The sequence below is a fragment of the Neovison vison genome, chromosome 11 (assembly GCF_020171115.1).
Source record: "Neovison vison isolate M4711 chromosome 11, ASM_NN_V1, whole genome shotgun sequence".
Lineage (NCBI taxonomy): Eukaryota > Metazoa > Chordata > Mammalia > Carnivora > Mustelidae > Neogale > Neogale vison.
Genome location: NC_058101.1, coordinates 29,132,666 through 29,276,844, shown reverse-complemented (window position 1 = coordinate 29,276,844; position 144,179 = coordinate 29,132,666). Strand labels below are relative to the sequence as shown.

At 36.7% G+C, this 144,179-nt stretch overlaps 2 protein-coding genes across 2 annotated transcripts in view; one reads left to right on the top strand and one right to left on the bottom strand.

The window, feature by feature from the left end:
• Positions 1-24,245: 24,245 nt before the first annotated feature.
• On the bottom strand, positions 24,246-92,632 carry GABRA4 (gamma-aminobutyric acid type A receptor subunit alpha4). The gene is made up of 9 exons (XM_044224677.1): positions 92,413-92,632; positions 91,888-92,006; positions 76,870-76,937; positions 75,640-75,860; positions 75,380-75,462; positions 72,677-72,820; positions 71,635-71,787; positions 64,856-65,115; positions 24,246-26,699 (listed from the first exon to the last, which is right to left on the bottom strand). The coding sequence occupies exons 1-9, from the start codon at positions 92,496-92,498 to the stop codon at positions 26,181-26,183; spliced, it is 1,653 nt and encodes a 550-aa protein (XP_044080612.1). The 5' UTR covers positions 92,499-92,632; the 3' UTR covers positions 24,246-26,180.
• Positions 92,633-126,906: 34,274 nt separating this feature from the next.
• The window catches only part of GABRB1 (gamma-aminobutyric acid type A receptor subunit beta1), a 388,940-nt gene continuing 371,667 nt past the window's right edge, over positions 126,907-144,179 (top strand). Inside the window, exons 1-3 of the mRNA XM_044226182.1 lie at positions 126,907-127,290; positions 127,472-127,563; positions 127,991-128,058. Coding sequence (XP_044082117.1) covers positions 127,211-127,290; positions 127,472-127,563; positions 127,991-128,058 — 240 coding nt within the window. The 5' untranslated portion in view covers positions 126,907-127,210. The remainder of the gene's footprint in view (positions 127,291-127,471; positions 127,564-127,990; positions 128,059-144,179) is intronic.

Sequence of the window (144,179 nt, the reverse complement as noted above, 5' to 3'; positions counted from 1 at the left end):
ATCCCACCTGATCATGGTGGATAATCTTTTTAATGTGCTGTTGGATCCTGTTGGCTAGGATCTTGTTGAGAATCTTAGCATCCATATTCATCAGTGATATTGGTCTGAAATTCTCCTTTTTGGTAGGGTCCTTGCCTGGTTTGGGGATCAGGGTAATGCTGGCTTCATAGAAAGAGTCTGGAAGTTTTCCTTCTGCTTCAATTTTTTGAAACAGCTTCAGGAGAATAGGTGTTATTTCTTCTTTGAAGGTTTGGTAAAATTCCCCAGGGAATCCGTCAGGTCCTGGGCTCTTGTTTTTTGGGAGGTTTTTGATCACTGCTTCAATCTCGTTATTAGATATCGGTCTATTCAGGTTGTCAATTTCTTCCTGGTTCAATTTTGGTAGTTTATATTTTTCCAGGAATGCATACATTTCATCTAGGTTGCTAAGCTTATTGGCATATAACTGTTGATAATAACTTCTGATGATTGTTTCTACTTCCTTGGTGTTAGTTGTGATCTCTCCCTTTTCATTCATAATTTTATATACATATACATATGTGGGGGGGGGTACTCTTTTACCAAGGAAGGTAAATAATTTGTGAGCTAAATAGCCTTCCATGAGGAAAATGCAGACTCCTCTATGCAGATTTCAAGACTCATGACAGACACCATCCAACCTAAATCTTAGAAACAGATTCATTTCAAAAGTGAAATAAATAAATATAAAAGTAATTTCCATTTAATTCTTTCTGCAACATTGATACAGGCATTTTTAATATCTTAAAATAATAAGCATGATTATTATTACAATAAGGATCATTTGTGGAGTATTTGCTATTCCCCAGATATAGTATTAATGTTTTATTCAGCAGAAATGATAAAAATTATATCATCTAGGGGAGTCCAGGTGGCTCAGTGGGTTAAAGCCTCTGCCTTCGGCTCAGGTCATGATCTCGGGGTCCTGAGATCAAGCCCCACATCAGACGCTCTGCTCAGCAGGGAGCCTGCTTCCCCCTTTATCTCTGCCTGCCTCCTGCCTACTTGTGATCTCTGTCAAATAAATAAATAAAACCTTTAAAAAAATTTTTAAAAAGTATATCATCTATGTGTAGGAAAGTGTAACATTCCTGGATTTTGTATTGTTCCTATCAAAAGTCCAAGCCTCCTGCAACATGTATTTAAAGTTACCTAGAAAATATTTTCATACATTACAGGACTAAATCTGTAGTCATTTCTTCCTCAAATTAGAGTGCTAGCTGCTCTGATCCAAAAGGATAATAAAACTTACCTTCCCCAAAGACAAAAGGCTACATTTGGGGATAGGTACCTTGGTTCTGGGTTAAAGTACTGGGTAGGCTATTTCTAGGTATTTACATTTCAGGAAGGAATGAGACCCAGAACTTAAGAGACATCTCTAGATGTAAGACATACAGAGCTATCAGACTTCTGGGGAGATACAACTTACAGACCAAAGTGTTATAGTTAGGAATCAGGCCCATAATGTTCCAAAGAGACTTTTTCAGGAAGGGAGAAAGACAGCTGCCTCACTAACCATAATAAGCAGAGAAAAACTATTTTTTCACATTCTTCACCTAGTGAGTAGAACAACTGATCTAGCTCTCACTGTGTCACCACAAAGGTAAGGCCAGAGGTAAGGGAGGTGGTGCTTCTATTATTAAAGAAAATCTGTCAGTGATACAAAGCACCTCATGTGTGCATTCAAAATAAAATAAATATAAAGATATCTAACAGAAATAAAACACTAAAAGCTCCCTAGAAAATGAGCAAAGAACATGAAAGCCAATTCACATAAAAAGACATTCAAATAGCCCTTCAACAAATAAAAAGATATTCAACTAATAAGATGAATATCTTATTAGTAAATAATAAACAAAAATTAAAACAACACTAAAAAACATTTTTCATCTATCAGACTAGCAAAAACCTAAACATTTCTGTTGTTGAGGCTATGATGAAGCAGAATGAGAAATGGTAAGACTTACGGAATTTGGCAATATAGCAACAATACTACATATGCATTCATATCTTTGATTCAGCAGTTCAACTTCTAAGAATTTATACTACAGATACACCTGCCAAGAATGATAAGTATATATATGTTTATTACCACACTATTTCTAACTGCAGAAAAATGGAAGTCACCCAAGTGTCCACCAACAGGAGACTGTTTAAGTTAACTGTGACACATTCACATAACACTATTAATACCATGCAGCTGTCAAAAAGAATGAGAAGCTCTCTATATACTGGTATGAAAATATGTCCAGAATATGCAGTTAAGTAAAAAACACAACACAACAAAACAGACTAACCAAGGTTCAGACAGTGTATAAAGTTTGCTTTCTTTTGTAGAGAAAGGGAAAAAATTAAGAAAATATATTCATATTTGCATTCATTTGCATTTTAAAAAATGACACAAGAGGCATATATAGTATAGGACCTACTAAATTATTTATGTAACTAGTCTAACTCGAGCCAGACTGCCTGGGTCTGGTCTCTGCCACTTACAAATCAATTAACCTCTTTGGGCCTGTCTATAAAATGGGTATTATAGGAATTATTACATAATAGGGCTGATACTGAAAATAAATGAGTTAACATTTGCAAAATACATAGGACAGTACTGGTGCTTATTAAGTACTACAGAATAAGTAAAATTTGTTAAATAAGTTAAACGTGAAGTAGACAGAAGATTTGTCAATGTACAGTTTTTTTAATATCACTTCAGTTTTTTAACTATTAGTTCTTGTGTTTTGGATCTATGGTTCAAAAACAATAGTAAATGAGTATGCAAACTTAACAAAATTGGCCCCACACCCACAAAGTTTAAATAAAAGCCATTCTCAGATCTTAGATTAGTTATTCCCCAAAACACTGTTCTTAGAAACCAGAACTGAATGGCATCTAGAGGAATAAAGGACCTCGAAATACTGTTAGTTTCAGCTTCACTAGGATGCTTGTCAGTTTGAGTAGCAGACTCCAGAAAATTTCTTTTTTTTTTTTTTTAAGATTTTATTTATTTATTTGACAGAGAGAAATCACAAGTAGATGGAGAGGCAGGCAGAGAGAGAGAGAGAGGGAAGCAGGCTCCCTGCTGAGCAGAGAGCCCGATGCGGGACTCGATCCCAGGACCCTGAGATCATGACCTGAGCCGAAGGCAGCGGCTTAACCCACTGAGCCACCCAGGCGCCCGACTCCAGAAAATTTCTATTAAAACATTAATTCTGACACTATAGATTCATCATATCTAGGAACAAAATGCACTTAGCATACTGCTGTTTCTCTCACAGAATGACACTTGAAACATCCCTGCCTTCCAGAAAAGTTTAAAAACGTACAACCAGAATCACCAAATTTTACCTGGAGTATAATATTTTCCTCTGCAACATATTTTAAAAACCTCTGCATCTCCATTCCCTCCTTTAACCCCCAGTTTCTGGCACTCTGGTGCTGCTGAAGTAGACTCTATCTTGTGAAATAGGGGCTACTGTCTTCTGGAAGTAGATACTCTCAATCCTATACCACGAGTGGCTCTTTCCACCACCTCTTGTTATGGAATTGCAAAGCTAGTGAAGCCTGCATCTTAAGAGAGGGTTTTTCTCTTATCCCATTTGTCTCGGCTGGAAAATCACTCTCAGTTCAGATTCCTGAACTGAAGCTGCAATTGATGTTTCTTGAAGCCCGAGCCCCTAGAAGCCCAATAAGAACTAACACCTCTTCCATGTGCTCCTCCAGGCACTGTCTTTCATCACTGAATTGTTCAGACCTTGAATAGCATTTTTTTCTGCTACCTATTTTTCTGTAGCAATGTACCCTGCCTCTAGTTTTTATTTTTTTCTCTTCTACACTTTTCAGCAAGTTCTAATTTTTTAACGATTTAATCTGTTTAGAAAGTTAAATAGGTTAAGTCTAACTGCTTAACTTATTATTAATTTGGTCTCTTCTCCAAAACCCAGAGGATTACTGTTGATTGCTAGAACTGAGTACTTGCCTTCCTTTTTTATCTCTTTTGGACATTAGGAGTTTTTTTTTTTTTCTTAAAATATTCCTTTATTTCTTAAATTCCAGAATCATCTCTATCAATAATAATGAAATCACTCAATTATGAGTTTACTTAAAGCATCTACTCCTTAAAAAATATATATATATTTTTCTCCTCTATTCCCCTGGGATGCATAATTACACACAGGAACTTTTCTCCCATCAGACAAGTATCAAGCCCACCCAAGCTCGACCCAAGTTATCCTTTTGCCTGGCTCCTTTCAGTACGCCCAATTTTGCTGAGTCTTGACTTGAGTCCAAATTCCTGGGCATGTTCCTTCTAAGCACAAACTATACTTCTATATACAAACCTACAGTTACTGTATTACCTCAAAAGTCAACTAGTGAGGGCCTCGGGGGTAGCTGACTCAGGTAAGCACCCAACTTCTCTAATTTCAGGTCAGGTCATGATCTCAGGGTCATGGAATCGAGCCCCTGGGTTGGGCTCCGTGCTCCGCCAGGAGTCTGCTTGAGGATTCTATCCCTCTCCCTTGGCCCCCACCCCTCCACACTGGCATGCAAGCACTCTCTCTCTCTAAAATAAATAAATGAACATTTTTTTTAAAAAATCACCTAATGATACTTTGTGTATTCTACAGATCTTTAGTCTTTTCCAATTTCTAAGATGCTCTTCTAATGCCTTTTATATCACCCCTTATCTGTGACCTCTCATTAGTTTCCTGTTTCCTGACTCTTTTTGAAGGAATCATTTCATTTGAGATCCTACCTCCTTCTCTTTTTAATTAATTTTAGACCTAGGCCCTTATTTCAATGTATTAACTGAACACCTATCCCTTTTCCAAGACTCTGTTGAAGAGAATTTAGATCCCCTTGAATTCTCATTTCTCTCTCACAGATGTCTACCTGAACTTCGAATTATTTTGTCACCTTTGTCAAGTTCGTCCCCTAGTTTCTCTAGCTCTTTTCTAAAGGAGTTTTATTTTCTCCAGCACATTTTTTTCTTTTGTTTCCAGGCTTCCATAACTCTGTATGAACCTGAAGCACAAGTTTTAAACTACCCTAACACCTTAAACTTCAAAGCAAGATCAGTGATTTGAGCCAGAGCATTCCAAGTACAAGCCTTTTGTTTGTTTTCTAAGACACTGGTTTTGCAATATTTTATTAACTTGTTTTCATTCTCAATTTAAGAAGGTATATGCTCTTCACAGAAAGGGCCCCAATCCTTCTTTAATTTAATATCCATCAACCTCCTACTATGAGTTTGAATCTCAGCAATCAAAAATCACTGGCAGACCATACAGAATTATCAAATTCAGAGCCACCTGAAATCAAAAATTAAGAGCAACTCTTAAACCTATAGACAAGTCATATGACCCCTAGATCTGTCCTTCCCACACTCCTTCCCTTGACTCTGAAGGGGAAGGGGGGAAAACCAACAACATAACAGTGGATCGACGAAGAAATTTCTAGGCCACCAGCCTAGGCCTGGCACTAAATATTTCCAGCAGGCACGGATGGATATAGTAGAAACGATGACACCTAAAAAAAGGCTGGTACTTGAAAACACTTGCTTTATAACCGAAACTTTGTCTCGGACAAGGCTACTTAGAAAAAAATTGTGTGTTCAGAATTTAACGTCAAGCAGTAGCAACTGTTTGACGAGGATTCTTTCATAAGGATGTCTCAGCACTGCTAGTCTGAGTCCCCCAAAGGCTGCGTGTCTTTGCTTACTGCCGAAAGCATGCGGACTTGCCTCCGTACAAAAGGCTTCTAAAGGTTATAAAACCGGCCACCCTCCCGTGGAAAAACAGCCGTAGGCTGTAACAATCCACTACTACCGAAAATAACGTGGTTAGTGCCTCGCCCAACATCCTCAAACTCAACATCTCCCACTTGAGCCATGCCAGGAGCATGCCCACATGAAGGCTTCTCCACACTCCACAACACAGAATTCCTCTTTCTCACTTTTTCTTTACTCCCACCCTATACCCCGGATGTTGGGGTGTGAAGAGAGTCCGACTCATAACGTCTTTTACCCTGAGAGAAATAAGAGCGAAGCGGCAGGCAAACCAAAACATCCCTTTATCACTGCGAAAGAAAATACTGAAGACCGTGGCTTACCTCAGCCTTAGACTGACCGACGACGCCACAGATGGCACCCAACGGACGACCGCGCACTGGAGAATCCGTCCCAGCAACTTACAGCTTGGAGGGGCGGAGCTAAGTGGGCACGTCCTCTGGGCAACTCTTCCCTACGAGAAAAGGAAGGGGCGGGTCACAAAGCCAATGCTCGCTTTCCAAATCAACCAATCACATCACTGATTGCCACCACCACCGGAAGAAGAGACAATCATTAGGCGCGTTCTTCTTGTATATGTCACTGCATAGTGGAGGAAACGGTTTTGGGAGTTAGGTGTTCCCACCCCTCAATATAATGTAATCTCTCATGTAGAGATCTTTAACTTCCATGTCACAGCAATCTTTTGGCAAGCCCACTGGCTAGTCGCATCTTCATCACAGTTGGTCACAAGGGGACTTTGAGTTGCATATAAACCCAAAGCAATCTGCAATTCTGTTGTGTATCTCACCTCCTCAAGATGCCAACCGTATGTGTGGACAATACATTATATGGTAACCATAGAATACATTGTCCAAACTAGGCAACTAGGAGAAAATAAAATTAATTAAAGTCATAAACTTTGTATTGGTGGACTTAGAGTACAATTCAAAATTCATTTCGTAAAATTAGATTACTTCTAAAAACTAAAATAAGTACATTGAAGCAAAAACTTTAAAAATGCCTTTGTATTAATATGAAAATAATGGAATGATAATTCTTGGCACATATTAATGTACTTTAGAGTTTCAGCTTTAATTGTCTATAATACTGGGTCACTAATATTTTTCTGAAGACTACATTTTTAATATGGCATTGTTGTTTTTCATTTTTTATTGTTTTTTCAAATATGTACTTTATGTTTGATACATGGAAAATTTTGACACCTTCAATTTGCTCTTCTCTGTAGATTCTATTTTATATTAATAAAATAAGCTAAGAAATTAAACAGAAAATATCACTTCTACTTTTTCATACTGATGTATAAATTTCTCAGCCCAAATATTTTCACAAGTACTGTCATTTTTGCCTCTATTCAGAGCACCAGTCTTCAGCAAATATTTGACACAAGCTTCATCAAATAAGTTTTCTGTTATTTATGATTCTTTTGATGGTTTTGTCAAATTTAGGTGATGCAAATTAGGAGTCTTTTAAACTTAATTTTATTTCTCTATAAATGTAAATTTATTCAATTATATTGGGAGATGCATTAAAAAATTTTCGTATGGGTTAAAATATTCTAAGGTATAATTTCAGAATTTCAAGGTTAAATCTTACATTAATTATCTAAAGTCCAACTGAATTTGTTAAGATTATTCCTTGATTTTGTAGGGGTAAATTTAAGTGTCTTTCTGTGTTGCACATTTTTTAAAATAACTATTTAATCTGCAAAAGCCTTGAAATCTGAATTTTATCAGCATAAAATTTTTTGAATTGTTTGATTAAAAATTTCTGAATGATTTTTAACACAATGAAACATTTTCTAAATTTTGTTTATAAAAAGTTCAGTACCTTTGTAGACCATTTAAATTTATTTACAAAGTGTATTTTTTAAAAAAATGAATACTTTCCCAATTCTACTTAGGAGCAATGAAAAGAGAAAACGCATGCTGTTATGTTTGAGAAGATTGTTTCATTATTGTTGGTACTCAATTCTGGTTTTATCACTAAAAAAGTAGCATTTTGGGGGGCACCTGGGTGGCTCAGTGGGTTAAAGCCTCTGCCTTCAGCTCGGGTCATAATTCCAGGGTCCTGGGATCGAGCCCCACATCAGGCTCTCTGCTCTGCAGAGGGCCTGCTTCCTCCTCTCTCTCTCTGACTGACTCTCTGCCTACTTGTGATCTCTGTCTGTCAAATGAATAAATAAAATCTTTTTTAAAAAAGGGCATTTTGATTTATCAAACTGTTATATATAACAATTTTATGAATTTTCATTATTTTTTAAATTTTTTTATAACATATAATGTATTATTAGCCCCAGGGGTACAGATCTGTGAATCACCAGATTTACACACTTCACAGCACTCACCATAGCACATACCCTCCCCAATGTCCATAATCCCACCACTCTCTCCTGACGCCCCTCCCCCCAGCAACCCTCAGTTTGTTTTGTGAGATTAAGAGTCTCTTATGGTTTGTCTCCCTCCTGATCCCATCTTGTTTCATTTTGAATTTTCATTACTATAGTTTCTACATCAATTGCAGTTGGTTGCATTTATGAATTATATAAACAACACAGCCAATTTCAAGGATATAGTTATTCCATAGTTTCTTAATTAAATAAGAATTTTTTTTTATTTTTTACTATGACCTTAGACTCTATCCAATTTAAATTCTTGTTAAACTGTGAATAGTTTTATTTTAAATATAATCCTTTAAGTGCTAATGAATGAATGTCACAGTAATAGCAGATATTTTACTTTTGAAAAATGAATTTCCAAGCTTCAATTTGATTCCATGAATTGAACACAAAAACATAAAAACATTGTAAGTTATTTAATTGATTTACTATGCAAAGTTTTAGATAACAATGATAGAAAGCTGGCCTTACGTAACAGCCATCATGACAGAATATACATGCACTGAAAAACTTGGGATTGAAATCAAGAAAAACTAATGAGATAAATATTAATTTATTCTAAAAGAAAACTTTCTGTTTCACAGTGTTATATATACATGTACTTTCTGCAGCCATGGATTAATTTCTTATCTCTCCACACAGTCCTCTTAAAATAACCAGTAACCTTTGCAACAGATGCTGATTATTCTTCTGCAGGTCTATGTCTTCTGGTTTTCATAGCTATATCACTAATGTTCTCATGGTGATGATAAATACTGACACTTTTTATATCTTATTTATCAATTTTCTTGAAAACAGAGATTTTGTACATAAAATCTCATTAACATTTTCCTTTTGGCATCTTAGGTCTATAGGTCCCTTGCATCTGAAAGGCCTGTACATGGACCAGACCACAATTGGATAGTACCCCAAGTCAACAGCAGGGGGACAGCAGCAGATGTTATACCTATGGCCCTTCTAAGATCAAAAGTTATCTTTCCAAGCTATCCTGAGTTGCTAGTGATCCAGATCATCTTTGCCTTATTAGTAATTGCCTTGTATAATATCCATAATAGAAAAACGCTGGTTAAGTTGGATCTGGAAATATCAGGACCAGAGATAACTACCATTGGTTGTCTTTCAGATAACATCAAAATTTTGTTTACTACACACTATTCCTGCATTTCTAAATGAAATCAGAAGCCAGAAATAGGTGGTCAAGATCTTAGAAACTCACCCTGACATATTTTAATATAAACATAAAAACTAGTTTTTCAACAAAAATTAAATATCTGAGCTACTATATTGGACAAAATGCCAGGAAAAGGATATACATTATTTTGTCTGGCATGCTTCCATGAGCCTGACACCATCAGAACTCTCTAGATGACTGGAAGCAAGTTCCTTCTGAGACAATCTTCTGTAACCCAACTGCATCTGTTTTGGTTACTTCCCTCCCATTATTGCTACACCTAACTACACATATCTTGTTTTGTTCATTCACAGAGCTTCATCTTAGAAGTGAGAAGGGGCACAGTGTGCTAAACTCTCTTCTTCTCTCATAATTCTGTCTTTTCTATCTCTGTATAGTGACCACTTCCCACAACTTCTTAGTTTAGATCTCACTCAGAAATCCAAGTTGGGGAGAAGGGAAGATTGGAACCCTCTTAAGAAGACCTTGTCAGTTGTCAGATTAGTTCTTTTCTTAATAATGGAATATGATGAAAAATTGAACTTGAGAAAAAGAAAAGCAGTAAAAGTAAAAAAGATGAGAGGTACATGGTACAGGGTTCAGAGAGACATCTATGAAGACTTTTGGAAGCAGGGATATGGAAGTAACAGTGGAACATGGGGAAGTGGACAGGACATAGAAGGAAGAAGTGTTAAGAAGTGTTTGTATTATGGGGCACCTGGGTAGCTCAGTCAGTTAAGTGTCTGCATTCAGCTCAGATCATGATCCCAGGGTCTTGGGATCAAGTCCCACTTTGGGATCCCTGCTCAGTAGAGAGTTGCTTCTCCTTCTACCTTTTCTCTTTCTACCTTTCCCCCTACTTGTGATCTCTCTCTCTCTCTCTCAAATAAATAAATAAAATCTTTTGAAAAAAGTTTTTATAGTATATGAATATACTTCATAGTTTTTAAATTAATTTATCTACTTGGAGGTTGATTTTTCATTGCTTTTAGAAGCTGACCACCATACTGTAACCCTATGATTTCAATAGGGTTAAAACAACCACCAGTGGAATTTAGGACAAAATTTCATAAAATTATATGCCCTGATCAAGAAATGGTTCAACTCTAAAATAATTATCTGACTGTATTAGCACTTATACAACATGTTCACTCTATACCAGACTCACACATCCCTACAACTTGACCAACTTCATGATTTTCTGAGAGGTTCTACTTTATGCTTCTTGGCAAATTTTTGGTTTTGTTTTTTTTTTTAAACTAATGGTTTTTAGGGTATTTGACAGAACTGTCATTTCCATTTATTTCTAAGAACTTGTTCATATTGAATGTCTGAATTTGTGAAATTGTACCCCCCAAATTAAAATTTTCCTTGTTTCAATTTCCACTTAATTGGCTCAACGGCCAGCTTACTCTCAGGCCTGAAGTAAGTTAGCTAAATGAAGGGACAATAAATGGGATGGTGTAATATTAGCAGAAGACTACAATATCTTCATTGTCACAATCCCAAAGCTCAGAGTCCCATTACTTAATTGTGTTGCTATTTTTAGCTAAGCTTTAGGAAGAAGCAGGTCTATGCTGGCAATTCTTTTCCCTGGAACCTGAATGACCTCTAATTCTAACACCCTGCTGACAGAAACATATGTGACCCAGTTCTCTCAGAGTCTTGTTTTATGTGTTATAAATGTAAAGATATATATTCTCTAAGATTTTATTGAAGGATAAATGATTCTTCTCCTATACCTTCTCTTCTGAATTGATGTTTGACTATTAGGTCGTAACAGTACACACAACAACACACCAAATATCAGGTGAAAAGGACTAATAACTTGAACTATCTTTCATTAACTGAAACCCTGTATTGATTATAAAGCAAATTATAACAAGACCTTTTTTAATATCTCACTGTGGATAATCTAGGGCTGAAATAGCTAAATTCCATGGAGTTCAACTATTAAGAAGGCAAGAAATATTGACACTGACTAAATAGGGCCACTCATAATGTTAATACAAGTGCAGATTAAAGATGGCTACAGTTCTTTGACATTCCTCCTATTGAGATGTTAAGTCTGTGCTACCTCTACCTGAATCTGAGAGACTCTGCAACTATTGTGACCCGTAGAATTTGGCACAAGTGCCATAATTGTGCCCATTCGTAGGATGGGCATTGAAAGACTTTCTATTTCCCCTTCCTATCTCTTGAAACATTTGCCCTGGAGAAAACCAGCTACCCTGTAAGAAATCTGACCCATGAGACTTCATGACATGAGAAATCCCAGGATAGCTGCATAAAGAAAACACATCCTGAGGTAGCCACCATGATTGTAGCTCTCTCAGTCCAGGCATCAGGCTCGTGAGTGAAAGCAATTCCTATGACTCCTCCTCACCTGCTATTTGACTGCAACTACATAAGAGACTCCAAGAAAGAGTCACTCAGATGAGCCAACAGAACAATGAAATAAACAAATAAATTGTTGTTCTAAGCCACCAAAACTTGAAGAAGTTTATTAAACACTATCAGACACATTTCCTCTCTCAAAAGAGAAAAATGAAGAAATAATTAACTCTTAAATAAGATTCACCTTGTATAGAATCTCCTATCCATACAATATTACTGGCCTACATCATGTAGTTTTAAGAGTAACATGGAAACATTAAAGATAAAATAAAATACTAGATTAGATTACATGTAATCTGCTCCTGAAGTGTTTATTACCAGGAAAAGTTAGTAATTCCCAAAGAGAAGGCATGTTAATACAAGAGATAGAAATTGAAAGTATTCATTTTGCTTTTATATGTTTTATATCTTCAGAGAATTTCTGCCCTTCTTCTATTTTTACTTCCACAGTTTCTTTTCCATCTTTCAATTATTTTTACATAATAATATAAAGATCAATTGGTATTCAAAGGAACTCATTTCTTGTCAATCAGTCGTAAGGTAAGAGAAATTGTTTTAGTTTTGTGTTTATATCCAGAAAACCAATAACCCTCCACAGAGGTGGCTATTTATGTACACAACAGAATTTATGTACATAATAGTATCTATGTTTCTGTGCAAACCATTCAGAAATAAGAACAACAAGCTTAAATATATATCACATATATTAATTGAAAAAGACTCACCATTCTGTCTTTTCCATTTTTTTCTGTGTTCCAAAGTTAACTTGGGGTTGTACAAATTTGAAAATTGATCTAGAAATAGTGGAATGGCATCCCTGTTTTGTAAAGTATTTCATTTCATAGTACTCCTTGCCAATTGTAAAAATCACTGTGGAACTTTGTTGGAAATACCTTTTACCTTTGTTTCATTTTTTTTCTCACCCTTTTATTTCCTTGATATCATGTTTTTCTTCCTACTCTTACTATAGGTGGGAGTTTGGTCCAGTGTGCCAACAGCAGTGCACTACTGTACTATTACTAAAAATAAGATTTTCATAGAACAACAATGTAATGTCAATTCTGAAACTAGTGGAATCAATTCTATCCCACAATTACTTACCTGAGCATTTATTTCAAAACAATCCATATGGTCTGAATAAGGCATGTTTTGTAATTCAAAGCATGATTATTGTCAAAGAATGACAAATTATTTGAAGACGTAAATGACAAAATTTCTCAGGGGTATAAAGAGAAGTTTTCAACCATACTATGCTGTGAAGCTGAACCTTTTTATTTTCTCTCTATATATTGTCTTATCAAGGGTATGTGAGGAAAAGAGTCAAGATCGGTAAAGTCGTATTTATTATTTAATAAAATATATACAATCTTACAACAACTTTGAAATATATACATCTGAATCCCCTCCATTTCTATCAAGTAAATGACAAAAGTACAAGTGTAGAGCCATAATAATATCTTCAGTTAAAAGCATTAAAAATGGTTGTTTTGGCCTTAGTACACAATCTTAAATTAAATTGTACAATGTTATTTGTTTTGCTACTCCTTTTAAACAATTAAATATTATTTTACTAAATGCAGAAATAAACTGCACATTATTGTTGGCATATCTGTCTTCTTTGGCACTCAAATAAATTCAAATTACCCAAGAAACTTAACCTATATGTGATCTCAGGGTCATGATAACAAGCCCTACATCAGGCTCTGTGCTGGGCATGGAGCCTGCTTAAGATTCTTTCTCTCCCTCTCTTTTTATCCCTCCCCTTCTCCCCTCTCTCCCTCTCTAAAATAAATAAATAAATAATAAAAGAAAATAAACCTACAAATTGACAAGCATTACATTAGGAACTTCAGTTTGTTGTCAGACAATAGGCTTATTTATTTTAATCTTCTCAAATGTATAAGATGAAACTGTGAATTTTTTTAAAAGATAGATTTATTTATTTATTTATTTCTCAGAAAGAGAATGCAAGCAAGAGGAGTGGCAGGCAGAGGGACAAAGAAGCAGGCTCCCCACTGAGCAAGGAGCCTGACAGGGGATTCCATCCCAGGACCCTGAGATTATGACGTGAGCCGAAGACAGATATTTAACTGACTGAGATCCCAGGTGTCACAAAACTGTGAACTTGTGATCAAAGAGGATAGTCTATTCATTTTTGACCAAATATATTCAACACATATTTTTATTTATTTTATAAATAATAAAACAAATCTTTTACCGTAATTTCATATAAAAGATACTACAGAAGAGTGATAGGAGAAATGGGAAATTGCCATGGATTAATTTTGTTAAGGAATATCAGAGATGGCCTCAGTTAGTGGAAATATTAGTGCAATGATTTATACGAAATCACAAAACAAGAATAGGAAAAAGGTAAGTGAGGCAAAGGATTTAGCTTGAAAAAGCACAAGGAGAATTTCAGAGAATATTCAGAGAATTTCATGTACTTCTGGGTGGCTAGATCATAAAACAGAGGGAAGGAGAGGATGAAGGTGACATTATAGTTGGGTTGTGTTAGGACCTGAATGTCGTGGTAAGGAATTCCTTTTTTATCCCAGAAGTGTTGGAGAACCAATAGAGATGCTAAGGCAAGTGTGAAATGCACAGAAATATTATGACATCCCTGTGTAGAATGGATGAGGCTGGAGAGATGAGACCAAGGAACTGGAAATAAGGCCACCACTTGAACAGAAATGAAAGGAGTAATTGTGTAATGGAAAATGAATTACATATCACTCCACTTTTACGAGGAATGCCAGCATTTTACATCTGCTCTTTGAGGAATGTATTTGAATAATTCAGTTAGCACAATCTCTACAGGGCATTTTCAATTATGTGTATGGTTTATTCTTAGAGTGGCCAGAAGTATTATTCTATTCACAATGCAACCTTTTCCAAAATAAGGAGTAATAGCTTTTTACCTAATATTTGCTTTTCTGCTAAAGGAAATACTAGACCTAGTCTTACGAGTGAAAAAAATATTGTTCTCATTTATGGAAAACTATCATATATTACACGATGTATTTGTTAGAAAACTATGTATGTGAAAATGTAAAAAATAAGAAATATTTACAAAAATAGAATGATGCCTTTACCTTTTCCATTTTGCAGACAAGAGAGAAAGGGATTTGTGTTCTCTCTGTGGCACTGGTAAGGATACCATAAACTGTGAGGGAAGGAGTTTTGATACCATACAAGGACTAGTAGGCAAAATACAAGTAACTGAAGCCAAGGAAGAAATAAAAATGTATCAGAATTTTGGAGTAATGTGTCAGTTGAGATATCTTCCTCCCGTGCATGTATCAGCCTGTTTAGTTTTCAAATGATAAACCCACATAGGGCAACTTGACAATATTATTCCACAGCAGACATATGGTCCTTACTTAATAAATGATGCCACTAATTAGCATTTATCTTAACACTAATGATGCAGATTCATGAATCCGTTTGAGTAGAATACCAAGCTGAGGAATGTTACCCTGAAGAGTTCTCAAATGAGAACATTATCCAAACCAATGTTAACTAATGACATTATTTTACATTTTCCAGAATAAAAAGAGAGGGATACCGTTTAAGTACTCAAAGGATTGATGTATATTTAACTTTAAGAAAACATAGTCGAATATAATGGTAAGACTTACATGCAATTTTCCTTGTGAGAGAAATTAATTTTCAGAATGCACAGGGCATGATAATATAGGTTAGGTAACATTATAAATAAGTTCATGATTATTGAACCACCTCAGTGTTTTTCATAATCATTCAGCCAGCAGTGATCTCTGGCTTCCAATTAGTCAGAAAGAAAATTAACTTTTAACTATTCTACTTCAGAAATGAGCCATGCAGAAATTCTTCACCAATGATTAAAACAAATGAAATTAGCATCATATAAAAAATTAAAGTAACCTAGTTTGGAAAGTCATATACCTCTACGTGTTCCAGTACCTTATTTTTCCTACTTTTCTATTGATACTTTTATTCGAAAATAGTTTTGTTTTTTAATTTTGACTTCCTCTTTCTCCTACATTATTCTAATTCTCTATTATCAATATTGAAAATAAAAGGCAGACACTTTCTACCCAGTATTCAGGAAACAGGATCTGGTCATTAGTGAGACCTATGGAACTTTAAAAAAAAAAAAAGGTGAGGGGGTTCCTGGGTGGCTCAGTCAGTTAAGTATCTTCCTTCAGCTTGGGTCATGATTTCAGAGTCCTGGGATCAGGCACTGAATCAAGATCCCTGTTTAATGTAGAGCCTCCTTCTCCCTCTACTTGCTGCTCCCCCTGCTTGTGCTCTCGCTCTATCTCAAGTAAATAAATAAAATATTTTAAAAAGAAATTAAAAAAGCAGAAATCACTACACAACAAAGGTGCTATGCATTTTAAATATTAATATTTTAATAGAAATGCTCTCACGGGAGTAAGGAATTGGCTTTAGTTTGCCCTGCTATAACAGAATACCATAGAGTAGGTGGTTTAAATGACAGAAATGTATTTATCACAGTTCTGGAGGCTGGACGTCTTAGAGTGGGGTGCCAAGGTGGTCAGGTTCTCCCAGGTTGCAGACCATTAATTTCTCAGTGTATCTTCACTTGGCACAGAGCAGAGAGACGAAGCAAGCTCTAGTGACTCTTAAAAGGGCACAAGTCCTATTCACGAAGGCTCCATCCTCATGACCTCATCTAATCCTAATTATCTCCCAAAGGCTCCGTTTCTTCATACCATGATATGGGGGTAGGATTTCAACATAAGCATCTTGGGGAAATACAAGCATTCAGTCCATAAATGGCCAAATACAGTTAAATATGGAAGGACTTAATTAATATGTCATAAAAGTGAACAACAACAAAAAAAGAATACTGCATGTATATTTTGTTAGTATGTATTTATACAAGAATGGTGTATTATGGAAAATCTGTGATCAACTTTTTTTTTTCTCTCTCAGGTACGTTCTCTTTTTTAAAAGGTACAAATCACAAGCCTGAATTTTTCTTCAGAAAACAGTTGTTTCAGAACAAGGAGGGTTACATTCAAAACATTCTATGATACATTATAAAATATAAAAACAAAACCAAAACTTTAATTAAAGGCGTCAGAGTGTTCAAAACCCTTCATCTCAACAAAATAAATACAGCTACTATGCCAAACTGGATATTGAAAAGCATAAGATCACATATTTTTATAAGTTAACCTCATTGACTTTCTAAGACATTTACTTTGGTCTCACAAGTTAGAATTAAGTCATAGATTGCTCTACTTTATCCATTTTGATGCATCAGAATAAAAAAGACATGTATATACATTTGATACCTCTTTGATCAAGCAAAATCACATATGTAACATTTTCATTGTACCACATCAAATATAATGGGTCCTATCACTCTTCTTCATCCATATCACCCACAGAGAATTTTCCCGACCATGAAACCTTGGCAAAACTATAATCTAGATGAAGGTATTGGTCATGTGGGGAATGAGAGTAAGGAAAAACTATGAATACTAATGAATGAGGCAAGGCTTCAAAAGTGAAATATCAGGGATGCTTGGGTGGCTCAGTTGGTTAAGCCTCTGATTCTTGGCTTCGGCTTGGGTCATGATCTCAAGACCATGAGATTGAGCCCCTTGTCTGGCTTCATACTCAGTGGGGAGTAGGCTTGAAATTCTCTCTCTGCCCCCCACAAATAGATAAGTAAAACAGTTTTTTTTTAAATAATATCATGTCCAAACAATACTGTGACCAATTTGTTCTTTTATTTTATTTTATTTTATTTTTTAGTGTTCCAAGCTTCATTGTGTATGAACCACACCCAGTGCGCCATTCAATACGTGCCATCCTTAATACCCACCACTAGGTTCACCCATCCCCCACTCCCCTCCCCTCTAAAACCCTCAGTTTGTTTCTCAAAGTCCACAGTCAATAAGTAAGATATTTTTAAAAAAAACGTGAAATATCATGTCCAAAACAATACTGTGACAAATTTAAAGGAACTATACTTATAAACAAAAAAAGTTCTTCAACTAAAAAAATTCCAAAGATATTTATGTTTATTGTTTTAAGTTTAAATAGAAAAATATTCATTAAATACAATATTTGTATTTTAATAATTCTAGAGTTTAGCTCCAACACATTAATCTTAAAATATAAGTATCTGTGATAAAATTTTATAGAAATTTAAGTCCTTTTTATTCTAAATACTCATCCACAGGGGTGTCTGGGTGGCTCAGTTGTTAAGTATCTGCCTTCGGCTCAGATTATGATCCCAGAGTCCTGGGATTGAGCCCCACATCAGACTCCCTGCTCAGGGGGAATCCTGGTTTTTCTCTCTCTCATTCCCCCACTGGTAATCCCTCTCTCGCTGTCTCTCTCTTTTTCTGTCAAATAAATAAATAAAATCTTTTTATAAATAAATAAATAATCATCCATTAATGAAGAACTGAAACTTGAATACTCCAGAATGTTATGCTCGCTCACACACACACACACACACACACACACACGTAATTTTTTAAGAAGCAAAGGAAGTTTATTATCATAAATAGGTTTAGCTTTGAAAGCAAGAGAAGTTTGCTTTAAGGGCATTAAAAACCATTTTCTGATGAATTATTTTAAAATACTAAACCAGTATTGGAGTACCTGGGTGGCTCAGTGGGTTAAAGCCTCTGCCTTCGGCTCAGGTCATGATCCCAGGGTCCTGGAATTGAGCCCTGCATCCAGCTCTGCATCAGGCTGTCTGCTCAGTGGGGAGCCTGCTTCCCTTCCTCTCTCTCTGCCTGCCTGTCTGCCCACTTGTGATCTCTGTCAAACAAATAAATAAAATCTTTAAAAAAAAAAATAAAATCAACTCCTAAACCTGTATTTCCCTCTTTTTTTAAAACAAATTGCAAAAACATGGGGATTAAAGAGTATAGTGATCATGATGGAAAAGTAAATAAAATGAAAAGTAAATAAAATGAAAAAACAGATTTGCAAAAAGAAAAGCATGACGGTGTATTCTTTACTGTAATATATTGTGACAATAATATTAAATAAGAAAATCATCATTCTCAGGGGATCAGATATGATTTGTATAATTATGCTCAGGAAGTGTCTATTTTGTAGGAAAACTGTCTTCCCATGAAATCAAAACACTTGTGTCTCCTCCAAATTTTATACTGTTTAAAATAAAGCGCTTTATTATTTGCTATTCTGATTGAGCAAGAATAATAAAGCTCAAAAAATAACAAATTTAATTTTCATGATATGATGAAATATGTATTAATATTTTTCTTTACTCCCATAATGAGGAATAGTTTTAATTGTGCAATTAAACAAACAATTCAAAATTATTCAAAGAGCAGGCAGGTAAGTTTTTATTCCTCAGTTCGTGCAACATTACAATTGAAAAACCTAACAGAACACTTTATTCCTTCTTCAATTCTCAATATTTCTAGCATAAAATTGTTAAGGAGTTTTCATCATTAAAAAAGAAACCAGTGGAAAATTTATGTTCTTATTTACTATGACCATTCAATGTCTTATAGCATAAAATATGGCTTTAGCTGAAAACTGGATTTTGATTCTTTTTTGAATAAAACTCCCTTAGAATTATAAAACTCTACTTCATCAACCGCAATCATTTTACATACCTAGAAAAATGAAAGTTGTGATTTATTGTATATTTGAAGTAGGAAATGATATACATAATCAGTAAAATGATTACAAACATGCCCCACTCTATCAGCAAACATCTCCAAGGATGGAATAAACCATACCATTCACAAATACAAGAGTGAAAAAGGATACGTCAGTCAAAGGTTAATTGTAATAATATTTATTTCCTACTATTGTAATTTCTTTTTCTCCCCTTAAAGGGAAGTATATTCTATCAACTGTGTTGTCACAGATTTAATCCAGTTTTCTTCCCTGATTCCAATAACACCTGATACACAAAAGGGAAAAACCACAGAGCTCTGGCTGTTAGAAAAAGATACTCTGGTCAACCCCCCAGCCAAACAAAAATACAAATGACAGATGGTGATTCAGTTGAAGATGGTGAAATAAAAGTACTTACAATTCACTGTTTTCCTAGGAAATCCTTCCAAAAATAAATAATGAAGAATTGGAAAAATAAAAAACGAAACCACATCTGTAATTATAAGGAATTGGCAACAAACAGTGATAAATAGCTTTCAAACAGGGACACATTTTGCCCTGATGGAAGAAAGGACATTCACTGGCACATATCTTGGATAAGATCTAGATTTCACTCAGGGTCATGGTCCTGAGACATTCTTCAAAGACTGTTTGAAGCCACCATGAGATGGACAATGGACAGGCAAGAGAAAAACAAAATCTGTCTTTATAGAATTCTAGTTACATAAACCCAAATGGTGGAATATGGGTATAAGGAAAAAGTTTGTCAATAGATTGTATTTGATAGCTATAAAATAGCGTGCTGGGTAAAGCAGGTGACTAGCGTGAATGCAGGAGACAGGAAGAAGGGGAGAAAATCACTACAGTGCTAGCAACACTGAGAAAGGAAAACTGGGAGTTTTACACCGTGAGCCACATGGAACACCAAATGTCAAAAATAGAGAAAAGTGTGGTCCCTGGGCAGAAGTTAAAACGGATTTGGGGAGGTGGGCTTGAAATCTGAAATTTAAATAGCTTCTGTGGGCTGCTCTGATTCATTCCCCGCCACTTCCCACATAGTGTTCAGTAAATAGCTGGCTTCATTCAGGGCTTAATAGAAAGAAATCAGCCTGAAACACAGGGAGAGGAAGCAGAAACACAATAAAAATGCAGGGGAAGTTCATACCAGAGAAAAAAATTTTTTTTCAGGAAACAGAGGAAAACTTTATATAAAGAGTTATTTGTAGTCTCAAATTATAGACATGATCTCATTAATCGGAGAATAGGAAGCTCAAAGAAAAGATAATGTTTTAATAGATCCTAAAAATAGTAGCAAGAAATGAAAATATGACATGGCACAGGCCAAGAAAGCAATGGAAAAGAATAAAACCATTATGCAGTTAAAAATTACACTAGAGGTTACAAACTAGAATGAACACAACTGAAAACTCACTTGGGTTATGGTTGACAAAAGTTGACAATGAATTTATAAATACAAAAGTGATTGTAAGAAATATAAATAGTTACAGAGGCAAAAGAGATTGAACATAATTAGCACTTACAAGGAAAAATTACTTAGACACACTATAGGAAAAAAGCTTTCCTGAAATAAAAACTGAAATGTGGAATAAAAACACAGAGTCCCCAGAATCTCTTGCTTTATTCAAAACTATCTAAATTTCAACAATCTCTCCAGTTTTACCCCAGTATTTTTAATCTTAACTTTAGATAAAGGTAGAGTCAATGTTCAAAAATTATTTAGCAACATTCATTTATGACATATTTGGCTCCTAACTTTATAAAACTTCCTTTTAACCACTCACTCTACTCTTCTATATAACTATATTTATACAGAAGTATCTGGCCTGATATTCATGAAATATTAACACTTTCTTGGAGGTGGGATTTTGAGATCGTTTTAAATTTCTGCAATACCTATCTTCACTTTTAACAATTATGTATCATTTTCACAAATGACAATGAAGTCATTGGGACTCAAACAAAGAAATAAAAAGCCAAGATTAACTGGGAGAGAAAAGAAAAATGAGACATCTCGATTCTTGAATGAGCTCCAGATTCATGGCCCTCTGTTCCATAGCTCATACAGCAATCAAGTGAATTCTCTAAAACAGAAGCCTAGCATATTCATTTCGTCTTATTTTCTTGCAAGATTTTCAATAAATTGCCACTAGTCCAGGATCGTATCCAATTTCTTTAGTAATTTACACAAAACTTTCTAATCCAGCTCCAGCAGGTCTTTCCACCATCACCATCTTTCACTTCCCTGAATTCATCTTACCTCCCACCTCTTCATATAATTTGTAGTAAGAGTTCTTCATGCTTCAGGAGGTGGTAAAAAATGTGCTCTTGTTGTTTGTTTGTTTCTTCGTTTGTTTGTTTGCAGAAGTCAGCAGAGGAGATGGACTTCCAAATTATTTCACACAATTCCATTCAAAATCATCTCTGCGAAGCCTTCCCTGCCATCACTCTTTTCTCCTCCCCGTAAACAAAGTTAGAAAATTACATGCATCCTTTTCTCCCTCTGGGTCAGGGCCAGGTTGAACAATAGTAAAGCTTGATGGAAAAGAAAAAAAAATTAATACTAATCCAATATTTATTTAAAATTTGGGTATTTTGTTAATCATAGGTTTTTTTAATGAATTTTGATTTTTAAAAAATATTCTTTCAAAATATTATTTATCTTGATTATTAAGGTTTTTGATACCCCTCTATATTTTTTGTGTGTGTGTTTTAGGTGAGGGTTCACTTATACCACTCTAGTCTTAGCCTACTCAATACTACTGAAGTACTTATTTTACCCTATAGTTATTGCCTACACACCTATTATCACTACCAGACTGGAACCGCATAAAAGGAAAGAAACCAGTTTTATTTCTCTGTATATACCTAAAAATGAGCATAATATATTATATGAAGCAGGAGTCTAATTAGTAAGGATGAATAAATACCCAGTAAAGAGAAACCCAAATTCTTTAAAGAATAAAATCTTCCACAGGGAAGAAAATATCTAATCTAAATGGAGATGGATGTTTTGTTTGTTTGCTTGTTTGGGTTTTGTTTTCTTAGTTGGTCCGAGGGTCATGGGTTATGTTTAAGCTGGTTTTGTTTTCTTAAGGTTAGGGAACATTAGCTTGAGTCAAGTCATGAGTTTATAAGTAATTAGGCAGTAAAACTAAAATCAGGATTTTTTCCCCAGAAACATCTGTTTGTGGCACAAAGTTTTGAGTGTATCTATTCTAAGAAATGCTTGTATTTAGTCTACTATGAGAATCAGAAAATATTAAAATTAAAAGAAAGTTTTGATAATATTTAATCCTCCCATTCTCTTATAAATAAGGAATCAAGCCTAGCAAGGTTAAGCAACTCCTTTATTACATTTTTAAAGATTTTATTTGTTTATTTGACAGAAAGAGAGACAGCGAGAGAGGGAATACAAGCAGGGGTCTGAGAGAGGGAGAAGCAGGCTTCCCACTGAGCAGGGAGCCCGGCGTGGGATTTGATTCCAGGACCCTGGGTTAAAACCTGAACGGAAGGCAGATGCTTAAAGACTGAGCCACCCAGTGCCCCTAAGTGACTCCTTTAAAATCAAAATAGAGTCAGAACATGAAATGAGGTCATCCATGTCTTCACTTGGTGTTTTTCATTGCAAGTTATTCACAAATCTTGAAGAGGGGACAATTGGAAAACGGAGTGGGGATTTTTTTCTAGGTCAGGCAGAATTGACCAGTTCATGGGTAAAATAAACCACAAACAAATATTTTACTTATTGTTTGAAACATGGTCACTGTTAAGGTGAAGTGACTGAAAAATGACCTTTCAAAGTTAATTCCAGTCCCTTGCTTTTGTCTTTGTCATCAGCCTCTCTATGATTCATTTCCATCAGTAGGTAAGAGAGTGGCTCTACTTTCCGCCAACTCTGATTCAAGATTTGTGGGCTCTGACTTAAAACATACATTATCCAAATACTCTGTATATGAACAAATACAAGTCATGTTTAACTGCAGATTAACCATTTAAGTACACTATTATACCTAGTCATGCCTGGAGTAAACTGGAAGTAATTACATATAAGGTTCAACTTGGAGTGGAAAGCTAGGATATAGATACTGGTACTGAGTAAGACAGTTCTGAATTTCATCTTTAAAAGATAAGATATACAGAGTTACCATTCTCAGCCAGACTTCTTCACAAACTGTCAAGACTTTGAGCTCTCCTAATGATTCCTGTAAGATTTGCTATTGGTAAAAAGTGACTGGTTCTTCACAGAAGTGTTTTGTTTAACATAACTCTGAGTTATTGGGAAGATAGGAATGATGACCCCCCCAAAAAAGTAGCCATGACTCGATATAATGAAATTCAATTAGAGAAAATAAACTATGCATTATTATTATTATTATTATTATAAACATCATGTGCAAGTGAAATAATTCCTTTTTATACTAATGATTAGACTTTCTGGTCAATTTACTCTTCACATTAACAATTAAGAATCCTTAATTAATTTTGCTCTTTCTCTTTATTTGGCTACCTGATTTATTTTAAAATCTTCTTCACATACAAAGAAGAAAAATATAGGTTCACCTGGATCCCTGGGCTGCAATTTTAACATCATTAATTTTTACCCCTTTAAAATCTGTGATATTTATAGGAGAAGAATTTAAAAAGAAAAAAAAAGGAGGCCATAAAATATTTCTTAAGAATAGACCAATGGATAAGCAAGGAGTATATTCCTCCCTAAAGAAATAAGGTCATTCCTTGGAATAATAAGTAATCATAGCTTTCAACAATAATTTCAAGCATTGTCCTCAAGGTTAGAAATCTCACATTCATAAAATCACTTATGATAAGCTTTTGTACAAGTACTCTTTATTAAATATATACACATATACAAATTTTATTTGGCCTCATATTACTGGCATCAATTTATAAGTGAGGACTTCTATTGGATGATTTTTTAAAGCATCTTTCAGCCTTAAAATTGTTAGTGGTTCTAGGATATACCTAGAGTGATAACCAAAGAGGAATTCTCAGATTTGACTCACAATTAATATTTGGCATTTTCACAATTTACAGTTCTCATATACAACCATTCCAAGGCAATGCAACAACTTAAAAACCAATGGCAAATACTTAATATGATTTCTTTTCTAAAAAACAAGAGATTCTGTTTGGAAGGTAGCCATTTTTATCAAAGTGTTCCCCCAAGCATCCAGAACACATTCATTCACACAACCCTGATCAGGAAGAAAGAAATATAGAAGAAAAATCTGGAAGCAACACAACAAAAAATTAAACATAGATTTAGTGTCATAAGACAGCTGCAAGAAATTCAATTAAGTTGTTAAGCCTACACAATTAAAAAGAAAAATTAGTATGTGAAAATATTGATAAATTGATTACCAGAGTCAGCAGAATCCTACCCCTTGGCTATGATTTTTATTCTCTACTCCATGCCTTTGCTGCTCTTTTAGTTTTAAAATACTCACCTTTGTTGTGAAACCATACAAAAACTGCCCTTCCCCAAAACATTCAACTTCCAGAGAAGTGGAAATACAAAACTACTGACACAAAAACTATCCTGACGATTAGCATTTCACCAGCCACATAGATCTATGTTGGGAAAAGAATCTAAAAGGCCTTGTGTTGAGTTCCTAATTCTGATGAGTCTATGGTTCTGGTCAAATTCTATCCTACTATTCTGATCAAATTTGAAACAAATAATTTATATGATCTTATAGTGCCCAGATTTCTACTCTTAGGTACACAGTGCTTCTCATTTAGAGAACAACCTGTACACATTTTCATTATATTTTGAAGTCAATTAGTGAAGCAGTTCTAATGTGTTACCCTCTATAATATAGGAGAAACAAATATTTTCAATTTGCTCTCAGACTTTAAATAAATTTCTTCCATTAAAGAATGCAGCATCTTCTGCTAATTTATGGTTCGTGAGCATGCACTGACTGTTCTACTATTCAAGTAATATTGTAGGTAAAGGTGAAAGAGCTTTCCTAGAGAGACAGTGTCTAGCATAGTGCCTGGAACACAGTAGGCTCTGAATAACTATATGTTAAAGAATACATAACTGAATAAACTACTGTAAAAAAGAATTCATACAATGAGTTAAACTTTGGCTCAAAGCACAGATTTTCAAGTCAAGGGTTAAGTCCTGTTTGGCCAACGTAAGACAGGGAACACATCTTCCCTGGTCTCTGTTTTTGTTTTAGATGCAGCAGAGGTTTCACTCATTGGTCAGTATTTGCTTTGCTCCATTTCCTTTTCAAAATGTTTCATTTAACAAAGAAAGTCCTTTTCTTGCAGGTACTAGCAGGATCTCCAAAGGTCACCTCATATGATATCCAATAAACAATTCTGATTAAGGGCAGTGCCACTGGGAAATTTAGGGTGGTTGATTGATATTCATAGTGTATATGAAAAGATGTCATAGTCTGTTTTCAAATTTCAATGCATAAGTATGTGCCATGTATCTCTAATAGCCCTATTTCTCTTGTCCCAAATTTCCAAGATGGTCTGCAATTCATGTAATTTGAATGCTGAATTGATTCTATTCAAATCATTTTTCTGCAACGAAAGATGGCTCACTCTCTCTTCACTGAGGAATGAATTAACTCTCCCAATAACTGGCTTGAATTTTTTAAGTGTAAAAATTACATAGACTTTTTATTTTAATAAAGAACAATGGTTTCTCTTTAAAAACATTTAAAAAGGCATTCTGCATTAAGTTCATCATCTTTTAGGAAACTATTCTAGCAACAAAATTACATTAGACTTTCTGATTTCTCCATAGTGTCCTTAGATAAATAAACAACCCAGTAGACCATGTTAAATGCCCCGAATGTTACTGGAAAGAGAATGCGGGCATATTTGTCTATTTTGCTTGTGCCAGATCCAGGTGGTGGTGGAGCAGGGGGAGGAGTGGTGGCTGACAACTTCCCAGGAGCCCCTGTGGTATTAACGGTGGTCTTAATTCGCTCCAGTCTTGATCCAAACACACGGTGGGTGGAAGCCTTTTGGGACACATACCCAGTTCTGCCAGGAGTAGAAGGAGGAGCAGATAGAGGTGCTCTTGCTGCAGAAATCGTTTCAGCTGCATTGGGATGGCTGAATGGGTTCGGGCTGGAAGCTAAGTAAGACTGCGATGTGGCTTCAGAAGATCCTTGAGTAACTGAGGAGGATTTGCTGGAATGGTTTCCCACCTCAGTTCTGTGGCCAGCGTCCGATTCAGAGTGAACCGAGGCATTTGTTCTTTTTCTCATGTTCAGATTGGCATTTGTGTTCTGGAAAGGTATATTAAAAATGATATTGATTATGTCATTTTAGGTAGATTTATACAAAATGTAAAGGGATCAAATAATTAAAATCAGTTGTTTCTATAAAAGAAACTGTTATTTACATGCTATAGCCACTCAGCTTGATGTAAATTTAAATATGCCTAACTAAATAAGAACGTGAATGTATTGGAAACTCTCAATCAAAAATCTTCTATTTCAGGACACCTGGGTGGCTCAGTTGTTTAAGCAGCTGCCTTCGGCTCAGGTCACCACCCCAGCGTCGTGGGATCGAGTCCCACGTCAAGCTCCTTGCTCAGCAGGGAGCCTGCTTCTTCCTCTGCCTCTGCCTGCCATTCTGTCTGCCTGTGCTCGCTCTCTCCCTCTCTCTCTGATAAATAAATAAAATCTTAAAAAAAAATCTTCTATTTCAAAATATTGTCCACTCTCAGAAGTAATCAGAATTTAAATCTATAGAAAGATTTGGCTTTTAGAACTGCAAACTAGACTTAGGCTTGACTTTCGTTTAGGAGCTCATGATGATAGCTGTACAACTTCCCCGTTCAGTTTTTTTGTAAATGATATTTTGTGATGGGCTGTATACCCTTCAATGAGTTTTATATATATATATTTATAAACAGGAAGAACTGTACTTACTCTTGTGCACAGAATAACACTAATAACCATCCATACGTACAAGACATTCCTTAAAAAAAGGAAACTCCAAGGGCTATGGGACATATAAATTGAAGTAGAATTGCTGGGTCATAGAATATTTGCACCCTTGAAACTTATTCAACATTACATATGTTAAATAAATGTTTGAAATAAGCAGGAAAACTCCTTAAACTTTCCACCATGAGTGTATGCAAAGGGTTTCTCGCCATCACTTCATCACCCCTTGGTATCACCAGGCTATCTACACTGAGATAATGAAGTTATACTTATTCACATTTAGACCTTTAATTCATTTTTTAAAACATTTTATTTATTTATTTGACAGAGAGACAGATAAAGAATGAATGAGCATAAGAAGGAGCAGAGGCAGAGGGAGAAGCAGACTCCTTGCTGAGCAGGGAGCCTGATGTGGGACTTGATCCCAGGACCCAGGGAACATGATGTGGGCTGAAGGCAGACACTTAACTGACTCAGCCACCAAGGTGTCCCCCCCCCCACCTTTAATTCATTTGACATTTGACATTTATTTATTTTTGTATGGTGTGAATTAAACTTCTGATTTTCACCTCCTATGGACAGAGCTAATTTTCATAGCACCATTAACGGACTTGTGCAGTAGTTCTCAAATTATGACCAGAGGATCTCTGGGGAAGAGAAATTCCTGAGGTTCTTTTATAGGGTCCGCAAGGTTAAAGCTATTCATAATATGAAGATGTTATTTGTCTTTTTCACTTTTACTCTCATGAGTGAACAGTAGTTTCCCAAAGGCTACAGTAACATGTGATAACATCATTGCTTTAACAGCTAATAAATTGTGTAGTGGCGGGGGCGCCTGGGTGGCTCAGTGGGTTAAAGCCTCTGCCTTTGGCTCAGGTCGTGATCCTGCGGTCCTGGGATGTGATCCTGCGGTCCTGGGATGGAGCCCTGCATCAGACTCTCTGCTCAGCAGGGAGCCTGCTTCCCTCTCTCTCACTAACTGCCTCTCTGCCTACTTGTGGTCTCTCTCTGTCAAATGAATAAATAAAATCTTTTAATTAATTAATTAATTAATTACTGTGATTTGTACTTTCTAGGATTTTCTAAGGCAGTGAGTTTAGAGTATAAATACATACATTTAAAAATTTTTTTTAAAAAAGCTTAAATTTCCAAAACCCTGAAGTTTACTTTCTTAATCTTACATAGGCAATCATACACATTATTATAAAATCTGGAGATCCTAATGCACTTTACATTGTCATCACAATAATAAAAATACAAAGGAGCATTAATTTTAAATTACATTATATTATATTAGACCTATAAACAGCATCATCATACCACTGTGCAAATATCTGAACTCAAACTGTTTACCAAGAAAGGATGTTTAAATTAAAATGGAACTCTCTATTTTCCATCAAATTATTTTTGTAAGATTTTTTATTTATTTGATTATTTGATACACAGAGAGAGAGCACTAGCAGGGGAATGGCAGGCAGGCAGAGGGAGAGGGAGAAGCAGGCTCCCCACTAAGCAAGGAGCCAGATGTGGGTTTCCATCCTAGGACCCTGGTATCATGACCTTAGCTGAAGGCAGATGCTTAACCGACTGAGCCACCCAGGCGCCCCCCTCTCATCAAATTATTTTATGTGTAGGACAAGACTATACTTGAATACAGCTGCATGATAAAGATTAAAATTAATTCTCTTTATATTCTGGCAGGCACGATAAGTAACTGTATAGCCAACTACAGATTGCCTATGCTAATGAAGGAAAACAATGCTCAAATGATTCCCAAACTAGTCATGTCTGTCTTTAGAACATACCATGATTTTTTTGTAAAAAATTTCTTTCTAATTATGGTTATTCTAAGATACATTAAAGGTGTATTGCAATTGCCTTCTATACCCTCTCCCCTTACCATTCCATGAAATAGAAGGTAAATGAGGAGGTGAGGAAGGAGAGGAAGAAGACAAACTCACAAGTGGGTGGTTAGAAGGAGCCAACCTACAGGAATATCGCAGATAAAGTCATATACAATGAACTGACGGCTCATTTTACAGAGACATGTCTAATCTACAAATATAATCCTTTTTCAAAACCAGGCCCATCAAGTTGGCTGAAAATATTTAATCCATATCTAATGCATTTGTAGATTATGACTTCAAGTTTGTTAAGTAGAGAAAGAATAAAAGCCTCACAAAATATAGAGCCAAAGTAAGATCTGAGATGTTTAGAAAGTATTCTTCACATCAGTCTGGAGTAGTCTTCTAAGTAGGCTCAGCTGAACTCATGAGAAATTGTAGTCTAACATATGGCACCGAATTCTGGTGGAGACAATTGAAAACAAAACTGACACCAACATAAAAGCTAAAGATACCATTATTTACCCTGAACTTTTCCTCTACAAAACACATTGTAAATGTCAATTAATCCTCAGATTTTGAGTCTCTTTTTACAGAATGGAATAATAGTTAATCAATTAACATTAATTTTGAAATGTCATATACATAGCGAAGAATATAAAGAATATGCAAATCCACATTTAGAGAGCTTACACTGTCATTGACAAGATGCATACCCACACACATGATGCAGCCAAAAATATAACAAAAGGTAAAATATAGTGAAGGTCAAGCTGTAGCAAAATGCTGAATATATTAAGAGAAGGGAAGAGAGGAATGGCAGACCAATTAAACAAGCAGGAAAGAAACACATTTTCAAATATAATCTGAAATTTGCATGTTGCTTTCTTCCTCAGAAATTTACATTGCCCATAATCTTTAGAAACCCATATTTTTCCTAAAACTAAATTCTAAGAATCAAAGGCTTCCACTTCTGACCAGACTGGAGTAAAAGGGATTGAATTATTCTCCTGTATGAAATGACAAGAAAAATAAAAGCTGGACAAAATATGTGAAGCAATTGTTTTTTGATGACACTGAGCATTTGACAACATAGAACTATAATCCTTGAGAAAGAAGAAACAAACTTGAAAGGGGTTCCACGCAGCAGAACAGGAAAAGAGCATCCAGGAGAAATATGCCAGATTCCCTGAATTGAGGACATGAGCTGAGAATCTGGGGAAGTCAAGTTAGCTAGACTTCATAGGAAAAAGTAACAGAGAAGTATACGCTAAAAAAATTAAAAAAAAAAAAGTGAGCGAGAACTCCAAAACTCTGAGAAAGTCCCCACTGGTTGTCTATTCTGCTAAGCACAGATCAGTTTATGAGTAGGAAGTATTACTCAAGGCTGCAAAAAGAACCCCATAAAAGTATTTGAAGAAAGAGTACCTGAAACACACAAAACCAGGAATAATGCATGTTTGCACCAGCCAGACTGTAAAATCTCACCATTCGTGTAATGTTTGGTAGAGTACAAAGAATGACCTCACTTCAGTAATATGAGATAATTAGCCCTAAACACAGCTCTAGTCCTACTGAACGAATTTTAACAATAAGACCTGAAAGGATGAAAATTAACTCTAAGTGACTTAGGTGGGCTCCAGAAGAAAGCACAAGAATATTTACAGGAGTCTGTCTTCTTTCCCTCTAGGTCCACAACTTTTCACAACTTCCTGAAATCCCAACTGTGAATCATGAACTATATATCATTGATTAAATACAAAAATTGCAACAAATTTTCCTCCTTCTCCATATTCATGCCCCCCTTGTGATATGAATGTCCCACTCCTCCCCATCAAGAGATGGAGTTTATTTCCCCACAAGCTTCCTTATAACTTCCTCAGGCCAACAGTATGTGGTAAAAGTCATGGGTATGTCATTTTTCTTGGCCTTAAGAGTTCTTCCACACTTCCACTCTCCTTCAAAACACTTCCATCAACACTACTAGAACAAGGTAGGACTAAACTGGTAAAAAGATCTTTTGGAGCAGAGCCGGTCACCCCATTGAGGCTCTCCTAGGTCACCCAACAGCTAGCTGATCACTAGACACATGAATTTGTCCCAGCTAAGAGGATGAATTGCCCAGCCAAGCTTGATCAAGATCAACAGAACTTCCCAATTAACCCATAGACTTGAAAGCAGAAGTAAATGTTTATTGTATGCCACTGAAACGTTGTACTTGTTTGTTATGCAGTATTACTTTGACAGTAGATAACACTGGCCTGTAGAAGTCCAGTTAAATCAAGGGTCTTAAGAAGGTGTTGCCAAACTTCTTGTGGGCAGGAAGTTCTCAAACTTTCGAGAGAAGTAGAAGGCTGACCTGCCCAGAATTCATCAAAGACCATTAGGGGGCCCTGTTGCCTAACGCCACATACTAGCTGAAGAACTAAGATAGTTTGCCCTTTATAATTCCATTCTTAAAGAATAATAGTATTTTTAAGCGGAGAGAAATTCTAAAATTCCAGTTCCTCATTTTAGGTGTAGAAGAAAGGAAGAACAGAGAGGTTATGACTGGCTTTAAGTCATACAGCGAGTTACTTACAGAGTGCTTTGCCACGTTTTACAGCCTCTTGATAGACAAATGTGGAGGAGACATTAAAGAACTTAATAAACAACACCTATCTATTTGAGACAGTCAAGTATTTGTAACAGTCAGGTACATTGTTAGAAACTGACTAAAGAAATGGAAATCAGAAAAGAGTACAGCATGTCCTTTTAATGTCACAGTGGAGCATTGTTTAACAAGTCCACCCAAGGATCATTAAGCTTGTAGGGGAACTTACTTGAATTTGATTCTACTATTTAATATTGGATTTGAGTGCAAACACTTTGAAGTTATGTGTTAACTTGTAGATTCCTGTCCAGCAGAAAAGACCACCAAAGGTTATGTTATGGTTTTGTTGCCCTGTAGGATAGTAATCACTTCTATATCCAACCTAGTATTTACTGTAGTACTCCATTTCTTTAAATGGCTATTTATAATCATTAATAAGATTTTGAACCAGTTTTACCATTTATGTGTTTCCCTCATTAATTAATAAGCCAGATAATACTTTGATATCCATTTTATATTTATATTAATTCTCTTTTTGATGGTTTGAAATTTATATTCAGACTGGATATACTATTACATTCTCACAACATCTACTATTAGACAAGCTATAAATAGCAGAGAAATTAAGTATAGACTTGAAGAATACACCTGGAGAAAGAAAGTGACCCCAAGCCAAAGAGGTAGGATCCATCCAAGGTGATTGGAAAAAAAGAGTCAAAGAAGCAAGAGACTTTATGAAAATGGAGGGAGTGGTATGAAGTGTGCCACTAGGATTAACACTCTGAAGCAAAGATCAAATCTTATTCTTGGTTAAAACTATTAGTAAGCTTCTAGAGTATAAAGACTATCTTATTAATCACTGTAGGAGAATGCACACAACAGGTACCTACTTCATTATTTAATATATTTCCTTGAAATGGATATATTTTGGAATCAAGATTCTTTTCAAATAAAAAAAAATTGAAAAGAAAGGTCACAAATGTTCTATCTGGCCTCCAGATTACCAATCTTTTGTTGATGGGGCAGAGTTCTAGAATATTACAGGTAGCGCCCATGGTGTATGTTACCTTGATGCAATCCCAAGTCTAAGAATGCTTTAGGAGTCTCAATGCTCTATATATCAGCCCCCACACAAAGGAAAGCAGAATTAGACTGATTTGGGGCTTAAAACTTTACTTACTGCGAAGCAGCCAAATGATACTCAAGTTATTTGTATTGATGTCCAAGGACTCCTATATAAAAAGTAGTTGTCATTTTCCATGGTGACATACCACAAATGGATTGAAAAATCTGCTGACTTAGCTCGCAAGAAATTAACTAGGAATACTACTCACGCGGCCCCTGAATTTTGGAAATTTGGAATTTTGTGTCAGAGTGAGGCAGTGTTGAGATTTGAGTGGCAACATCAGCATTCAGCAGACACTCAATGATTACAAACAAGGAAAGCACCTAAGCTTCATTTGAATTCTGAAAAATGACTTAGTTTGAAATCATTTTGTCATTAGTCACAATAGCCCAAAGCAAGGAAACTGGTGGGGTAGAGATGCGAGGAGGCAGACTCAAACATCCCCAACAAACTAAAGCAGCAACGGGCAAACAGGAGCACATCCAGGCAATTCGTCAATCAAGACTGTGATCTGACACAATTTCCAAAGAAGTGTTATTAACTGCAAAAAGAATATTCATCTCCTCTTATTACTCTAGCAGCACTGAGATAAAGTGACGAAGACGAGCTTTGCAGAATACATGCTACATTCATATTGCTTGCTTGAGAAGCTAATGAAGTTTAATAAAATGTAATTTAACTCTTCCAAATTAAAAACAAACAAGACTAGTAATGAACAGGTTTATCTTCTAGAATATCAGTGAGTCACATATTAAAAAAATCCAATAACGTAAAGACATTTATTCCAGGCCATTCTGACAGGACTTCAGACACATCTTATTTAATAAGGAAATAAACAAGTACAGTAGAGCAGCTGAAACTAAACTCCAAGGTAATGATTTACTGAGGACTATCAGTAGTGTTTTTAGAAAATGCTACCACATAGAAATGAAAAACATCCCCTCCAAATAAATATGCTAAATATTTCATAAATAGTTACCAGGGGACTCAATCACACATTGAACAACAAAATGTAGAAATGAAAATGCTCAGTTCTCTATTTATTGTATTTCATTTTCTCCCAATGTTAGCATTTAATTCGATGTTTGTATTTCCATAAGCTATGAAAATACTACTTTCGATATCAGGCACTGGGATAAAAAATTTATGTCTTCAATTTGAAATTACCACAGAACAAGGCCTTACAGAATTTATTCATTTTGTCTTCACAGGTTTAGAAGCTGAAAGTTTAAAATATTAGGATTTCTTGAAGATATGCAATGTGATGGTTAATTTTGTTTCATAGCGATTCCTAGTGCTTTTTTTTTTTAAAGATTATTTATTTATTTATTTGACAGACAGAGATTACAAGTAGCAGAGAGGCAGGCAGAGAGAGAGGGGAAAGCAGGCTCCCTGCCGAGCAGAGAGCCCGATGCGGGGCTCGATCCCAGGACCCTGGGATCATGACCTGAGCTGAAGGCAGAGGCTTTAACCCACTGAGCCACCCAGGCGCCCCCTTAGTGCTTCTTTTTCTTTGCCAATGCTTTGTATATTGAATCTATGGCTCTAGGAGAGAAATCTCTTTGCCAGAGCTTTTACTAGTGAGAGCAGAAGCTCTCAGTATGACCAGAATGTTACCTACAGTTGTTCCAGGAGCTGCATTTGCCAGTGCTCCCAACGTAACCCAGGAGACAGTAGAGGGCAAAGGACACTCCACTCATTTTATCCAAATGCAAACACTAACTTGGATGAATCTCTTCTTGCTTACTAATGAAAAGCAGAATTATAGTCATTCTAAGTGTTTCTGAGAATGACCTGGGGTGGGAGGATGCCTAGGTAAGCTCAGTTGGTTAAGAATCTGACTCTTGGTTTCGGCTCAGGTCATGATCTCAGGGTCCTGAGACTGAGCCCCATGATAGGCTCTGTGCTCAGCAGGGAGTCTGCTTGAGATTCTCTTCCTCTCCCTCTCTTTCTGTCCTTCCCCTGCTCATATGTGCACATGCTTTCTTGTTCCCTCTCAAATAAATCAATAAATCTTAACAAAAAATAAATACATAAATAAAAATTACCTGGGAATTAGTTAAAAACTGCTTCAGGCCTATTTGCAGGAAAACTTATTTATTGGCTATATTATTGCCAATCATCAGAGATCAGAAATTGGGAAACACTGGCTAATTAATTAGGATTACATGCCTCCAAATCAAAGAGACCGTGACACGAGTACTGAATTTGTCTTTTACCAGCTATGAGATACCTAGAAAGTTCTTGAACTTCTTAAAACCTCAAAATCCTTGCCAAAACAGGAATAATAATGGTACCTTCCTCATAATGAATCAATAAAATAATGCATGTAAGAAACTTACATTGTCTAGCACACAGTAGGCATCAAACCAGCATTATATAGAAATAACCCAGCAGAAGGCAGATAATGAGATTCTGTCCCCAAAAGAAAGAGGTATATCACTCAAAAATAAATCCCACTATGGTAAATAAACTTTTATTTATTTTTTTAAAGATTTTATTTATTTGATATAGAGAGAGAGATCACAAGTAGGCAGAGAGGCAGACAGAGAGAGAGGAGGAAGCAGGCTTCCTGCTGACCGGAGAGCCCAATGTGGGCCTTGCTCCCAGGACCCTGAGATCATGACCTGAGCTGAAGGCAGAGACCTAACCCACTGAGCCACTCAGGTGCCCCGGTAAATAAACTTTTAGAAGATATTTTCTGGATTTCTATAAAAATATGGTCTTCATTTCTAATAACCAGAAAGGTGGAGGAACACTCAAGCAAGGGACCGTCTGTGGTATAAAAGGAAGCCAGCCATGAAAAACATGTTTCTGGCTGAAATGAGAAATAAATATGAGGAAATACAACATTAAAATGCATATTGAACACAGTAATGGGAGAATTAGCACTATAGCACTATAGTAAATCCTATAACTTGTGATATAAGAGAAACATAAAAATCTCTTTTAGGAAAAAACAGTAGTTAACTTTTGCTAAGTGGCTCTTCTGCAACTGTCACTCTGCTAACATGCTTTTAACTAATTAGCTGCCACAACTCTATGTCATGCTTCACGTAGGAAAAACTACAGCCACGAGTATTTCAATGTCCAAAAATGATGTGGGTTATATAAAAAAGGAATCTCTTGTATTATATCAGATCCCTGGTCTCTTTCAGGAACTTTCCATCTGTTAGCTAAGTCTAGAAACTAGTCATCAGGGAAAGAGCAAAGACTGGAGGAACTGATGCAATCCAACCTCTAGGAGGACATTGACAGCACACTATGCCACGAAATGACAGACGTAGAACATCGGCTCAGAATGAGAACTTTGGCAACCTAGTTTGGCTGGCCCACTTTCTAAATATAATGGAATATTAAAAAGAATTGTATCTGTAGATATATTGTTCTGGCACTATAGTATCACTCTCTTTTACCTCATTTCAATTACAGAAGTCAAAAGGACTTTTTTCACACTTAAGTTGGATGCAGGAAATGGAGCAGTAAAACCACTAGACTTGGGAATAGTAGAAGGCAACGAATGTCAAAGAATGTAAAGTAATAAAAACATTAAGAGTTTTAATCATTACTATAGACTGAACTGTGTCGCGCTTCAAATTCATGTATTAAAGCTCTAACCACCCACCGTCTGGTGTGAGGGTATTGGAGATAGGATCTTTAAGGAAGTGATTAAGGCTAAATTAGGTCATAATAATGGAGGCCTAATCAGATAAAACTGGTATCCTTATAAAGGAAGAAGAAACACCAGAGAGCTCTTTCTCTGTGTTGAAAGTGGATACCACAAGAAGGCAGCCATCTGCAAGCCAGAAAGAGAACTCTCACCATAAACCAACCCTGCCAGAATCTTGATCTTGGATTTTCTAGCCTTTAGAACCATGAGAGAACACATTTCTGTTGTTTAAGTCATCCAGTCCACGTTATTTTTGTTACGGCAGCCTGAGGTGACTAAAACAATTCTCTAACATCAATAAAATTAAATTGAAGGCACATTTAGTTTAAGACTCTTAAAATAGTGAATATTAACTAGGCTCAGAGGAAAAAAATAAACAAAATCTAAACAAACTTGCAGCTCTCTCTTCTCAGATTTTGTTTGTTTGTTTGTTTCTAGTCTGTCCTCTTCTCTCTTCTCTACCGAGTGGGTATACCTTTCTGATATCCCCAAATCCTGGACAGAGTTAAGATACAAGACATGCAAAGAAATAGAGATGCCTTTGACAGGAATTAAGCACTGATCTCTTTGTAATATTGTTAGTTGTTCTCGATGGATAAAAATACTTTCATATATACCAGGGAGCATCTACATTCTCTTTCCAAACCGTCTGGATTGTCTACATAGAAGACTCCTTCAGTAGTCTTTTGCGCTTCTTTCATCTTTTCATCACTCAAATCAGAGGAATTTGATTAACTGGGGCTTATATTTTCCCTTCTAGTTTGGACTCAGCTCCAGATCCTTCTTAACAACTGCATACTTTTCCCTAAATATTTTTGCCCCCTTTCTTATAATGACTCTAAGGTCTGACTCTTTCTCTCTCTGTGTGTGTGTGTGTGTGTGTTGTGAATTTCAGGGCGTTTATTTATTTAAATATTGGGAAAATGTCATTAATAACATAATTTATAACTTTTCTCTTCCACATTTTATATTAAGATTTTTTTCATCCTTAAAAGTAGAGTTAATATATGTAGATATCTGATTCAACATTGCAAGAGAAATCTTACCAAGTTTTTAAATCCCTAACTTGGGTGGCCAAATGAATTTATTTTCAAGTCATGTACATCATCTTATGGAAATGATTTGCTTCAGCTTTAAAATATTCAGAAAATTACATTTGAACTTAGAAAACATTTATACTTTTTTTCTTACTTTAAGAAACTTTTAGGCTTTTTTTCTTATTATAGACTTGATACAATTTGATCATAATAAAATTGTGCTACAATAAATACCCACCCAGGAGGACTCAGGTTCCTGCCAAAAACACAGGAGTCTGGTATATCAGGTAGTCTGAGTAATAATTTTATCTGCATCAGCAAACGCAACAGGAGCACTATCCAAAAAGCAATAATTTATCAAGACCAGATTTGCAGTATACTTCTTCTGAAAGGAAACATTTCAAAGCTCAAACATTATCAGTCACATCCCTTTGTAAAATCGTAGCTTTGCAGTGTAAGAAAGACTTTGATGGGCCAAGAACCTTACCTAAAACAGGCTGGGTTTCTTTACAATATTAGACAATGTTTGCCTACTGAATCTAAACATTTGTAATAGCTCCAATAGATTTATTTTTAGGAAAAAGAACTCAAGTGCCATGCTTCATCTCTTGTTGGAAGATCCACAATTAAGCTCATAAGCAATAAAAGACTTATTAAAGACACTGAGTCACCATATTATTAATTTATCCAACATACATGTATTGAGTGCCTAATTTTTCAAGTTATTTTGCTGAATATTGAGAGTACAGAAGTGAAAAAAATACAGTCTTGGCAACTTCTGTCAGGAATTATAAAAAAATTGTAATAACCAATAAATGCTATAAAGGAAAATTAAAGAAATTAGGGAGTACATTATTTAGCCTGATTGCTGAGAAAGCCCCTTTGAGAAAGTGAGTGAAACTAGGGATGATTAAGGCTTAAACAAGGTAAAGGAGGGACTGTGGAAGAAAGGAAGGAAGTGCCTTATGGTAGTGGAGACAAATTCTCAAGATTTCTCTCAGTAGCATAAGGATAAGGAAGGCTGAGAAACTTCCTTGTCAGTTAAAATTTGAGATCCCTTGAAGATGCTCTAAAATCTTCCTTTTCTTTTCTTCCTCTTAAATCGTTTTGAAATGGGCAATTAAGGCAAAGCTTTATATTCAGGGCTACTCTCACATAATTAATGTCCTATACTAGCACTTGTCAGACAGAGACCATGAATCTCTACCAACATCTCTACAGTGTATTAAGTACTTACTACTACTACTACTACTAATAATAATAATAACAAGCACTACACTAAAAGGTTTTCACAAATAACCTCACATATCTCCTGCATCCACCTGGGAGCAAGTATTAACATTCCAATGAGGACACTAAAACCTAGTGCCAGAGGCCAAGGTCAGACAATTAAAATGGGTCAGAGGTATGATTTGAATCCCAAACCCACACTGTTAACCACTTTAGGATTCTGCCTACAATAGCAAATTCATATGTTAATGAGACTGAAAGAAAGCAGAAAAGAATTTACCTGAAATATATCCCCAAAATCCAAACCAGTTGAGTAACAACTATAAATGGCTCAGCCCTTCAGAATTGATTTTATTTACATTTATTTGGTTTCTAGCATAAGCTAAACATATGTTTTGCCTCACAAAAAATCTTTCTCTGATTAATCCTTTCTTTCCAGTATATGCGAAAATCCTTCTCAAGTTTTAACATATTCCTCTTTCTCCCATTCTTCTTTATATTCTTACTACTCCTTTGGTACTCGGTTGTCATAACATGCTTATAGACATTACTTTATCTCAGCAATCCTGTACATTTTAAACTGTTCTAAAAATGAATCAACACTACCACTCAAAATCTGTATCTTCTCTATGATGAAAATATTTTTATGATGATCTTCTGCGAGAGGGAAGCTGTGCCCCAACTTTCTTCCACAAACTTTCTCTTAAGTTAGAATATAGCACTTTCAAAAGATGTTCAAAAATTTACCATTCAAGTATATGATATGGTAAAGCTGAAACATTCCTCACCCTGGTGCATAAAACACTGTAATTTCAACTTCAGTTGTAACCCAGAGAAGGTATCAATATAAGCAGTAGCTCTAGTTTCTGACTTGAGAATACTTCTTCAAACATGTAATTATCTACAAGTAATTAAAGTTAATGAAGTTCAGCAATCCATGTGCCAAATTATGTATAAAGTTAATGCATATACATATGTGTGTCTAGTAGAAGAGGACTCATTAAGCCACCTATTGTGTATGTTTTTGTATTTCCAAAACCAATCCCTTTCCCTAGTCTTTACGAATGGAAGCACAGCCAACTGGTCATAAAGCATATGTTGAATTATTCTTTTAACACAATTCATTACAAATCTACTCCATCTACAGAAAAACAGAGTATTAAGTCAGAACAAATTGATGGTCTACCATGACACCACTTCGTTGTTCTTACATTGTCAAACAGACGACCCCCCAAATTGCTGAAGCCATTTAGATTTTCTCCAGGAAATAATTTGACTTGTCCTGAAGAGTAAGTACCATGCTATCAGCTATAGTTTTCAATGGGGCATTATCAAAACCATTCAACATTTAACAAGGCTCTCACGCTGAAACAGCTGTTCATCGAAAGTGAAAATTTTAAAACTGAGCCTAGATCATCTTACTTGAGCTAGAAAATAAGGTATTAGACTATTTTGCATGTTCTACCACTTTATGACAAGAAAGACAATTTTGCACTTCAGTAAAGGCAGATTGCAAATTTAGCATGAATTGAACCAGTAGCTGAGTTGCAATTTATGGTAAATGGCTCATCAGCACATTAATGAATACCACTAAGACAACCACTTTAGCCAAGCAGGCCAGAAACTAGATGGCCCCAAAATCTGGTAGGAAGCAAGAAAAATGTGCCCTCTACAAACATCTATAAAATGAATCTTAAAGCCAAAAGTTACCAAATATCTATCTTTATTATCATTCTTATCGGTAGGATATTAGGAGTTAAAAATCAAAATCAGAACCGGAGGTTCTGAAATCAGGTAGATTCAAGTTTAAAATTCTGCTAAATACTAGCTATATGACTTTGGGAGAAGTAATTTAGCCTCTCTGTTCTTTAGTCTTCTCTTGGGTAAAATAAGGACAATAACAATAGCACTTAGAATTACTGATGGGGTAGTATCCATAAGACGCTTAACACCCTACTTAGAACACAGTAAGCCATCAGTACTTGTTAAATATTAATATTATATTGTTATCATTTCATATTCTAAGGCAAAAATGTGGATAGTCCCTATGAGGTAAAATATTACAATATAAATTTCCATTATTTCTATCCTTAGATATTCACCCTATTTTTCAATAGAACTAAATGTTAAATGAATACTGTACGCCCCAGAAAATGTTGGAAAGATATGAGAACTACATTCTGTGCTCTGCTCAAAATTCATCTTATTTCCTATTTCTAGATAGAGATAATCAGCTCCGTTCCTTGGAGCAATGCTAAGAACTAACTAAAACCCAACTTGCCCAGATCTGTCAATTGCAGGAAGAGATAATTAAAGGCTCCTCTTTAAAAGGTTTCTTTCTGGGCTGATGGATGTTTGAAGGGAGACATAAAATCAGGAATCCTGTGATTTTGTTCTACTTGATTATATTAGCAATTAAAAAAATAGTCACACTTTCTCAACATAAAACATGCTAAAATTTCTCTTAGATTTTAAAGAAGTAAATGAAAATACCAACTCCCTCAACTGCTAAAGCTTTTTACCCCTTCCAGTTACTGTTCTTTCTATCATGGCCGGTTTAGGGAAAAATGTCTACCATTTACTCTTCCTGATTCTTCACCTGTCATTTATTCTTCAACCCATTATTATTTTATATCTTTTCCTAGCTTTCTCTTAAAACTCTTTGTGGATTATTTCAAAAGGCAATTTTTAGAATCTGTGTCTTACCTGTTATCTCGGCAGCATTTAAAACTGTTGATCACTTCTTCCTTCTTTAAATTTTTCCCATAAACTCCACAGTTTAGTCCCGTTCCCCTTACCTTTCTCAGTCTCCGAAATGGAATGCTCTTCTTCTGCCGTATTCTAAAATGCTATCTTTCCATAGGGTTCAACTCTCAGATATCCCAATTTTCTCAATCTTTGGGTAAATAAACCTGTCCAAAGACTTGGATTACCATCTTTATATCAATATTATAAAATCAATGTCTACCTCCCAAATTTTTCTCCAACCTGAAGACCCATATATCCAGAAGGATATCATTCAAATACACTAGAAGGATACTAAAAATTTAATTCATTCATTCATACATCCACTCACTTATTCATCTAATTATTCAACACAATATTGAGTGTTTATTTATATGTCAGGCACTATTCTTGGCTCTGGTGACATAAAAGTGGAGGGAAGGCCCCCAATTTCTTACCTTTGCAGAAATAACATTTTTGTCTAAAGTCAAATCTACATACAAATATACTATCTAATAAATCCAAGGTATTTATCCTTAAAATATATCTCTCCTGCTATATTCTAGATCTTACAGACTGGTCCACCATTCAGCTAGCTATACAAGCCACAAATTCAACTATTCTTACCCACTTCTGCCTTACTCTTTTCTGTCTAACTTTCTCAATATTTTTCCGATATATCTATTCTTCTTCACAGCCTTCATAGAGACTGTGAAGAAGAAATCAATATTTCACACTTGGCTACTGCACAGGCTATTAACATTCTTAGACCTAACATGATTATGAATCTTCCCTCTCTCTACTCTCCACTAAAATAATATTTATGCATTACAAATCTGATCACATTACTTCCTTGCTTATATTCTTTCAGTTAGTTCTCTGTTGTTTTCAAGAAAAAAACTTAAAATACTTACATAACTTAACACTCTACATGATCTGCACCCTGTGTCCCAGTCTAGTCTCATCTTCCAGATTATTCTCAAACCCTCCTCATAACTACCCCAGCTTACCCTAGTGTAGCATATGCTATTAGTGCCTCATCTGTTTTTATTTGGTTTACCCAGGACATTACTCCAGAAAAGATGATGGCTTACTGCCTTTCTCTGACTAAAGTGTACCCTGTCTCTAGGAGTTTGATCTGGGGGAGAGTATTTGACCAAAAGTTCAAGAAGGTTAACCTTATTAATTAGGTAATCCTAATTAATAATAGAAAAGAGTTGGTAAGTAAGTATCTCACTTCTTTGTCAACCAGTGAGTTGTGAGGTGTGTTCCATACATACTCTGAGAGAATCCCTAGACGATGGGTGCATAATAGAAAATTTGCTCATTAACCATACTTTACTGGATTTTCTTCCTTTCCATCTAAATCCCTCACAGTGCTTCAAAAAACAAAGTGCTTACACATAAATCCTTGCAGCAGAGTTCTGCTTTTGGGGAAACCTCATTAAAACACCTGGATTATAGCAGAATGCCTTCAGTTAGTTCTACAAATATCAGTTGTATTGTCTTGCCTCTGGATCTTTGCACATATCCCTCAACTGCCTTCTTTCCTCCATCTTCTTTGCCTCCTTTTGATCTTTTCAGAGGTAGTACTTAGCTATGGTATCATTTGAGAAATTCAATGTGACATATCCACCACTACCAGCAGAATATACCAACACAGAGATGCTAATCTGAACTGTTGTATCTTCACACAGCATTCTAGATTTTTTCCTGGCCTAGCATGTGGCATACTGTGTGAGTGCCCCTTCCAACTGTGGATTCCTTGAGGCGACAGGGTTCTTGTGTTTTCCCTTTCCCACTAACTAGCACAGTACCAAGCACAAAGAGATAGTCAGTAAAAACAAGTCAAATGAATAATAAATAAGTGATGAGCAAAGTGTATTGAAATAAATCAGCAACAAAATCATTCCTTCCTGTACCCTCGGAAGAGCAAAAATGAGTCTCACACAATGTGTCTCAGGAGATAAGTAGTTGGCAAAGCTATATAGCCCAAAGCAGTGCATTTAAATCCACTTGGAAACCAGATGACAGTCATTTATTCTATCCAGATTATACTTCCTGGGCCACTACAGTAGTTAATGAACTGTTTAATGAGTCAATCCTGGAATATTAACTGATAACCAGAATTAAACGTCTTTCCTCTCCCATTTTATACATCTGCTTGTTTAAAAGTATGACTGGATGATTGCTATTGAGCAGAAGAGCATCCCCTCCTGGATCTACGTTCCCCTTCCCCTCCCACTCTGCTGCTACACAGGCAAGGCATGAGGCACACAGGCACCAACTTGCTTCTGCAGAAGTAAAGTGATGGGAAACGTGAGTCTCTCCTTGAAACCAGTTGAAACATGTAGCCAAGGGCTGAAATAGCTTGTTTAACAAGGACTGGATTTTTCCTCTCAATCATAGTTCTAAAGCTATCAGTTATTGAAAAGCTGATTTTCAAAGCACACACTAGAACAGCTTTTCTGTACAGCTGCAATGCTATTTAAATCTTCCATGAATATATCCACAAACCCAAGAAAATTCTAAGCTGAAATACCGCTCTTAGAAAGGACATAGTAAAATAAGACCCTATGGGAGAAAAATCCAGGAAGTGAAATCTGGTCGTTAATTTTAATATTGAAAAGATAAAATCAGGCATATGGCTTCTACTCTTCCAAGCTGGAAGAACACTTGAAATGACTATTTGGAAGGTCAGCTTAGAAGGTTCTTTTGTAAGACTCTTCAGTGGACAATAGCATTCTGCCTCGCACTCATTCTTTAATATACCTCACAATGTAGATAAATGTCCCACCTTCTGCTGTAGTGGGGCTGGAAGAAGATGTAGAATAAGCAGTAAAGGCAATGGTTTGGAGACACTAAACAAGTCAATGGGAGGCAAGATCATGCTTGGAAATTACCGACTCCTAAACCCAAGTTCGTGTTCCACAGTAAATCTCAAGCCCTTCTCTGCCATGCCATTGTGAAAGAATTCTCAGTGCCCCACTGGTGAGCCTGGCAACACTGATGCCACACTTTAATTTCACATTACCAATCATATCATTCTTCTGCTGTGGTCAATAAGCCCCACTGCAAGCATTCTGACTGCCTTTATAGCATTTTATAATGTTGATAGCTCTTTGAATTTCATCATTAGTGGAAACTTGCAAACTCCAGCCAGCTATGTTGCAATGTGAGGTTCCCTCACCGAAGACATTCAATTTCATCAAATTACCTACCAAAGGAAATTATATCGAGCACGAGTCACTATTAGAAATATTTTAGAGCCATTCGTTTGGAGGTTCTTGATGAAAACCAGCTGACACTATACATAAGAAAATTCACTGAAATCACCCACCAAAGAAAAGCCATGATGAGAATTGTTCTGTGTCCCAAGGAGTGTTGTGTGGCCCTGTGGCTCACATCTGCTATCTCTTAAATCCCAATATAATAGGATCTTCAGACCATGGCCAAAGGAATGCTTGCTAAATTATGGATTCACTTCAAGTAAGGAAATGCTATCCTATCCTCTGAATACACCAGCATGATTATAAGACATAAGGCAAAGGGTGCAAGCCTCAACGCCTAGCACGATTCCTGCACAAGCTAACAGTTGACAATGATCCGTTGAATAAACAGATGAATGTATATGCATAAGCTGAGATCCTGATGTTTAAGAAAGACTTACTAAACACCAGTATATTGAAAGTTCCATACAAATGTCTTGAGTCATCATTTGGAAATAAAGCATGAATAAAAAGCTCAGCAGGGCCAAAGGAAATTTGGATCTAGTTCATATTCTAAAGCATTGTGGAATTAATAGATGAAAATTTATATTCATCAGGGGTATTGGTCTGAAATTCTCCTTTTTGGTGGGGTCTTTGTCTGGTTCTCTTATACCATACACAAAGATAAACTCGAAATAGATAAAAGATCTCAATGTGAGGCAGGAATCTATCAAAATCACAGAAGAGAACATAGGCAGTAACCTCTTTGACTTTGGCCACAGCAACTTCTTTCAAGACATGTCACCAAAGACAAAGGAAACAAAAGTGAAAATGAACTTTTGGGACTTCATCAAGATCAAAAGTTTCTGCACAGCAAAGGAAATAGTCAACAAAACAAAGAGGCAACCCATGGAATGGGAGAAGATATTCGCAAATGACACTACAGACAGAGGGCTCATATCCAAGATCTATAAAGAACTCCTCAAATTCAACATACACAAAATAGATAATCCCATCAAAAAATGGGCAGAAGACATGAACAGACACTTCTCCAAGAAGACATACAAATGGCTAACAAACACATGAAAATATGTTCATCATCACTAGCCATCAGGGAGATTCAAATCAAAATCACATTGACCACCTTATACCAGTTAGAATGGCCAAAATCAACACGACAGTAAACAACAAGTGTTGGAGAGGATGTGAAGAAAGGGGAACCCTCTTACACTGTTGGTGGGTATGCAAGTTGGTGCAACCACTGTTTGGAAAACAGTGTGGAGATTCCTTAAAAATTAAAAATAGAGCTTCCCTATGACTCTGCAATTGCACTACAGGGTATTTACCCCAAAGATATAGCTGTAGTGGAAAGAAGGGCCACCTGTATCCCAATGTTCATAGCAGCATTGGCCACAGTCGCCACACTGTGGAAAGAGCCAAGATGCCCTTCAAAGGACGAATGGGTAAAGAAGATGTGGTCCATATATACAATGGAGTATTATGCCTCCATCAGAAAGGATGAATACCGAACTTTTGTATCAACATTGATGGAACTGGAAGAGATTATGCGGAGTGAAATAAGTCAAGAAAAGAGAATCAATTATCATGTGGTTTCACTTACTTGTGGAGCATAAGGAACAACATGAAGGACATTGGGAGATGGAGAGGAGAAGTGAGTTGGGGGAAATCAGAGGGGGAGAAAAACCATGAGAGACTATTGAATTTGAGAAACAAACTGAGGGTTTTGGAGGGAAGGGGGTAGGGGGTTGGGTGAGCCTGGTTGTGGGTATTAAGGAGGGCATGTATTGCATGGAACACTGGGTGTGGTGCATAAACAATGAATTCTGGAACACACACATACAAAATTAAATTAAATTTTTTAAAAAGACCAAAAAAATGAAAATTTAAAGCCATTTTGAGTTTTTGTTATGCCATGGAAACATGCTGGTCCCTAGTTTTAAAATAATTTTCCAGCGTACTAAAATCAGAACTTTTTTCTCATGTTGTTCTTTCCTTTGTTTCCATAGGAAACAGTGACTTCCAGGCATCCGAGATGACACAACATAGATTGCCAAATTGCATGCCACCCTGCAGTTGCCAAGGAGATAATGTATGTCATTCCTACAAATAACATGTTGCTCACGCCTTCATTTCCTTTATCTAGCTTTTAAAGATATTCTTTGCCTGAACGAATTCAGATAACGTTCGCTGTGAACTGATGCAAACATTCCTTTTTTAAAAATGTGTTTACCCCATTCCCCCAAGACACTTGATAACATCACACATGCTGTCTGTGAAAGGTCTGAGCATATTCTATGCCGATTTTGGAACCAGTGATTCAGCAGTTTTTGCTGGGGGAAAAAAAAATGCATCCTGAATTCTGTCTGCTTGCATTCTAAGTAAAGGTTCAATTAAATCCACACCTGGCGCTAACATATTCCAGTTTGAAATGGTCTACCACAAAAGCAGCTGCACTCAGTTGAATTTACATGGGAAGGAAAAGAAGGAAAAGTTACAGCAAGGGAGGGAAAGATGGATGGAAAGAAGGAAAGAAAGGGAAGGAGAGAGGGAAGGCAGAACAGTGGGAAGAAAGCAGGAAAACATATTTACTGAGCACCTACAGTATTCCAGATTAAACATCTGTAAGATAAACAGAATGAAGGCAGTCGTCCAACCAAGTGAGCCACCCAGGCGTCCCTATGTAAGATAAACAGAATGAGAGAAATTAAAGATCTTGGCTGACATCATCTCAGTAGCAAAAGTTTGACTCAATATTTGAAGGTGAGTATATCTGATTTTTTAAAAAGTATATGATTTCCAGTTATCTAGTGCATAATAAATCATCCCAAACAGTCCCTTTCATGACTTTGGAAGTTGATTGGACTCAGCTTGGCAACTCTCACTCATTGTCTCTTCTGTGGTTTTAGTCAAAGTGGCTGGGACTAGAGCCACCTTGAAGGCATCCTCATTCACGTTTCTGGGAGTTGCTAATGGGGCTGTCAGACTAAATATCTTCCCTGTGGTCTCTCCATATGACCTGGTTCCTTGCCACATGAGGGCTGCGTCCCAGTAAGGGGTCTCAGGAAAGCCAGGCTCAATGTCACATAGCACCACTTCCACTGGGCTCACAGGCCCCCTGCTCCAACCAGTTTCAAGTGTGAGGGGACACAGACTCCACCTCACACTATATGAAATGCATGGCAGACGACCAGTGGGGGAGGAGATATTATCACAACCACCTCGAAAAATGTCTTCTATTACAATATATTTTTTACAGTACTCAAATACCTCAAGCCTGAGATCTGGGCTTTAAAGGCTTTCTTTATCTAGCTGGTGGAGTAATTGGGGAGGGAACAGTTAAAATGCTCAGTTTTACAAGGAGTGGAGCAACTTTTAATGTCAGCTTGATGAATTGTGAAAAAAACTGAACATAGAAATTAAACTTTGGAATGAGTTTCTGATTAATTTTTTTGTGTGCTTAGCAGAATCCCTTTTTACTCATCCGTTGTCAATTTTCAAAGCATTTGGTTATCAAAAAAACTAACTCTACACTAAAATTACATTGTTGTATATTCATACATAAGTTAACACTATATAGAAATACCAAAAGTGCTTTTATCTAATTTAGCTTTTTGTACTTTATCTAATTTTTTTAATCTAATTATCTTTTTGTACTTAGATAAATGGGAATTTCTTACATGAATTATGGGTTTTACCTGCTCAACATGGGGCAGGCATATGTGGAAATAGTAACACCATATGAACGGCTGTTATGAAGGATGACATAGTCTACATTGAGCTATGTCCTTGTCATCTTAATCTATCACCTACCATGAATTTATCAGAAGGCTTCTGGCATGTCTTTATCTTCTTAGTACTCTTTAAAATTGTTTGAATAATGAACCTACCGGGGCCTAAACCATGACATCCTCCTGGTGATCCAAAACAGCCAGAAGCCCTCCATTGACCATCCAATTTGTATTTTAACCATTAAAATAATCACATTTATTTATCCTCTGGAAATCTAGCAAGCTATCATCATAAATAAAGAGGAAATATGATAGTAATGACATGAAGAAAGAATACCATGGAGTAAACATCATGATCAGATTGTGGAGCACATTCAACCTGGGGAAGAACAATATGGTGAGTTAGTGAAAAAGCAACAAATTCTGTTTCATTGCTTACACTGCTGAGAGTGTATGATTGTGCTTACTCTACTGTGCTAGGAAATTGGTCTGGAATAAACATATATGTACATATTTAATGCAGCTCTTTCTGAAATGATCAGCTCTATCATGAATCGGGCTGTACTATACAGTTTGAAACCAGGTCTACCAAGCAGAGTAGTGAGTTGGGGGAAATCGAAGGGGGAGACAAACCATGAGAGACTGTGGACTCTGAGAAACAAAGTGAGGGTTTTGGAGGGGAGGGGTGTAGGGGTTGGGTGAGCCTGGGGTGGGTATTAAGGAGAGCACGTATTGCATGGAACACTGGGTGTGGTGCATAAACAATGAATTTTGGAGCACTGAAAAAAAATTAAATTAAATTATATTAAATTAAAAAAAAATCCCAAGCAACAACAGAGTTCTTTCTTTCTTCCTAATACAAGTCTGACGTATACTCTCATTCAGACCAACACATAAGATGAAATCTTAGGATATCCTCTATTAGGGCTTGACAGAAAGAAAAAAAAAATTGAACTGCTTAGGTAACACACAAGGCAATGACAGCAAGGGCATGAAAGAAAGAACATCTTATCCAGTATTTCTTTTATTTTCAGTCTTCTGATTTCACCCCATGTGTTTCAGCTCCAAATTTTACCTCTCCCTGTATCTTGGTTTTGTTTTGTTTTTCCACCATGAAGAAGACCATCTAATAACATAATTCCTAAGAATAAAGCAACAGTATTGATCGGTCTTACATTAAAGAAAAATTCACCTGTATCTTATAACAACACTGTCCCACAATATGTACTTGTGATCCTTTTTGCTTCAATTTTATGTGTCTTGGAATGTAGAAGCTTAATAAAGCTATGAATACTAGTACTGTGAGTAGTTAGTTGCACTTACTGGCTGAAGAATGACTGGATAGTAACCAGGAGGTTAATTGTAACCAATAATTACCTTGAATTGTTTCATGAAATTCTGAAATCCCCTATTGATTTTAATTTTGACCTGTAACCTTATTATAAATGTCTATTAAAATCATATATATCTAGATTATAATTTGACATACTTCACTTAAACCCTTCAGCAAATTTTCATTGCTGGAAAACTGCTTTTTACATTTGCTCCATTGTTAGGGTGACTATCTAGTCTATTGGTCAAGGCAGGGCATTTTTGTCCCAAACAAATCTTAAATTAGGTAGACCACAAGGGAAACAGGCAACCAACAACAAAGTCAACCTACTCATTATATATTAATTTAAAAAAAAAACAATAAAATTTTCCAATTTCCTAGGATTTTGAAGATCACAGATGGAAAAAAAAATGTTTGTTTCATTCAATATAGATTTTAAGTCTTTCTATATTCTATCTCAATGGTGCTTCAAAATACTTCTTTAAAGCATTTTTAGTAATGAATTTGATATATTTGGCGATGGTGCAAAAGATATTATCCATTGCAAATGTGCAAAAATGAACAATTTCCATAATTTTGAAAGATGAGTGTATTTCATTAAAAAACACCATGGGAAAATAAGTCTCAGAGAAAAAGGACTTAAATATTGGAGTACTAAAAAGAGAGATTCACCTTTTTAATTAACCAAAAACAAACAGGATTCACCACATAAAATCTAATTCTATTTTTATGAATCACTCAGGGCTACTAATATAACTTTCTGTCAGCAGATCAAGTCCCCATTGACCATAATCTATTTCAGTCCCAAAATGTATTCAGGTTCTGTAGATAATAGGTAACCTCCTCATTGCCATTTTTAGATCAGCCCAACGGCAAACATTAAGCAGAAAGCATGTTAACACTTTTCAGGATCAGCTAAGCCTTTAGCAAAGTGGGTTTCTTGCTTGCAGAGGCAGCAATAGTGGAGCTAACAGCAAGGGAGAGTGCCTGTTGATGTTCTAGGTCTGTACAAGCCTCAGGTGCTTCAAGTCAAAATAAAATAAATAAACTAACAAAACAATCCTTCTGAGAGTATTAAGATGCCCATAGAGGATATGTTCCCATCAGCCAGGCACACTGAGTACAGGCCCAAGGTCTTGACATTCTCAGCTCCAACCTTAATTTTTGTCTTGAAAACAAACCAATAAAATTTTAAAATGCTAACCAGTATAATCACTAGGACAATTTATTTCTAATTACCTGCTTTGCTGTCAAAAAGAAACAGATGATAAAGGAAATTGCAAGGCAGATCTAGGCCTCATCTTCATTTCAAAAAACTGTTTTTGACTTTTTTAAACCATTTTTGACCAGTATAAATGGTATTTTCATATGGTTCAAAATAATAAAAACTGGCTTTTGGAAGGGCCATCTGCACCCCAATGTTCATAGCAGCAATTGTCGCAGTCGCCAAACTGTGGAAAGAACCAAGATGCCCTTCAATGGACGAATGGATAGGGAAGGTGTGGTCCATATACACTATGGAGTATCATGCCTCCATGAGAAAGGATGAATAACCAACTTTTGTAGCAACATGGACGGGACTGGAAGGGATTATGCTGAGTGAAAGAAGTCAAGCAGAGAGAGTCAATTATCATATGGTTTCACTTATTTGTGGAGCATAAAAAATAACACAGAGGACATGGGGAGATGGAGAGGAGAAGGGAGTTGAGGGAAATTGGAAGGGGAGATGAACCAAGAGAGACTATGGACTCTAAAAAACAATCTGAGCGTTTTGAAGGGGCAGCAATAGGAAGTTGGGTGAGCCTGGTGGGTGGGTATTGTGGAGGGCACGTACTGCATGGAGCACTGGGTGTGGTGCATAAACAATGAATTCTAGTACACTGAAAAATAATTTAAAAAATTAAAAATTTTAAAATAAATAAATAAAAATACACACAGAAAACTGGTTTTTGTCAAGACAAACCCCAGGTTCATTTGGCCATGGAAGGGGGGACAGTGAAGGTCAAGTGCTCAGTCATGCTCTTCATTCATCACTGCAGTCCACCATTTTTTAGTGATGCATCTGCTCTAAGAATATAACTATATTCTATATATTATAGAAATTACTATATGGTTGTCCAGTTCTTGCTTGCTTTCTGTGGAAGCAACTTTTAAGCTCCACACGGCTTCCTTTCCTCACTTTCCAGGCAGGATGCCCTTCTCAATGCTTCTCCATTCAAAGCAGTTCTCCAGGGGCACCTGGGTGGCTCAGTGGGTTAAAGCCTCTGCCTTCGGCTCAGGTCATGACCTCAGGGTCCTGGGATCGAGCCCCACATCGGGTTCTCTGCTCAGAAGGGAGCCTGCTTCCCCCCACCCCTCTGCCTACTTCCGATCTCTGTCAAATAAATAAATAAAATCTTTAAAAAAAAAAAAAAAGAAAGCAGTTCTCCAAAGGGTATCAATTATATCCTTTTTTCACATACAATCAAACAACATTTCCTTGTGTTCCAGCCGTAGCCTGAACAGCACACATAGTTGAATATCACTGTCACTCCCATCTAGTAGCCTGTCTGTATCAGGAGCCAGAGTAACCCAAACAAGACCAAGTCACAGGAACAACCAATGAAAGAGCAAGGATCATAGCTGCTTCATATGAGATATTTCCAAAGAAACCAGGTGGTTTCAGCTCAAGAAAAAAATCATGCAGATTTCCTCCAGAAATCCCCAAACTTAGTGTGGGCCTTCAAAAGTAAAAAAGCAACAGTGGAATGGACATATGGGAGTTTTCTCCATTTTTGTTGTCATCTAGGACTTCTCTTTCCTGTCACTATTATTATTATTAATATTTTATGGAGATCACACTACATACATTCATTCTTTGATCCACTGACATAGTCAACAAATATTAAAGAGACATTTCCTAGGTACCATGTCCTGTGCTAAATATTTATCCTGAAGTTCATATTCTTAGAGACTTAAAAAAAAAATAAATCTAGGGGTGCCTGGGTTAAAAAGCCTCTGCCTTCATCTCGGGTCATGATCTCAGGGTCCTGGGATCGAGACCCACATCAGACTGTCTGCTCAGCAGAGAGCCTGCTTCTCCCTCTCTCTCTGCCCGTCTCTCTGCCTACCTTTGATCTCTCTCTCTCTGTGTCAAATAAATAAATAAAAAGTAATAAAATAAAATAAACCTATCCAGATGTTCACAAGTGTTCATAGTTAGTTAAGCTGAAACAACAGTATGCCCATTTCGTATGTGAAGAGTTTGCTTTCCACTGCTTGGATACAGAGTCCATACCCTCTTTTGCCAAATTCTCTTTGAAAATGTCAACCCTCAAATGCCAAAGATGTAACTGAAGAGAAAGTACAGATGCACTAAGTGATGGGATCCTTCTTCCTTCATATCTCCTTTTATTTTAATAGTATAATTTTTCACTTTCAGGGGACCCCTGACTGTGCCCATTAAACTGATTTGGCTTAAATAAACCTTTTCAGGAGGTAAAGATAGGAAGTGCACACAGAAAAACTAAACCACACCCTCATCCTCACACCCCCATTTTTTTCTTTGAATCTCTGAAAGACAGCCTTTTCTCTGACTTCGGAGCCCACAACTATTTTCCATTAGTCAAACAAGCAAGTAAAAGTAATTTTTTAAAAAGTTTGTTTCAGCCAAATTTCCCCCAAAAGAGAGAAAGTGCTTGAGAAAGATACCAAGTTCAGTGGACTACATGGTTGGGAGTTATGAGACTTAGAATAGGAAGTCTTCATGCTAGTAGTCATCTCTATGACCATGTTGGAGTTATAAAAATTGAAGTCAAATTACAAGAGAGAGAAAAACTGAGGAGAAAAAAATAGCACCTTGCAGAGTAAATAAGAGGAATATGAAAACTCAGGATCGCTATAAAAGAGGCTTTGTGAGACAATAAGATGTGTTATCCAGGCAACAAAACTAGACGGCGTAAGAGTCTTGTGAAATCTGAAATTCTAGAACACAGAAAACCGTATCATGCCATACAATCTGAGTGGAAAGTGCCCTCTCCTTAAATTGACCAAGACCCATAATAATCTTCTACCAGAGGTATTTTTATGCATAATATCATCTAATTCATTTAAGTGAAATGAAATAAGTAATATGCAAACTGATAATTCTTGAAACTTCTAAAACATCTGAGGCTGAGTGAAAAGCTAGAGATTTAGCTATGTATATTATGTTGTGAGAAATTAGATCCTCAAAATAGCAAAAGGGAAATTGGCAGCTTAGCCAAATAAACCAGAAGGAATGAATAATCTTACATAGTAGCTTAGGGAAGAGAATTTGCTGGAAAATGTAGCTAAACATTGAGGGAATTTGTTTCAAGCAGCTGTAATTTTTGAAGCTGATTTTTTTTTTCACTCTTAAAAGAAGGGCTGGTTCACTCACATTACTAACATAGATGGGAAAAGATCATGAAATTAATAAAAATTGGAAACACCATTTAAAAAAAACCTTTCAATAAAATTTCACTGTTGGAACTATGGTTCCTTCATATATTCCTATCCCTAGCAACTGAGCCTATATCTCAGTGGTATGAGGAATGAAATCAATAGTAATTAGTTCTTGAGCACTTGCTAGGTTCTTAGCAAATTTGGGCCGGAAGTGCTGGAGAAATAATGGAGTAAATGGAGATATAATAAAAATTCCATTAATATAGTAATAGTTTATTAATCATATAGCAATGCTAGAATGATTCTCAGGCTGATTCATGAATATCACAAACCAAACTAATGGTATTTATGGTAATGAGCTACTTCACTTCCTTGCCATTCTCCTGCATCTGCTGCCCATCAGAAAAATACACCTCACTTCCAGGCTGAGTTCTCCTACCCCCTCTCAAAGTTCAGGATGTTTTTTCACAACTTTCCTTGGTCCCTACAGAATATTTGCTCCTCTTGATGACTTATAACCCTATACTTTGCTACCTGACAGTACAAACTCATTTAGGGCAAAAACTATCTCTTGAACGTCGTAAAAATTTTCCCTACAACCTTTAAAACAATTCTTCTGAACACATGTTCTAAGTAAGTATTGTTAATTAAATACATCAACACATGGAGGACAGGTTATTTCAAATAAAAAAAAATAGTAATACTCTTGAATGATTTTTTTTAATGTTTAAAATGCCCAAAATGCCAAAAACTAGGGACTGCTGTATAGTCTGTTGAAATCAATGTGTTAAATCAATATCAATTTATAATTTTTAGCCTTGACAAAATGCCCATGTGTTTTATGCAAAGCTGGAGATTTGGAAAGTGTGACTAATTTTCTGTGATTTTGGCTTCTGTGTAAACTAAACTACTAGCTAATGGACAGGGCTTATTTATAAACAGGACAGAGTTCCAAAATAGGGCTTACACTTTCTACAATGTGAACACTGATACAGCCTTCAGGAAATCTGAAATTGGGATGGGGAATGAGTCTGTGGTGATAAGGCACAGCAGAGGGTCAGCAGTGCTGGAAGCAGGTTATAACTGTGGGGCAGCGATTCCTCGCAGTTATAAGCCTAAACTTTGGATCCCGATTACCTGGGTTTAAATCTTGGCTCCGTTACTTAGCAGCCACATGATCCTGGACCAATCAGTTGGGTCTCTCTGTGCTTCAATTTCCTCATCTGTCAGCTAGGTTGAAGATAGCACAGGACTGCTGTGGCACTTATATGTGTTAATATATGTGAAATGCTTAGAATACTCTCTGGTATTTGGTAACATAGTATCAGTTGATGTTCTTATTGTTATTGGAACTGTATGATCTTTACTATGTAGGTGAGTATAAAATAACCTGAAGATTTATTTTGATCTGACTCTGTGAACCCAAAAAGAACCACTCTCCTTCTAATCCGTTTTACTAAAGTAAGCACATGTTAAAGAATATAAAGCAATCTGGCATTATTTATAGAGAGTAAATGAGTTTGTAATAATGCAGATTTTTTAATTAGAAGGAAATTTAGGGGTGCCTGGGTGGCTCAGTCAGTTAAGCAGGTGCCTTCGGCTCAGGTCATGATCTCAGGGCCCCGGCATCGAGTCCTGCACTGGGGGTCCTTACTCAGTGCAAATCTGTTTCTCTCTCTGCCCCTTCCCTTGCTCATTCTCTCTCTCTTTCTCAAATAAATAAATCTTTTTTTTTTTAAATTAGAAGGAAATTTAGATACAATCTTGCCTAACTTCATCATCTAACTGAGGAGTGCAAACCCAAATATTGGGTTATGTGATTAGAACTACAGTGGGGAACTGAGAGTAGAAACACAATCCCTTGATGCCTCCTTGTTTTCTCTAGAGAATGGCAGCACCATGCATCTGAAAGTCTCCAAAACACTTCACCAAGTCTTATTTTCCTCAACCATAAAATTATGTAGGTAACAATACAATTCATTCTGAGACTCATTGTAGAAATTAGAGAGATCGCATATAAAGCAACTAGCACTGTATATTATATACATATACATGCATGTATATGGTAAATATACATATATGCGTATATATACATATGCATGTACATATACACACATATATACATATATATATACACATATACATATATACATTATTTAAATGACATTCTTTAAATGACATGTATATATACATGTATATAAACACACACATCTATATGGTACATAGTAGACAGTAAAAACAATGATAATGATGGTAATGACATGTTACGTACCTAAATTCCATGTACCACATAAATACATTTCACAGCTTCTCCCTTTGCCATGATATTTATAAACATAGAATACATGAAAATAAAAGAACGGATTCACTATTAATCTGTATCTATACCACACACACACATACACCTTACCCTTAGAAACCAAGGTTTATAAGATGCCTTACTCTTCCTTTAAGCACTGGCTGATATATCTATCCTTCCTAATGCAGCATCTAAATTACAGCATTTCCCGTTCTAGAGGAAGAAATAGACTACATATTTCATTATAGTGCTAATGTTGGCATTTTTTCCCATGCAATATTATTATCAATAATTACCCAAATATGCACAATATAGTTTTGATAAGCTATAAAACTTATTGCTTCTCCTCCTTTTGTCACTTTGAGTGACATCCCCTAACTTGTCACTTTATTCATTTCAAAAAAATAACCTGAAGTCTCAGCATAAGCCTAATTCTCTGTCATATACTTATCATTACCCCCTCTGCTTTTCCACAGCATTTTGCACATTAATCATTACTTAATTCTTTGAAATGGATCATTGAATACTGGTCCTCCTACTATCCTAATATCTATGAAGGGAGTGAGCACAGTATTCCCAGAACACTGACAATAGTTATTTCATAAGTATTTAATAAATATAATAGATTCCCAATATGTAATTGAATATGGAGGTTGATATTTCAGCAGGTAGGTCTGAGGTAGCCATGAAGATTTGAGAGTAATTTCCCACTAGTAAAAGTATGCTTGTGTTAATCTAAGACCAGGACTCAAGCCACACTTCTATATACTAAATATACTACAAACTCACAAGACTACGAGCCTCAATCTTTCACTACACCATGCTCCTAAACTTCAGCTTTCAGTCAGTGCCCTGCGTGGTGACGGGTGCATAACAGTTGCTTGGTAAACACTTAAGTGACGAGATTTGCTCTCAAGGATTAGCAGCATGACAATTCCTCATGAATCTGCACAAGACCCGTAACAAAACTAAAAGATAAAATATATGGCTGAAAATGACACATAATTCTGTTATTCTTGTCATAAATCGTACTGTTTAATAATTGTGCGATTAAGCAATTACTCATTGCCTAAAGAGCATTACTAACTACAGAACATTCTGTACTGAGCAAGGTATGGGCTTGGGGAGGTACAATTTATACAAGATTTAAAGAATGTCATTAAACTACTGTCACAAACACACGTAAATGTCAAGTGAACTGACAGCACTGCTCCAGGTCCTTTTTCAAACTGCCAAAGAAAGAGATTTTTAAACTAAGTTAAGAAACGAAAGAAATATGGACAAATGGAAAATTGAAAGTTTCCTACATGTTAGCTTAAACTATTTAAAGAACAGCATTTCTAAGAGGAGTTTGGAGAATGATTAAAATGAAAATCTGAAACTGACCTAGTTTGTACACCCTGTTGCAATGGAATGAAGCTTGTATATTACCAACCACCCGGAAATCATCATATTTAATGATGTTATGTTAACTGATCGTAACTGATGTTATGAATAGTCATTGACATCTGTGTAAGTGATGTGATTAAAAGGACCAAAGGACAACAAATGATGCTTTCCTCCTAATGCACAGTTGCACTTGTGATGTACTGAGATTTTTGTTTTGTTTTATTTTTTCAAAGCATCCCTTTCTGCGCTCTATTGCTGCCCACAAGCTAAGTCCACCTGGTGACAAGTGTGTCTCAGAATGCTAAGCCTGACTGTCTCTTGTTCTAGATGCTCCCAGTGGCCCAGCTCTACCTCACTACTTAACATCTATTTGATGTTCACATTTACTCTGATAAAAAAGAATTTTACATGAAATACAAACATATTTGGACATGTTGATATTTATATAATTTCAGAAGCACCACATTTCCATTGTCATGCTTCCTAGAGTTGACTCATTATATTCCATCAATAAACTGTAACTATTAAACACCATGCAATGTGCTGCGTGAGGAAAAAAATGAAACCATTATCAATGTTATTAAGAAGCTCGCCACCTAAGCTAAGGTGGATATAGCAGTCATATCTGAAACAATTTACTTATGCAAAATACTTCAGTATTACAAATGATAAATTTTGTGATACATATGTTAAATGCATGTTAAATGTTGAAGATGCTTCAAGAAATAAAGGATAATCACACAATTATTTCCTGGGCATTATACTTGTACTATGTACTTGACATGTATGATGTTCTTTAACCATTTCTATTATCACCCCCACTTTGTAGATGTGGATCCCTAAGACCATGTCCTGGAGATCCTTAAACTCAGTCAGAACAAGACACTTATGGGAAATAAGGCTTGAGTTTGACTTTGAAGAATGGATAGTAAAAAATGAGTTCTCATGTGTGCACTTAAATTATTGAATCCAGGAGCCACCTTGAATTATTTATTATTTTTATATCATCTTTGCCTTAAGACTCTAAGTAGAGCAAGTAGCTCATTATTTTTACAAATATCCTTGTGAGAATCTACAAACACTTTAAAATTTAGCAGTTCATGAAGAACAGTTACAGTGACAAGGAAACAGAAATTGGGTAGATTGGAAAGAAATTGGGTAGAAAAGAAAGCTATGCTGTGAAGAAGTATGCATTTTCCATTAGAAAAAAGAAAATCATTCTTACTGTGGGAAGGAAGAAATGTCGTGCTATGGAAATTGCCATTATCTAAGCTTGAAGTAATTATCTTCTTCATTAAAGGTAGTTCACTGCTCTTCTCTGTTCTAGTGAATGATGCCACCCCCAAATCATCCTTTATTTCCAACACTCAACATGTCTAATCTGTCATTAAGGCTTGAATGTCTGTAAAAGTTCTTGTTACTGACATGTAAAGAGCATTCAGAATGTTTCACTATTGTTATTTATTTATAGAAATATGAACAAGACTGTTGGGATGATCATTTTATACATGTATATAATATATATGTTCTACTATCTATTCTTTATAGGTATATCATAAATTAAGTACTATAAAACAGAGTTCTAATAAAAGAGAATGGGTTGTGCATTCAGCTAGAGCTGAATTAACTTCAATACGGGGTTTACCATTTCTTGAGTACATCACTTAACAACTGCAAGCCTCAGCTCCTTCATCTGTAAGAGAGTTATCATGACCTTGAAACTAAGTAATGCCTGTAAGACATATCACATAGTACCTGATACAGTTTAAGACAACTTATTTTAGTCATTATATCACAAGATACAACATACACTCATAAATGCATACTTTCTAACTGAACAAAAACTATAAGATATACTTTCAAATGATTTTTTAAATAAGATTTTAAGAAATCTTCCCTTTTTTATAGTTATTTATTTTCTAAACTGTCCTATTAATCCAAATCTCCTGCATCAGTGAGAGAACAGATACTCACAAAAGTAGTAAGGATATGGAAAGATACAGCCAAAACAATGAAACACAACTCAAATATTGGAAGAACAGGATCAAAGGCAGAATTAAGATAATGCGGAACAGAGAAGCAAAACAGCTGCTCTGCCTCTTGAGATGCCCAAAGACATAGTCAGTCTGCCCACAGCTGCCCTTAGATTCTGCCAATCCGCCTTTTCTTCTTACTTCATGAATATTCCATAAACCATATGCATTCCAATTCCCAAAGAATAGAAATGGTCACCATAAACCTCTGCCAGGCCATTAACAGTCCATAGGTCACATATGGTGACAATGAATCAAACCACTAGTGACATTACCCAAAGGACTATTGAATTACCAAATGTCATGTAGACTCTAAGGGAAATTCCGAATAAGGAGTGTAAGCACATTTAAACAAGGCAGCATCACTCAAATAAGTCAACAACCATACAAGTTAGAATACATATTTGAATAAGCAAATTTCAACTGTCTGGTTAGAATTTCTACTGAAACTCAAACCTTATATATTCTTAGAATATTTCCTTCCAATAATATGTTTTAAAATTTTGCCTTTTTAAAAAAAAAAAAAGATTGTATTTATTTATTTGACAGAGAGAGAGACAGCTAGAGAGGTAATATAAGCAGAGGGAGTGGAAGAGGGAGAAGCAGGCTTCCCGCTCAGCAGGAAGCCTGATGCTGGCTTGATCCCAGAACCCTGGAATCAGGACCCAAACTGAAGGCAGATACTTAACAACTCAGCCACCCAGGCACCCCTAAAATTTTGCTCTTAACACAATCTTTCTCCTTCTAAATTTCCTTCTCTCTCTCTTTCTCTCTCTCTCTCTTTCCCTCCCTCCACTTCCTCCCTCCCTCTCTCAATTTTAATGTGTTCTCAACCTTCAAAGTCGAACTTGATACTGCCATTCAATGATAACTGACGCTCCAAAGCCAGCTATGCTCTGGCAGGAATCTGGAGTTAGGAGGACGGGTGGTCTCACCTATTAATCACTGTCTTTATAACACAGATATTCTTCAAGTAAACTGCTGTGGAGATCTGAGTTATTATACAGACATAGCCAAACACTGTAGAGGACATGAAGCCTATGACTTATACTTTGACTAGATTTCCTTCCCACCCTTAAATACTATGAATCTATGCCCTCACAAGCAAATTTAATCTTCTTGACATTGGTTATGTCATTTGCACACAGGCTGTGGCCCATTCTGCCAAGAGGAGTTACTGAATCAGAGGGGACATAGCCCATTGCATTGGTTCAACTGAGATTTATGGGCAATAGGAATGGCTCCAGCCAAGAGATATGTTTAAAGGAACGAATGGAAGATTATTGGTCTTCTTCCCACCTTTGGACATTAGGTTTATCTGATTAAGTGGTACTTTTAAGTATTTATAGTAGTCTGTTACAGCACTAATGCAAGTTCACTTTGAAGACAATGAAAGAGAACTATACTGACTCATTATAAATAGAAAAAAATATGTATATAAAATATGTCTCCACGGGGTGCCCGTGTGACTCTGTTAGTTAAGCAACTGCCTTTGGCTCAGGTTATGATCCCAGAGACCCAGAATCGAGTCCGATATCAGGCTCCCTGCTCAGCAGAGAGTCTGCTTCTCCCTCTGACCCTCCCTTCTCTTGTGCTCTCTCTCTCTCCCTCTCTCAAATAACTAAATAAAATCTTTGAAAAAAAAAAAAAAAGTCTCAGCGCCTGGCTAGCTCAGTCGGTAGAGCATGAGACTCTTAAAAAAAAAAGTCTCCAAATCCAGAATCTCTGGACTTAAGCAATCCTGTTGTTCAGAGAAGTTAATAGCTACATTGGAGAGTCGGTATGTTTTATTCTTTCAACATTTTTAGAAAATCACTAGTAGAGATATGTTGTCTTAAAATTTAAAAGTTAATCACTAGTGATATAAAGATATGATATATAGCTTCTAAAGTCCATGAGAAAATAAAGAATAAGGAATTTAGTAGTAAAAATATACTACAAAGTTATTATTAAGAAAGAATATGAAAAATATTAAAATCAGACCAAATAGAATTTAAAGGAAAAGGTATTACATGGGACAAAAAAGGTTATTTTATGATAAATATATGGACTGATATGAAAATACAGCAGTTATGAATCTTTACATGTTGCATATCAGAGCATCAAAGTGTAGAAAACAAAAAAGTCAAAATGTTAAAAAAAAATTAACACAAGTCTATCAGTGGGAGAACTGTTTGTATCTTTCTTGGTGTTTGAAAGATCAAGAAGACAAGAGGTGATTTATTAGATGGATGAAATAATAATGTTTTAAGTAAAATTGATTTAACAGCTACAAATCAACTTCTTTCAAATTTCATCAAACATTTACAAGTTTTTAACATAATTCAGAGCACAAGGAAAGTATGAATAAAATTTACATTTGTGCAGGTAACATTTCTGAATATAATGTGATACAGCTAGAAATAAATAGTAGAGTTAAATTAGCATATCCACTTTGGAAATTTTAATATTATCTTCCAAATAATTCTTAGCTTATAGAGAAAAATAGCCATGTAATTGTAGAATATTGAGCAAATAATTATAATAGATATCAAAACTTATGACTTATGGCCAAAGCAGTATGTTATATAGCTCACTGCAATAAAGGAATCTATATTATTAAATAAGAAACAGTGAAAACAAATTAGAGGAACTAAACTCAAGAAAATAGAAAAAGAGTAACATAACTGATCTGCAGAAATATAGAAATAAAATAAATCACAAATCAATAATTAGAAAACAGAAGCGGTAAAATAAATACCCAAGACTTATTTATTTATTTAAAAAAATTTTTTTTTTGGAAAGGAATAGTAAGTAGAATATTTCTACCAAGTCTTCAACACAACAGAGCAAAGCAATTAAAACAACAATCAGAAATGTGTAACCCTGGTGATTCACAGACCTGTACCCCTGGGGATAAAAATATGTTATATGTTTATTTAAAAAAATAAATTAAAAAAAAGAAAAAAAAAACCCAACAATCAGAGGCAGAGAGGGTATAAACTTATCCGTAGGGAATGGGAAAGGAATAAAACTGCAGATAACCTTTTTTTTTCACTGAAGAGTGTACAAAATCCTTCCTAATGATTTTGAAAATCTTGTGAAATGAGTTCTTCTAGAAGAAAAGGTAAACTATCAAAACTGACTTAATGAGAAGGGCAATAATTTCTCAACCTGCTTACATGTCCTTCTTAGAGAACCAGTGCCCAGAGTTCTGTAGGAACTATAGACTGCTGAACCCTGACCCATTAATCCTCGAGGGGGTGAGCACCTAACCTAATTTGTTCTGCCGCCATCTTCCCAGGGAGCACTTCCGTGACCACCTGCACTCTGAATGCAATCCTAGCCCTCTCACACCGCCACAGCACGTGGGTTCTTCCTCTTAGAGCTTCAGCCCTACCACAGCACTGTCACCATCTAACAAGTCATGTGTTTTATTAGCTATGTTCCTTAAATCATCTGTCTCCTGTTCCCCATCCTACACACTTAAATGAAAGCTCCATAAAGCAGGATATTTGGTGGAGGTTGGGTGGGGGGAGGTGGCTGGGGAGACTAAGTGGGAGGTGGGGAGTGGGGGTATGTACACTGTTGATTCTCAAACCATAAACAAAGTCTGTCGCATTGTCTGGCATTGGATGTGGATTAGTTGAATGAGTTAAAAAATAATAATAATGGAATTAATGAATGATTTAACAGAAAAGGGAATGAGTTATTATCTACAGAAAATGCAATTGATCATTTATATATACTTTTGATTTGGGAAAAAGAGTGTTAGACCACCACTTGTGGCAACTACAATAAGGCTGTGAGTAAGTGAATGCAGAAACTTGTCTGCTGACTCAAGAGGAAGCTGAGTAGAGATTAAGAGAGAAATAGATCTTGAAGGGGGAGGGGGAGATGGAAGGAGAAGAGGAGGAAGAGGAGCTGCCTGTTTGCTTACCTGTCTCCATGAAGATCTAGCTGTTTTTGTACAACTGGAGTCCTGAGGAAAACATTACTTTAAAACTTTTTTTTTTTTTTTAAATCACAGAATCACTGAAGTGCCTAATGTAAATTACAGTAGCTCTTAGATGTTTACATCCTTTTAAGTCTGTCCCTTTAGGTAATAATTCTTCATCTTTGGTGCACGTCAGATACAACTATGGGTCATCTTATTTATTGGCTTTATTCTCTTGTTTAATATAAGGGCACAGGGTGCCTGGGTGGCTCAGTGGGTTAAAGCGTCTGCCTTCAGCTCAGGTCATGGTCCCAGGATCCTGGGATCGAGCCCCATATCGGGATCTCTGCTCAGCAGGGAGCCTGCTTCCTCCTCTCTCTCTGCCTGCCTCTCTGCCTACTTGTGACCTCTATCTGTCAAATAAATAGATAAAATCTTATATATATATATATGTGTGTGTGTGTGTGTGTGTGTGTGTATACAGGTATATATACATATATATATATATATATATGGGCACAGACCCCACCAGACCCCATGAGATAGTTCTAATGTGGGATTATATCAAGAACGGCTGCACTACTTTGTCCAATGAACTCTACTGAAATGACCAATCAACCCATTCAAAGATATCCACAGGTTCCTCTTAATAGTAGACATCAGATTTGGTCCCAGTCAAAAACTTTTAATTCTGACAGAAGTTTTCAAACAACTAGCTCCAGATAAATCTAGCTCATCCAGACCTGTTTAATTTTTAAGCCATTAATCACAGTTTTAAAGTTTACATTTACAACTACCCTTTTCCGATTTCTTGGATTTTAAATGACTTCCAAATTGTTACTGGGATTTTCAAATTCTCAGTTTTTCCCCTGGATTCAATGTAAATCTGACCAAAAAGCTGAAATCTTAAACTGAAGGAGATTAAGTCAAATACCTGCAGAGGTGCTTCGGGAGGCTTTTCTCTCTGCACTGGAGCAGCCGGTATTTCCTGGAGGGCTTTTGATGACTTCCTTTTGGCTTTTTCCATTTGAACATTGGTAAAATAATTGACAGCAGCAAACTCAATTAGGGCGGAAAATACGAAAGCAAAGCAGACAGCTATGAACCAATCCATGGCGGTAGCGTAGGACACTTTGGGCAAAGAATGCCGTGCACTGATGCTCAGTGTGGTCATGGTGAGGACTGTGGTTATTCCTTCAGAAGCAAAAGAGCAAAGAGACAAAATATCATTACTACTATGCAAACAAACCAACAAACCTTTGGGACTTGGTGGGAGAGGGGTAACAAAGTTTACAATATCTCAAGCCATCTCTTTTGGGAGACCCAAACTCTAGTGGCTCAGTAAAATTAGCATAGGTTTTCAAGTAAGAGACAGGTATCATTAAAATCCTGGCTCTTCTACTTATTGGCTCAGTGTGACTCGGATTAATTGAGGAAAACTCAATGGGCTTCATTTGATACTTAGCGATTGGGTTTGCTATAAAGATTACAACTATATATAGCACCTATTGTATATTGGGCTGGTATTAGTATCTGAACCAACATACCTGAGCAAGTCAACACATACACCTAGCAGGAAATTAGGTGTAACTTCCTGTTGAAGTTACTTCCTGTTGAAGCACTGCTTCTCAACCAGGAGTGAGAAGTTGATAGCATTGTAATTTGGAGCATCAGAATTTCTGGGATAGGCATGCCCATTGCTATGGAGAATCATGACCAGAAAAATCACGAATTACAGATACTTAAAACTGAGTATTACCTGCTGAATTAAGATAATAATGAAATAATAATCTAGTTGCAAAAGAGCTTAATTTATAAAAAGCAATAGAGGTATATTTCTAGAAAAATAGATTTCTAGAATAATTTGGTTTTAAAAATAGTGGACATCTACCATGCATCAGTTTGTGGTAAGCAGGAAAATCTTTGCAACAAGAATGGAGGTACTTCTCTTTCATTAATAGGTTTCTGAAGAATATCATCTTCAGGGAAGCCTTCTCCTCGGCCTGAAAAAAAAAGTCCCCATTCTCAGTGGGAAAAGTCCACTTGTCACTGGAGCTATTGAGAAATGTGTTATTTAAGTATGCTAATAGTTGTCTCTTTTTGTATCTTTGTCTATCTGCATATATCATCTATGTTATCTAGTCAAGCTTGGAGATTTCTGTGAGAATTTACTATACCCATTTAAACTCATACAAAGGGTGTCTGGGAGGCTTAGTCGGTTAAACATCTGCCTTCAGCTCAGGTCTTGATCCTGGAGTCTTGTGATGGAACCCTGCACTGGACTCCCTGCTTAGTGAGGAGTATGCCTCTCCCTTTGCTGTTTCCCTTGCTTGTATGCACATTCTTTCTCTTTCTCAAATAAATAAAATTTTTTAAATAAATAAATAAATAATAAACTCATTCTATATAATGTTCAGAATAGTTCCTGAATTGGGGGGTGATGATGATGATGAAAAAGGCACCTAAACTATATATTCCAATCTATGTCAATCCTTCACCAAAAGCCAAATAATAACATGTTAAACTAAAGAGATAGTGAGCCCCATGCAACAGTAATGAAATAATAATAATTGAAATTAGGGAGAATTTATATTGTCTCCTCAATTCTGCCTTGTTCCCTAATTGTTCCATGAACATAGGCCTGTCTCCAGCAACCTAATTTAGCGTAGCTTTCTTGAGGGCAGAAATACCTAATACTGCTTTGGTATTTGTCATACTTCATATAATGCCAGATACATAAGTGCGTAATGAATAAAAGCTCGTTTTTTTCACCTCTTCACCAACCCATATTTTCTCCAGTCCTGTCTGAATTATCAATGTTTAGAACATCAAAATTAGAGCAACTGTGTAGTGTATAAGCTATAGATCTTTTAAAATATTCCATAAACTCTACAGAGAAAGAAACTTGAGGATTTGGTTATATTCCCTCTTTGAAGAAAAAAGGTGTGATTTTTTTTTTTTTTAGAATTTTATTCATCTAAAACAGATTTTTAAATGTTTGCTGGGTCAAATATGGAGATATTGAAATAGCTATGAAAATGGAGTACTTGAATTTTTGTACTTCATTTCAGAAAGAAACCCTAGAACTTTTAGGCCTCCATTTGATCTCAGAAAAACTGGCAACATTCCCATGCTGCCTGTGAGATGTAAATTAACCTTGAAAATTTTAGCTACAAAGTTTGAAGATAAATCAAAGTTTTTCTTCTTATTCATAAAAATTTAAGTTTAATGGCTTATTAAGAATTCAAAAATGTTATACAAATTCCTTCTGTATATTTCCTCTACTATCACAGCAATTATGCTGAAAGCATTTGGAAATAAAATATGAACAGTGCAGCCTAAATAAGAATACTACTCAGAACTCAGAAAATTCTATAGAACATAATGTGATAATTCCTAAAACATCGGTATGGTTTATGCCAGGGAAAGTTAAGGGAGTTTGGTCTGAGTTTTTTGAGGAAAACTCAAACTCAAATATAAGTGATTTAGGATTTCCCAGGAGGCTTTGAAAGTGTTTTGTTTTTTGTTGTTGTTTTGTTTTTGTTTTGTTTTGTTTTGTTTTGATACCAGAACGATTTCTCCTGCAGATCTGCAGTAATGGTCTTCATCTTCTCCTGCTGTCAGGGGAAGAAAATCCCTCATTAATGCTCAGTAGGCAGGATATTAACGAAATTATTGAGACTTGAATTCCAAAATTACTTTCTGATCACCAGTTCCTGAAAATATTAAACAATGCTGTGGACATAAATGCAAAACATATGTGCTTACTTTCCATTTCTCTTTCACTGGTTTGAGTCAATTTGATTGAAAGTTTGTAGAATATTATGGTTCATAGCTTATGAGTGTTGGCAAAGTTAGGGAAGTAACCTGTATAAACAATTTGCTAAGTGTTTGAAGTTGCCTTCCTTTTAGACAAAAAGTTTTCTCCACCTTGTGGTCAAACTTAAAGAAAGCGCTAGCATATCAGGAATGTGTTTCTTACAGCTGTTTTTAGAGCATTTGGTTTAATAAACACCAAAAGAGTAGCAAACAGAAGCCAACCCTTCAGATAAGAAAACATACTTCCTCTGCCTCTAGGAAGACAGTGCATCTGCTCTCAATGGCTTAGCTGGCATCTACCCTGAAAGCATTTCAACAACCATAGAATTTTTTTTGACACGTTCGAGTATTGATGCCAGTACCTGCTTTTATAATGCTGAATATGTACCATATTGGCTGGCCCAGGAGCTGGGAGAGGACGTGTAAGAGTAAGCTAAGACTGTGCACAAGAGTAAATTTTTGGCTGGCCACTCCAAGGAAATGAACTAGTAATGATTTAGACATGCCAGCTGGCATTTACTCTGGTTTAACATTTTACTATACTGGAATAATGAGAAGACTTAAAGGCATACAACGTTGCAGATAGAAGGTCTTTGGAGAGAATTTAGCACACTGTGCTTCTCATATTTACACTAATTAATTTTTTGGGGGGAGGAGAGTCTATTTTTCCATGATCTCTGGTGACATGTCTGATCCAGCATATTCTTTCCCCAAGTGGAGAGGGAAATGAAAATTAGGGAAAATTTATACTTGCCCAGAATTAATTTTTTACTTCGGTCTCATATGAAATAGATTGCTAATGCTCCCCAAATACTTAAAACTTAACTTCCTTAGGAAAATGCCATCTCAGTGCCTCAATGAACAGTTTAATAATTACCATTCTGACACATCTTAGGTCTTTGAAGACTTAATTATTGTGCATAATTTCCCTGGTCAATCAAAACCAACATCTTGGCACACAAGCACAAGACAGGCAAATGTCACAGTTCAAATGGAAAAAGCTACCCACAAATTATCTTCAGCACACATCTATACAATCTCACTCAGAAGCTCTTGAATACTCCACAAACGCCCACATCCTTATACTTCCTGTGAAGACAGAATGGCTGAATAGAAATGGCAGGGTTCTCGAAGTTAGAAATTGTCCTGGGTCCATCACTTATAAGTATGTAACTTTATACAAGTTTCTTGATTTCTTTGAGTTATTCTCCTCATCTATGAAGAATTAATAAGACCCACCTTGCTGAGCTATTGTGAAGATTACATAAGATGGCAAATCTTATCATCATTGTTATTAGTATTACCAGTATCCTTACTGCATGCCACTTAATTTCCTTACAGTGTCTTATGTGTTGGAAATGTTGGTGGGTACCACTGTAATCAGTGTTATCCTTCTCCACATCACTGGAAATTTCTATTGTTTGGGGACAAGGGAGACAGGACAGTACAGTGGCTACCAATTTGTGTTCAACCAAAAAAGCTTTCAAAGCTTATCGAATAATCACAGTAACTCTAAAATACAGAGGACATTCATATTAGACTATCAAGTAGTGATTCCTAAATGAGGTAGATGGCAGTGTGGACTGTTATAATAATAAACACTTAAATAAAATGTATTCTATGATAGGCTTTGTTCCAAGTTCTTTATCCAAATTAATTCATTTAACCCTCATAACAACCCTATGGAGTAAGTACAACCCTTCATCCTGTTGTAACACGTGAGGAAATGAGCAGAAGTAACTCACTGGCAGTTTACAGCAAATCAATGGTAGACCTTGTGGCTAGAACTGAGGTTGCCTGGAGGCAGAATCTGTGTTAAGACACTACTGCCTCTTCATCAGATATACAAAGGACGGATCAGTATTTTCTGCTCTAGATGTTCTTTAAGATCACAGAAAAAAAGATGATAATATGTGTTCAGGTGATTTTATTTTTATTTTCTGATAATAATTCCTAAAACATTGGTATGATTTATGCCAGGGAAAGTTAAGGGAGTTTGGTCTGTGCTCAGCCTCTGCAGGTACTTCCTGCCCAGTCAGGCTGACTCTGAACATGATATACAAATACCCAAGTCTACTCCGCACACTACATGAGTTGAGGAGCATAAAAGACCTAACAGCATGCCTGGTTTTACACAAAAACAATAAATATTTTCTGGAAGAGCAATTAAAAATCAAGAAAACCAAATCCCCACAAAATAAGTCTCCTCTATGTGAGAGAAGTATGAGGGAGAGTAACAAATACGTACTAGGTGCATCATGTGCCCTGGGAGGAGTACTGAGCATCACTCTGAATCCTCACCAGCCCATGAAGGAGAGAGGCATTAGGATGGAGATGTATATGGATAAAGAAAATAAGTGCCAGATTCCAGTTTCAAGCCCCAATTCACTGTAGTCCAAAGCTTAGATTTGTTATTTTCTCTTTCATTCTTACACCTATTTTTAAAAAAAATTTTTTTTATTTTTTATAAACATATATTTTTATCCCCAGGGGTACAGGTCTGTGAATTGCCAGGTTAACACAGTTCACAGCACTCACCATAGCATATACCTTCCCCAATGTCCATAACCCAACCACCCTCCCCCTATATCCCCCTCCCCGCGGCAACCCTCAGTTTGTTTAATATGTAAAATATATTTCATACTTGCAATGTGCAGTTATTATTTAATTGAACCCTCACAACTCTGTGACGTAGGGAGTGCCACAATACTAGCTCACTGGCCTCTTGGGGTCATACCCTGCTCCCCACACTAACCGTTCTGTTATAGTTTCCCTAATAGGATTCTTGCGTTAAACCCAAGATTAAAGGAGGGTGCAGGTGTCTGTGAAAAATTTCCTCACATTCAGATGCGTTGAGGACACTAAGACACCTGATCAGTTCTCTGTAAGGATGGAGAAGCGGGATGAGAGGCTCCTACTTCCCCCAGTTTTTTCTCACCAGCGTCCCTCCTGCTGTGGTGTGATAAGGGATAATATACCATGGTTTTGATCTTACCAACTAGAAAAAGCAAAAGAAGAATGACATCTCCTGTGAGGATTGTACCTCCAGTCCAGAGAAACTGTGAACATTTTCCTTCTTATCCTACTACTACATACTTTTACCACTCACAATCAATAGAAAAAGAATAGAGAAATATGTTATATTAAATAGATATCATTATAACTAATTGTATTATTTAAAAGCATAGCTGATATACAGAAAGCTTATTTATAGCTATAAAAATTTAAAACCGGTGTGCTCTGGACCTCATAAAGTTAAGAATATGATATATAGGAAGCCACTATAAAAGCAAAAAGAAGAAAATATGCTTGTGTTGGAAGAGAAAAGATATAGATAGAACCTAACAATGAGCTAATAAACTAAGCATATAATACCATCCAACTCAATGCATTGAAACCACATGCATTTTGCTCCTCTTCATTAAAAAGAAAATTATGCTAAGTCTTTCATATTCATTCAGCCATGACTTTTATTTGTTTTATTTTTAGTTCCCAGTGCATTGCATTTTAACACCTAGATATGATTTTAATTCAATTATACAGCTTTAAGGTAGGAGCCCAAGAATATCATGAAAAGTGAAATCATATCCAGAGTCACTCTTGGTCCCATCTGTCTGGTCTTAATAAGGCAAATAAGATGAGGCCCCAAAGGAAAGGATGGCCTACCTATATCTCCCCAAACCTTATTTGTATTGGCTTAGTAAAAATGAAAGCCTATGAAAAGGAAAAAAGAAAAAAGAAATAAAGCCATATGATTCTTTTCTCAATACAGCTTGATATATTACTGTTTAGTATATTCTTAGGGGGAAAAAATGATGTTTTAAGAACTATTCCTGTGAATCATGATCAAAATATAACATGAACAAAAATACCCAAGAAATGAATGGCACTTACCGAATACAGTCCTAGCTGGAACTGATTCCTTGTTTATCCAGAACGAAACTTGAGAAAGAATCACTGTCATTATACACGGAATGTATGTTTGAATCATAAAGTAACCCATCTTCCGTCTGAGGTGGAAATAAACTGTCATAACAACATATTCACCTACAAATAAAACACGAGGAAAATGTATTATTGGTTACGCAGGCAATCAGTCAATGACTTCATAATCATATTTCAGACTAACAAATAGTATTTTAGACAAAGAATGATCTGTAGTGCATAGCAAGCAAACTGAGAAATATATAGTTCCTAACTAGGGAGGAAATGATATTGAACATCATTACACAGAAAAACACTTTTGTTCTATATAATGGTTAAGGATTTAATAAATTAAGCTACAACTTTCAAAAAAATACTTGCAGCACTTTCTATTTTAAAGGCCTGGTACTGCGAAAGCAGTTAGCCTTCAATTTCAGCATTTTCTAAGAGCAGAATTTAGACCTCACTTTTATGGAAAATCACTACAAAAAATGGAAATACGCACTTGAAAATCTAAAGCTTAATTTTGGAAAGAATTGAAATACACAGATTTATGTTATATATACATACTTGCTTTGGAAGAGGCTGTCTTACTGTCTCAGTTTTAGGAAAGAGATGTGTTTCTGAATGTTACACATATGAAGAAAACTACAAAGAGAAACGTGTAACATCGAGCCATATATAACATCTCTGAGTTCAAGCATCTTTTATGGGCATTTAGACAAAAATCTAAAAAGCTAATTAGGGAAACAAATTATAAGATTTTTGGTAGCTGTTGTGCTCGCTTCGGCAGCACATATACTAAGATTTTTGGTAGCTGTTGGTAAGTATTTATAATGTGACAGCTGAAAGTGACATATTAAAGTGACTTAGGAAAGCCGTGGCCTTATTCTCAGACTGTGAGGCCCGATATTCAGAAGACTCAAATCCCAAAATGTGTTTTTCAATCCCTCTTGTAGACTGGAAAATTAATGCCAAGTAGCATACTGACTTTAATCGTTAAGCATCTCACCCGTAATGGACTTGATAGTTTCACTTGATACAGTTTGCCCAACCAAGTCATATTGGACTAAGCTCGAAGACTCCTTTGGAACTTCCACTGATTTCTCAGGACCTTTTGTCCAGGTATAAATCATCTCACTCTTTGGATATGCATCTGAATGAGAGCCCAGAATGTGATTAGAGTCAGTGGTCTTTTTTCAGCAGGACTGATGGTCAACACTTAAGAATATTACACATGTTCAAGAAAGATGGAATAAAAGGAAACAGTAATCATTGTGATTTATTCAAACATGCTTAAGATTTAGAAAACCGTAGAGATTAAATGAACACCCTTGCAACTCAGCATATTTCTCGTTTTTATATCAAAGAATTGGAGAAGGAGCGACTAAAACTAAGCAACTTCAACATTATATATGCATCAATGCTCTTGGATGTGCTTCCATACTCCTAGGATAAGCAGTTGAAAAACAGAAATAATGCTCCTCCACCGAAAAAGTACTTCTTCCATTCCAACTCACTTCCAGTGCTCGACTGAAACTGACTCCTTCCATCCTAAGGCAGTTCTGCCAATTAAAAATGTACCAGATGCTGCCTATAATAATACAACAACAACAACAAAACCTACTGTTGGGAGAGCTCTCCAGGGGTCACCTATTCCAGACCGCCTCTGGGCAACACCCATGCTGTTTGGGAACCATCCCGCAGTGACAACCGGCTCTGCTGTTTGTAAAGCCCTCCAGGGAAAATAATTACACAACTGGTTCCACTACCTTTAAACTAGAATCAGGACATTTTCCCTCCTGTCTTCAACAAATCCCTCCCAGCGGCAATTTAAGCCCATTTTCTATTATTCGGTGTTCAATGCGAATGGAAACCAGCTGCTAGCTTTACCAGTCTACCCACAACAGATAGCTTGGCTCACACACAAAGCTCACAAAGCTCAAAAGAACCATGATGAGTTGGTTCCCTCCACAAACCTTCCTAAAATGGCTAGAGCACAGTAGGTCTCCGTGAAATCGCTTAATTCTACAAAGGAGTTGATACTTAGGGAGACTATTTTTTACAAATGATTTTTTTGATTTCACAAAACAGATTCTGAGGCTTGTGTCGCCAGTTAGCAGTAGATAGCTAATGTGTCAACATTTCTCTCCTGAAGTATATTCATGCTACATCATACATTTAAAAGACACCAAATACTATATTCCTGCCCTTGATATTCTAAAGCAGGTATCCTTCTCTTGACTCTCTTACCTTGATGGAATAACCTTTCTCTTAATGATTCAACATTTCAGGCAGGACCTACGGATGTGGGCAAAATGGGTGCAGGCAATCAAAAGGTTACTCTCTTTTTAATTGCTACTCCAAAAAATCAAAGAGTGATTTCTTTATTTAGTACAAACCCTGATTGAATATCAATGATAAATTAAGTCACTCCAAACAGTGCTGTGTATGGGGACTAGATGGGGCTGCATGGGAAAGAACTTCCCATAGATAAGAACTATCTTGGGAGGGGGGGGATTTAAGTTTTGGTAATACCAGTGGGTTTTAATTCTGCTCCCAGGGAGATGGCCCTTTTCTTTTCTTCATCTTCTCTCATTAAGTCACTGATCAGGGAGCAAATGACTCTCTCTACCATTAACTTAGCTCACTGAATACTGGAATACTGTGATTACTAGGGGTTGTAAAAGAAGGGTGACAGCCAGTTCTCATTATTAAGCAATGAGCATGGTAATAGTGGGCAACAGTTTCACAATCAGTGCACTAAGGATCTGAAGCAATAATAAAAGCCAGTGCCTATTTGTGGTAGATTCTGACTGAATCAAATATTTGTGTCAGACATTAGGAAAGGCAATCTCATTTTTCTGCCATCTCAGAGAAGGAAGCTTGGGGGTAAAGAATTCCACATTCTTTTTTACCCACTCTTTTCACCTTCTTGCCTTCACCTCCTCAAAGTATGCCCAAGTCATCTACCTCACAGATTCTCCTCTAGCGCCATCTTTGTCTAAGCCACCGCCATCTTTGATGGTACTAGAGCAATAGCCTCCAACTTTTATCTGCTTCTACTCTAACCTCCCTACAATCCATTCTCCATAAAAAAGCTGAAATGAAATTGTAAAATGTCAAAGAATGTCAAATCCCCTAGTAAAATCTTCCAAGGGCTTTCCATAGCATTTCCAATAGAATTCAAACTCCTTAACGTGGTCTAGAAAGGGGTATATTACCTGGCTCTGTCTATATATCAGACCACACCTCCTACTATGCTTTCATTATGCTTCAGCCTCTTTGATACTAACAGCATTGTTGATATTATTCTCACCCTTGTGGTTTCAAGAAACCCTGAATCTTCTCTCAGAGGCCCTTTTTCAAATCTGCCATAAAGAAGTCTGCTTATAACAGGCACTGTTCATTTTCTCCCCTCCCCACTAAAAACCCTTTGTACTTTCTTTGTTACACCACCAACACATAAATTTCAGGGGTCCCTAAATTTCACCACTGATTACCAAACTATTATTGTGAGTCAGTCTGCCTAGGCCATCTGTACAAACAGTTTTTGGTTTTTGGATATGAGGTTGAAATAGTCTCCTAAAAGTCAAATCTTAGAGAGTTATCATGAACAATGAGTGAAATGGATTATGGGAAATCATGCACATATATAAATATCAGCTTGCATTCAATAAAAATGAATTCTAACAATATTTGTATTGTAACTTACAACTTCCAAATTTCAAAGGGCATGCATGACCATCCATGGGGAAATCCACCAATCTCATGGGACACTCTGCACTTATGGTGAGTCTATAGTGGAAAAATGCAATTAAAATTAACTCTCACTTTACAAATGATTTTATGACACCTAAAATGAGAAGGATGGAAAGAAGGAAGGAAGAACAGAAAAAGGAGGAAAGGGAAGGAGGAAAGAGTAGGAAAAAAAAGCATAAAAAAGGAAGAAGGAAGAAGAAAAAAAATGACTACCTCATTGTGTATAAAATAGTGCCATTTCTCATAATTCTAAAAAGCTTATTTGGAGCTGTCATATTATGTGAAACCGATTTCTTTCCATTCCTGAAGAAAGTATCAGGGGTCCATACTTTTGTTACCATCATATTGTTCAATCTCAAAATTTCAATGGGGCCATCATATTTTAGTCTTTTGTCAATCCATGTCTGTCTGAAGAACACATCCATTGTGTATTCCTAGGGAAATTAGTTTTTGACATATTCAAATCACAGATGACTACACATAAATATGCATTAAATTCTAGCCTCCTTCCCACTCATTAAAAAAAAAAACTACCCAAATAAAAACTAAATTAATAGGAACAGAAATTTTCTTAAGTCAATGGAGCTAAAAGATCCTCAGCAATTAAAGCATGTTATGTCCATCTTGATAACTTAATCTTCTCCTTTATTAGATAAGTAAATTACCATAAACATGAGTCATTCAAGATTAATTACCATAATTTAATAGAACCACCAGCACCAAATAATTACAGTTGTACTTTAGACCAGGTAGCAAAATTAGTAAAAGTGTAACAAATATCATGGCATAATCCATCATAAAATTGTAGGCATCTCTAAGACAAAATAAAATTTTTAAAAAACCAATTATATATTAACAGAATTTTTTAAAGTTAACTTAAGAGCTTCAGGTCAAGGAAGAAAGGTCAAGCTGGCTCTCTGACCTTTAAACTGCATATATTTACTATTAGAGGCACAACTGAATGGATGAATTCATCCTGATCAGTGTTTGGTGTTTTAACTTCTTGAAGCATGAGAGAGAGGCAGGAGGAGAAGGGGTTGGGGTGGGCAAAGGGAGTGAGCAATTGGGCCAACATGTAATACTAAACGTGATTAGGGGAAGAATATAGCTTCATACAAAAACTAATTACACTCTTCAATTGTCTCCTCCTCAATAATTTTCTAAAGGGAAAAAATTACTACATAAAAGGTTGTGCCATGGAGACTAGTAATAGGAAAGTTCTTTTCTTTGTGAGAATAACTCTAAACCAAAAAATAGTTAAATGTTAGAGCCAAAATGCAAATTAAATGACTTACTCCTTATAAACTTTTGAAACTAGGCGGTTCTTTGACATGCTAGCTGTGTGTAATTAATGACAAAATAAATATTAAAATATAAATGGCCCTCTCTTCTGAATGTTTTCTTCAAACCTCAAGAGGTACATTAAATTTCTTAAGTACCTACCATTTCAACGTCAGAGACGGGTCCAAAGCTGGTGACATATATATCAGTTTTTACTTCTGTAACAGGACCTAGTAGGTATAAAGTAAATGAGTGAAAAAAAATTACCAATTTTATAGGCAAGGAGGATAAAGAATAAATATAGATATGATATATCATGTTTTTATAGGGATCTTAAATTTTCAGTGAGATGATGCATCTCTCCAAAAATAGAAAAAAAAAATGTAGACAAAAGAACAACAGAACCAGAAAGCAGTGTTTATTTATAGGCAAAACAAACAAGCAAACAAACAAAAAATACCACCCTAGTTACTTAGGGGAATCTTGCTTCTTCAAAAACACATCACCTCCGGGCACTGTTATGACAGACAGTGCAGGGGAAAAAAAGCTTTCTGCCTTTGTAATTTTTTATAGTCCATCATCTGATCAGCCATTGAGCTGTTAAAAAGAGGAAATGTAGCTACAAGAATGAGGAGACAAACCCTAAGAGTTGTAAGGGATGCATCTTTGGAGAGCTGACAATTCTGGGAAATAACTTAAGCCCAGAAATGATTCAGGTCACCTTTAACAATCAGCAGACCATCCACTGGTGACTGAGATCAAAGATAAACTCTCCTACAAGTCAGACCTATTCACTTCTTGCCACCTACTAGCCATTTCATCTTGGGCAGGCTATTGAACCTCTCAGAAGCAGCAACCTCAGATTATAGGCAAGACTGGTGATAGGGATCAAATGAAATTTCTCATACAAAACCCTGAACACAGTGACTCTCTTACAAGAGTACGTATTAAGTAGTAGTTTCTCTTTGCTTCTGATAATGGCCACTACTAAGATTCTTTCCCAGGCCTAAATAAGATTGGTTCAGAAACAAACACATAGGTGTGTTTGGCAGAAGAAAAAGATGGAGGTGTGTTTGGCAGAAGAAAAAGGTGGGGGCATCTTGACCATGGGGGTGACACAGGTTTTAGACAAAGGAAGATTTCCACAATCTGGGTTTAGCATGGTGCTTAAAATCAGGAACTATGGAATTGAAATTTGGCTCAAACACTTTTTAAATATAATCTTAGTCAAGCCGTGAATCCTGAGAGGTAAAGGTTTTAATGAGTATTAACTGAAATTATAAATGTAAATGATTTTTCCCAGTCTCTAGAATATAATGTACTCAGTAATGATAGTAGTTATTATATATACATTTTTTATTACTAATAAAAAAAATTGTTGCCCTCTTGGATACCATTTAAATGATAGTTTATAACATTGTTTGGCCAGAAGCTAGATAATCCATACTGGAAAGAATAACATCTGTTATCAAGATGGGTTATTTCCTTTGGATACTGGTTGGGCAATTGGATTTATGCCAAGGGGCGGAGGGGAGAGAAAGAGTAGTTGGTATAGCTTAATGTCCTAGGTTTAAAGTTGTCTTCATAAAAATGAATCAGAATATTTCTCACCGTATAGAACAAAGAATGAGCCGCAGGAAGAAAAATAATTTGAAGAAGAATGAGAAAATTCTTTCTTAAATAAGTATCCTAAGAAAAATATATCCTTTTTAAGTATACTGAAAGAAAAGTCATAGATTAAATTGATCCATCATGAGCTTTCATTAAAAAAAAAAAAAAACAAGGGGCACCTGGGTGACTCAGTGGGTTGGGCCGCTGCCTTTGGCTCAGGTCATGATCTCAGGGTCCTGGGATCGAGTCCCGCATCTGGCTCTCTGCTCGGCAGGGAGCCTGCTTCCTCCTCTCTCTCTCTGCCTACCTCTCTGCCTACTTGTGATCTCTGTCAAATAAATAAATAAAATCTTTAAAAAAAAAAAAAACCTTTGGAAAACAGAGAAAATAAGTTACTTAAAATAATTAAGGTTGCATATGTCCTGAAATGATTTGACAACTGAACCACTTGCTTGATAAGATTCTTGAGAATTCAAAAGTTACTTTACTTTTTCATATATATATATATATATATATATATATTTAAAATTTTTGTTAACATACAATGTATTACTGTTTTCAGGGGTACCGGTCTGTGAATCATCAGTCTTACACAATTCTCAGCTTTCACCATAGCACATACCCTCCCCAATGTCTGTCACTCAGCTACCCTATCCCTCCCACCTCCCTCGCCTCCAACAAGCCTCAGTTTGTTTTCTGAGATTAAGAGACTCTTATGGCTTGTCTCCTTCTCTGCTTTCCTCTTGTTTCAATTTTTCCTCTCCTCTTTCAAGATCTTCTGCTTTATTTGGAATTTGAGAATCAAAAATTACTTTAAAGATCAATTTAGGGCAGTAGTTTTCAAACTTTCATGGATCAGAATCACCCAAAGGTTTGTTAAAGCAGCAATGCTGGGCCCCCACACTAGCCCTGCTGATTGAGTAGGTCTAAGGTGGAGCCTGGCAATTTGCATTTCTAGCAATTCCTTAGGTGATGCCGTTCATTTTATTCTAGTTTACAGACTGTGTTCATCTGATTTCTAGAATAGTATTTACCCAACTATGTCCTGTAAAATATTATTACTGTGTATTAAGTGTTCAATGGGAGTAAGGGAAGTATATGAGAGGAATTAGGCCAATGATATTTTTACTTACAAATTTACTTTAAGGTGTGTGGGGTTATGCTAAGTCTTGTAGTTACAGTGATTCCATGATAATAATGGGTATTTTCCAATTCTTATATAATACTTCCTTAATGATTCTTGGAAAAATATTTATGTCTGGAATTACAATCTTCATATTGTTTAGTTTGTTTGTGACATTGTTCAGTATTTGTTTTACATGATCGTCTTTGAGATTAAGTGAGATTCTAAAAATATATGATTGGAAGAGAGATTTCATTTGGACACCCACTCAATAAACATTCACTGAGTGAGCACCTGCTGAGTATCAGGTTCTGTACTAGGCCCTGGTGCTAGAGTGGTAACCAAGACTTAGGAGTTCCCTGTCTCACTGGGTGTTATATGTAGGTAATGAATCACTAAATTCTACTCCTGAAACCAGTATTACACTACATGTTAACTAACTAGAATTTAAATAAAAATTTGAAAAATAAAATAAATTTAAACACAATAAATAAATAAATAAATTCCCTGCTTCAGGGAGTTAACATGCTATTAGAAGAGTCTGAGTGTAAATAATAAAGAAATAAATTGAATGGAAGAATCTTTTTATTCATAAGAGGTACAAATCAGGCTGGTAATGGAGTAAGAGGCTGGGAAAGCCTAGATTTTTGAGCCACTCTTCAAAGTGGAAACTTTTAAATTGAGACCTGGAGGGTAAACATGAGCCACTGGAATAACAGAGAGAATTGTCATTCCAAGAATAAAGTACTGCAGGATAAAAGCTCAGAGTCAGGAGAGACCTTGCTGTGTTCAGGGAATAAAAAAGAGGCCAGTGAGGCTGGTGCAAAGCAGGTAAGGAAGAGAATGATAAGAAATGAAAGTCACATAAACAGAATGAAAACCAGTCAGTGAACAGAGACCTACTCCTGAGTCCATATTCTAAAAGGGCTTTTTAAAAAAGATTTTATTTATTTATTTGACTGAGAGAGAGAGAGATCACAAGTAGGCAGAGAGGCAGGCAGAGAGAGGGGAGAAAGCAGGCTCTCTGCAAAGCAGAGAGCTGGATGTGGGACTCGATCCCAGGACCCTGAGATCATGGCCTGAGCCGAAGGCAGAGGCTTAACCCACCGAGCCACCCAGGTGTCCCCTAAAGGGACATCTTTTAAGCAACATACTTAAAATACATGTTCTAGTGACAGTTGTTAAAACTACATGGAAAAAAAAACTTGTAGAAATCCTGGTGACAGATGGACCACACATGGAGAGGTTGTTATGGGCTGAATTATGTTCTTCCCAAATTCATATGTTGAAGTCCTAACGCCCAGTACCTCAGAATATGACTGTATTTAGAATTAGGGTCTTTAAAAAAGGAAATTAGGTTAAAATGAGGTCTTTAGGATGGACTCAAATCCAATGTGACTGGTACTCTTAAAAGAAGAGGAGATTAGGACACAAAACCACACAGTAAAAAGACCATGTGAAGACAGAGAAGATAACCATCCACAACAAAGGAGAGGACTTAGAGGAAACCAAGCCTGCTGACACCTTGATATTGCTATTGTTTAAGCTACTCTGTCTGTAGCATTTTATAATGGCCTCCCAAGCAAAAGCATACAGAAATACAAAAGAAACAATTTTCTTCTGTTCTTTCCCAAAGTTTTCTTCCTCTGATACTCAGTTCAGCTCTGCCTTGGGCTATAAGGAAGTTTGATTTTTATCCCTTAATCATTGGAAGGCCATCAAGAGTTTGAAGTAAGGAAATTATATGATTTGAATTATATTCTTTATAAAATCACTCTGGCAGTTGTTAACAGTAAATTATAGAGGAGCAAGTGTAGAGGAAGGGCTCTTATAAAAGGCTGTCTTACCAGCCTAGTTGAGAAATGATGATGGCCTACACTAGGAATGCAGCAACAAGGATGGAGGTTAACAGATCACAGGGCGTGCTGGTGTGTCACTGCTCACAGGGAAAAAGATTTTTCCCCAAAGAGAAAAGAGCCGAGATATAATAATTCTACTTATTGAAGGCCTACCCATGTGCCAGGAGGGCTACTAGCCTCTTTCCATACACTATTTCATTTAATTCTCACAACACACTCCAAGGGTGATATTATCATGAGAATTTTATGAATCTGGAAACTGAGCTCACAGAGTTTAAATATCATACGCCAGAGCCAGAATTATAACCCCCTTGTATTGATTTCCAAGTACATTCTAGCTTTACTATGGTAATGATATAATTAAATAATAAATCAGTAGCTAATTGCTTATGTAATGGCCTATTACATAATACGCCATATCTAAATTTCCTAAATTTTGTTTATGCCTAATTTCTGAGCTATGTTCTTGCAGCTCTTTCTATGCCTTTGTTCTTATCTTAGTATAGCCTATTTGGGTCTGTCTTTCTTCCCTTAACAGCAAAGATGAAATCTTAACCCTCTTTTGAACTTCTCAACTAGTATAATGCTTTGCACATACTAGGTGGTGAATATCTACATGTCTGTGTTCTTAATATCATCCCACCAGTGATTTAAAACTTCCCAAAAAGAAAAATTACTTGGATTCATTTGTTATACCAGTTAAGCTAAAAATATTTCCTGATTAAAGCAGAAAATGTGTCTTATTTATATTTGTATCCTTTCCCAGAACTCATCTCAGGCCACAATGTAATGGGTTTCCAATAAATCAGTTTTCTATGAATAATGGTCGCTATGTAATTAAGAATAATTCTCAGAGACGCTTCCCCTAACACTACTGTTTAGGACGTTCAAATCAACCTTACTAAGAGCATAATTACATAGAAACCAGATAATTTGGGGCTTGGAAGGACTTCTCATAAATGTATAACATCAAAGACATATTTTATTTTAAAAATCCTACTTCTTTGGTAATGGGGGAATGTTTTTTAATCCCCAAAATATAGTTGGCATTTTATAAGGCAAACAAAGTGATCTTCAGTAGGGTCTGAAAGAAAGAGCCAAAACTACCAAGATGAAATGCAGAGGAATATTCCCAACTTATTAATGAGTTGAACTTCAGTGGACAGTAGAGAAACAATTCACAACGTGTCAGATGATTTTCCACTGCTAACTTTACTTCAGCTGTATGGACTTGGTCAAAGGATATAACGATTTAATTTTTTCCACCAATAACAGTATCCAATTTGCTGTAACACCAGGAGAAAGACCTCAGATGTTTTGCTAATACTGAAACATGTCGATCCTTATTCCTAGTGTGTCCCCAGTTACCCACTTGAGGACATATTTCTGGTTTTTCAGCCACCTAAGATCATGCATCCAGCTACGGCTTACAAAACACAGCTGATGTGTTTCTAAAAATCAAGTACTTAGGACATATAATAACAACAAGGAATCTTGAGTGATATATTTAAAGAAATATCTAATTTTGTTTGTCACTAAAAATACAGAAATGCTAGCCTTCTTACAGAATAAACAAAGAAGAGATATCCATTGATAACACAGGAAAAACAGAGCTATCAAGTTTTACGTAGATGATATTAATAGTGTTTCCTATGTCTTATGATTCTTCTATCAATCCAGGTCAACTTTTTAAATGACTAAAGTACTTAAATACATAAGAAGAGCATTTTAAAAAATAGTGAAATATGAGCAAAAGACAAAAATGCTTCTCACAGAAGGAAAATTCTTATAGGCAATAAAGGTTTGAAAGATGTTTGACCATATTCAAAATCAGAAAATTCTAATTATTTCACAATCCAATGCCATTTCAAGTATATATATATGTATATATATATATGCACACACACATACATATATATGTATGTATATGTATGTATATGTATATGGTTGAAGGTTTTGTGGATCCTGAATCTCATATTCATTGTAAATGAGAGTTTGAATTTGTAAAACCACCACAGAAAACAGTTTGGCATTATCTCATCAAGTTGAACTCCCACTTACATGAAGATCCAGAAAAATCCATTCCTGGATATATATGCAAAAGAAACTTTTGCACATTTACAGCAGGAAATTTGGGCCAGAATATTCACAGCAACACAATCTTGGAAATAAGCAAAATGCCTACTGCCAACAGAGAAGATGAATAAACTGGTTCCTATGAAGTGGAAATATCACACAGCAGCCCAATGAATGATCTATAGCAATAGGCAACAGCAAGAATGAATCTTAGAGATACACGATTAAGTGGGAGACAAAAAAAACAAACACACACCTAAAGTTAATATAGAACATGTTCAAAACCACTAAATTTTTGTAATTGAAATTTAAATAAAAGTTGAGTTAAAGTAATATTCAAAGGAAAACTATGAAATAATTTAAAAAGGACTCAGAATGGTGGTAAGTGTGGTTGGGGCAGACAGGAGGAGAGCATGAAGGAGACACTCTTGCAGGATAAAAGTTGTCACCGTTGTGCAGTTCAATGACTTAACTGCTGTGTTTATGACAGTTCAATGGAAGGGTGGGCAGATCAAAAGAAAGTCACATATGGACCAATAACGAGAGTAATTGTTAAACAAGTATTCTTAATTCAGAATCCAGTTCTGTATACAAGAAGCTTTTAAAAAGAAACACAATAAAAACGCCTAGAAAATAATATAATGAACATTGATGTATTTTTCACCCAAAAGAAAACAAACAGCCCAGTGAAATATTATTTACATCTCCATAAAGTTACGAATAGCCGATATCTAGATTTTACAGTGCCTTTTTGGGGAAACACCAAATATCCTTGCCCTAAAGAAAATGCAAATATACAACAGTGGTGGTACATCTTTTTTGCTATACCAAGTAAATAAAAAATAAATTTCTGTTCTGGATTCTGTAGTCTCTTATCATCTCAAGGGCATCTTCCCTCCACTGTGATATTACATTATCCCCTACTAGATTATTCCAGTAGTACACAGATGTATTCTGATATTTCTAATCTTAAAAGAAGGCAACCTTCCCTCTTTCTCTTCCCCTTCACATTTTGGATTTCCAGGAAAAAACAAATCCATACACACTGCCTCGAGTTCTTCCCTTTCTTTTCACTCTGTCATCTATTGTAACCTGGTTTTCATGCTCCAGAGTCACTTAACTTCCTTTCATCAGTATCTAGTTTTCCCTATCTACAGCATTGTTTCCATGGACTTTAAAAAATAATTTAATTTCTCCCATTGGTAAAGAAACTCTCTTGATCCAACTTCTCCCTCCATGTAACCACCCCATTTCTCTGCTCCCCTGTACAAATATCCAGAGGCTCCTCCCATCCCCCCCAATCAGATTTTTACATTCACCACACCAACAAAGCTGCTCTGTCAAAATCAGCGAAGAGGTAGATATTTCTAAAAGCAGTGAACAATTTTATGTTCTGTTCTTTCTCAATCTATCAGGAGCATTAAGAAGTGAATGATCAAAAAAAAAAAAAAAGAAAAAGAAGAAGAAGAAGAAGAAGTGAATGATCAATCACACCTCCTCTTTTTACTCACCATCCAGTGTGCATACTCTGAGATTTTCCTCCTATGTCAAAGGCCCCCCTCCTCAGTCTTCTTGGGACAGAGATTCTTGTGAACTCCCCACCTCTTAACACTGGAGACTTCAGAATTCTATACCTGTGCCTCTTCCATATCATCCTTAATCTCTCTTTTTTATTTTTTAAGATTTATTTGACAGACAGAGATCACAAGTAGGCAGAGAGGCAGGCAGAGAGCGAGGAAGGAAAGCAGGCTCCCAGCTGAGCAGAGAACCCAATGCGGGGCTTGATCTCAGGACCCTGGGATCATGACCTGAGTCGACAGCAGAGGCTTTAACCCACTGAGCCACCTAGGCATCCCTCATCCTTAATCTCTTGATGGTCCCTATAGTCTTATGGCTTTAAGTACCATATATATTGACATACTAATCAGCCTGCTTTCCAGATTCATCTTCACTTAATGTCCAATAGGCATCTTGACTTAACATATCCACATACAAATTGTTCATTCACACCCCTCATCTGCTTCTGCCACAGTGTTGGCAACTCTATTTTTTAGGTGTTCAAGTCAAAAACTTTGGTGTCAGACACCTTTTTTTCTCACACTCCTCATTCTAGCTGTCATTAGTGGACCAACTCTTTGAAACCTAGCCAGAACCAGATCATTTCTTCCCACTTCACAAGCTCCATGCCTCTGGCTTGGTCAATACATCCATCATCTCTCACCTAGTTAATTATGAAAACATCTATGCATTTGCCCTTGACCCAAGGCGGCTTTTGTCACTACAACAACCAACGTGAGTCTTTGGAAATTGGGCAGTTTAGGACTTGCTCCTGTTGGAATGCCTCTAATCACTTGTGATCTGACTCAAAGTAACACTAAAGTATTTATCAGCTTGCAAAGCTTTACACAACGTCATTTTTGTATCATACCAACCCCTTCTTACTCCTCAGTCCTGTTAAACTTGACTACAGCAACTCTAACTTGCATACTTGGCAGTTTCACATAGTGTTTCTTCTAACCCAAACGTGGCTTCTCCTTTTAACCACTTAAGATCGTTGTTCAAAATATCACCTTCTCATTGAAGCTTTTCCTACTACTTTCATTAAAACTACAGCCCCTCCCCTGCTTTTTAATATTCCATAGCAGTTATCGACTTCGGACAGTATATTTTACTTATTTCTGTTGCTCATTTTCTGTCTCTTTCACTAAATTAGCTCATGAAGGCAGGCCGCTGCGTTTCTTTTGTTTACTAATGCATTTCTCGGTGCCATCCTAGAACAGTGCCTGACCCATATCATATGATTAATAAGGAGTTGATGAAAAGTGAATGAAATGAAACATCTCCATGTGTTTAGCCTTATCTTACTTAATCTTAAAAGAATTTGAGAGGCTTCTCTTCCTTCCTTCCTAAGACATTCCATTCTCTTTACTTCTAGAATTTCACAAGCTCTGAGTGCCCACTTCTATCACATTCATCCTCCTCTGACAATTCTAGGTTTTCTGCCCTTCCTCACTTGTTAGTGTTCTTTGAGGCTTGGTTCTGGTCTCCTTGCCCTTTCTATACTCATTTTTAGGGATCTATTCTCATAGTGTTGTATGTTGGTGAGACTCTTGTGTATCTGCAGTTAAAACTCTTTTGTGATATCCAGATATGTACAACCACTAGGACCCCACATATTTATTCTAACATTCTTCACATATCCACACCTGATTTCTTGATTTCACCCCCATCTCTCTTCTCCCTCCTTCCCTCCTTCCTAATTTAAAAAGCACCATCCTCTACCCACTTTCTCAAAATAAAAATCTAGAAGTCATTTTTTTACTTCTCCCTCTCCTTTACCACCCATATGAAATCCATCTCCAATTATCTGTTGAATTATACCTCCAAAATGTACCTCAGTTTTTCCACTTAAATCTATCTTGACTACATCTACTGTTGTATACTAAGCCACCATTAACTTAACAAAGAAAACCTCCCCCACAACCTCAGAAAAAAAACTTCTTTGCTGGTCTCCTTGTTCCAATATTGCCCAACCTCTGTATCTAAGTTTTTCTTTTTATTATGCAGCAACCAAAGGAATCACATTACAATCTGAGTCATATCAGGTCATTCCCTCCACCGAAAAAACTCCAGTGGCTTCCAGGTTCACCAAAAAAGGATCAAAACTCTTTTACAAAGGGCCTTGCCTGCTCTGGCCTCTGCTTACCACAAGGAGCTAGACCTGTGAAATTCTTTTTCTTGTTTTGATACTACCTTCCTGGAATGCTTTTCACCAAACTCCCTTCACTGTCTGAATCACACTAACTTACCATCTACCTTAGAATCCTTACTCTTTCTTTCTTTCTTTCTTTCTTTCTTTCCTGCCTGAGAACAGCTTTTGCTTACCTTTTCCATATCCATCACCTTCAGGGCTCAACTTACAAGATATTCTTCACCATCAGAAAATTTATCTGAAATAGATCTCTTACCCAGTTAATTCTCTATCTTAGCATGCTTTTAGACTGTTCCACAGCATTATTTTTAATATTTTGTTGTTTCTTTGTTATTTTTATCTCTCTACACTGTTCAGCTCTAAAGTTCACAAGAGCTTGTGTCTGATTCAGAATAATACCTTTACAACCTCACATTGTTCCTGATACATAGTGATCTCAATATCTATTGGTTCAGCAAATGGATGTTAAATGACAGTGACAAATCAAAAGAGAATGAAGCTTTATTTTTCTGTTGCCCTGGGGATTTGAAATGTTCTTTTTGTCAACATATTTTAAAAAGTTTATTCTCTGTAGACATTCAATTAATAAGGCTAGCACACGGTTAGTACATTTTGGCTAGGATATAGATCATTTGAAAACATTGCAAGAATATTTTTATTTGTGTGGGGAACTTATTCCAAATTTACCTAAGTATAGGGGGTATAGCTCAGTGGTAGAGCATTTGACTGCAAATTTACCTAAGTGTATATACTTCTCCATATTTGCTTTTCCATTTTAAAATGTTATTAGAGCTTTAGAATAAAAGTTCTCATTTCACTCCTTTGGGGGAAATGCAGTTTTGCTTATTTTAATAACCTACTTAGGAACAAGAAGGTATGTTCATGAAAATTTCACTCTTGGTAAACAGAAGGATGTAAGAAAGCTTTAGAAGTGGATGTAGCAATAGACCAGCTTCCTGGTCTACTGGTGGTCTATTAGTAGTTTTAGGGTTCTAGAGCAATTCATTGGAACTTTTCCCAGCCTCCCCTCTAAAATAGGGATGATGCCCACCCTGCTTATCTCTTTGTGTTGTTATGAGAATCTTATTAAAATTGTATGCAAAAAGGTTTCCAAACTGTAGAGGACCTCACTAACATGAAGTCCCACTAGGCTAGTGAGCAACCTCGCAAAACTGACCTGATGGTCTGTTCCCATTTCAGGGAAGTTGTGGAAGATGATCCAAGGCAATTACCATTAGTTGAAGTATCTATTACTCCAGATCATGTGCCTCAAAAGACTGAAATGTACAAGGGTTGTGTGATCCTTCAGTATATGTAAGTGGTTAAGGGCTGGCTTCCTAAGCTATCTCCCAGAGGTTAATACCTTAGCTATGCATTTTTAAGATGGCGTAGAACAGTGTTGAAAGCAGCTAAGAGCATAGGGGAATGATTTTCTAGCTCCTTTATCGAAGGGTACACTTGCATGCCACTTCTAAGCGGGTGCAAGCTACTTCAAGATGACAGCAGACTGATTCGTCAGAGGCCAAAAGAACTACACCCCTTCAAAAGTCCCAATCTGGCTTCTCTCACCATGCCTCCTTCCTTCTCTTCTCACCTTTTCCCCTTTTCTTCTCCAATGGGAGAACATGGGAGACAAGGGAGAGGAGACCCTGGAGGGATGAAAAGAAGGGAATGATTTCAGTTCCTTTTACTTCCCTGTTGCAAGCTGTGCCGCTGAGTTAAAAATATGTAATTTAGTTTCCAAATCTATTCCAACCCCTGCCGGCCTACTGAACAATCACAAACCATCCAATTTCAATTCAAATCTTTGCTTTTAGCTTTATTTTAAATGGAACACAGCTAAGTTGTATAAACAGATATAAAGTAAATGCTCTACAAAGAGCAGAAGTAGGATTAAAGGGACCAGGAAGTAAATCTGTATTTATAGCAAACTGACCAAAGTCTGAATTGTTTTCATTTTATTTTTAAAGTGCCAAACTTTCCACAAAGCATTGAAATGTCAAAGAAGGGACCAAACTTGTGGTATCCAAGAGTCTGTGATAAGAATGAGTATTTTTCTTATTATTTTCAGCGATGCTCATTTACAACATCCTGTAAACAGATTACATGGTTTGGGCAGGTGAAAATTATGATTCCCCTGTCACATGTGGGATGCTATACCTTTACAGAGAATGACCCATTTCCAAGAAAATTAATCACGTTTACCCAAATATTTATGAGCACAGCCAAAAAAATTGTGTAAATTTTTAATAATTAAGTAACTGCTAACACTTGAAGTAAGGTGAATCCAACCTCTTCCCATAAAGCTATGAAAGTATCTCCAGGTAGATAAGGCAGATCTCTTGGCAGTGACAAGTAAGATGACTAATAATGCCATTGAGACAGTTCAGCAATCCTGTAGCTAGCCAGAATCTAGCCATGGCTTACATAGATTGATTTCATTCATTTTATTGTCTACACAATATTATGGGACAAGGTGGTTGGTGTAAGGGACGCACCTACAATGGGTTCCTTCTTCTTTTTGAGTTATACTTGTATTATAACCAATTGGGCAGATATTATTTCAACTTCTGCCATTTGGTAATAAAACCATATCACTTCAGTTATGATTTTTCACTTTATGTTCAGGCACATCAATTCTCTAATAAATACTTAAACTCATGTGATCTGGTATTTCTGTTATTTTTTTTTTCTGTACTTAAAATGTCATGTTTAAAACCTTTATGGGAGGATAAAACTTCTTTTATTGATATAATATAGTTTTCAGTGATAAAACGTCATCTGAAATATTCTCCACAAAATTCTTTTTTTGAATATAAAGTGATAATTTCCCAGTCACTTGTGAAAGATTGTGCATTGATAAATGATTCACTTCTGCAAGGAAGGCTCTTTTCAGATTTGCATGATGGCAGAATATCCTACTACTGGAGAGGCAATGTGAGAAGAACTAGGAGAATCTTTCATCCTTCTTATCCAGATTTATCACTGTCGACATGCAAAAACTCAATTAATACCCTCAACGACCCCCTATAACCTTCTCAATAAAATCCAGAAAAAGTTTGGGATCAGAAGATCTGATTTCGGGTGCCTGGGTGGCTCAGTGGGTTAAGCCGCTGCCTTTGGCTCAGGTCATGATCTCAGGGTCCTGGGATCGAGTCCCGCATCGGGCTCTCTGCTCAGCAGGGAGCCTGCTTCCTCCTCTCTCTCTCTCTGCCTGCCTCTCTGCCTACTTGTGATCTCTCTCTGTCAAATAAATAAATAAAATCTTAAAAAAAAAAAAGAAGAACTGACTTCAGCCAACCATTATGTTCTCTGTCCCTGTATAAATCACTTTCCATTTCTAATCTTCAGTGTCCTCATTTGTTTAATGAGAAGAACCAGACTCATCAGACTCCAAAAAATCATCCAGCTCTGCTCTCTCCAATTCTATTTTACTTCTGATAATTCTTTCAAACCTGAGACCATATCTAATTCTGTCCTCTGTCACGGGAATGTCCTGCTCCCTTTCACTTTCTCCACATACTCAAGTCAGGAAGCTTCATATGCTCTGCGCTGCTAATATCATGTGATGCTTGCCACATACCATCTGATATCCCCTCAGTCTTCATGGGTTTGTCTCTTAAATATACAACCTGTCCTGGCTTCACATCCTACCCATGCCACTTACCAGCTGTGAACTTGAACTGGTTACTTAACTTCCCAAGCCTCAATCTCTTCATCTGTAAAATGGGGATAGTAAGAACTTACTCTCAGTAATGCCTATAAAATGCCTGGTATATATGAAAATTCAAATAAATAAATACAATATTAATAGTTATTACTGTTATTACTGCTACTACTACTAAGAGGTTCCTTTAAGATAGAGCTTGTTTCTTCTTCAGCTCACTTTCCAGTGCACAACTAGCTCCGTGTAATTGGAAAGAACAGGGACTTGGTGGTCAGAAGACCTGAGCTCACACTTGGAGTAAAGTCTTATGTTCTCTTTGAACTGGACTGAGCGACTGAACGGGTGTTTGGGCGTCAGAATTATATCTTGAGATTCTGCGAACACAGTGCCTAGCACAATGCTTGCCACATAGATTCGCATTATATAAGCGAACAGAATATGAACATGCAAGAGAGCAGCATACAGTTAATAGATGTGCCTGTATTATAGTCATTATAAATACTTAAGGAAGAAATAAAGCTGAAACAGCTCTGACTCCAAAGTCTTAGAAGGGAAGTAAATGCCATCTCCCCAAATAAAGTAAAAATTCATCCCACTGTGGAGGAGAACAGCAAAGGACTGGGTTCTCTAGCAGAGCGGGCAGCTTCGTGCCCCAGATTCATGTCCTAGGTAGAACACGGTGGCGAGGTTTTGGCAGAGGGACAGATACCACGTGGGAGGACAAGGGACTTGGGATCAGTTGCCTCAAGTGCAACCTGCTCTGAACAAATTGGCCAGGTGCAGGGGAAGTCCATTCTCAGGGTGCAGCGCAGCTGGGCAACCGAGCCCCAAGTTCCCATTTTTGACTCTTTCCCTCCAACCTCCCCCACCCAGCAGTTAGGTCCCGGAAGGTAATTAGTGTGGGGGAGAGGCAAAGCTTCTGAGGCGGCAGGGAGATGGGAAAGTACTGGTGGGGGCGGTCTTCTTGTCAGAGGTCTCATCAAGGGGAAGGGGGTGGGGAGGGAGGGAGAGACAGAGAGACTGAGAGAGAGATTTTTCATTTTTCCACTCGAGGCATACCTAATGATACACAGACAGGCAGACCGATAGAGGGACAGACAGGACACACGTGAGCGTTTGAAATCATTCATACCCCCAAATCCAGGACGCAGCCTGTTGTCATAACCATCGAGTAAGCTGTCCAGGATGCGGGTAAAATTTTCCGGGCATAATTTCTCCTCCTTTTGGTTCTGTCCTGGGGATTCGTTTAAACTGCAAACGCAAGGGGGGGGAAAGGGAAGAAGAAGGGAAAAAAAAAAAAAAAAGGCAGAAGGGGTTGTTTTAAGAATCGATCACAGAACAGGTGGAAACAGGTTTATCTTCTAGGGAAAGAGTCTCTTGCCCCAAGCTGAAGGAGGCAGATCTGAAGGATGGGGGACAGAGAAATGGTCAAGAAAGGCGCACCCAGTGCACACGCACCCCAAAACCCGCACTCTTCTTGCATCCGGTGCCCCTTCTGCTTTCCGCGTCTACTTGGGCACAGAAAAGCCCAGCTGCGGCCCCTGACCTTACAGTCGAGACCCGAGGGTCTGCTCTGCCCTGGGAGGGGCGGCGGCCAGCGGGGGCCCGGAGCTGGCCACCTCTCCACCCCTGTGCCTCAGGACCCCAGGGAACTCACCAAGCCGCCAGGCACAGGAAGTGCAGGAGGGCGAAACTGACCCGGGAGGACGTAGCGATCGCGGGTACCTTCTTGGCAGAAACCATCTTTGCAACATGCCATACTTTAAGCCTGTTCACGTTTCCAGGCTCTCAAGATGCCCTGAGCAGGGTGCGAGGCGAGGGCAGAGGCTCTCCGCGGCGTGCGCACACTCGCGCTCACACTCGCCCGCGCTCACACTCGCCCGCGCTCAGCCAGCCCGAGCCGCGGTGGGCGCGTGTGTGCACGCGGGCCAGGGGGAGGCGGAACCTGCCTGCCATCGCCCCCTCCTTTTCTCGCTGAGCTCCCAATGTGTATGGAGAGCTATGTATACCGCTCAGCACCCTTTCGTGCCCGCACCGGGAAGCTTCGGAGGTTGACATTGGCGCGCTTGCACCGAAAGGCTGAGCAAGTTCTTTCCAACCTTTAACTCCGGTTTTCCGCCCCTCCTCACGACTGCCATCCCCATCCCCAAATGGGTCCCTGCCCCCTGCCCGCAGCATTGCTTTGCCTCCACTTTTTTCCCTCCTGACTCCCCGCCCCCTCCCTTCCTGCTGGGATTTGGATTTCACCAATGAAGCTTCTCTCTCCTTAGGCTGGTTGTTCCAGGCCCTGCTTTGTACCCATTTTCGAGGCTGGAGATGGAGAAGGAGCTGGATGACTGGAAGGGCTGGGCATGAGGATGGGAGACCATGGTGAGGACCAGGGATCAAGTATGGACAGAAACAAACTTTGGGACTCTCCCTTTCAGGTAATTTGGGGAGGGGGAACTTTGGGGAGGAGCAGGAAAACCAAGAGGATTCTTCCTAGTAAGAAGGGTTGCAATTCACTGGGCAGAAGCTTGCCAAACTGAGAAAGTGGCCTTGAGCTTCGTTCTGGGCTCAACACATCTGCCAAGCTGTTGCTGTAAAGATACCAAATTCCTTTGCTGTGGGTGCTCCTACCTGGCTTACACACTCACAACTTTGCTGCTGCATTCATTGCTGGAGAAGAAAAGAAAGGTGAAGACAAGGGACATCTGGTCAAAATCACTTTTTTTGTGACACTTGATGCTCTTTTATAATGGAGCTCACTGATTTCCAAAGATTGACCACTTTGGGAAGGAGGAAAGGATGGCTGGGGAGAGAGAGACAGGAGAAAAACAAAATGTGAGGTGTGTTTGGGGTAGGGGAGGGTTGGGAAGATAAAATGGAGGGGAATACCTCTTAGTTCACTAATGACTTGAAAGGGGACACTAAGCACTACATCTTTAGTGTTTTGTTGAACAGATAAAAGCACTTTCAACAGACCTTTTTAAAATGTTAATTATTGGTTCCCAAGGGGAAAGGTGTCTTTCACACTAATAGTGATGCACTTGGAAAGTTGCACACAATGGACTAATGACCTAAGTAATCATGTTAGTTCCCTGGAAACTATCACCACCAATAACTATTTCTGTTTAGAACTTTCATGGTTTTTCAAATTTTGTTGACTGGTGTGCTGGTTTGATATGAGAACAATCAAACCAAGGGAATTTTAGGACTTTATTTATTTTTGTTTGTTTCAATAGTCTGATTAAAATTTTCTTCACAAAAGGGAAGCTTTTCTGATTGTCAAAAGTATGTAATAGGAGAGGTATGCACTTCCATGATATTCTGTACGGTTTCCTTCATAGTGTCTGTTACACTTCTTAATTCCATACGTATCATTCTTCTCTAAACGATCCTTTGAGGGTCTGGACTAGGTAATTATTATTTATCAGTATTTATTTTTTCTTTTATTAAACTACATGGCACATAGTACAAAAATAATAAATATTTATTGAATGAACAATTAAACAAATTAATGAATTGCTTACTTCCAAATTCATCCGAATTAATTTGGATGAAATTCAAGCTTACTCTCTTGGGGAAAAAAAAGTGAAAATATTAGTGTACTCCCTTATATGCCAGGAGAGCATTTGTTTCCATAGAGTCTCTATGGAAAGACTGATAATACCTCGTATTATTATGATTATATCACATTATATTATTTCCCCATTATTAATGCTTTCCTATACTTTCTAAAACCCAAACCAGAATTTTCTATTTTTCTTACGATATCCATTTAAATTATATATATGTATATGTAATATATACATCTAAATATATATGTATATATAATATATACATCCAAATGTGCGTGTGTATATCTATATCTATATCTCAAAAAATTAATGGCTTTGGGAAAAGAGGTTTTATATTGTCAAAGATAAGTTATTTTTAAAAGTCTAGTTTTAAATATGTGAAACTAATACCTTCAAAGGTATAAAAAGAAGATTCCACCTTTCAGTGTAGTTATTTCCAATTATATTTTTGTTAACTGGTGTATAGTACTTAAGGTCAACTGAAGATAATAGTAAAGCTATATCATTTTACTTTATTTCACAGCTTTTCAATGATGTTATCCTTCATATTACTTAAAGAAGTTAGATGTTGGGTGTTACTGTCTGAAATCTTTAACAAAAATGTATTTTTGTAACTATGAATGTAACATAACTCCAACATAAAAAATTAACAACTTACTGAGGTTACAAATGTTATTAAGTTATGCTATTATTTTTTGTATAAACTTCCATCCATTATGACTCAGATTGTCAGTGAATTCTTCTGATTGCCTGTATATAACTGTACAGAAATATGAATGTATTAAATTATACTTATTGCTTCCTTATTTAAAGTTAATAAAAGTCTTTTGTTGCTATGTTTAATAGACTTTGAACTGGTTCAAGTGCACATCCCCCAAACATCATTATGTTAAGCCAGCCACATATTCTAAATTCATCACAAAGCCTTATCTCTGATATGGTGAGAAGCAAATAACATAGATTTCCCTGCTCCTAAAGTCTTAGGGTGGGCACTTCTGAGTTCACATGCCTATGAAATGCCCTAAAAATTAATATAAAACTTTATATTCAGGGAACAATGCACACTTTTCTGTGAGGCTTTTCATAACTTTCATCAGATTTTCAAAGGCTGTAGTACACACTAATTTTTTAATATAAAAGATGACATAGATAACAGCACAATCAGTCAAATAGGTGAAAGACATTTGTAACTAAAGTGTAAAAAAAAACTCTATCTCGTTTGATGAACTTATTCATTGACAGTTTCATAGATGATTACATAGATCTTGAGTCTCCCATCAAGACACTTATTGAAGGCATTTATTGTGAATTTATCAAACATCCAGCTAGCTTGTTACACAAAAGTTTGGGGTGGCAATAAAATGAATTTGAAATAATTCAACCTGTTTTTCTTTGTTTCTAGTAATTTCCCTTAATTGTGTTTGTGTATATGTGTGTAATTTCTTTTTTAATATATTTTTTATTTTATTTTATTTTTTCAGTGTTCCAAGATTCATTGTTTATGCACCACACCCAGTGCTCCATGCAATACGTGCCCTCCTTAATACCCACCACCAGGCTCACCCAACCCCCCACCCCTGCCCCTCCAAAACCCTCAGTTTGTTTCTCAGAGTCCACAGTCTCTCATGGTTTGCCTCCCCCTCCAATTTACCCCAATTCACTTTTCCTCTCCTTCTCCTAATGTCCTCTATGCTATTCCCTAAGCTCACAAGTAAGTGAATACTACCGTCGAGTGACAGATTTTTTTTTCAGCATCTAATAGTAATGCTTAGGAAGGGAAATTTATGGTTACCAATAGTGCTCCAAATTAAACTTGTTAAATTTGCTGCCAAGTGTCTATCTTATGATAAATATAAATATATATATACACACATATATATTTTCTCCCTTAAATATAAATATAAATAAATATATGTGTGTGTTTACACACACACACACACACACACACACATATATATATATATATATATATATATATATATTTCCCCCCCCCCCTTAAACACCCTAAGTTAATTTTCTCATGCTGGAGGCTTGAAGTCCAGGATCAAGGTGTCAGCTGGGTTGCTTTTTCTGAGGCCTGTCTCCTAGGCTAATTGATGGCCATCTTCTCACTCTGCCTTCTCATGGTCTTTTCTCTGTATGCATGCATGATTGTGTTCAAGTTTCCTCATAAGGACAGCAGTCATGTGGGTCAGGGTTCATCCTAAAAACCTCATTTTAACTTAATGACATTTTAAAAATCCCTTTTCCCAAATACAGTCACATTCTGAGGTTCTGGGAGTTATGACTACAACTTAAGGTTTTGGTTGGGAGGGGAGGCACAATTTCAGTTGTAACTGTGATGATCTTCCTTTAGCTATTTTTAAAACAAAATTAAAGTAATATATATGCAATGAGTTTTTAAATTCCTTAAACCGTAAAGACATTTTTGACATCCTTATATCAATAGTAATAATGACGATAATGATGATAATAATCTTTAGTGTAATATTAGTAATTATCCTTTATTAATATCTATTTTCATTTGAATCTTCTGAAAAAAATATTTATGGTTAGAAATAATTTTTCTCTTTTTATAAATAAACTGAAGATTAAATATCTTGAGTGATTTGTTCATGATGGACCAAAATTAAGGAGGTCAAGATTTTATTCTATTTCCCTGGAGAATTATTTGAATAAAATGTAATTTTGTTGTTGTTGTTTTATTTGACATATGCCTACATTCTGAAATGATCACCACAGTAACATTGGTTAATACATCAATCACCTCACATGGTTACCTTCTTTTGTATGTGTGCTGAAAACATTTAAGAGCTACTTTCTTGGGGCACCTGGGTGGCTCAGTCTCCACATTAATCTTCTGTCTTCGGCTCAGGCCCTGATCGCAGGGTCCTGAGATCGAGCCCACCCCCCAACCTCACCCCCCCACCATGGGCTCCCTGCTCAGTGGGGAGCCTGCTTCTCTCTCTCCTGCTCCCCCTGCTTGTGCTCTCTCTCTCTCTCTAGCTCCCTGTCATAAAAATAAATAAGAACAAATAACAACAAAAAAGATCTACTTTTTTAGCAAAATTCAAGTACATAATACAGAATTGTCGATTATAGCCCACATGCTATACTTTAAATCCCTGGAACTTATTCATCTTACAAACAATTAACAGCTTATACCCTTTGGTCAACATGACCCCATTTCTCCCACCTTCAGCCCCTGGCAACAACCTATCTATTCTGTTTCTATGAGTTCAACTTTTTTTAGATTCCATGTATCAGTGAGTTCATTCAGTAGTTATTTTTATCTATGTTGTTTTGTTTCAAGAGTTATACAGGACTTGTAAAACTAACTTGGAAAGCCATTTGGCAATTATTAAAGTTGAACCTGATTATGCCAATGATCAAGCCATCTCATTCCTGTATTATAGCCCCTTAAACATATTTGCAAGGAGGTAACTGAAAATTAGCATATCATTTGTAATAGTGGAAAACAGCAACAAATTAAATGTTCTTTAACAGGGAAATAGATATACTGTATTAGGGGATAAATGGGGTACTATGAAGTAATTAAAATTAAGGAAATCAAGTATATGTCAAGAATGTAAGACAAAATAAGCGAAGTGCAGAATAATAGTTCCAGTAAAATATTATCCATATAAAATTTAAAACATGAAAAATATTGTACATTGTTTATAGGTATATATGCAGTGATACGTAACCCACATGAAAAAATAAACACCAAATTAAAGGTAATGGAATAGTATTGCTGGAGAGGAAGAAAGAGGAATGGGATAGGGAGAGGGAATTGGCTACTTCAATTATTTAAGTAATAAGTTAAAAGTTTTCTTGCCTTTCAAATGCCATTGAATTCTTCTGAAAAGTGGTATGAAAGTATAATAGAACCCTGAATCATATGTTACAACTTATTGTCATTATTGCTCTTAGGATGCTTTCTAGATTTTTGTGACACAAGTAAAGACTCATGACATGAGAGCATTTATAAATGTTGAACATAGATGAGCCATAATTTCAGTTCTAAATTAATCACTGTATTAAATCTTACTGTTTTGATTTTTTAACCAGCCAAATAATGCATGCTTATTATAGAAATTTTGGAGACAGCAAAACAATATAGCAAAAAAAAAAAAAAAAAAAAAAAAAACACACAACAAATTATATGCAGTATAATTATTAAAATAAAACACTTTAAAACTCTTTTTAAAAAGGCTAAGCCTTTGAAGAAATATCACCATTTGCCTTATAAGTGTGGGAAAAAATAATAGTGAGTTAACATATTTAGCAATTAAAGAAGCCCGAAAGGCAAAGATGTGAAACATATTGTATATTTCATGTAATTTTGTTGCATATATTTACATTGGACACTTTAATTTTATCAATTTTTTTTACTAGTGATATAAAGAGAGTCTTACTTCAAATATGTTAATAAACAGAAGAAAAAAGTAAACCTGAAAATATATTAATTTTCACTAATTGTAGACACAAATATTCCGGTCTTTCAAATTTTTTAAATAACAGAACCCTTTAAAGAAAAGCATAAACTAAAACAAAAACCTTTAAAGAAAAGTATATAATGTATCTACATGTCTTTTTTAGTACTTTAAAATCCTTAATACAGAACTTAACATACAAATAAGGTTCCCACAAAGTAAATTGTCAAAATATCACGGATTTACAGTGGCCTGCTATCAGACCAACACAATGTTTGGAACTGAATTTTCCATACAAACCTGTGAAACCTCAGTGGGACACAGTGGTGATATATTTGGTCCCCAGAAGACTGTGAAGCCAGACTGCTCTTCATTACCATCTGGTGGCTACTGTATGGAGTGGCATTAAATGTAACTTTAAAAGAAAGTCGAAGGAACTGAGTATCATCCTTAAAGAATAGAGAGAAGAACCTCAGTATCATTGATGAATATTAAAAATGCATGAGGATAAAGATCAAAGAAGGATCTGAGACTTCTCGTATAATAAAAAAGTATATCATAGAAAGTTGTTTTGTAAACAAGTTACAGTGGAGAAAAGTTGAACATCTGGTGAAAATGACTTATGAATAGCATGAGACTTTCAAATCACACCTATTTGCTGTATGACAGAAAATGCGGTATTTTCTTCTAGTGATATATTAGATGTAACCATTTTTTCTGTTCTTACTGAATCTTCAGTCATCCATGTATATTCATAGGACACCTGTCAAAGAAATTCTCTTTTCCATTTTATCTACCTGACAAACATTTATATACCTTTAAAATTTTAGCTTAAATGTGCCTCACTTGAGAAGTCTTGTCTGTGGTCTCCTGACTAAGGATTCTTCTACCTATCTCTGAAGACTGTTAATGCCTGTCTGCTGATCATTTGTGGAATGGCTTCTTTTCATGCCTGTCTGAGTTTCTTAAGTGTAGAGGTGGTACCTTACGTATTCTCGTAAGACCCAAGTTCTAAGCATTTAATTTATATTTATGTAAGGAATTAGCCTATGAAATTCATTGTTATTTAAGAAATTTAAACTAAAGGAAACCTCTGACATTTCAAGCTTAACAGACAGTAAAGCAAGGACAAAGTTAGACTTTAGAGAAAGTAAATGTCCATATTGACCTTTTAAATTTCCCACTTCCATCACAGAATTGCAAAGCCAAAATAGAACCGGGGAAATCATCTAGTTCTGCCACATAATTTTATGTATGAGACTGAGGCTCAAACAGAATACATGACTTTCCCAAGTTTCTGCAATTAATTACTAGACTCAGGATTTGAATCCCTGTCTTCCGATTCTCCATCACTGAGATTTTTATTCTCCTGGCTAACCCCCGACTACCCTAAGGAGAAAACTTAAGTGCAGGCAATGGACCTGAAGTCTAAAAATTAAAAGCCTTTTTATGACTCTTAATTCTATACTTGATCCTTGACCCAGCCTACGTATAGTTACAGGCAAGTTAGGAAATCACTAGTTATGTTATCAGGCAATATATTTAAAAATTTTAAGTGCTTAAATTTTATGCCTATGGATCTAGGAATTTACCTTAAAAAATAATAAGGCATACATGCCAAGATTATGAGCACAATGGGCAACAAGACAGCATTATTAATACTTTTGACAAAAAAGATAGACTCTTGGATATAATTTCTGGAATGTTTTGCTATTATGAAATATGCTCTAGGCCTGAGTAGAAGGTTTTTGAGATGCTCCAAACACACTTTGTTTTTTAACAGCCTACTCTAAGTTGAGGCCAAACCCATGTGATACCCCTGTAAGAACCGATGACACAGTATCTTAGAATGTCTTTTTAATAAGATATGTTGGCCAAATCCAGAACCAGTTTTTTTCTGGGAATGTGTATTTGATCCCGTATCATCCAGCTTTTTCAGTATTAGAAATTATACTTCTAGGAGAAAAAATGCTTTTGGCATTTACAGTCTGAACATTTATAGATTTATCATGTTGGCAATTCCACAGGTCTCTGGCATGTCATGTTTGTAATTTCTGCTAAGGCATAAATATACAGAGTACATGCTGGGCAGTCACCAAACTAGAGGGTGTGTAAGCTAAGAGCATGCCTGGTCTGAGATCAAACCCAACCAGGCTTTGTGGGTCCCAGGGTTAATGTCCCACATGCAGAAACTCTCCTGAGAATGAATGAATGAATGAATGAGTGAATGAATTAATGTTGTTCTTGGTGAAGAAATTATCCAGTAAGATTTTAACTTTCAGGGAATGCTGAAAAATGCAGCAAACTTGTGGTTCAAGTACAATATCTCAAAAGGAATCCTTTGATACTAAAAGAAATAGGAATTGAAGAGAAGGGATGCCTGGTGGTTCAGTCGGTTAAGGGCTGCCTTCAGCTCAGGTTGTGATCTTAGGGTTCTGGGATTGAGCCCCAGGTCATGGTCTCTGCTCAGGGGTGAGCCTGCTTTTCTCTCTCCCTGTGCCCCTCTCCCTCTCTCTAACAAATAAATAAAATATTTTTTTAAAAAAAAGAAGGAATTCAAAAGAAAATAGTGAAGCAGTGAAAACTTTTCTGTATTCAAAGACTGCCAGTAGTTTATCCTAGAGTCACATTTGTAATAGCTTTCTGAAGCTATAGGCACTGAAGATGTCCTTTTTATTTATTTATTTTTTTCACTCACTGAGAACATTACTTTGCTCTCTGCAAGTTCTTCAAAACTAGAAACCAATGGCTCCGCAATGACTACCAAACCTCTTTACCGAAGCAGGCTGTCTGCTACACATGGTGCTTAGTTACATAATGTCATTTACTAGCCCTCCTCTCTAAGGAATTGACAGCCAACTCTCAGCATTTTAGCACTTTGCTACAAATACAGAGGTTCTCTTCTTTCACTCCTCTTTTCTTTCATCCCACCCTTTTTAAAAAGTTTACTAGCAATCTGGATTACCTGATTTGGGAATACATTTGATGCGTTTCTTTCAGGCCATCTAATAAAGATGCAATGATTGCCTTTTGCTTTCCCCTCTGCTTGATATCGCCCAACTATTTTTTTTGTCTCATTTTGATATTCTTTGAGAATGGAATCTTCTTCAGTTGAATTCTTTACAACAAAATTACAATGATCAATGTGTTTTTCCTTTCTCCTTCCCTATCAAATTATGACCATAGACTCTGGCTTTAGGTTGGGGTTGGGAAATTTTATAAAACTGCCTGCTATTCACAGACAGACCCCTCATTATGTTGTACTGAGAAAGTCTGGCTCTTGGGAAATAATGTTATTTCATTATTCCAAAGTGTATATTCCCACAAAGTTCTTAGTAACAAAAAAACGAAAGACGTAAAAAGCATACCCTATAATAATCATAAAGATAGAACTCTTTCCTTTTGTGAGTCTGGTATATCTATTATATCTATAATTTGTCTCATATCATGAATAGAAAATTACTCTAAAATCAAATTGCTTCACTTGCTTTTGATTACAATGACTTGAATTACGACAAAGTATCTATCTTATAAGCAAACCATTTCTAAAATAAGGGATTATAGAAGCCAAGCATTGAAACACATTTTATGTGGGTTTGGCATAAGATTCAATAACTAACATGTTTTCAACATATTTTGCTTTGCTTGTAACACAAAATTCTGCCATATGTGAACCCAAGCAGGAACACAGAATAAGTGGGACAAATAGAAAATGTAGTAAGATGATAGATTTAAACCCAAATATTCCCATATTTACATTAAATCTGAAAACAAATATTGCAATTGAAAGATAACGATTGTTTGACTGAATAACAAAATAAAGTTCCAGTTTATATCACTTAAAAGAGACTAACTTTAAATATAAGGACACAAATAATTTTAAGAAAAACTATACCCCATGTTATAAGATAAAGTAATTTTAGGTGCAAGAATCATTATTACAGATAAAGGTGACTGTTTCACATTGAAAAAGATGCAAACTTACCAAAATAATATAAAAATACTGAGTTTGTTTGCATCTCAATACATAGCTTTAAAAAAAACAGTACAGAGGGGCACCTGGTTTGGCTCAGGTCATGATCTCAGTGTCCTGGGATTGAGCCCTGCATCAGGCTCTCTGCTCAGCTGGGGGGGGGGGTACCAAAACACTGTAGGAAACATTGACAGAACTGTATAATATGTATTCTTTTCAAATGATATGAAACATAACTCCTAAGTGACCATGTGCTGGGGTTTTAAAGCAGATCCAAACAAATGTGAAGGGATTGAAATTATACCAGTCGATCATTGTAAAATTAATAGAAGTTAAAAACAAATAGGTCAAGCAGAGAGAGTCAATTATCATATGGTTTCACTTTTTTGTGGAGCATAACAAATAGCATGGAGGACAAGGGGCGTTAGAGAGGAGTAGGGAATTTGGGTAAATTGGAAGGGGAGGTGAACCATGAGAGACTATGGACTCTGAAAAACAATCTGAGGGGTTTGAAGTGGCGGGGGGGGTGGGAGGTTGGGGTACCAGGTGGTGGGTATAATAGAGGGCATGGCTTGCATGGAGCACTGGGTGTGGTGAAAAAATAATGAATAATGTTTTTCCGAAAATAAATAAATTGAAAAAAAAAACTTATACAAAAAAACAAAAAAAACAAATAGATAACCAGAATACTCTTCAAGAGAATGGAGAGAAGTAGAGAGAGATGGGACAAGTGGCCGGATCTGTAGGTGGGGTTCAGGGCATGGGGAGGCTTAAGCTGTACTATTGAAGCATTTTTATCCTAACCAAGCAATGGAAGAACATTAAAAGATATATATTTCCAGGGGCGCCTGGGTGGCTCAGTGGGTTAAGCCACTGCCTTCGGCTTGGGTCATGATCTTAGGGTCCTGGGATCGAGTCCCGCGTCAGGCTCTCTGCTCAGCAGGGAGCCTGCTTCCCTCTCTCTCTCTCTGCCTGCCTCTCCATCTACTTGTGATTTCTCTCTGTCGAATAAATAAATAAAATCTTTAAAAAAAAAAAAGATATATATTTCCGTACTGATAGGATCAAGTTTGCATTTTAAAAAGGTCATTCTGGCTGGAACTGTGGTGATAGGGTTGAAGGGAGTGAGACAGGGTAAAGAATAGTTTAGAGTGCTGTAAGAGACTCACTCATAGGAAACATACTGGCGGGGGTAACTGAGGGATGGACATTAAAGAGGACACGTGATGTAATGAGCACTGGGTGTTACATGCAACTGATGAATAAATGAACTCTACATTAGAGACTCATGATACACTATATGTTAACTAATGTAATTTAAATAAAATAAGTTTAAAAAAAAAAGGAATGGTTTGGAGTAAGGAAGAATCTAGAGGCAGGGGGGACAGTTAAGGAATGCTTACAATATTATAGGTGAGGATGGTTGCCTGAACTGGAATAGTAGCAGGGAAATGGGGGTTGGAAATAAATGGAAAGACTAGAGAGATATGCAGATGACAAGATGGGCATTGTTTGCATTTGATGACCAAAAAAAAAATGACATCCAGATTTTTGGGTGACAACCCAGCTCGATGCTGGGTTGTGGTATCATTCACTTACACACAGTTCCTCCATGGGGGCAAAGGGAATTGGAGATAGTGACCAGGAGATATTCAAGGGGATTATATAGTCACACTGGTTCTGAATAGTGTTCTGAACATGAAATGTACATTTGAACATTTGAGATTATAAGTGGTAAAACCATGAAATTGTACCCCAAAAAAAGGGAGAGAGAGAAAGAAAGAAAAGAAAAGAAGAATGAGTAGAAAACTTATGGTAGAATCTAAAAAATCACTTTTTAAACATCTGATATTGACTATCATTTGGGACAAAATAAAAATATTTTGTCTTTTTTTTAAGGATTTTATTTATTCATTTGTCAGAGAAAGAGAGCACAAGCTGGGAGTGAAGCAAGCAGAGGGAGAAGGAGGCTTCCTGCTGAGCAAGGAGCCCAATGTGGGACTGGATCCCAGGATCAGGGGATCATGACCTGAGCCGAAGGCAGATGCCTAACCAACGTAGTCACCCAGCCATACCAAAATATTTTTTCTTACACCTGGACTTTTAAAATACCACTTTAATAAAATATTTTCTCTAAAGGTTTTCATATAATTTTAAGAAATAACAGCTAAAATTAATGCACTCGACACTATTAATCAACACCATTTACTAAGCCTAACGTGTTCAAAATAGTATCAATTTTGACTTTTTTAAGGAGAAGAAGAAAATAGAACCTGAAGAGTTAATGAGTGTGATTATACAAATCATGCTTAAGATAATTGACAAGAGACATACAACAGTACAAAAGGGGGCCACAGGGATCCTGATGGTTAGAGGTTAGAGGTTAGAGGTTGTATTCCTGTAAGCATACGAACCCATGTAACTGAGGATTGTCAGTCAATAGTGCTCTGGAATTAAAATTTAGAAGTGAAGTTTCAGGGCTAGTCCAACAGACAAGAACAAATGAACCAAGACCCTCATATATTGGCCACAGAGTGGTTGACGTAGCACGGGATGGGTGGTGTCTAGACTGGACCAAAAAGAAAGTAAAACCAAGAGAGGGCGATGGCTCCCATTTAGAAAGCAACTGCAGATTTCATCCAAATTCAGTAGATTCTTTAAAATGGATGTGTATACTTTGAAAGCTTTCTTTTGAAAAACCCTGCCAAGCAGTTTTCAAAACAAGGCATTTAGATGGGCTGCCCAAGCCCTTGCAGATAAACTAAGAATTCTTTCCTGCCACAGTTGACATTTTAACCAGGCTTCTGTTCATCTCTGCATAAATGTGACTGTGCTGTTCCACATTCTCAGCCAAGCTAAGCTTTGGTACATATTCAAGGAGGCTTTCTCAATGAGTGGAACACACTGTCTTGACCCCCCCCCCCCGTTGGTAATAACAAGGCAATGTAGCAGGAACCACATTGGCATTTTCCTTCCCGGAACCCCACAAGCATCGGGTTCATATCTCTGCCTCTGACATAATGGCTGCAACAAAAATCGGTTCTTGCCAGTGTCTCAAATGATGAACAGGAAGAAAGAGAAGTGTCAGGTCTGGAAGTATTGATGAAGTCACGAATCTCTCATTTGGAAACATCCGAAGCAAGACCATTTAAGCAACAGCATCAGAACTCTGTGGGGCTAGACTTCAGCTAACTCTTGCAGTTTATATAGTTGGTTACATATAGTTTTGAACGTCCTCTTCAGTTGGGACTTAACTCCCTGAAACACAGCCTCTCTCTCTCTGGTAACTTAGATTTGAGTCCTATTGTTCTTCTCTTTACTTAGGACTGGTGGAATCCTCCTATGCCAAACTTCCAGATTCCTGGGTTGCACCTTTTCCCTGTTTATGATCCCTGGGTTGCACTTTCCCATAGATTTCCATGGTAAAACTCTCCATATGTCATCTTGGGTGTCTAATTGCTGCTGATTCTTCAGCCTCACAGGGTCATGCCCTGATCAACTGCCTGAGCGTGCTGTTCTTGGTTGTTAGATTTCAGGAAGATGGTTGGTATCAGTCCTCACAGATACTCAATCTGTTACACTTCCTGATTACAATGTAATTGTAATCACTTCCTGATGTCCATCTCCTCCTCCCCATATCTGGGTTGATTCTCTTTTTGTTTTTTCTGTCCATGTCTGCCGCAAAGCCTGTTTCCACTACCAGTGTCTTCTAGGATTTGCCAACTCATTGTTGCCTACTACGCTGTTACTTTCCACTTGACCCCAGCAGAGTACATCTGAATAGCATACTATTGTTTCCAGAACTGAATTAGCAATGGAGTCTGAAATGGAATGACTATTTCAATAAGCGTCAGGACTCACAACTGAACTCACAATCAGTTGAAAAGGGCTGAACAGTGGACCTTAGGAATTAAGTCTTTCTTTTCTTTCCTTTTTTTTCCTTTTTTAAATGTTTAGGATGTGATTAGATGACCATGTTCCTGGAGCAACAAATTATAATAAGATGAAGCCAAAAAACTAACTAGACCCTTTTATAGAGTATTAGAGCAGAAAGAACTTTAAAATGACCTAGATCAATTCCTTGTTTCCTATTCTGGTGTTCCTTTAATGATTGCATCGCAATTATGGTGTTGCATACTAATGAAGGAAATATGGTAAGCAATGCTGAGAAAACTTTGTTAGTGCCTGTAACTATAATCAGTTGAAATATTGGCTCATTTACCTGACACCATTTATTGTGGTGAAATGACTGTGCCATTATCATATTTTATTTTATTTTATAGAGAGAGCATATGTGTACACACATGAGGCAGGGTGCAGAGCAAGAGAGAGAAGCAGACTCCCTGTTTAGCAGAATCCCAGGACCCCAGGATCATGAACTAAGCTAAAAGCAGACGCTAAACCAACTGAGTCATCCAGGAGCCACCATGTCATCCTCACATTATCCTTAATATGTAGCAAAGTTCTTCTATCTTCTTCCCCAAAGCTGGATATTATTGGCTCTGACCTCTTCCAAAACCTAACCACCCCATTTCTTAGCTATTTGCCCTTGGAAACATCTTTTTATTACTCTGGACTTCATTGTCATCATTTGCAAAATAAGGACAACGGTAGTGCCTATTTTATAGAATTGTTAATGAGGATTAAATGTGTTAATACATGTTAAAACAATTCAAAGAGTCCCTGGAACATAGTGAACATTAATGAAGTGTTAGCTATATTAATAACTAACGCATTAAATTTTTGAACCTGACACTTTTTCAACTCATTGCCACTGGTGAGGAGAAAGTCTTTCCACAGCTGGAGGCAAAAAGCTTAAAAGTGTTACAACATTAGGGAGTTAACCCATTGGTGAGAATAAGTTTTAGTCAAAGTAAAAATGAGAGCATTATAGACAATTTGTAGTTCAAGGGTGGATGAAATTCAAAGGTCAAGGTACCTAAAAAAATGAAATGCAACCGAGTGGGGGCAGTTAGCAAAAGAGGATGTGGGAGGCCCAGAGACAAACTTCAAAGACTTTCCAATTTGTTGGGGCGGTCATCAAGAAGACATGGCCGCCAACTGACCTATGAAATGGACCAAGGCAATCAGAGGTTCCTCACTTCACTTTGGAGTTACTTTCCATGCACCATGCTCACACAAAGAGCCACTAACCTTAAGAGAGCAAGGCATTGTGGAGACCCTCTGTACTCAATACTGACTGAATCCAGGTAAGGCTTCTGTATAATCTTTTAAAATTCTGGCCAATGGCTGGGGAGTTCTGTTTATCTTTCTGCTACCCAGGAAGGGAGCCAGCTTGTGAACCAACACAGTTTTGCCCAAGACCTCCCTTTATCATCGCTGCTGCAGGAATGTATTGAGAGATGCAATCAGGGTACTTCTTTCCTGCTTGACTGTGCAGATGCACATGAACCTGCAGCTAGACCGAAGGGGCTGCAATAGGCACGGAGCCCAGCTATGAACTGCCTAGGCAGCAAATACTGAGAAAACTGGCAAGAAGACGGAGGTGGGGACAAGCCAAGGAAGTCTGCATTGTGTTCTGCTTGTCTAGGGCTAAAAACTAGGTGCGGGAATCCTGAGAGCAAGGTCAGAGGTTGGGCCAACTGGCCATGCTTGCCTGGAAAGCAGAGACATTAACAGATGCAGGGACCAGACTGTTTCCAGGGAGATCTGTTTGTGGGCTCGCGTACCTGTGCTCCATGGTGAATACATTCCAGCTTGCGGGGGTTTATGAATTTGACGAATCCCTGCTTCACTTTGTATTTTCCCAACCATTCTATCTCTGGGGCAGCTCCTAAGTTTATACCCTCCAAGTAAAATACATTTCTTGCAAAGGAGAAAGACTTCTCTTTTTCAGGTTTTATGATTTGTGCTTCATCTAATTCTAGGAGTTTGATGAATATACACAAATTTGATGAATATACATAAACTACTCACAATTTATTAACTTCTACCTAACCTCCTCCTAGTCATTATAAGTTGACTTTAAAATTTTTTTATTTATTTTTTTAATTTCTTTTCAGTGTTCCAGAATTCATTGTTTATGTACCACACCCAGTGCTCCGCGCGATTCGTGCCCTCCATAATACCCACAACCAGCCTCACCCAGCCTCCCAACCCCAACCCCTCCAAAACCCTCTAATTGTTTTTCAGAGTCCACAGTCTCTCATGGTTCGTCTCTGCCTCCAATTTCCCCCAACTCACTTCTCCTCTCCATCTCCCCATGTCCTCCATGTTATTCTTTATGCTCCACAAATAAGTAAGACCATGTGATAATTGACTCTCTCTGCTTGACTTAAGGGGGGAAAAAACCCAACAACCAAGAGTGACTTAACATCCAGGAGCTTCACACTCCACTCAATTTAATTCTAACATTTTGTCAGAATTGATTCAGAATTTAATAAAAACAGAGCATTACAGATACAATTGAAACTTCCAGAGTACTCCACCACAACGCAGAGTACTTTAAAAGTAGCCATCACATTGAATTTTGTAGCTCTCTTTTCCTGCACATTTATGTGTTTTTGTTACATAACTATACAAAGTAAATAACATTATTTATCATGCTTTTAGTATTTTCATATATAGTATCATCATGCAATTTGCTTTTTTATATTATACATTGTTCTTGAAATTGTATTTTATTAATTTTTTTAATTTTTAATTAGTTAATTAATTAATTAATTAATTGACAGAGAGAGGGAGAGAGATCACAAGTAAGCAGAGAGGCAGGCAGAGAGAGAGCGGGAAGCAGGCTGCCTGCAGAGCAGAGAGCCTGATGTGGGGCTCGATCCCAGGACCCTGAGACCATGACCTGAGCTAAAGGCAGAGGCTTTAACCCACTGAGCCACGCAGGTGCCCGGAGATTATTCGTTTTTATACACTGTCATGGTAATTAACTCTCACTCCCATAACAAACAACAAACAGCTTAGTGACATAAAGGTTTATTTTCCCTCCTGTAAAGTACAATGTTGTTTATTCATATAAAATCCTGAGTAGATTTCCTCCAACTGTTGACTTGGGGATCTGAGATTCTTCCATCACCTGGTTCTCTGTCTTAGCTTTCTGTCTGTCTTAGCCTCATTGAAGTAGGAAAAAGAGAAAAGGGAAAACACAGTAGATATTTAACCATCTGGCCAAAAAATGACCCGTAATATTTCTCTTGACATTTGTTTGCTTGGAACATGTCATGCAGTCACTCTAACTGCAAGGGAGTTACTGAGATGCAAAATTGACACCAATTGGTTTCAGAGCATTAATTAGAAGGTGTTGCCATTAATTGCCTGCTTTCCTTTGTTGAGATTTGTCTTCTGTTTATCCATATACCACTACATAAACAGTGACTAGGCACGAGCTAGTTTTGCAATATGTGTTCTCTTTCTATTAATAAGAATATACATTGAATTTTTTCTGTCTATTCATACAGCCCTTGTATATCTTAATTCATTCCCTTCTTCATTTATTTAGGACATATGTTTGATCTACAGTGTACCAGGATTTTTGGTATTTTCTATTACAGATATCATTCTTAACGGACACAGTCTAGCAGGGAAAATACACATCCAGCTAACTATAGAACTATGGAGAGAGTGTTTGAATAGAGGTTTTAACTAAATGCTGCTGCAGTAGGAGTATTAGGAAGAACTAGACTTTGAAATTCTTAGGGATGAAATGGGCAGAGAAGTACCGTAGAAACAGAATTCAGCATTTAAAAGGGTTGTTCCTGATTACACAAAAAATGGAAGTAGTTCAGCATTTTAAATATCAAGGACATGGTAATAGGGGAGGGGTTCAATGAAGAAAAAAATAACAGAAATAATTTAAGAGATAGGGTCATGGTTCCCTATGTCCCTAAGTATAGCATATTGCCTTCAAAAAATATGAACCAGGCTATAAAACCAAAGATTCTTTAAAAATGCTTCATATTTTGCCTTATAAAAATTCATATTCTTGGTTGGTTAGTGAAAAGCTAAGCTTGTTATTTCAATTATTTTTTCTTTCCCATCATTAAAAATGTTCAAGCTCTTTTAAAAATGATTTAATAGAAATTTCTGGAAAACCATAATCATTCAAGTTGATCACTTAAGTGACATACTGACACTTCAGTGAATTACAAAATTGCTTAATAATTTTCTGAAAAAAAAAAAGGAAAATCAAATCCAGAAACGTTCTTCATCTTCCCTAGATGACAAACTTTTTATTATGCCGACAATTTAATGAATAAAATGATGTTCATTGGTTGAAGTGAGAGTAGAATCAATTTTTAAGCTAGGGGCTGAAATATCCAACCTATTATTATTATAAAATTAAGTTTTTAGTAAATAGCATGGACTGCTTTGAAAGCAGAATTTGAGAATGTGAGGATTAATACTATTTTTTTGACTGGAGAAAGAGATAATGAGTTGTTTGGAAAGAATGATGTTTTGGTTAACTGACCTAGAAGTAATTCAAGGTCTGTAATTTTCTAGATGTGTAACTTTCTGCATATCCTAAGGTTTCTATATATCTCACTATTTCTCACTTTAAAAAGAGAGTGTTGGACCAGATTGTTAAATTCCTTGCTAGTGGTAAGATTTAGTGAGTGTTTGGCATCATGCTTTTGATATGACATAACTATCTGAGAAAAGAATTATGACTGTGGCAACTATGTGACATTAAGCACACCTTCAATGATACTTTCGTATAATACTTGGCTGATAGTCCCATTCTTCATGTATTTAATCAAACTCCTAAGCAAATTAAAAGTGGTTATTTTCTTTTATTTTTTAAATAACATATAATGTATTATTTGCTTCAGGCCACAGGTCTGTGAATCATCAGTCTTACACAATTCACAGCACTCACCATAGCACACACCCTCTTCAACAGAATATTTTCTTTTTTTAAAAAAAGATTTTATTTATTTATTTGACAGACTGAGATCACAAGTGGGCAGAGAGGCAGGTAGAGAGAGAGGGGGAAGCAGGCTCCCCGCTGAGCAAAGAGCCCGGTGTGGGGCTCGATCCCAGGACCCTGGGATCATGACCTGAGCTGAAGGCAGAGGCTTTAACCCACTGAGCCACCCAGGTGCCCCACAGAATATTTTCTTAACTGAGTACTGCATGCAGTATAACCAGAGAAATATTGAGAAAAGATGAAACAGACTTCCAGGTGAATTATGCTGTGACAAATACTGTAGGAAGACAGCTAAGGGCGAAGCCCAAAGGAACAGTAAGAAACAAGTGAAAACAAATAGGAATACGTAAAATAGGAAAGAGTAGTTTTAAACAGCAAATAATGATAATCATTATCTTCACAATCTAACAATTTATTCCACACACACACACACACACACACACGGGCTTCTTTTTAACCACTTACTGTGGAATATTGGCAAGATACTTAACTTTTCAAGGCTTAATATTTTCATCATGATTGTTTTTTGACTAACACATGACTAATCTCTCCATCAAAATTTTGCACACTGCTAATTAACACTGTTTTGGAACCCTGTGTGTATTTATCTACAGATTGCTAAGGAAGTTCAACATTGGTTGAAATAACTGATTATTTTCTCCGACAACTCAAATAATTAATTTGTTGTTGAGCCCTGATTTCAATTATTGGCTTTTCCAAACTTGAGTCTCTTACCAATTTTTTTAATGTTTGCCCATATTTTTATTTAATTTTTCCTTTTTATAAATATTTGTTGCCTTTTCTTCTTTATTTTTTTATGTTATGTTAGTCACCATACAGTACTTCATTAGTTTTTGAAGTAGTATTTCATGATTCATTGTTTCTGTGTAACACCCAGAAACACCTATGCATTAAATGCCCTCATTAATACCCCTCACTGGGCTAAACTATCCCCCACACCCTTCCCCTCTAAAACCCTAAGTTTGTTTCTCAGAGTCCGTAGTCTTGCATGGTTTTTCTCCCCCTCATATACCCCCCTTCATTTTCCCCTTCCTTCTCCTTATGTCCTCCATGCTATTCTTTATGTTCCACAAGTAAGTGAAACCATATGATAATTGACTTTCTCAGCTTGACTTCTTACACTCAGCATAATCTCCTCCAATCCCATCCATGTTGATACAGAAGTTGGATATTCATCCTTTCTGATGGCTGAGTAATATTCCATTGTATATATGGACCACAACTTCTTTATCCATTTGTCTGCTGAAGGGCATCTCGGCTCTTTCCAGAGTTTAGTTATTGTGGACATTGCTCTATGAATATCGGGGTACATTTGGCCTTTCTTTTCACTACATCTGTATCTTTGGGTAAATACCCAATTTACCCCTAGCAATTACTAGGCATAGGGTAACTCTATTTTTAATTTTTTGAGGAACCTCCACACTCTTTTCCAGAGTGGTTATACCAACTTGTTTTCCCACCAATTGTGTAAAAGGGTTCCCCTTTCTCCACAGCCTCTCCAACATTTTTTGTCAATTTTTGCCATTCTAACTGGTATAAATGGAATGTCAATGTGGTTCTGATTTGAATTTCCCTGATGGTTAGTGAGGATGAACATTTTTTCATGTGTCTGTTAGCCATTTGTATCTCTTTTCACCTACTTAATCAATGAATTTTAATGTTTGCGGCTCTTGACAATAAAATAAATGCCCCCCAAAATAATGTGATAATACTGAAATTTTACAATGTATTTGTCCTCATCTTTTGACTTATTCCTGATAATTTATGAAATTTATATATATATATATATCACTAACCATTAAAAAGGAAAACTGATTTTCTCTGAAAATAAGCTTTCAAGATCTTCCATTCTGTTATTAGTTTAACTTAAATATCTTAATGAAATTGAATCACAGTCACTTAAAACTGAAACACCCAAAATTCATGAATTTGGGAAAAAATAATGCATTTCTCATCTGCCTAATTGAAGTTTCTCTGTGTCCTCATATTTGTTGACCTATCAGAGGTAACTGCTACCATAATTGTTCATTTCCTTTTCCTGACATACTTTCTTCCCCTAGCTTTCAGGAAACTACCCTCTCTTGGTTTTCTTCCTATCTGCTATTTTTCTTAGTTTCATTTTCTAGTTCCTTTCTATCTACCCCAACCTCAAAAGACTGAAAAACTCCAGGGCACCTTGGATTTCTTCTTTTCTACCTATACCCACAATATTGGTGAAATTATGTAGCCCGTAGCATTAAATACTGTTAGTAACATGTGAGGGCTTCCATAACGAAATATCACAGATCAGGGGGCTTAAACAGAAATTGAGTTTCTCATAGTTCTGAAAGCTGGAAGCCCAAGATCAGGGTGGGAGCAGATTTGATTTCTCCTGTGGCCTCTCTCCTTGGCTTACAGATAGATGGCCTCATTCTTGCTCTGTCCTCACATGGCCATTCCTCTGTGTTCAGATACTCCTGGTGTCTCTTCTTCTTCTAGGATATCAGTCATATTGGAATTAGTTCCACATTCTTACAACCTCATTTAACTTTAATTATCTCTTTAAAGGGTCTATCTCCAAATGAAGTCATTGAGGGTAGGGCTTCAACATATGAATTTTGGGAGGACATGTAATTAAGGCTGATAGTTTTCAAATTTTTTATCTCTAGTCAAGAATTCTCCTTTTACATGGGTTTATCCATTATTGTTGACCTTTGAGGAACATGGGTTTGGACTGCAGAGATCAATTTATAAGCAGATTTATGTTGATAAATATGGTACAGTACTACAAATATATTTCCTTTCCCTTATGATTTTCTTAATAAAATATTCTTTTATCCAGCTTACCCTATTGTAAGAACATAGTATGTAATACACATACAAAATATGTATTAATTGGCTTTATGTTATCAATAAGATTTTGGTTAATAGTAGGCTATTAGTAATTAGGTTCTAAAGGAGTCAAAGTTACATGTGGATTTTGACCGTATGGGAGTCTGAGCCCCTAATCTTTGTGCAAGGGGCAACTCTATATCCAATTTAGCTTATCCAGAACTGACTCAGGTCACAAACCCCCTTTCCCAAACTATTTCTCCACATCTTCCCCAACTCTGCCACCTGCTCAGCTCAAAGATTTTGGAGTCAGTCTAAATTCCTCTTCCTTGACACACCACCTCCAGACCATCAGAACCTGATGACTCTGGCTTCAAAAATATACACTGAATACGACCACTTCTTACCACTACTTCTACTCTAGTTTTTCCACCTGGATTAGTGACAGAACTCCCTCTACCCTTGCCCTCTAACAGGCTATATTCTAGAACCTAGAGTGATTCTGTTAAAAAGCAAGTCTGATCAAATCCTGAATTGTCCACATCAAATCCTTCTGCTAGCTTTCCCTCTTACTCAGAGCAAATCTGTTAACTCTAACTCATCTCCTGTTGCTTTTTCTGCCTCTCCCTCTGCTCTAGCAGCACTGGCTTCCTTAAACACACCAACACCTTCCCACTTCAGTATCTTTACACTTGCTCTACCCTGTTGGCAATGTTCTTCCTCCCTCTATCTACATGGCTCACTCTGTCACCATCTCTAGCCTTTTACTCAAATGTCAACGAGGCCTTCCCTGATCATCATTTCTGAAGTTTCAACAAACACATCCCTCCCCAGATTTTTATTTCTATTCCCTGGTTTGCTTTTTTCCCCCTCTTATCACTGTCCAAATATACAGTACACTTTATATATTTACTTTGCTTATGATCCATCTCCCTCCCTGGAATATAAACTCCATGATGGCAAGGATAGATTTCCTTCTGGTTTGTTCACAGCTGTGTACTCAGTATTTAGAACAGTACCTGGCTCGTATTAGACAGTCAATAAATATTGCTAGATTTGTTTATTTATTATTTATTTATTCATTCATTCATTCAACAAATGTTTATTGCATATCTGTTTTGAGCCAGTCACAGTTCAGGATAAGTTCTGGGTGAGTTAAAGAAAATGCTTCTTTTCCTCACAGAGCTGCAATTTAGTAGTTTTATAAGAATACATGTGATAGTAGAGAACAAAGAAATCTTAGCCACAGTACGTGGCCATGTAAGAACACAGGAAATCCTTACCACTAGGAACAGCCGTTATCACGATGGACTTGGAAATGGACATTGAAGGCATTCCTGGCAGCTCACAGGATGGCTGTAATTCTGACTTCTCTGAAAGTGTGCAGATCTTCAATCATGTGTGGTCTTTTCTCAAGAGTTTCACTCTTATTGTTACTCAACTCATCTCAGTGACTTCTTATTTTCTGAGAGGATTCTCCATAATCTGTTCATCAGCATTTGGGTATTTGACTCTCTGTACTCCACCTTTTCTCCAAGGGGTAGTATACATAGTAGTTGATAATGGCTTTAGATTTTGACTTTGTGAGCTTGAGTCCAGGCTTTGTCACATCTCAGCTATGTTACCAACAGCAGTTTCCTTCATTCATCTCTTTTTCCTTTAAAAAATTTTGAAAAATGAAGGCACTATTGCTAGAATCTTAGAAAAGTTAGATATACATAGCATAATGTATTTTAAAAGACTTAATATAGATAGTGCTTGGCATGTAGTAAGCATTAAAATAAACACTAGCTTTTGTTTTTAATTCATCACTTCTACTTAAGAAAAATAGCTTATGCAAAATACCTGTTCCTTCCTGTTTCATTACAACCCATCAACTTTACGGTACCTTCTCTAACTCATAAATGTTTAACTTCTATACCTTTTGCCTATAGACTCAGAATAATTTCTCAACATTTGTTTTTGATCTCACTGCATTTCACTTAAAAATTAAATAACTTTTTACCCATTTATTTGCTTCACACTTCATTTTATGTTTTAATTTTCTCTTTCTTGTATTAATGTTTTGTTTTCCTATAGCTACCCCTAAGAAATTCTTACTGAATTTGTGAGGCAAAACTCTCAGTCCTTTTATGCCTAAAAATGACTTTAAATTACCAACACAACTCAATGCTAATTTGTAAGAGTAAAGAATTAGCACTTCAAAGTCATATTCACTCAGAATTTTTAAAACATTGCTTCCTTGATTTCTGGTACTAAATTTGTTGATAGGAATTTCTGATGCATGTGTTTATAATTTTTTTTTTTTTTGCTTTTCTCTTGTTTATAAGAAAGAATTTCTGGTACTAAATTTACTGGTAAGAATGACAAATTAGGGCACCTGGGTGGCTCAGTGGGTTAGAGCCTCTGTCTTTGGCCGAGTCATGATCTCAGGGAGCCTGCTTCCTCTTCTCTCTCTCTCTCTGCCTGCCTCTCTGCCTGCCTGTGATCTCTGTCTGTCAAATAAATAAATAAAATATTAAAAAAAAGAATGACAAATTATTCTCTTTTCTATGTAGGTAATATGATCTTTCCCCCCTCAGGAGAATTCTAGATTTTTTTTTTATTCAAGTTGTTCTGAAAATTCACCAGAATATGACTAATTAATGCTGTTTAACAATTCAATGAACTTGTTCAATCATAGAACGAATAACTTTTGTCATTTCTGGGACATAGCTATTTCTTTTATTATTTGCTCCTCTCTTTTTCTTCCATTCTTTCCTTATGTAACTTCTGCATCTCTTTTCAATGACATTTTATTTGTCATTTGCAATGTAATCTTGATAATTATTTGATTCTATTATTTGGCTCACTAACAAAATCATCAACTGTGTCATTCAATTCATCTGTTGAATTTTTTTAAAAAGATTTATTGATTTGCTTATTTAGAAGAAAAGGGAGTGTGTGTGAGTGGGGGTGGGGGTAAGGGGCACAGGTGGGAGGGAGGAAAGGCCAAGGAAGAGAGAATCTCAAGCAGACGTCTCCAGGCAGAGCCTGAGGTGCAACTCAATCCCAGGACCCTAAGATCTCAACCTGAGTGGGAATCAAGAATTGGCTGGTTAACCAACTGAGCCACACAGGTGCCCCTTGAATTTTCTTTTAAAATTTGTAATTAGATTTTAATTTCCTAGAACCCCAGTTTTGTTTCATTTTGTCTTTTTAAGATTTTATTTGTCTATTTGACAGAGAGAGAGCACAAGCAGGGGGAGCTGTAGGCAGAGGGAGAGGGAGAAGCAGGCTCTCCCTACAGCCCGGAGCGGGATGTGGAGCTCCATCCCAAGACCCTGGGATCATGACCTGAGCCAAAGGCAGACTATTAACAGACTGAGCCACCCAGGTGCCCTAGAATCCCAGTTTTTAATTTGTGTCCTTGTCAACATTTGTTTTTGCCCAACAGTTTGTTCTTTTTGTTGGACATTATGTCCCTACTTAACTCTTTCTCAAACTATTATACTTGCTCCAAAATAGTTCTATTTCCCAAAAGGACTTTTTTTTCTCCTTATGGAATTCAGTCCTCTTCTTCAAGAGGTTGATTTTCTTTAAAATTTGCTGAGTTTTGATTATCTGTCTATATTTATGTATGAGGGTCCATACTATAGTATTTCATTTTTAAAACCAAATTAGAACCTTTCCATGCCTATGGTTAATTCATTTCTGATTCCATGAAGTAAAGGAGGGCTGCAACTTCCAAATATTTTTACCCCATATTTATTCAGCGTTAGTGTATAATAGAAGCTACTTGTGACCGAAGAATGTTGCTTGTTGTTTTGTTTTTTTTTTTAAACTTAAAATATGAGATGAGGGGCGCCTGGGTGGCACAGCTGTTAAGTGTCTGCCTTCAGCTCAAGTCATGATCCCAGAGTTCTGGGATCAAGCCCCGAATTGGACTCTCTGCTCGGCAGGAAGCCTGCTTCTTCCTTTCCCAGTCCCACTTCTTGTGTTCGCTTTCTTGCTGTCTGTCTGTCTGTCTGCCTCTCTCTCTCTCTCTGTCAAATAAATAAATAAATCTTTAGAAAAATGTGAGATGATTTAGGTTTTAACTTTAAGAGGGGGGATGGCTTTATAAGTTTGATTTCTTTACTCCGAAAATGATTACAGTAATTTTGAAATTAATGAATTACTTTGTCACCATACCATTTCAGTGCAAATCTCTAGGTTTTTCAAATTTTCTTTAGAAACCCTCTTAAAAAAATCGGAAGATTTTGAATGACCGTGAAATAAAAATGATAAGTTAGTAATGTTTTGATCTCCATTAAGTATTAGTCAGTATGTATTTAATATATGGCAAAGAAAGAAAAAACAGCTTTATTTGCAACCAAATCTTCTATTTTCTTCTTCTAGTCTGGTTCTGGGTTAGCTAAAAGTTGGAACATCTCCCTCTCCTTGTCCTGCTCCCTTCCTTTCCTCCTCATGTCCCTCTTGTTCTCTCACTACTACAAACACAATCTATATCCCATTCTCCTTGAAATATTACCATTTCCTTGATCACTATGAACTGCAGGACTCAAAGCCTTTGTTTGTGTCTGTCACCTGTCCCGACTCCTCCCAACATCTTAATTCCATGAGTTGAAAGTCTAGCAGAAAGTGTCAACTTTTTGAGGGATCATACCTGATACTCCAAGGTTATGTTAAAAAGAAAACCACAAATGTAAATGGGAGTCACCGTATTAAGCCATGGTAACTGCAGTTCCAACCTCCTCCAGAAATGTAGTCTTAGCTAGTCGCTCAGCACCATGGAGGTAGGTCAACTGTCACAGGGGTCCTTTCCGATCCCCAAAGGAAGCTGAGGTAATCCACCTCATAAGACACCCCTCTCTGTCCCCAAGGGAAGGTGACCTTTACTCTTCCTTTGCTAATAGAAGTCTCACACATCTCTTTCCTATAAAAAAACATTTTGTACAACTTCTGGAGCTCCTCTTTCCTTGCTAGATTAGATGTTCCCTAATCTAATTTATGGATTTATGGATGGCTTAATGAAATCAATTAAATCTTCAAATTTATTCAGTTAAATGTTATTGTTAACAATAAGATGGAATATTCTTTTCTCATCTCTAGTATTTTTTTTTTGCATTATACAGTGGTTATTTGGATATATTTACCCTGATAAATAAAAGCTGAACAATATTTTATTGTTGCAAAGCTCTAAAAATATTTTTGAGTAAATAAATAAATAAACCCCAGGGCTATATGTTTGGAGAGAAAAGTGTTCACCTGGATAATCACTTGGGTGTTTGTAACACTTTTGTTATTTAGCTAATCTCAGATACTGAAAATTCAGCCCATGAAACAAATAAAATGAAAAGTAGAAATAGTTTCTACTAAAAGAATAACAGTGAAATCTCTACACATTAACAGAGTGATGAGTGACACTACTTTTAAACAATGGTTTATAGCAATAGTTCACTGGTAAGCTTAATAGATATTCTTTTTGATTTTGTGTGTGCCCAGAACATACACTGGTGAGCCACGGCTCACAACCCCATGCACTTCCAGTTTTCAGTTACCCTTTATAAGATTCCACTTAGGGAGCATAGGTCTGCTGTGTTTCAAGAAAAAATTTCTAATTCTGGCTTGTTCTAAAAATGCAAGTCACTCATAACATAGGATGATAAACTCTAAATGCATGTAATTACATAGGATAAATTGCAAAAATCATATAATTATCTCAATAGAGCTTTAACAAGTGTTTTATGGTGGCAACATTTTTTCACAATTAGTAGTATACTGGTAAAGAGTATAGACTGTCATTAGACCACCCAAATTTAAATTCTGTCTCTATCATTTCATTGTGTAACCTTGGATAAATGAATAAACTTTCTGTGTCTCAGTTACTTCATTTGTAAAACAGAACTAATTATATTACCACCACCCCAGAAAGTATTGTCAAGCATTTAAAATTGTCAAGCATTTAAATTTGTATTGGTATGTCAAGCATATAAAATTGTATTGGTAGGGGCGCCTGGGTGCCTGGGTGGCTCGGTGGGTTAAAGCTTCTGCCTTTGGCTCAGGTCATAATACCAGGGTCCTGGGATGGAGCCCAGCGTTGGGCTCTCTGCTCTGCAGGGAGCCTGCTTCCTCCCTTTCTCTCTGCCTGCCTCTCTGCCTACTTGTGATCTCTGTCTGTCAAATAAATAAATAAATAAATAATCTTTAAAAAAAATTGTATTACTAAATAATAAGCTTATAAAAATGTTAACTATTCTTACTAATATAAATTACTTTTTTAAAAGATTTTTATTTATTTATTTGACAGAGATCAGAAGTAGGCAGAGAGGCAGGCAGAGAGAGTGGAGGAAGCAGACTCTCTGCTGAGCGGAGAGCCCTATGCAGGACTCACTCCCAAGACCCTGGGATCCTGACCTGAGCCGAAGGCAGAAGCTTTAACACACTGAGCCACCCAGGCACCCCAAATTACTATTTTTAATATAATCAACAATTTGGAATGTCTTTATTAATAAGATAGAGTATAAATTGTATGTAAGTATTGAATCAGTAAATTGAATCAGTAAATTGTTTACCTGAAACTAACATCACACTGTATATTAACTAATTGGAATTTAAATAAGACAAAAAACATGAAATCATTTATTTGTGTAGAATTCTTAAAACAAAAAAGAGTATTCTTATAATCACTCTAAACACTGTAAATAGTAAAAATACTGGAAATAGTAATTTCAGGAGAAACTCAAAACAAGTAAAAGTACAGGGAAAGAATAAAATGTGAATTTATTTAGTTATTTACATAAGATAATTTATAAAATTGTTATAGCATGAAGTTTAATTATATAAGAGTAAAAAGAGGTAGAAATGTACTTGGATCTGTTACATGACTTAATTTTTGTCCTCAAAAGTTCATGCTATAATATTTGAATAAGAAAAGCTGAAAAATACAAAATAAAATAACATTTTTTTAGAGGCGACTAAAACATTTTTTTAGGTGGCTCAGTGGGTTAAGCATCCAATTCCTGGTTTTGGCTCAGGTCATGATCTCATGGTCTTGAGATCAAACCCACACCCGCTTAGAACTCTGTTCTCAGTGCAGAGTCGGCTTCAGATTCTCCTTCCCTTCCCTCTGCTCCCCACCCCAGCCATTTGCTCACACATGTGCTCTTTCTCTCTCTAAAATTAATAAATAAACTATTTTTTTAAAAAAAGAAAAAGACATTTTTTCATATTAGCAACTGAAAATCAGTTAAATAACTGGATGTTAATATAGCCTGAAACATAAGACATTTCTTTTCTAAGAAAATAATAAACCTTTAGGGAATAAATTCATATGCAAAAAATAGAATGAGGCTATTTCCATAAGTACAGATAAAAGTACTACTTAAGTTACTGGTAGATTTACTGTAATATCAAAGTTATATAAGAGTTTATAATTTTAATAAATAAATACAGAACTTTAAGCTATTAAAAAAGGAGTGAGAGCATAACAAAGACTGTATAAATATTTTAAAAGTAGTAATAGTGAGCTACTTTACTGAAATTCAAGGTGAGTTTATTTGAAGTGATTTAATAAAGATAAAAATACCATACTACAAATGAAAGTTTGTACTCTTTGACCAGTTATGAGATGAGTAAATTCTGGGGAATTTTAATGCACAGCATAGTGATTATAGTTAATCATATTACTGTATACTTGAGATTTGCTGAAAGCGTAGATCTTAAGTATTCTCATCACACACAAAAAATGGGAACTCTGTGAGATAGTGGATGTGTTACCTAATTCGGTTGTTGTAAGCATGCCACAATGTATAACTATATTAAATCTTAAGTCATCATTAAATATACATATAGAATATATATTAATTAAAATCAGAAAACCTGATCAATTAAAAAGAATGCCAATCTACAGATAGATTCAGAAAATAACATATTGTATGGTTATTAGTACTATAAATTTCTTTAAGATAGATTATGGTAACTTACACTGCCCCAAAAGTATATAAAGTTATATTTATTTATAGCACTCATGATATTTGATGTTAAACCTTTTTAAAATAGCAAGTAAGTAAAAATGGTACTTCACATTTTATTCATTTTGTTACTTTGAAGATTGAAAAATTTTAATAAATTTATCAGTCACTTTCTTTCATGAAATGCCTAATATAGTCACTTTCTTATTTATTTCTTAGGTTTATTTATTTCTCTTATTGATATGTATCAAAATTTTAAAAATCTAAATTTCAAATATATATTCCCAGTTTGTCAATTATTAGTTTTAATTAGTTTTTGCAAAATATTTCAAATACTGGAAATACATAAAGAGTAGAATAATGAACACCCACATATCATGTTTTGATTAATTTGCTCGAGATGTTTTTCTTGGATAAAGTATTATAGATTCAGTTGAAGTATGTTTTATATCTTAAAATTTAGTATCCTTCTTATCTTTGCTTATTTTTATAATAGATAGCTATCCATCTAAAATCTATTTATCTCTCTATATAATAATATATATTCTGAGTTTTGTGCTTAAATGTGTTTTTTTAAGATTTACTTATTTATTTGAGAGAGAGAGAGAAAGAGCAGGGGGGAGGGGCAGAGGGAAAAAGAGAGAAAGAATCCTCAACAGATTCTGTTGGAGCCTGTTGGGAGTCTTGATCCCAGGACCCTGACAGCCACCCAAGCGCCCTGTACTTAACTGTTTTTAACTTTACTGAATGTTATCACACTCATATAATTTTGCACCTAGCTCTTTTTATTTTGTTTGTTTTTGCTTAGTATTTTGTGATTTATCTATGTAAAGCATGTAGATACTTCTATATTTTTACTGTTGGATTCCATTGTGTATATATTCCCAATACATTAGCATTTAGGTTGTTGTCAATTTTACACCATTAAAAGCAACACTGCAATGAATATTTTTAGACTGTTTGCGTGTCCTCAAAGGCATATTCCAAGCGGTGGAGATTCTGGGCAAAAGGGCATATGCTTCTTCAGCTTTCCCAGATATGCCCAAATTGCTTTACAAAGTATTCAGATCAATTCGTATGCCTCCTGAAAGTATTTCAGGCTTTCTAACCAATATTTGGCATTCTTAAGTTCTGCCTATCTAATAGGTCTGAAATGGTCTATCATTGTTTAAATTTGTGATTCTTCATTTCGAGTGTCTCTTTGTCTTTTTTCTTCCTTATTTACTTGCGGGAAATTTTTCCTTTTTGGTAAATACTTCATACTAATCTGTTCACAGATTCATAGTTAAATTTGCTGAATGGATGATCATTTTTGAATCCCCCAGGAGTTATCAGTAGAAGATAATAAGAGTAGGGATGATTAAGTATACATTGGTTTTCAAGAGCAGCTTTAATAAAAAAAACTGAAAATTGAGTTGAATCTTGAAGGGGAAGGTCTTAAGTAAGAGCATTAGTTTGGAAAAGAAACAAGCAACTTCACAGAAGAACTGTTGATGTTTTTAAGCCATGGGATGGGGGGTACTCACAGTGTATCTAGGTTTGATGACTTTTAGCATGTTTCAGTTATTTACTTTTTTTATTATTTTGAATTTATTTCCCAGTTAGTTCTAAAAATTATTCAAGAAAGCTTACACGCTATATTTATTCAGTGCAACATACCTGTTTTTAAGTTAGTAAAGTGTGACAAAGGAAAATTAAATTTAGGATTCGAGGGCATCAGGGAGAAATGTAACAACAAAATGCAGGTCATGAAGACCTTACATAATGATTAAAGCTGCACTATACCTGTAACTCCGAGATTCCCAGTGGCCAAAGCAAATAAAGAAATTAATGAATTTGAGGATTCCAACCGCCTTTCCCAGACTAGGGTCTGGGAAAAAATTTCTCCCACAGGTCCTCATACGTAAGACAGTGATTGATACAGTGAGCTCCATCCCCAATATCATCCCAGTATTAGATGACATTATAAATATCTAATTAGACTCTTTGTAGTGTTCTTCCATATAAATGGAGGCATAATTTAAAAGCCAAATTTGGTGAAATTTATCCAAATTGCCAAATACTAAACATTAGGATTCAAGAATTTGAAATCACTCACAGTTTTCCTCACTTCTAGGATTAAAATCTTGACTCTTTTATAGACACAAACATAATCCTGGTTGTTATTCAAAAAGAACTTGTAGGGGTTTATGACAAACTGGAAAACATATATCCCAGTGAAAGCTATGCAAGTTGAACAGAGAGTGACCTCCTAACTAAATATTTCTTTTATGAATTGAATTTGGCTAGCAAAGCTATAATTTGCAACCTCCAAAAGATGGTTCAATTGACAAATTTCATATGGAAAGGGGTTCTGTATGCTGTATTTTTCAATGTTGGGCCACCAGGTCTTAGCATAGTGGCTGTCACCTACCAAATGTTCAATAAATATTTGAGAAATAAATGAACAAATGAAGGAAGTAAACCTCGGCAAGTTTTGTTCTTTACAATGCAGAGTTGTGCCACATAGAGAGGTTCTATGCTTCAGCAAGGACCTGAAGAATAAATAAATCTTTTCATTTACTCATTAAAAGCAGATCCATATGAATTAAAAAGAGGTAGACTTGACACACTTTTCAGAAAATTAAGAAACCTGATTAAGCGTTATCATCGTCCCCAGAAGAAAGGACCTCAGTGTTTAAGGTTGTTATGAGGCTCAAATGAGAAAATAAAGTTAATATATGTAGAATGTCAAGATCTACACATGTGTAAATGTTTGTACAATTCTTTGGTTACCTTCCAAAAGTCTCACATGCTGACCTTTCCAGCTATTTGATGTCTCCATTATTCTTCTGAGAACCTGTACTGCTCTATCACCTCCTCTCCGTGCTAAACACTATCTGATTTTAGTTCCTGTTTCCTGGGGCATTGTAATAACACTTCTCCCTTCTCATTGTTTTCCCTGTCTCTGGTTTCTCCCTTTGGGGTCCACACTTCATAGCATAGAGTAGTCAGGTCCATGGATTCTGGGATGGCATGCCTGTTCCATGACTTATTAGCTATTTGATATTGAACCAGTTACACTGCCCTGATTTGTTCTCAGTATCATTATCTATAATTTGAGAATAGTAGTAATATCTACCACATTTGGATTATTATGAAGGCTTAAATAAGATTATCTACGTAATGTGCATGATGACCAGCAAATAGTCAGCAAGTGATAAATTCTAATATTCTGATCATGATTATTTTACCAGAACATTGTGTCTGAAACTGACATCTGACCCTCACTATCCCTACTTAAAACTCTCAGTGATTTCTAGAAGCCTAAATTGGCATAGTAAAGGAGGTAACTTTCCTTATGGTCTGGCTTCAGCTTCTCTTTGCACCTTCAACACCACTATCCCTTCCTCTCCTCTTTTACATTCTGATTAGTTATTTCTGGTTTCAGCTATCCAAATAGACCATAGCCTTTCAAGTGTCCAAGACTTGGCACAGGCTGTTCCCTTCTTCTGTAATACTTTTCTGTCCCTGCTCTGACAAAAAGCTTTCTCCTTGTCTGGACACCCTTATCTACCTCTCTTCTTCTTCTTCTCTCATCTCTCTTTTATGAATTAGCAAGCCTCTCATCACTATATAAACTATCTAGAGACATAATGACTTTCCTTATATTTATGTCCATCTTCCTGACAGGGAGCCTGTGAATTTCTCTAGGTCAGTAACCCTCTTTAAGTCGTCTCTAAGTTCCAGAATGCCTAGAACATAGTAAATATTTAATATATACCGTTAAACAAATGAACATATTCCTAGCCCAGGGCCTCCCGCCTGCCATGTGCTCAATGACATTTACTGAATTGTATTGACTAACTTTAATGTAATTCAAACACCTCTTGCATCCACGGAACCCCAATCTATTTGCGAACAGAGATTAGACCCTCTGGGAGCTTCACGGTTGTGTTCGGGGCTGCTAGTGCGGGTTAACACACCGGCAATTTTAAGGAAGAGGTTTTCCTTACCAAAACCTAGAAAAAAGTGGGACTTGCTGCAGATGGCACTAGAAAAAGGGTTGCCTGCCCAGAGATGCTACCTCATCGCTTGTTTCCCTTAAATCTCGTGCCTGGAGAGACAAGAGAGGGGGAGGGAAGAAAAGTGGGGGAGAGAGTGATAAAAGTTGGCTCCTTTCTCCTCCTTCCCCTCCCACAGAGAAGGATTACACGAAGGCAGATGTCCTAGGATGCTTCCTAAGGGGACCTGATTCTTGGAGTCCTCAAATACTTGCTGAGTTACCTCTGCCCCTCCCCTCTTCTCTGGCTCTCCTCCATTCACTCCCGCCACCCCCGCCGTGCTCCCATCAGGAATACAGGCACACCCCGGAGCTCGGAGAACCGCCCCGCCGCCACACTCTCAGTTCTAGGACCACCGTGACTGCCAACGAAGGATGCCAATCACCGGCAGCCTTAGCCAGATCCCCGGGAGTTGAGTAAAAAAAAAAACCAGGTTGAGGACAGAAAGGAAATGAACATAGCAACCTCTAAAGCTCGAAGAAATCCCAGTATGCAAATGAATACAGGATCCCGAGCAAGGAAAGAGCAGGATATCTCCGGCTACTCAGAGGACGTGGAACACCACAAACAGGAACTTTAAAGGGATTGAAATCTGTTGCCTGTTCCACTAGGAATATTGTTTGCAAGGCACAAGGTGTCTTTTGGTAGTGAGCACCCTCTGCGCATGCGCAGGTCCTTTCGGGAATTACTGCCCTGCCGCCGACTAAGTTGCATTCCTTGAATCTTCGCAGGAAAGACAATTCTTTAATCAGAGTTAGTAATGTGGACAGTACAAAATCGAGAGAGTTTGGGGCTTCTCTCTTTCCCTGTGATGATTGCCATGGTCTGTTGTGCACACAGGTGAGCTGCCGTTGTTGAACGTCTCTCTCTCTTTTTTTTCTTTTGATTTTTTTTTTTTTTCTTTTTACATGCCTGCTGGATCATGTAGCTTGTTATTTGGGGGTAAGGTGTGCTTGTCTATATTTATGTCTGCTCGCAGTTTGTGTTCATTTTGAATTCGGTCCCTACTTCTTCCCTTCAGCGCCAATGAGCCCAGCAACATGTCATACGTGAAAGAGACAGTGGACAGATTGCTCAAAGGATATGACATTCGCTTGCGGCCGGACTTTGGAGGTAATGCTTCATCTTTTTTCAACCTGTAACCCATACATATCTAGTTCTCCTTTCCTGTCAAAGATAAATGTCAAAAAAAAAAAAAAAAAGCATGTCATTTCCGCAAGTGTGCGCTACGCCCTACGCCCTGGAGACACACACACACACACACACACAGACACACACACACACACACACACCCCGGACCGTCATCGCAGGTGGATGAAACCCCAGGCAGAGCCGACCTTCCCCCCGCCCGACACACCCTCTGCATAGTCACTGCATCACGCGTGTGCCCACACCTGTTTTCCCAGGCTGTCCCCTGCAAGCGGGGTGGGGGATGGAGGAAGCCCATTCAAAATGTAGTAAGCGCAGGGAAGCCCCCTGGCTCTCCCCATCCTGTCCCCGCTCTAAGAATATGTCCATAATGTGTCCCACCTCCCCGCAGGGCCCCCTGTGGACGTAGGGATGCGGATCGATGTCGCCAGCATAGACATGGTCTCCGAAGTGAACATGGTGAGTGGCCTCCCGACGGGCCCGCGGCCGGGCTTACGCAGATGTGAAATGGACGGGTCCCCTCGCCCTCTGCGTTTCATTGGCGGTCACTTCGCCCCGGCCCGGGAGTCCCACTCCGCGTGCTCCCCACACTGACACACACCCTCTGTTCCCCCCGGTTTGTATTTTCAACACACACACGCACACACACACACGCACACACACGCTACTGCAGTGTTCCAGAGGAAACGTGCTCGGCACTGTTTGGGGAAGGACGGAGGCAGTGGCGCGGGAGGATCGGGTGGGGCGGAGTCTGACGGCACTTGAGCCGGGTTCCCTCCGCTGTTCGGATGAGGAGGGCACCATCTGCCGGCGGCCGCGCGGCGTGCATCGGGGTCCCCGGACTGTGGTCCGTAGTCGCCTAACCCGAGTGGTCGCTGAACCGGAGACCCAGCACAGGTCCCGCCGCCCGGCGCCCAGGCACGCAGACACGTTTCAGAGTGCGCGCTCCTTCTCTCCGGGCTCGAACACGCGTGGGGCCGGAGCAACAGGCTGAGACAACAGTCATGCTGACTAATGCGAAAGGGTTCAAGTCAGCTTCTGGGGAGGCTTGTCCTGGTCCCGTGTGGGGGTTGAGGAATTTGTCTTCTAGCATCTTGCAAATTTACGTTGAAATAGAATGGGTCGGAGTTATTGCTTTGCTTTACCCTAGAAACCTAAGCTTGCCAGAAAAGCCTGATGATTAAAGGGACGGCGGAGGGGGTAGGGTGCGGTAGTAACATAAAGCAGCCCCTTCTAAGGTTAACATTCTTTTATTTCCCTGTTTCCTTCTCCCTTTCTGAAGCGGTTGCACAGTAGATGGAAATCATAGCTATCATCTTCTCTGTTGGCTGTTTCCAACCACTGTGGGGTAGCGGTTTTCTAGTTGTTAGAGTTTCTAACTGTTGCTTCTTGTAAGGCAGGGGGAAAAAGCCTGTTGCTTTTCTAGAACCAACCTCCCAGGCAACAGCTAGATCTACGGGAGCAAAATGCATTTTTATTCCATTTGCGAAAAAAAAAAAATACTGTGGCAGCAGAGATTTAGACAGCCTGAATAATTTAAAGACTAAAACCCTCTGGGATTTTGTCACTCTACAGCTGTAAAGTCTACCGAATTGTCATTTCGTTTCATTACTAGTGTGCTGTTTTAACATGCTAAGGTTTAAGAATTCTTCCTTTTTTTTAGGTTATGTCAAGGAAAAAAATAAATATGTTTATAGTTTATTGAATACGATTAGAAGAAAAAGTATATTAAATTTCTATATTTTATAGTTGTAACTTTCCCTGCTTTAATACCTTAATTGTTTAATTATTTAATGTCACTGACGGTTGTATTGGAAAATTTAAAAATGAATGCACAGTGAATATTTTCTGACTCAAGAAAGATTTTTTTAACAAACTGACTTATTTATAGTATTCTGTTCATATATATCTCACTACTACAAAGCAACCCAAAACACACTACTTACAAACACTGGAGATTGTAATAACATGTGCACATTTACAAATCATACCTACTCTATGCCATTGCAACTGGATAAATTAGATAATGAATTAAAAAGTAGTCTGTATCATGTAGTTAAATGATGATAATATTTTCCTTTTCGGTCACTTATTTTGGCACCTTGTAAGTACCCACATAGATAATTTATAAAATGGGAGAGGATTCAGACAGCTCAAAAGACAAGCAGTGCTTTTGCCAGTGGTTCATTTTCTGTATAGGTTAGTATGCTTTTCAGAATTTTTAAAAATGTATAATTCTGTTGACTGCATTTACAGACAACTTTTGAGTTACAATGAGAAATTGAATTGAATAGGGAAGTTGCTATTAACCAAAATAACCACCACCACAGCAAAAAAATCTCTGTATAACCTGTTGTTCAACTGAATTCATACACAGTCCAGACAAAAAGGATTGTATTTAATTTCAGTACCATTAGAAAGGGTTCCCAGTGATGGAATAATACAGCCTATTTACTTACTGCACCATGCGTATATGTGTCTGATTTTTAAAAAATATTCCCCCAACAGATAAGTCTTTGAAAAACATATTGTACTAAAATACCAAATGCCTTTCCATAGTGGTATTAGAAACATTATGGGAAAATAGAAATAACTAAACAGTGGTTTAGTAAATAATAATAAATAATAAACCTTGATTTACTTACTGTTCCTTGTTTTAATAAGAGTTACCAATAGGATCCAAGGTCTGTTTTATCTTTCTCCTCTATGAGAAAGCATTGAGATAAAGAGATTAAAAATAAATCCAAGAAAAATGGAAACAAAAAGGAATTTCAAGATCAGGGGCTATCAACACAATCTCAATAGTTAGCCCTAGTTAAGAACATTACAAAATGCTTTGAATTTTAGATAATATTAGTAGGGCTGAAATATCAATGGGAAATAAGATTCATTGATTTTTATATTAAGCATGTTTCAGTACCCTGATAGGCAGTAACTTTTGGGTTATTTAAAAGGAAATTTTTACCAAAATTGACAAAAAGGAAGAATGGACAATGAATATAATAAAAACATAGCTCTAAAGAAAATCTTGACTAAAATCCACTACTAAAACACTGTTAATTTTTATATTTTCATTCATTACCATTATTATCCACCCATTCCATGGCTGGGAAAAATGACATGATAATTGTACATTACGTTAATGGGCTTGAGAACTAGGCTCTGTTATTTTTTGTTCTTTTCTTATGCTACCCTAAGTGCAATATAATTCCACACTGGTTTATTGCATTATCTGTTTTAAAGACTAACCTAACATCGAGTATTTTCTGACTCATGTTCTTCAGAATATAGAATGTTTTTTCCAAACTAAGAAAATATAAAAGAGCTTTTGTAGTCAAGAACCTGTACAATCAGCAATTGTTGGTTCTGAGCAGTGACTTCTGAGTGGTATTCCTCTGATGAATAATTCTGATGGAGAAAAAAATTATACTTAAGAGCAAGACTTTTCTTTTCAAGAATTCATATTATTATTCATATCATCTTTTCAAGAATTCATATAAATTAAGAAAGATTTCTTTCCTCTGGCATTATAGGATATACTATGCAGGTGAGGGTGATTATATGCTGTTATTTTTCTGAACAATTATCTTTAAAAAGCTACTATGATTCCCATTTATTGTTTTATTAAACCTTTCAAACCTTCCCTTAGTTCCTGCCAAGCCATATACCTACTGTCTCTCTCTCTCTCTCTCGACTAAAGCTGAACAGAAGGCAGTTGGGGCAAAAAAAAGACAATAGCCCCCATAAATTGCCTTAAAGTAACCACTAACATCTGTCATAGTAACATCTGTTACTATAAACCCAGTAAAACACAGGTTTTACTAAGCAGGTCTTCTCTTTGAGCAGATTAGAGAAGCATGGTATTAACTACCTGCAAACAAGTGGTTGAATTCTTGCATTTCAGATGCCAATAACTAGCCATGTCTTCTTATTTAAGAGGCGCCTTCTGATGATCAGTTAAGAGTTCCGAGCATAAAACTCTCTGTCCCTGACCTAAAGACCAATGAATGGTCCAAGTAGTCACTCCCAGAAGACTTTGTATCTATTGAGTCCTAATCCAAGTAGCCACTCTCAGTAATGGATAATTACCATGCATTCATTGTTTCCTTTCTTCCTTCATGCATGGGTGGATGCAATAGTGAACAGTCTTCTACGCATTGCAATTAACAATGAAAAAAGTAAAACAAAACAACAACAAAAAACCCACAAAAGCCTAAAATGAGCCAATTGTGCAAATCATACCTAAAAGAAAAACAAATATAATTTACCGAATATCCACTGTTGTTTGGTTGTTATTTTAATATTTGATTCCAGAGGAATTCTGGTGCATACTGTAGTTATGTCTAATTACTTGATCTTGGTGACACAGAACAGTAACCATTTTCAGAATCCACCCTACCCATTTCTTTAAGTCAGTGTTTCTCAGTCTGCCGTGTTTCCTTGAATCACTCTGAGATCTTGAAATGTCAAAATGCAAATTCTGAATCAGAGATCAGGATGGGGTTCACATTCTGCCTGTTGCTGATGGGTGGCCGGCACTCTGAGCAGCAAGGTTGTAATACATTATTCTAAGATCATGCATTATTAAGAAATGAACTTTTTTCCTCTTGAATTTCCCTAAGAATGTTATTACTTCAAGGCTCCAAATTAAATTTGAAATTAATTCCTAGATAAACAGGTAGCTGTGTTCAAAGGGGACATTGGTTTAGTAATTGATGATAAGCAACAGGACAAAGGCGAGAGGCAGGATGAGGAGGCTTGAGTTCACTAATCAGCAGTCCTCCTCACGGTGTCAATACTTATGAGTCAGCCAACCTGAAACGATGGCTATGAAAATATTTCCAGGCACAGTAATTCCGACAATACTATCCTGCTGCTTTACAGAACACCAATGACTTTTCTTCTTTAGAAAAGAGAACACTGCAAACCGTTTTTCTCCCCACTGAGGAGCTTGCAATAGCTTTGTAAAATAGTCTAAACATACTCTTGTTGATGTCAGGAAATTCTCTGAGGTTATGATAAAATCCCTTTGCAAATAGAGCAAATAGGTCAGTATCATTTAAAGGCAAGAACGGACATCTGCAGTTAAAAAAATATATAAGTACATTTTTCCTTATGTGAGTAATCAACGAGGTCTCACTTTTAGGTGCTGGGTTACAATATTATACTGTCTTGAGAAGCTGAGAGAGGAAAAATTTCCCATTGCCATTCTGTTTGGAGATAACAACAACAACAAAATCTCTTTGTGCCCTAAGCCACAACAAAGCAAGCCTATCCAGAGTTTTTCAAGTTTGAATTCACATTTGAAAGCCCATGATCATGAGATTACAAGGCCAGACTGGATATTGAAGTGTATAATACTTTGAAAATAAATAGTAACATTTATTGAACAAATCCTATGTATGAGGTGTACTTATCAAGTCCTTTATATTACTAGCTCATTTAATCCTAGATAAACCAGATTATTATCCCGTTTTATAGATGGAGAAATTTAGGTTAGATTAAATAACATGCTCAGAAGTTACAGAGCTCATAAACGGCTCAGCCGGAATTAGAAGCCAGACCCTCGAGTCAGGTTAGTGAAAACACATTCCCAGTATTTAGTGTTGGGACCTTGAGTGAGTCATTTGGCTTCTGGGCCTCAAGTTTCTCCTCTGTAAAATGAAGGTAAAAGGCACTATTGGCTAAACCTCTTTTTAGTTCAAATATTCTATGACATGAACTCAGATCTTTAACGATTTTGGACTCTGCCAAAATCAAGATTCTTCCACTCCATCTTACCCTCGTGCTGGTGTCCATCTTCATTCTGTTTTAGTCCCCTGTTAGATATGTCAGTCAGCAAGCATTTGTTAAATTCCTACTGAGTGCAAACTATGGTGGTCTCCTGGGAACAATGCAGCAATGATTGTGTATGATCCGAGCCTCTTCAATCACCATTTTAATGGGTCATGGTATTACCATCCATTTTTTTAAAACACATTCCCAAACAGCAATAAGATACGTTGGATCAACAGTTTTCAAAATGAGACTTGACTCATCCCTCATTTATATCGCATTGAACATTGGAACCAATATCGAACTGGAAATACTTCTATCTGATTCTGTCCACTGTATTCAAACTAGGAACATTTCTCCACAACTGTCAAACAAATAAATTTTTCAACATTTAATGTGAGATAGTAGGAAACCATTACTTCCCAGGATCTGGATATCCCAAAGGAATTTACCCAACCCATTTAAAATCTTTCCATCAGGTGATCTGGGAGAACCTTAAAACTAAAGTGTTCAATTCAGCTAGACATTACTTGGTATCAATTCTGTGAGTGTTTGGTGTTTTTGTTTTGGCAGACCCCCAAAGTCCTGGCAGCACCCTCAAAACACACTTGAATGAAATCTTGTGATTATCAAGGAAGGTAAAACATTTCAAAAGAAAAACAATGGTAGTAAGTGTTTCCAGCTGACTTGAGTTTTAATAATGCCAATGACATTACCATACTTGAGGATACTTGAGGATAATAGGAAGATAAATGGATATATTTATAGTTGATTAAATGTTAGTGTGGAGTTTCTCTGTGAACTTTTCCAGCATACTGAATTTTATGTTTTTAATAACACTAGGATCAGGTTTCTGCATTTTAGAATATTGTTTTCAGCAGATTGTACATTTCATAAAATCCCTTGACTACCCATTGAAGAAAGTTAATAGTCTGTGGCATGTAACACCTATTACCCAGCACTTAACAGAAACGTTTGAGAAAGGGTTTATAATTAATTCCTGTCACTGGTTATAACTTAGAGAAAAGGCTGACCACAAGAATGAAAGATGTGTGGGTTTTCTTTTATGAGCCCAGTTACCCCATTTTAGAATCTTTATTAGTGCTCATTGCTTTTCTGCTAACTGTTGTTCTTTCTGTTACCCCTCTATTAAGTACTTAACGTATTCCCCCTCTTTCAATCCTAGGAAAACTTGTCATCATATTATATATTTAAGATCAAAGGGCATTTCCCAAGAACATTCATTCAATTATTCTGCTGGTCTCTGTCTTGTAGAGTTTACAGTCCTTAAAAAAAAAAGTACTTAAAATCTTATTTGCCAGAATGAAGATTTTTTTCCCCTTTGGAAGATTTGGAATCATTTATATCTATCCTGTTTTGGGGGTGTTTTGGTTCAACACATACTCACAGAACAATTCTAATTTTTAATCATGTTTTGAAATGGGCACTAGGGAAGGAAATATAAGTTATGCTACATACCTTCTGATATTTTATAGTATACAAGACAATGTACATGTATAAGTATACAGTATACAAGACAATGTACATATAAATCTACTTTTATTTTTTATTTATTTTATATATATATATATTTTATTAAATCTACTTTTAAATGATGTGCTAGGTGCTATGACATGTATGTCCATGGAGGAGTGGTTTCTAAGGCACGGTGAAGGGTTAATCCTTGAGATGAATCTTAAGGAGGAATAGTAGTAAGTACCATGTATAGGATACAAATGAAAAGAAGATCCAAGTGAAAAGAAGGGCGTAAGCATTGGCAAGTGTGCCTGAAAATAGCACGGAGTGTTCCAGGAACCACAGGTAATTTACTCTTGTGAAAACTTAAAGGACACGGGGCAGATTGTCAAGACATAAAGACAAAACTGAAAGCAAGGCGTAGGACAGTGTCATTGAATGTTCTCACTTGTATAAAAAGAAGACTGTCTATAAACACATATATGTATGTGTATATATTTGTATATGCACTGACCATTTCTGGAAGAATACAGGAGAAATGAATGGTTGTCTCTTGGAAGTGGAACTAGAACTAGGGGTATACCTACTGTATTTCACATGTCCTTTTGAGTTGCTTGATTTATCAAAAATCTTATACATGTTTATACTTTTGCTTAAAAAAGACACAGAGAGAGAGAGAGAAAGAGAGAGAGAGGGAAAAAATGATGCTGGAATATGTATGCTTAGGAAATGAATACTAATCTTGAAATACAGAAAACCTGCTAAAGGTTTTAACAAGTGCTATGTTTTGCATTTCAAATAGATCATTCTGGAAGTTATGGGAAAGATGAAGCAGAGAAGGCTGAAATTGGGGGCAGTATTCCTATTTAAGAAGCCAGGAAGGTTTAGAAAAAAAAAAAAAAAAAAAAGAAGAAGATGAACAAGAGAAAAAAAAAAAAAAAAAAAAAAGAAGCCAGGAAGGTGTTTCAAAGTCCAGATGAGAGACAATAAACACCTAAAGTACAAAAAGCATGGACTTAGGAGTGGAAAGTAAAAAAAGAAGAATAGATAATCAGAGGCAAATCAGAGGGATTTTGTAACTGGTTAGATGATGGACGTTGGAGAGGAAATGATCCTAGGATGCCCTACAAGATTGCATGTTGAGTGATAGCCTCATGTGACACCATCTGCCCAGGGGTGGAACACAGGAAAAGAAGCCACAACCTTCTTGCTCATCACTGAAGTGGATATGTTTTCAGAATTAAAAAAATAAATGCCAGAGCATGATATTGTAAGTTACTTGCAGGGACATTGGGGGAGAATACTGGGGATTGGAACTATCTTGAAAAAGACTAGTTCTTTGGTGGGTCTTCTAATTCTGTTCATATATAAAGCAAGTTCTATAGGGAGAAATCCTGGGACACATAAATGTGGTGGCTGAAATGAGCTGGGTAGAGATGCAGAGAAAGGGTGCCGGCCAAAGACAGAATAGAGTGCAGTCAACTTTAATCTCTAGAAATACTGTTCTTTCTCTAGAAGAACCTGGACCCTGATAGGGTGTAGAACATACTTTTCAAATTTCCCCAGGGAAGTGATCTTTGTACTGTTTTCGTTGCCTTTATAAAACCAAATAGGTGGGGAAAAAAGATGTGTGGAGAACTCACTTACACAGCATCTGCTCTCTTCTCTACCACGTCCCTAAAATGATTCAGAGTCCTCCTGGAACACTGTGTTTTCATGTGAAGTCATGTGAAAGCACTGTGAGTTCTTGCAAAAAGTGTATTTGGTGATGACATGAGACTCGGTGTAACAGAGCACAAGCGAGGCCAACAGCATGCCCTGAGAAATGAAGCTTAGCTGCCAGGAAATTAAAAAGTGACTCCCAGGAGCTTTGCTGAAGAACTGAAACATTTGAATGGCTCGGTGGGGAGGATTTTAAAAAAGAACTCAACAGAGCTCTGTCCCTCGCAAATGTTCTCTTGGAAAGAGGATAACTATTTAAGCAAAATTATATTCATAGATCGGATTATTTAGTGTAGAGAAAGAAAGCAGAGACACAGCTAGAGAAATAGACTCAAATAGAAGAAGGTTCTTAGGTAGCTAACAGCAATCCGCTATTCCATCCCTCCCTCCACTGAAAAAGATTATGGGCGAAGGTGCTTCGGATAGAACAGGAAAGTTAGAGGCTAGATGCCTTGCTCTTGCTGCTGAATGGATTAATCAGGGAAGTTGCTGGAAATGAATCCTGCTTGAATGAGAGAGTTATTTGGGATCCTTCCTGAAAGCGGGGGAATAGATTTGTTGAAAGCTCAGGTTCCCTGCCTACTCTAACCCTCTGTGACTCATGGGAAGATTTTTTTCTTTTTCTTTTCTTCTGATCTATTATTTTCAAGGGAAGATATACAATTCTCTAGTCATGAGGAACAGCTTTGTAGTTTCCATAGAGACATTTCAATGACATTTAGTTGAAATCCTACCTGTGCCTAGAATACTTCTCATGTCCGAGGCCACCATTTCTCCCTCCCACCACTTGTAATCCCTCTCCCACCCAAATGCATATAGATTCCCTTTAAAACCCACAGGAAGTCAACTTTCTCCTATGGAGCCTTTTCTGCAGCCACAATAGAGAAAATTATGCTGGAGAAAGAGTATATAGGGCATGTAAACAAATCAAGGCTCCAAAAAGTCAAAAGACCTACTATAACATAATGATCATCTTTTAGTCCATATAAGGTTTGTATTGACCTTGTCTTTTCTGCCTGTACTATGTAAGCGCCAGGAGGATTATATTCTTTATGCTCTCTATGAGCTCCTAGTATCTTATAGGAACCTAATAACATTATTAGTATAATAAAATAATTTTTATGGTCATAAAGAAGTGTTAGTAATAATGGTATTTAAATTTATTAATTCAGAAATGAATAGTTTCTCTGTCAGTTCTACCTTATGCCTTCAACTGTAATTTTCTTTTATGTTGATCATGAATCAGGAGCTGTTTCTATAGAAACAAGTTTATCGCATGGCACAGCCAGTTTCATGGACACAAAATTACTTTATGACAAATACAAATGCATAAACATGTATGCACCCCCGTAACTTTTCATTGGCTTTAAAAAAATAATAACTGATTTTCATTTTTCAAAATGTCATTTCCGTACTGGCACCTGGACTATCAATATTTCTGGACACTTAAGAAATTGTTAAAGAACAACTTGATTGATGACTATAAAGGAAATGGCATTTAAAAAGAAGGAAAAGGGTTTCCTCAACCAATGTGGTGAGATCTTGAATGAGATAAATTAAGTTTCAAAAGATAACCAAAGAACTTGATTAAATTTGAAAATATAGTGTCTAATCCAAGAAATATATATATATGCATATATATATGTTTAGTATATGTGTTTTTAATCTACCCAGCTACCTATCCAGTCATTATTGCTATAATTGTGTCCTTGCTACAACATAAATGTCAAATTTTATCTGAAACTTCTAGATCCACATGGTAATTTGTCATAGCCAGTAAATGTGTTAAATCAACTACCATATTAAATCGTGGTAAAAGATTCTTTCCAATGACATCACCGCCTCTCTGCCCCTCAAACACACACACACACACACACACACACACACACACACACACACACGTTTCTGCACATCCCAAAGAAACACTGAGAGAACACAGTCCATTTCAAACTGACTGCTGAGCTGAGACAGAGAAGATTGACTAGAAAGCCTAATTGAAACATAATTGAATATATTCAATTTGTAAATTCAGTATAATTGAAAACTTTTGGCTTAATGTGATGAGGACTGATTTTTAGAAGTTTTGAAGTTAGACACTGGAGGAGAAAGACAGGTTGAAAGATTTGGAGAGTAGAAAGTACTGACAAAACTGAAAACTCATATTCAGTCCTTGGTAGGTTATCAGTGCATCTCTCCTACACCTATGCTAACACTAGTTTGGGAGATGCCCCTATGAACTGTGTTGTCAACAAATTGGAAGGGGAATCCATAACCAGGGTCTCTGCAATTGTGGAAGGATAGACATCACAGATGACACTTGCCCTACTGTTTTCAAAATCACTGTCATAAAACATAGGTATCTTGATGAACAGCTTTTCCACATTTTAAAGGATTCACACCTTTGGTTCTGCGAAATAGACAGAGATAGCTGAACCTAAACTCAGACAAAGCAATTGCTATTATTCTTTTCCAATAGTGCTCGATCTCACTAAGCAGAGGTTTGTTTTTGAGTCAAAATATGGGATTCTGCTGGTATGTCAGTAGGGAGCACCAGCTTAAAATGCTCTCATTAGATCCAGATACCCTCAGTTTTAATTCTGCTGAATTGCAAATAACCCCGAGAGAAGCAACAATAATACTAGTTTTTACTTCCTGTACATACACCAGAGTGTGAAAGAATGGTTGAGTGAGAAACCTAGTTTGCTTAAGAGACAAAGAATAGAAAAGGATACAAAGAGAGAGGAAGCAGGAGTTATTTTATACTTTTCTCCAGAATCAGCAGTTTCTTGACTTAGGGAGCCAATATGAAACAGCTAGACTGAGGTGTGCTGAGACAGCATTTGTGTTGTCCACACTGATCCTCTGCGCTCAGAATGCATGTTGCATGATCTGACAGCAATGCTCAATATTTTGTAATCCGAGATGTAAAATCAACAAACGCTCCTCCATTCTCTGGGGGTGTATCATCCACACTGGTGGGCAAAGTGATGATAACATCTTACGATTTTCATTACAAGAGAATATCTTGTAGTTTTAATAACTTTGTAGACAATGAATCTTATAGTTAAAATCAGTGCCTAGTGGGCAGCATACTGGCAACTTTTTAAGTCCAGACACTCCCCATCTGGTGTATATAATTTTGGTTTTTCTCCTGAAGTACATTCTCCTTGAATGTGCTTCTGTCAAGTTATATTTGAATAATTTTAAATCACTTTAAAATGTCAGGATGATGTTGTATCCTAATTTATACTCTCAAGCATAAATCTTATGATTTAAGCCCTTTGATGCTCAGTTCCATGTAAAATGGAAATAATAATTTCTGCTATACCTATTTCAGAGAGCTGTGAGAATCAAGAGATAAATCATATACAAATGCATGCTGTGTGTATGTGATGTATAAATTGTAAATTACTATATGAACATTAAGTGCTGGTATTTTTATTATTTTACCATTATCTCAAAAGCTTGTCATGAATTTCTCCCTCTTTAATGCCAGCACATCAGGAGTAACATGAATTCACATCATGCATAATCAAATGTAGTAATATTTTTGTTTAATATTGGGATTTTCTTTATGCAGTTGAAATGTATAGTATTTCTGATTGTGAAACTCTTCTGTGAGATCTGGAAGAAAGAAATGGAAAAAACAATTTCCAGTTTCTCTTTGCTCTCACTCTTAAGACTTCTCAAACTTAAAGTTTCAATCTGTGTATGGTCTTCCCATCCCTCTCTAAATTTCATATTTTATGTTACTCCCTGGTATCTGTAAGAAATAGATGCATGGCTTTCCATGGGTTTAGCCTAAGGATTAGAGTTCTGGAGTTGACTTCTTTAAATATAGTCCCTCCACCTACCGAATCTGTTACCTTGGCATTATCTCTATAGTAATCATATAGTTTATTGTCTAAACATGCACTTTTGAGAATAAAAGGGAATGCTGCCACGATTACTTGGGATAGGAAGTGTAAACCAACATTCTCCTGGGAAAGCCAAGATTTCTGATCATTCTATGATACTCAAAGCCCGAATTTTTTCATCTTTAAAATGGGGATAAATGATATCTTCCTCTTAGGTCATTAGAGGCAAACTGAGATAATGTGTTACTTGGCCTGGGGAAAATATTGGTTATTTTTAAACTGATGCTTTTTCTTTATTGGACACTTAATATGTACCACGTGCTTTATGTATCAACACCAACAATAGAATTAGGTAGAATGGATGAGATAACCTAATAAGAGTTTTACACTAACGTTTGAGATAATCAAATAAAAACATCATATATCAACTCACTTCTGCTTACCAAGAGTTTCTTAAGAATTGTCAAAGGTTATTAGAAATTGTAGGATTTACTCAATTCCTTCAAGGAACAGCCAAGAATCTCACTGAAAAGATAAGTTGAGAAATGGTAACTGTCTTCATGAGGTCATAAATGACCACAAGTAGCACTGAAAAAAAGGGTCTTGAAGATGAGATCATTCAGGACATCACAGAGAAGATGCAACCATGCTGAGAGGTTCAAGATGAGATAATCTAGGTAGGAAGGTCATGAATATTCTAGGCAGGGAAAATAGAACGAAGAAGATGTAGAAATAAGATTACCAAGAGTGCTCAGAAAGAGAGAAATTCATTAATATCATTTAAATTTTAAGGCTTGGAAAATCATTCTTGCATCTTAATAATGAAAATTAATACATATTGAACACATCTACAAAAGAGTTACCATTCTAAATACTTTGCAATTATTAACCCACTAAATACATAATGCAGCCATATGAGACATTTGTCTTATTAATCTATCTTACGGGTAAGGAAACTGAGACATAGAAAAACTAAGTAACTTGCCCAAGGTTATACAACTAGTAAGCAGTACAGCTGTGATTTGCACCCAGGTCTGTGATTTGCATGGCAGATCTAAAGATTTGCCTTCAGGGTAGTTAGGTCATTAATCAGCTAAATCATAAAGCATCATTATTTCTAATAGCATTTAAACATAGGTTTCAAAGTTAGGAAACATGATTAATAGTTAGCAAAATGTGTCCTACAATGAAATGCATTAGCAATTGCCATTACTTAACTCAGAGTTACATTGTGTAAAGATTAAGGAGTAGCTTGATTAACATCTTTAAGTTATGAAAATGTTTAATCCATTCACTGATTTAAATCACATTGGACTATTTCATGCAAGGTGTCACTTAAAGTGCTGTGTAAGGTACTTACTGGAAATAGAAAGAGAAAATGGATTTGACACTGCCTCTGAAAGAACTCAACTTGAAAAAAGAAGCAAAGTTTAGATTGGACATAAGGAAGAACATCTTGACTGTAATGAGTGAGAAGATGTTGGAAGGAGTTATGAAGAGTATCTGGGAAGTGTCCATCCTTAGAAAGCCTCAGAACAAAAAAAGATAATTATATCTGTCCCAGTTGGCGTATATGGCTTTTCAGTCTAAAGGCAAGAGGGTGACACAAGACAGAGCATTTCTCTAAAACCCTTTCTGATTGAGAAATTTGAACTTTTGAGATTTTTACTTGATACTTACATATAATATGTTGTGAGATCTTCAAATATCCCCACATTTTGATTATCATTATAGTATATATAGTTAAGAGAATTACAACCACACACTCAGAGGCAGTGACAGGGCACTTGGCTTGAATGGCATTAATTTGGTGGCTCTTTCTGGAAGAAGTAACTTATTGACCTTAATGCAAACTACTCAGACTTATATCTGAGAAGCTGCCATGTCACTAACCTTCAAGATAGTTAATGAAGAAGACATGCAGGAGATACTAAATCCTCAAATGCCAAGGGTTTCTTGTAATGAGAACTTCTTAAAGATAGTGCCTAATAAGTGCCTTCTGCACAGGGCAGGCTGAATAAAATTATGTTGAATTAAACTGAAATATAATGCATTCAATTCAAATCTGTGTGTATATTACATCAGTATTTAGCCCAGGAAAAAAAGGGCAACCCTTAATGTTAAGAATACAAAGTTACTAAAATATAATGAATACATACCATGTATTGGGTATCAGAGTAAGTGTTTGAAATCAGTTTTTACAAGAGCCATCTGAGATGGGAATATTTAATGGCCCTCTTTCACAGATAAAGAACTGGGAATAGGAAGGCTCGCAGACATTTGCGATGGAGTTGTGTTTAAAGCTTAGGCCTGTTTGACTTCTCAGCTATACCTCTAACCCCCTCTTTTGGGTTCTGGAACCCAAATCCAGAACCCAAGAGAGGGCTATGTTGGAGCAGGGGGTGCCCCCCACCCCACACACACACAACAAACAATTTTTTAGGAACTAGCTGGATGTCCTACAGTTTGACTCAATCCCAACACTATGTACCCAGATGTATCATCAGGTTAAGAATCCAATCCTACAAGACTGTCCCTGACACCACGTCAGATTGCTGGCACAAACCCAGGTAATTCTCTCTACTTCTGACTGAGTTGCGTTAAATCAAAAGTTCCCATGACCTACTTGGGTTTGATTATTTTTTGCTGGGAGAACGCAGAGAAGTATTTTACTTGGTAGATGACCAGTTTATTGTAAAAGGATATAACTCAGGAACAACCCGATGAAAGACATACATAAGACAAGGTAAGAGGAAAAGGTGCCAGGTTTCCCTGTCTGCTCCCGGAATGCCATTGCCCCAGGCCCTCCAACGTGTTCATCAGCCCGAAGTTCTCCAGACTCCATCCAAGGAGCTCTGCGGCAGAAAGTAGGGTAGGGCTGGGGAAAAGACCAAATATGCTTTTCTTATTCTAAATCACAACATCACACGCCCCCCTTCTCATTTTATCCGACCATCAATTCTTTTCAGTTTAGAGTCTAGTCTGAATGGTGTTATTAAAGACAGAACTTTTATTTCTCTACATGAAGAGTCAGGCAGAATTCCACTCAAAAGGATCAAGTTTTCGATTTCAGGGAGGAACTGGAATTCCTGCTCCAGTTCTGTGGGGTTACAGATCTTTCCTGACTTAACGATGGACTTATATCCGGATAGACCCATTTTAAGCTGAAAACATCTTTAGTCGAAAATGTATGTAATCTCCCTAACCCGCAGGACATCGTAGCTTAGCCTACTGTACCCTACGCGTCTCCCATCTCTCACATTAGCCTACGGTTGAGCAAAATCATCTAACGCAAAGCCTATTTTATAAGACAGGGTTGAGTATCTCACGTAACTTATTGAATATAGTCCTGAGAGGCAGAAACAGAACGGCTGGCTGCCTACAGGGTGGTACTCAGCGAAGGCGTTGTTCGCTTTTGCTCCTCAGGTGGCTGACTAGGAGTCAGGGCGGCGCAGGCGGAGCATCGCGAGAGCAGCCTCCTGAGAGTAGCCTCGCGAGAGTATCCAGCGCCCCTCACTAGCCCACGAAAGCATCCACCTTCGAGATTCCAAGTGTAGTTCCCACTGGAGGGCCTGTTGTGTTTGCACCTTCTTAAAGTCAAAAAGCATGAAGTAGAACCATCATACGTAGGAGAATGTCTGTATTTGCTTGGACAGAGCCTTACCTCTTCATCTTCTGGTGCTGGAGACTTAAAAAAATGACTCTTACCAGAGGAGAGCATTGTTTGGTGGGAGCCCAGGCTCTCGTTTC

Bases quoted from the DNA above. Each gene is read 5' to 3' on its own strand.
- GABRA4 (XM_044224677.1), bottom strand. From the start codon at position 92,498: ATGGTTTCTGCCAAGAAGGTACCCGCGATCGCTACGTCCTCCCGGGTC. The intron at 75,463-75,639 runs GTAGTCATTTTT...TTTCCACTATAG, and splicing joins ACTATTTTATACACAATGAG to ACTCACCATAAGTGCAGAGT. The intron at 72,821-75,379 runs GTAAGTTACAAT...GCTCTCATTCAG, and splicing joins CCCTTTGAAATTTGGAAGTT to ATGCATATCCAAAGAGTGAG.